Below are 102,731 nucleotides of genomic sequence, written 5' to 3' on the forward strand. Positions count from 1 at the left end.
CCATATTAATAATACAATATAAGAGTACAAGTAATAAGGATTCTTTCCGAGCTTCGGTCTCATTCGATAAAAAAAATCCGGTTTTTTTAAACGTCTGAAAAGACATTAAAACAACTAGTCAAAGCAATCATTATCATTCACTAATATGGAATTAGGTAAATTATTTGGAGGGAAAGAGGAGATCTAGCGACATTTTTAGACCTAGTTGGAGCATACCTAACATGTAAAAACTAGAATATCGGTTTCATATTCTTCGAGTATGTAGTACTTAATTTGCATTCTTATGCTCTTCCTTACCAAACGATAATGATAAGATATTTTAAATGAGTTATTATATTCTCAAGTTTGTATATAGAGTATATCATTCTCGCCATGTAAGTATTTTATTAGGTGTATTTTATACACTGATTTGATAATATAATTTTTTATTCTAGATATATCAGTGCTTTCATTAGTTATGGTCAAAGTACATGATTAAGGAAAACCATTGAGGCACTTAACAGTAAATAGAGTGGTTGCTAGGTTAAAATCTCGTCAACACACAAATTAAAAGATATGAAAAAAGAAAAAGAAAAAGACAGAAATTAGGTAGTTGGTCTTTATATTACTATATATATATATATATATATATATCGTGTACTGGAGAAAACTAACGTAAATTAAGGTAGGTAATGACGGAAAGTTAAGCCTAAAAGTCTTATGATTCAGCGTCGATCGATCGGCCTACAGCTAGCTAGCTTTTCCCATGCACAGCACTCACTGCGGCCTGCCTTACATTGCATGCATATAATGGCTTGGGTTTGGTCAACCTTTCCCTTTCCCGTTTGGAAAACATCGAATACGGTCTAAATTATAATGGCTTGGGTTAATGCACTAATCTCATGAATCTTTTCTTTAAAAAAAAAAAAAAAAATTCAAACAACGACTGAAGTTAACACATGATCTCATTCGCTTCATCTCATGTTTCTTTTTGACTTCCAAGAATCCAAGCAAAGAGCAGTAGTACTGCCGCTGACCACTTTACCAAACGCGGTTTGCGTTTACCAATTTTATAAAACTTCGAATACTGATTTATTTAAATATTGATTCGATGACGTAGAAAGTAATGAATCAACAGTATCTTCTTACTTATCCTTACTTTTAGGTAGTTTACTTATCATCAGAGCAGATCAAATGAATGAAAACCTGTTTCAATGGGTTACCGACACCGTAAAAATTAAAAAGAAGGCAACACAGGATCGCGATGAATAGGGCATTGCGTTGGCAGTCGACACAACGATCAGCACTTGTTTTTAAATTTAAGCATGTAATTAGTTAATAATTATATATCATTACTAGTCTTATTAATTTCCTGGAAAACAGATATCAATCGCAGGAATTAAAGATCAGTTCATAACTAAAACAAGGCATGCATTTCAAAATAATAATAAATAAATTCATCAAATCTGCCCTGGCTAGCTAACTTTAACAAGTTTATAAATTTTGATGTACTGCAACATATATACAGAGAAGATAATGGTGTGCCAGATGGATTATCTAATCTTGGATTTGTCTTTCTCTTTTATTTTACAATTACCTAGAAATTTGTATGAAATTTTTGTTATTGATAAATTTAGTACTTTACCAATTAAGTTTTAGATGGAAATAGTTGATCATTTGGATGTTTGCTTTATTTTTGTTATAGATATTTTTGTAACAATTAATGTAGGAAGTATTTTTTTTGTCATAAAATGAAAGGTATTTACAAAAGCTTTGTTTTTGAAATTTATGTAATCCTCAGAGTTCTTACACAGATTGTAAAATATATTTCTCTGTCATAAGAGATAACAATTAATAAAATTGAGGGCAAGTCCATCTTCTATATATGTATATATATATATACTTATATACACACGTATATTTATATTTATAAATATATAGATTTCATCTTATATTGAGATGTAATCCATATATGGAAGTTGTCAGTCAACTGAGTCATTGATATTATATTTATTGCTTGTACACGCGATGACGTGGATTCCATGTGGATTATGGTGGAAGTTGTGATCCATCTTGACCACTACTCGATCCGGACCATATATATATATATATATATATATATATATATATATATAAAATTGGGTGCCGATCACATTCAGATCATAATCAAATAGATCGTGCTTTTTGCTCCTTGAAGATTTGCAAATTGGGAGTGAAACTGAGGATACACCTTTTGATCCTAAATACGCCAATATATTAATTATGAATCAAGAAATTAGGCCGGTCTGGCCGATTGCTTTCGATCTGACAATATGCTTACTTTTTTATAATTGTTTATTTGAAAGGTGGTGGATTACATCTCAATATTATATACTGATCACATCACCCATTTGGTATAATTATACTCATAAATAGGGCATGTAGGTTTCTAACATTGGCCGCATGCAGCCAATATGGGCTTAGAAAATGGAGCAAAGCCAAATCTCTATGACTTGCTATATCATCAAAGGTCATGAATGCCGGCCCCAAAGGTCGTGAATTAATTAATGCGTGCTACGCATGGTTTGGTTATTTGCTGCATGTATAGTCAGCTCCAAAAGCTTACCTTGCTTATAACTACAAGGATTTCCAATGAGTCGTAAGAAAATCACTCTCTCTCAAAAAGCTGGGAATAAAAAAGTAACTTATCCCAGCAGCTTGTTTAACTGAAATTATGATAAAACAGACATCACATTTTAGATCTAGCTATTATTTTCACCCCATATATTTGTTTAAACTAATATTGAGGATCGATGGTCTCATTCACCAACATATATATTATATGCACGACAGCATCATGAGCTAGCCGTACTACTTCAACGTGCCCGCGGATTTGGTTGCTTGGTTTGCAGGTCATTTCAGATTCGTAACAGGTACTTTTGAAAAATAAAATAAAATAACTCATGAAGTTTATATACCCACTCATTTATCCTAATATTATAGGCCCAAAATTTGTATATAATATTGCTCATATACATATATATATATATATATATATATATATATATATACGCGCACGTTTATATGTATATGTATATATTAAAAAGAGTAATTTTGTATATAACTGTAAAGTGCATAAACATCGTGTAATTATTTTGAAAAATAATAGGGTCTACTATTAAAAAGTTAATTTTTTTCATTTAAATCTCATGTTTTATTCATTTTTTTTCAAAACGATTACGTAATAATTGTAAAATTCACGATTACAAATATCTTTTATTTATTAAAAAAGGGATCGAGTTAAGGCTAAACCATTGATGCGAACATATTAATTTGAAAATTGATAACCCTAATTTGTTATTTGTCATTGATATTAAATTATAAATATATTTTATTAATTATATGGGCGAAATTCGATACCTAAAGTAACAGTATTAATGCTACAATAAAATAAGAAAAACGACATGCCAAGTATCGGAAAAATGAACACCATATATATATATATGGTCAGTTTTTTTTTTGGTATTTAAAATTCTAATATAATAGAATCATCAAAAATTTAAAATATCTACAAGATTTGATATAGACTTATGATGATTTATAATACTTAGAAATTAGAATGTATTTTTCATTTCACACTATAACTTGAATATTTGATTCCAAATACTCAAAAATAATAAGCAATAGATAATTGAAATAGCCAGTCTGATGTGCTCTTATATTGGGATTATTGAAGAATTAGCTTAAAATTTATTCAGAAATGACTGTGACACTGGCGATATCACAGCCAATTATCGCCATTGGGCACAGGGTTCCCCATCTCCTTCCAGAGTCCGTCCGTTTTAGTAGGAATGGCAGTACTACTTTATCCGCAAAGCGAAGCAGCCAAAATCAGAAACAGCCTCGAAATTACGCTCTCCAAACAAAGCCATTTAACCTCCGGCTCAGCGGACGTCATCTCCCCTTCCTCCAACTGCTCAAAAGAAATCCACCAAAAGACAAAACACATGTTACTATGTGAGTTTATAATTAGAAAACTGTTTTGTTGGATCTGAGACTTTATTATTTATTTTTAAGTTAAAACGTGTGAACAATGATCAGATTTAAGATGAATATTATTGGGAGTGAAATGAGTGCACATGTGATAGGCCCACCAAAAGGCTCATAAAGATTAAAGTCTCGTTTGTTTTCAAGAAATATCTCATCTCATCTCATCTCATTATTACAACTTTTTTAAATTTCCACACAAAATAAAATAAACAATTCAACTTTTTCAAATCTCAAAACAAAAATAATATTAAAAAATATATTCTAACAATTTTTTATTCAATTTTTTAACTTTAATCTCAACTCATCTCACCTCATCTTTGAAAACAAACAAGCCCTAAAACTCACTATAAAATGATGGAAAGAGAGAGAGGATCTACAAAGACAGAGAGTTGTTCGGATATAAAGTTAAGAGGGAAGAGATTGGAACATAACAAATAGAAATAAATTAAAACAAATGGCAACAATAGAGAGAAAATGGGGTTCAGGATAATGTTTTGAATACCGTTCCGGTCAAGACACTGGAATGAAATATTTCGATACCAGTACCATTTCGAAATAACGTTTCGGAATAGTCGATATATAAATAAATTATATATATAAATTATATTCTAAAATTATTATTTATTTTTATATTTATATAAATATATTGTATATAAATATATACAATTTGTTAAAAATTTGAATTCAAGTTAATAAATTGCCTTGGCCTCCTAGGCCAACTTTTATATAGGAGGTCAAAGCAATACATTAGTAATTCTTAAGCAATGTGAGACTTAACAGGAAGTCTCACATTGCTTAAGAATGACTATTGTATTGTCTTGGCCTCCAATATAAAGTTTAAGATAATTCAAAATACAATTCCAATGAATTTATATTTTTTTGAATAAAATTTATAATTATATTATATTATAATTTAGATCTAAAAAAAATTATAGACCCAATGAATCACTAGATTGAGGGAGGGATGAGGCGAGGCGGGGTTGAAAAGCCTCCCCCATATGGTGCGGGATGGGAGGACATCGCACCATGCAGGTAGCACCCCTATCACATACCACAATGTTGATATTCACTCGTGACAAAATAATGCACCAACAAATATAATATTACTTCACATAATTATTTATGATTGGTATTATTCATGGTGACATCTTATTTTTAATTAATCATTTATCATCTTATATAATATTTAAAAATTTATGTATTATTTATTATATATCTCATTTCATATTAAAGTCTCGTTTGAATGTTGAGATGAAATGAGAAATTTATGAATAATAATAAAATAATTTATGAATAATAGTAAAATTATTTGAGTAATGATCTTTTGTGAGGTTTAAGAAAGAGAGCAAAATTTAAATAAAAATATTATAAAATAAAAATATTGTTAAAATATAATTTTTGTTTTAAAATTTGAAAAAATTATATTATTTTCTTATTTTGTTTAGAAATTTTAAAAAATTAGAATGATTAGATGAAAAATTTTAAAATTTTAAAATATTTATATTTATAATATTTAAATATTAAAAGAGATAAGATAAGATGATCAGATCTCAAATCCAAACGCGCCTTAAATGAAACGAGGATTATGTTTTGGGCTCTGAAATCAACCATGTGTCGCGCGCGTATAAATATCCATCGAGTCTGAGCATAACCAACGCTCTGTTTAGTCTGTACAGCTCAGACCCATCACCGACGGTACCAACCGTTGGGGGTGCTAGTGAAATAAAATCCCCGTTCTGTAGGTTAGGCTGGTTTCGAGGTCTTGATCCGGTGCGAATCTAAGGTAAGATTGCACGTAGACTTCGTTGCTAGTGTGAGTCATTGGGAATTCTGTGGGATGCCTGCTTTGATTCATGATCTCAACGGTGCTTGGAGTTCTATACCGCTTCGTTTGTTTAGGTTTTTGAGAGGTTTTGCTTGTGGCTATGAACGTTATCTTAAATGTGTTTCGAATTTGATTTCCTGTTGAGTGGTAAATTATTTGTTTTGATTGGTTTGATTTGATTTCTGATTTTGCTCGTTCTTTTTAATAAATTTTGTGCATACTTCGATTCCATTTCCTTTTAGCATATTAAGTTGCTTGAATGAATTTGGCGTTTTTTGTTCGGATCTGATAATGATAGCGTTTTCAATCGTGCTTGGATTAAGCCACTGTGCCTCTTTTCCCCTTCTCCAGAAAAATTCCAATGGAAATAATAATTTGTCAAATTTCTTGGCTATTTCTCAGAATCTCAATAAGTTCGTTCTCGGCTTTGTCACGTCAGTATATTAAGTTTTGGTTTTCTTCTGGTTATTTGACTCATGACTGAGGTTAGTTCTTCTACGCTTAAGTGATGCTCTGAATAAGGACTTCACGGAGGATTACGATTCTAGTACCCAATCCCAACTAATAAGAGTGGGTTTTTAATGAGTTGATAACCGATCCAAAAAAAAAAGTTTTTAATTAGTTGATCTCTTACAGAAAGGATCCTGCTGAATTGGCATGGATAAACATTTGGAAGTATGATTTTATTTGGCATACACCAATCAGAATTTTCTTCCCCGAATTAAATTGTTTTTTATTTTAAAAGAAAATGTTGGTGATGTTGATGCTGCTGAATTTTTGGCATGGATATACGTATAGGAGACTGGGGATCTATCTACTATCCATACGAGTATTTTCATTTTGTACCATTCTGTATTATATTTTTTCTAAGATTCTGACTATGACCTCAACAGGAAGAGCGAGCGGCATATCACAATGAAGGCACTTATTCTCGTTGGAGGGTTTGGAACAAGGCTGAGGCCATTGACACTAAGTGTCCCCAAGCCACTTGTTGATTTTGCCAACAAACCTATGATCCTTCATCAGGTATTTCTTCAAGAGAGTTCTCTTCTTTTGATTTCATGTTTGAGGTTTACAATCGAGAAGCAACTCATGTTAACATGGAAAATGCGGGAAGCATTAACTTCCAACGGATGACCAAGTACCACAGTGCTCCTTCATCATGTAGTGAGCATCCATGTAGATTTTGTTAGCTAATTTCTTAGGCCCTCTTGTGGTAATATTGCTCGTTTTCTCTCCCCATCTTCCCCCTTCCTCACTCTGTTTGTTTGTGTTAACTGTAGGTTGACATTTATTTTGAATTTTTCCCCAGATAGAGGCTCTTAAGGCTATCGGAGTCAGTGAAGTGGTTTTGGCTATTAATTATCAACCAGAGGTGACGAGATGAAAGCTTCTATATTACTTCAACCGTAAAATGCTTATTTGAGTATAAAGATTGATGCTTCTGAAGTTTGGAGAACTAATAATGGGCTCACTCCTTATTTCTGCAGGTGATGTTGAACTTCTTGAAGGATTTTGAAACAAAGCTTGGGATCAAGATCACTTGCTCGCAAGAGACCGAGCCACTTGGCACTGCTGGTCCTCTGGCTCTTGCTAGGGACAAACTAATAGATGAATCTGGTGAGCCATTTTTTGTCCTCAACAGTGATGTTATAAGTGAATACCCCCTCAAGGAAATGATAGCATTCCACAAATCCCATGGAGGGGAAGCGTCCATAATGGTCACTAAGGTACACTTGTGTACAACATTTAGTTTATTGAAGACATGTTGAAACCCTTAGACAAAGTTGTCTGAAAGTTACTTCTTCTTATCATGTAGGTGGATGAGCCATCAAAATATGGTGTGGTGGTTACGGAAGAATCTACTGGGAAAGTTGAAAAGTTCGTAGAAAAACCAAAACTATTTGTCGGTAACAAAATCAATGCTGGAATTTACCTGTTGAACCCCTCAGTTCTGGATCGAATTGAACTGAGGCCTACCTCAATTGAGAAAGAGGTATTTCCGAAGATTGCAGCAGAGAAAAAGCTCTATGCTATGGTGCTACCAGGATTTTGGATGGACGTTGGACAACCGAGGGATTATATTACTGGCCTGAGACTCTACCTAGACTCATTGAAGAAGAAATATCCGTCAATGTTGGCCACTGGCTCCCACATCGTGGGGAATGTTATAGTAGATGAGACCGCCAAAATTGGTGAGGGGTGTCTGATTGGACCCGATGTTGCAATTGGCCCTGGTTGTGTTGTTGAGTCTGGAGTTAGACTCTCTCGCTGCACAGTGATGCGGGGAGTCCGCATCAAGAAGCATGCTTGCATTTCCGGCAGTATAATTGGATGGCACTCCACTGTTGGGAAATGGGCCCGAGTAGAGAACATGACCATTCTTGGGGAAGATGTACATGTCTGTGATGAAATTTACAGTAATGGTGGTGTGGTTTTGCCCCACAAAGAGATCAAAGCAAGCATTTTGAAGCCAGAGATCGTTATGTGAGGAGGGGATGTTGGTGAAATTAGTTTATTTGTGTTTGGGAAGTAGTAAGTTATTGCCACTGGGTCTGAAATGTGTTTGTTCTTTTCTCATCTCTACAAGGTGTATAAAAGTCGGTTTCTGGAATTCGGAGTGATGTGAGTTAAAAAGCTGAAGGGTCAGTTACTTTTATGGAGGGCATAATCATGCACATCGATGTGATGTTTAATCATTGGTGTATATGTAGGAATAAATTATTTGTTGGTTTGTCCAACCTTGTGGAACTTATCATCAAGATGGATCTTTATTTGTGTAACATTTTTTAATCAGGTATCGGTGCAATGTCCCAGTGTTTGTATTGAATGAATATGGTCGTACACATGTCGGTAGCATTGGCTTGAATATTCTCTCTTTTTTCATATATTATTTAGAGGGACAGCTTTTAAACCTCAAACTACAAACAGCTCAACTCAACAGAAGTTTGTCATGCAATTTCTCTCCCATTATATCATCACAATGGATGGAATGGAGCAGATTTGGCTTGATTTTCACCTTCTTACCAAAATCTTCGTATATTTTTTCGAATTTTAGCCGGGGTAAAATATAATTTTTATTTTTTTATTTTTTAAAAAAAAAAAGCCAAAACTTTTGGACTGTTTATGGCTTTATGCCCCCATCCACTGCTACATAAAGTGGCACCGGCAGTTTAGACAGAAGAAAAGGAGAGGAGAATGCGTGGCCTACCATGTGAAGTTGAACTACCTACTCTGCAACATAAACATGTTGTAATTATAAAATGATATAAAATAGTAATATTAATAATAATAATAATAGAAGCAATTGCAACCGGTGGCTATGCATTAAAAATAAAAATTAAAACACGTGCAATTCCTCACGGACCCCATGCACAACCCTTTTCGCTAGAAATTAAAAATAAAAAGAAAACTCGAAAAATAAATGAAAAAGGAGGGAGAAACGGAGGAGATGATTTGATCCTCAACACAGAGCAACTTCCGTTTGACTAGTTGCAGAGCGGCCAGTCTGTTCCAGAGTCACATGCCCCCCCCCCCCCCCCCCCCTGCACGCCAGACATTTTACGGAAGGGTCGTGACGTGCCCCTCTGGCCACGGCTTTACATATGGATAAAGTAAGAACATGCAGCACACCAGCAATAATTATTTTGGGTCACCCCACCACCACACATAGGTACCTATGTGTCGTATGATGTATCTGTCGACCCACCACCGTTGGAATATAGAATATTTTAATATTGTACAACAATTTAATTAAATATGTACAATATTTAATTAGATGAAGATGAAATATAAGGTCGAAGTTAGCTTTATTATAACACCTCGTTAATCCGTCACTTATTTTAAATAGGTTAAAAAAATGACTTTAATTGTTTAATTTATATTTCAAGAAGAGATTAGTACAATGTTTGATTTACAGCAATGGGAACTAACTTGGTTTCCCCCTCCCCCAAATCCATTTAAGTCTGTAGACGACAATCTACGCTATCCAAAAAACAGTTTGTGTCGACTATTATACTGTTGTATATAAACATCGTGTATTTTCAAACTATTTGAGTTTCTTATTAGGGATATACGAGTTTTCTTTCAAATATGCAAATGCACATATATGATATTTTATGATATGGTGCGCAGATTTAACTCAAGGGTATGTTAAATTCATTTATTTGATCAGTTTTTCTATTTCTAGCTTTAATTCCTGGGAGTACCTAGCTTTCCTGAAAATCATCAAAGTGAAACTACTAAATCCCTATTCGATAGGGTGTGTTCTCACAAGTGCAGAGAAAAAAAAAATATACCGACTTCGATAATAAATAAAAATCTCCAAAGCAAAGAAAACAAAAATAAAAGAGTAAAAATTCGATATTGTCCTAAATCATCATACTTGAAAAGCTTACGGGGAGCATCATATGTGAACCGGGTGACTTTGAAAACCAGGATCAAATGCATTCCGGGGGCATAGGCAACAAAGTGAATGATAGAATGGACTAGTAATTATCAGGCCATGAACTCGGGACTAGTTTGCGAGGTCCTTGTGGGTGTAGACCACCCCTTTATCTCCATCAACCACTTGTCCACTTCCTCTGAGAATCCTGCATGTGCAACAAGACACTAACTTAGCTCGACAAAATATATTTATACCTTATTTTAGACTCCCTGCGAGTGCTAAGACATGTTCCTTGTAAAGCTGCATCGTTTACCTTGCTAAAATCAATTCAAACATGATGTGTGACTATGTGCATGTGATAATACCAAAGGAAAATAAAATAGTTCCATCTAAATTGCGCTAGCATTACAGGGATTGTTACTGATCGGGGGATTCCCGTGTTATTCATTGAAGGGTAAAAATGACAGAACTTTGAATCCATTAAATTTACCAACAAATATCAGTAGTTCATACCATCGTGTTGTTAACAATCCTTCAACTCCTACTGGACCTCGGGCATGAATCCGGCTTGTGCTTATCCCGACCTATTCAGCCATCATTGAAGAGAATCAAATGCAAGAGCAACGACTCAACTAATTTTCTGAATAATTGCTAAATGATGTTATTATACCTCTGCACCTAGTCCAAATCGAGCCCCATCACAAAATCTGGTACTTGCATTGTGAAAAACAGCAGCACTGCCAACAAAGCGCATCAAATGTGTTATTGAAAACATTCAAATGATGAAAAAAAAGGAATCAGGATACAGAAGCAAGAAAGGACTATATCTATTCATAATATACACATATTTCAACCTGTCAACTTGACGCAGAAAAACTTCAGCAACTTCATGGTCCTCTGCAATGATACAATCAGTGTGTGCACTGCCAAAATATGAGAGGCAAGTGAAAAATTGATACATTTCCCAATCTATAGTAACTAAATATGGATGCGTGCATAGACACGGAGAGAGAGTATGTTTTGTACTAAAATGAAAATGCTAACATGCCTTCCATGTTGATGTATATGATCAATGGCTGCATATACATCATCCACAAATTCCACAGTGCAAGCCATTGAATTGTACTCATGATGGAATGATCGTGCCTCTGGAATATTCAGCAAGGAGCTTGCTCTTGGCCCTCCATATAACGTCACACCTGCAGAAGAGGTATGTCAGTTGGCTATACTATAGAATCTTCTAGAGGCATTTTCTGCCTTTTTGTTTGTTTCAAAAGATTTAGAACTTTACTACTTGCATTTAGTAAAAAACCATTGTTTACAACACCAAACTGGAAGACACTGAAATGAAATCTCAACCTTTGAAACTGCCTCCAATTTGATCTGACACTGGAATGGAAAACCCAAGGGATATACTTTTGACACTCCTGTTGTCCCATTTTGATTCTTTTCCCTCCAAAATGGCAAGAATGCTTAATGAAGGAAAACATTTTTACCAAATTGTCCAAAGGTGACACGACTTTTAATGAGTGTCTTCATTGGTAGTTTGAAATCTTGAGGTGTGATATGGGAAGATGAATATCTATATACAGGGACTTCTTGAAAGTGAAGATGCTCAATATGAGAAAGGAGTAAATTAGTTTGAACATCATCCTCAAGTTTCTATTAAATAGAAGGTGAGGAAAGAATACTGATCAAAGTAACTTACTTCCACAAATATGGAAAAGTTAAAAAAAGAAAAAGACAAAAAAAAGACTGGCCACAGTTGATTGTATAGAGGTTCATAATATAAAGAGAAACTTAGGGTGCATACAAACACCCCCAAACTAAGCATGAAAGGAAAGCCTGACCTTCAGTCTGAAGATCAACAATAATCTCATTTAGTCCTTCAGTATGAACCAAATCCTTATGTACAAGGAGTGTTTCCTGAGAATACCAACAGAGCAACAACAGATAAGGTAAATCCAAACTTATGGTTATGATATTCAAGGTCTATAGAACTGAGAGTATCAGAAAAAAAAATATATACAATAGGTAAGTTATACCATTGCATTACAGACTGCTGGATAATCTACTTTTGCATCCAAAACAATTTTCTTTGCCATATCCATGTTAGCAGATTTATCAACGTAAACATGGCAAATTCCGTCTGGGAAGAAAATAACGCAGCTTTAGTCATTGTGTTTTCTACAGAAGGAATTTTACCCAACCTGAGCAAGCACACATTGCAGATTATACATGAACAAGAGAATATATGTAGTTTGCCTCACCAGCATGGCCCAGAACGGGAATTTTAGTCGAATTCTTGATTTGAGATACAAGTTTATTGCTGCCTCTTGGAATCACGAGATCAATTACATCATCAAGCTGACACACAAATATGAATGCTCACTTCCAACTTGGATCTAAACTCAATTAATATTCTGCTAGTGAACATGTTTAAAAGACCATCAGTTGTCATAAACTCTACACACCTTAAGCAGATCAGGAATCTCATCTCTAGAAGTCACAAGACCTATAAGTTTTCCTCCAACATTTTCTGGGATGGCTGTGGTAATGACCTACAAATTTCAAAAAGAAGGGTGACTTAATGAATGATTTAAGCAACAATAAAATAAAACCATCATTTATATGTAAGAACAAAACCTTGTGTAAGATTGCATTTGACCGTTTGGCTTCCTTTCCTCCTTTCAAGAGAAGTCCATTTCCACTTCGAATTGCTAAGGAAGCTATCTATTCAAATGATAAAACGGATGAAATGATGTTATAATCAACGGAAGAAAACACATTTACAATTCAGAAACAATCATGTTAGCTAGTGTCTGAGGCTCAGATTCTAGACAAAAATCAGTTTCGATGACTTATTGAATTAAATTAATACACAGAGTAGATTCATATTAGCCACATGCAATACCCATAATATTTCGTGCTTAGGTGGTAACAAGATTACAAATTTACATGATGATGACAATGCCAGCGTCCAGAATATGAATCACCACAACTTCGAAATATCTGCTGGTTCATTCGAATATAGCGCAAGCCGCTCGTAAAGGATACTATGTTTAAAATCATATTATTATTAGCTTGTGCTTTACTTTACAGTCGATTGAACAAGGCCAACTTAAGATTTTTATAAGTTGAACGAGGAACAACAGCCCCCAAAGGCATAAAAACCAAATAAACTCATTCACAATATCAAGAAAGTATTAAGGGCTGCAAATGGTAATCCAAACGTTAGGTCCTATATACCTGCACCAGTGCATCAGGACGAGACTCAAAAACAATAAGTAGAACGCCCAAGGGACTTGATGTTTTCTCTAGAACAAGTCCATCTGCAAGCTGGATACAAGAGTAATAACAGAATCATAACATGTTAGACTGAAAATATCTTATTTGGAATACAGATTGTAAAGCTGTCTTTCTCCAAGAAATCCTAAAAAATACCAAGCTAGCTAAAAATAGGTTGTTTCATTCATTTGTGTATGAAATAGAAGTTGCAGATTAGACTTCAAATTGATATAGAACTCCTAATATGTCTCTACCTTTGGCATTGGTATGTTAGGCAACCAAAAGCCTGAAAATATAATTACAATCACCTTTGCTCACCTGTGTTCTCTTTAGTACATGGCCAATTGGATCTTCCATGTTTGCAAGCACACGAATCGAGTTTGCAAGGCTTGAAATCTGTTATTTACAATTAATCCATTCAGAGCAAGCACTTAAGCTAGACCTTTTGCACAATAAATAAACACTATTCAACTAGCGCGATCACACCCATATCAGTGCAGGATAAAATTAAGATGGATATAAGCCAGAGAGAAAGAAAGCAGTAACAGGAATGTCAAAAAAGACAATATTTTGAGAGACAATCTTATGTTGTTTTGCGTCTTGCCTTCCCTGGCTTTAAAGCAAGCCGAGCTATCAAGGATTTTTCATATCCTGCTTGCCGTGCAGAAGCGACATCCACTTCATTTTCAGAGATAATTAGTTTTTCATTTGCTTCTAGGGCATCGGCTATGTCCAGAAGAATTTTTCTCCTATCATGCGAAGACAACGCCTGCAGAATGAGATATCATGGCATACCTTAAGTAACTTCATTTTACAAACTTAATACGATCACTCAGATCAATAGTTGATGTTTCTTCTGCAATTTAGGTCATTCATGACAATACCTGCAGCCGTCTGGAGCTTTCCCTAGCTGAAACTGCCATCTCACGTGCGCCAACTTCTTTAATTGGGGCCCATAAATGTGCATTTTGATGAAAAAGGGTTCCAATACACTCTCCTTGAAGGACTTTAATGATGTTTTCAACAGCGAACCCACTAGAAACAGCCAAGAAATCATCACACAATGAGGAAAAGCAGGCCAGCTTAAACCAAAATCAATCCCCTAACTCATACTAGTTATTTAAGTTGTTGGAAAAAGAGAGCAGCTTTTGAGATGAAGCAGCAGGAGGTGGGGGTAGGGAGGGATAGGGGATGGTGGGGAGGGCGGCATAATTTATTTAACCTAAATTGAGAGAGGAAACTTGAAAAAATTTGGAAACAGAAGTGAATGAAATGTAAATATAATATCCTGTATAGATATGTAAGATTCCCTTTCCTAGTTTAATTTACAGAAAGTACAAATGGTTTATTAAATAAGCTTATTTCTTTCTTTTTTTAAGAAAATGTTTCTGACTCAGGCTACACAGCCAAAAAAATGTTCTGAGACATTTTACAATTGAAATTATCTGAATACAAGATATTCCAGGACATATTGTCAGTCACTGCACTATGATTAACCAAGTATTGAAATACAAGCTTATAGGACAATAGTATACCTGGTGATAACAACTGGGATGCCAGCACTAGCGGCACTGACAGCAGCCTTTACTTTGGCAGTCATACCTCCTCTTCCCACCCTAGACTTGTCTCCAAAAGTAATTTCACCCAGATGTTTTTCCTTAATGTACGTATGGATTAGCTTTGAGTTTGGATCACTTGGAGGGCCGCTGTAGAGACCCTCTACATCGCTCAATAACACAAGAAGATCAGCTTTTAGCTCCAAAGCTAGTAGAGCAGCCAAACTATCGTTATCCCAAAATATACCAGAAGAATCCTGGACAAGTGGTCATGATCAGAATTATATGAATAAATGGCACAATGAGTACCACAATTTGGAATGGATGTAATTTAAGAGGCAGTCTAGGAAACATATCTTTGAAACTTGGCTATGTGCCAAAAATAGTCAAAAGATACTAATTTAAATTATATCAATGGTAAATGCCTGAATCTGCCATCTTGTCTCCCCGTTATCCCAACCCAAAAGTATTCTTTGAAATGTGGGTTCAGTGAGTGCATGTGCACATGCTTGGTTCACTTTGCAAACGACGAACAGTTTCTCCATAAAGAATAAGAAATGGATACATCCTTATCCACTGTATCCAAGTATTAATTGTCAATCCAAGTTCATCAGTATTATGTAGCAGCCTACTTTCAACTCAACAAAGACCTGATAATAAATTTTTAGTAGCCAATGAAAAGTAAATACCGTAAGGCAAAAAAGCCCAACAAGATTAATTTTGAACAAAATGTGAGAGAATTGACAGAAAAGAAGCAGCTGTAGCCCAGAGACGAAAGAAGATGTATCTCCAGAATTTTTTAAGTATTCACAGAGTCTCGTAAACAGTTTGATCGTGTTACAGCCTTACTAAGTTAGGTTGGATGGCTTCTTACACATACTACTACTTGTCGATAATAATAATAATAATAATAATAATAATAATAATAATAACGAACAGTGTGTTAAAAAAAAATTACTTTCAGCACAAACAAAGAAGCCAAAGAATGGCAGCATACCTCATATGGAGCTTCCCTGGTACTGACTGCATCATTTTCATTGAATATAGGAATAACCTTCAGAGCTAATAGTGACTTTACAGTTTCACTCAGTTGGTTTCTAAAATCTCTATCCCTAAAATCATTATCTGTCACAAGAAGCTGAGCTGATGTGATATCCAGCTGCAGGAGGGGAAAAAGTCAAAAGAGACTTTAGACATTTGATCCTAAGCATACACAAAAAAGGATGAAAACTGAAAAGCCATCGTACAGCACCCAACAAGTCTACCTAGAAAGATCAGATCAGAATCCAATACAAGAGAACAGATATAGCTCACCCATCATATTACCTGAGTAAATAAAGTGTCGTAGAGAGCCATGAGACTGTTTTGTCCAACAGCGGCACATGCCTTCCCATCAAGTTCAACTTGTGGTTTTTGAAGATCAGCAAAGCTGCAAGCCAAAAATTGCCAAGTTCTTAAAACATTCAAACTAGCACAAAACAAACACCCCCAACCCCTGGGTTCTAAGATAAGATCTGATTAACTTTTTAGAATTTGTTGTCCTAAGATGGAAGCAGTGTCCAACCTACTGTTGACTAATCTCCTGAATCGAAGCCGTTGGCGGCCAAGACCAACAGCACCAGAGGACACTACAATGACCTCGTAACCTTGGGAGTTCAATGTTTTAATCTGCATCACAGTCAAAATCTAATATTATAAAACCACCGAGCACGTTCCCAATTTAAGAACAATATAAGCTGACGTGATACAGTATACCTGCTCACACAGAGCTCCTAATCTTCCCAACGCTAATCTTCCATCAGCTCGAGTGACAACAGCAGTCCCAACCTTCAATAGTTAAAACAAAATATCAACAAACGTGCAAACGCATCAGTTTTTCAAATTTTTTGGACAAATCAAGGTGACATTACTGACGCTTCCTTAAGGTGAAAATGCGCAATAGGATTTGATAGTGAAAACCTCACAAGAAATAGAAATTATATGATTTTTGAAAAACTCGCGCTTTCTTTAATTGAGAATCAAATACAGGAAACGCTAATAAAGTTTGCATAAGAAAGAGAATAAAATAGAAGCACAGAAAAAAGGACGTCCGTTGAGGTCGTACAATAAGGAGTTTGACCAATATGTTATAACAATTGGACATCAATATTCCCTTCCATTTGTCACTAAATCCGAAATTTCTATAATCTCTCGTCGGCTTCTTTCCTCATCAAGTAACAAAAACCAATTAAAATTCTTATCCACTTCATTTCTTTCCTCATTCGATATACAAACAATGAACACGTTTTCTGAGCAATTTCAGCTGCTAACAAATACAGGAGTAAGCGTATATAGAATTGAGCAGATTGAATACATAAGCAAAGGATCAGCGAAAAGAATAGCAACTTCGAATACTGTCATTATCAGATTGAAAACGAGAGAATGTCATGTTAAATTTTCCAAAAAATCCCGGTTAAAAGGGAAGTGGCACAAACTTCATTCTTGTTTTGGTTAAACGACAGAACAGGAAGGATAATTTGAAGCGGAGAAAGATGTGAGAGAGACCTTGACAACAAGGCGCTTGACATCCTTGACGAAAGCTCGGGAACGATCCATGTCTTAGTGGTTTCGGTGGACGATTCCAACTCCGTCCGCAAAATGAGGCGACTCGGAGTCGGAGGGCGCAGCTTCTTGACAGGAGTTATAGTTTAGGTTTTTTGAGACGTCGGATATAAGCTGATGTCTGAATCCGTGGGCTCAGCTGCCTTAGCTTATTGTAGTAATTATTTAACAAAATATATTAAAATTTAATTTAATGACAGGATGCGAGGATTTTGTGGAAGCAGAAAATCAAAAATATTTTTGTACGGTCGGTCTGTGACTGAGGGCTCGGTATTGTGATGTGGCGTTTGGTAATTGGGAAGGGCAAGGGCATGAAATAGGTTAGTTTGTTTTCGAACATGACCACAGCCGGCGTATACCTTTGTCGGCCTTTCGGCTAAGATCAAATGAATACAGGCGGCGCAGGCGCTTTGGGGTTGGTAAGGATGCAACAACGTTTGTATGTCAGTTTATATATCGTGTCATGTGGCTCAGAAAACACAGGCAAAAAAAAATCCCCCTTCGCCTCTAACAAAAAATTTCACCTACATTTGGAACTACCAACGTTCAATCTGTCATGCGCTCACGTCTTGCATTTTGCTAGCAACAGTCAATCCTTGGAAGGTCGGTTCTGTGTACGTTCCTCCAAGCAACCCTCTGCAGAAAGGAAATGCTATCCAAAACAAGAGACAGAACCATTGGGCACGGGCACTCCGTTGGCTTAAACTAGAGGGGCTTGTCCCCGTAGTTTAGCCCTTACAGGGGCATGAGCAGGATTCGTCCCTACCCAAAAAGCCTTCATTGTCTTCATCGCCCAAACACTTGTTCCTTCTTTGTAGTATCGGATCAATGGCATCCAATAATACTGCACAACTCACATCATCTGCTTCCCTGTTAACAGCACAGTTCCAAAGCCATAGACATCGCTTGGAAGCGAGCTTGCCGGTGCCAAAAGAAACCATGACTTTTGTAACTCCTCGCTTGTTCAAGACCCGGTTGGAGGGCTCGGTGTCGAAAGGAAAGGTTGCGTGCGTTTACTTCGACCTCAAAAGCTAGAGAAGATGAAGAACTGCTTTTGGATCGGACTTGCTTTAACGCTTTACAACTTCATCATCCCTTTTATTCGCATTGAGAATGTAATTGGATCGTAATCTGTATATAAAAATTACTATTGGAGATTGTACTGTAACTGTTTGCTCGACTTGCCAAATTTGGCTTCATTTTAGCAGCGATCAATTCGTGCTTATTTATAGAGGACAAGCTAAGGCTTCACGTAAGCGTAGCTGATGATATCATAACTATACAACTTGTCAAAATAATTAACTATGACTTAGAAAGCGTGTCACGCATGTGTTGAAAAAGGGTAATTTCATTGTCAGCTGGTCGGGGCAGTCACTATGATAAAAATTAGCGTAGTACTAAAGATGGAGTATATTTACACAAGGTTAAAGCATAGAAAACTCAACGATTGCGTTCTCTACTCTGTTAGTATTGGTGTTGCTAAAACTGACACAGAAACACGATCACTCACATCAAAGGCACCAACCTCTCCTCATAATTCTTTCTGGTCCCGCTTCGTGACTCAGATACTTCACTATATTACAAATGCAACCAAGCGAGTAGAAGCAATCCCAACACACGGCAAACTCATCTTCCAGACAAATTCCCATCCAGCTATTGCCTTAACAAAAAATGTTTCATAAAGAAAGGAAACACACTAGTTTTAGATGTGGACACTGCACACGGCCAGCTGCATGAGCTCATGGAAAGAACCAGACCTTGATGAAGATTGCCAAAGCCATTTGCAAGAAAAATGCAGCAACCACCATCAATGAAAGATCGCTCCCCTCTATATAAGACCTGAGGTTCAAGGCAACAAAGCATGCTGAGGAAGAACCAGCAAGGATTATAATGATCCACCGAAGAAGCTCAACTGGGATGAGCAACAGAAACTGAAAAGTATTCCAATGCATATGTATTAGATTCTTCATGGTGCTCATCAATCTTTTCAAGGTGACTTCTTGGTGTCCAATCACAATGAAGAAGGCAGTTCACAATTAGGTAGAAGATAAGTTATGCAGGTTCAATGCAGAGAGTATTTCAGAGTGCACATATGCAAATCAAAGACAGTAGCCCTCTAATCTATCCAGATATAGGAGAAGAAGGGGAGGGGGGGAGGAGGGAACCAACAGCAAAGCAGAGAAGATAGCAACTTACCGAAGCCACAACAAAAACAAAGAGGGAATATCCCCACAAGCACCAAAATCGAACGAGGCTAGGTTTTGAGCCCAGATACTGGAGCAAGAAGTAAAATGCCAAGGGCACCACAATCACATAACCATAGACTGAACCTGCTGCCACATTCATGTAGCTGACATCAAAGCTCCAAGAAGTAGAGCTGTCGCTGTGTTTCTGCATTAGGTAGGTGGCACAGTTTCCAAAAGCAGCAAGCACAAAAACCAATGTAGTGGATATCCAGATAAGTCCGTATCTAAGACAAGGGAAAAAGAAAGGTCAAATATTAGATGCTCATGTAAAATCACCCTTGTGTTTGTCATCTAACCATGAGATCCCGAGCCCAGAAAGAACACCAAAAGGAAATGAATTTATCACATTATCAAAAAGCTCAGATTTAACTCCTTGAAGGATAAATATATTACTCATTTACAGAAACAATAAGCATAGTTCTGTGATTTTGTGTGAATCAGGAGGCAGAGTTAAAATGTTCAAAACGCATAAATCTTATTGTATAAAACATCTTTAACATACTTTTCTTATAATAACATAAATATTTGTAGAAAACCCACTGTCAGAATTTAGATTTATGCATAGATTAAAAAGGAAAAGAAAGAAGAGGCATTGCACATGTAATTAAATTTGCACAGAACAGTACGAGACAGGGTCATGAAACTGTGAGCATATTGAAAGCCTAAAAGTGCAGCAACTTTCAACCAACAAAATGAGGGGTGGGGAAGGAAAAGAAAGATGAAAAGGCAGAGCACCTTCCCGGATTTCTGGTTTTTATCTTAGTCCTTAGCAACAACTTCTACCGGCCCCAAATCTTTTCAAAACAAAGAAACAATCTCATTGGTGCAGTAACTCTGTTAACATGAGAGTTTTGTCTGCTTTACTATAATTGTGTTATTTGTAAGTCTAATTTCTTAGTCCTCTAAATCTTTAATCCAACTACTTACCCTGACTATATTTAGTTCTAGTTTATCATTTCATGATGCCCAAACAAGTCTTCCGTATGTGTTTTTATGAAACTGAGTTTCTAAATTAATTTTTATCATAATAGTTTACAACTCTGCATCGAATGTTAAAATATCAAAGGGATTTCCATTCAAACAGTTTTGATGCAGATACTGCCTACTACTTCCACATTCCTTTTTTCTGAAAAGTTAAAGGAGTACAAACGAGAGGAAAAAAAATGCAGAACTCACAAGTCAGGGTTAGCATCAATCTTGAGAGAAAAATCTCCGCCAATGGGATAAAAAGAACTCATCAGTCTGTTTAAGACAATGTCTGTATCGACATCGAAAAATTGTATATATGAAGAGATATTAAACACTCCCTTCCAGCCATTTGCTGGCTGTTGCTCAAACCCTTCTGCAAGGATAGAAAGACAGAGAGATCATTAAACATGATGCAAATGTTGTAGCAGTCAATGGAAATGTCTCCAGTGCCACAAAAAAGGACAGCTACAATTATTGTACTGCCTATAAATATGTATTACAAAATGACTCAGGATTTAAAATTGGGTATCAACTATCAACTCAGTGCTATAACTACCACACATTCCTTACGTAGAGAAGATGCAAGACAGTTCCAATATGTCCAAAGAATCTCCCAATCACATATATGCAGCTGCCAGATAAGTTACCGAAAATGAACTCCTGTCTGAACTCTCATTCAGCAGCTTTACCCAGTAAGGTTTTAGTCTTATGCCCAGCCAACATCTTCTGTTGCATCCAAATTAATTCATACCTTTTCCTATGATTCAATTTTATGTGAAATTGTTTCCAATGATTCAATTTGATGTGCAATTCTTTCCAATGACTCAAATTTACAAAGGAGCACAAGCGGGAATTGCTGAGTAAGAAGTTACATCAAGAAGCAAAAACTAGAAGGAAAAGAATATCCTAGTACACAAAAACTCTCTTTTCTCCATTTTTTTTCACTAACTTTTTCCTGAAATTTTTTTTTTTTTTTATAAGTAATAAGTTCATTCATTGATAAGAAGGTAGGCATAGCCCAGGTACACTAGAAGTATACATGTGATTACACCTATTTAAGAACTAAGAATAATTACAAGGAAATCATGGAAGCTGCGACCATTCCAATCAAGAGCAATGGCCCACAAAAACAAAGTCTTCCAAAAGAAACTCTTAAACTCTTCCAAGGAGCGTTCATGATCCTCAAAGAGTCTTTCGTTTCTTTCATTCCAAATACACCAGAAAATACAAATAGGAACCATCTTCCACACGGTTGCAATCTGTGGTGTCCCTGTGATCCCTCTCCAGCTTGCTAACAAATCAAACACCCTACCCGGCATCACCCATGCTATACCCATTTTACTGAGAAAATAAGTCCAAATATCTCCGGCAAACTCACAGTGTAAAAGTAGATGGTCCACCGTTTCACCACTCTTTCTGCACAAACAACACCAGTCCATAATAATAAGGCCGCGTCTTCTAAGATTCTCAATGGTCGTAATCTTCCCTAGAGCTGCCGTCCATACAAAAAATGCGGCCTTTGTAGGTGCTTTAGTCCTCCATATATTCTTCCAAGGGAAATTGTGCCTTTGATGCATAGTAATAGAGTTACAAAAGAGCATACCGAAAATTTCCCTTTTCTAGAATGTCGCCATACCATCATGTCTTCCATTGTGGCAGCAGCAGAAATATTGTACCGCATGTTCAGAAATTCCACCAATGCAGTTACTTCCCAATCTTGTGCATCTCGAGTAAGGCTGATGTTCCACTCCTGTAAACCTTGATTAATTACCCGCAAATCAGCCACCATGGCTTCTTTCTCCCGTGCAATTCTGAAAATCATAGGATAAGCATCCTTCAAGGCCGTGTCTCCCACCCACACATCTTGCCAGAAGCTAATCCTACTACCATCCCCCAAACGCAGCTGAGTATTACTAGCAAAAGAGTACCAACCTTTTCGTATATACTTCCATAGCCCCACTCCATACGTCCCCCTACCCTCTTTAGAACACCAACCCCCCCATTTCACTTCCATACTTCATGTCAACCACCCCTTTCCATAAAGCTCCCCTCTCATGGTTGTAACGCCACAACCATTTACCTAACAATGCCTTATTGAACGCCCTCACATTCCGAACCCCCAACCCACCGTCTCTCAGAGGAGAGCATACCTTATCCCACCCTACTAAGTGAAACTTGAACTCCTCTCCTATCCCACTCCACAGAAAATCACGTTGGAGCTTCTCTATTCTAGAAGCAATACTAGCAGGTAGGGAAAATAAAGATAAATAATATGTAGGGAGATTGGATAAGGTACTCTTAATGAGTGTGATTTTCCCCCCTTTAGAAAGATACAACCTTTTCCACCCGGCCAACCTACGCTCAAGTTTTTCCAGCACCACCTCCCAAATTTTCTTAGCCTTGAACGAAGCCCCCAACGGGAGTCCAAGGTACTTCAATGGCAATAAAGAAACCCCACATCCCAAAATATTCGCCAACCCTCTTATATTGCTAACATCACCAACCGCAACCATCTCTGTCTTAGCAAGATTAATCTTTAAACCAGATACTGCTTCAAAACTTTATCTCTATTTTACTTATTTTCATTGATATACTTCGATAAGTTACAAAATCTAAACAAATTGCTGCTTAGACATCTCCTCTCCACTACCAAAAACAACCTCCCATCAGAATTCTCACTTCAAGAATATTAGCAGATGATAAACCCATATTTATCCAATTGTATCGTGATCAGATCTTCTGTCTCACGTTACCATTGTGTGTGATTCCTTCTAGTTGCAATAGTTAAAAATAAACAACAGGCATCGGAGGCAAGAAAAAAACAAGCAATATGATGATATTTTCATGGAACCGCAAATCCACTATAAAACCAGATGTAATCGGCTAGATCTTTGTGATTGAATCCACACTTCTGCTATCTTTAAGTTCAAAAGACCTTAATGGAGTACAGAGAAGCTTGACCAAAATATTATCACCACCACCCAGATGGATAGGGGAAGATAAAAGGTTTTTTGATATGTTGATACACGTTAAGAAAACAGTCATGACACTAAATTCTTATGAACATGTCTTTTTTCTGTTCACTGGGAATTCTAAAGAGAATCTCGCATTGAAACTAGATGAGTCTCGTGACCAAAGAAAGGAAAAGAAAGCCATCCTATGACATGAAATGAAAGTTAAACTGCACTCTCTAAAGATATTAAACAAATAAATGAAGGTCATTACAAGGGGTGAGCAGGAGAAGAGATATTCATTTGAAGTTCTCAATTAACTTATTCAAAATTGCTCATGCTCCTCGAAAGCCTTGGCAATCATCAGGATCGCACTTGTCTAAATGGAAGATATACCAATTAAAATTTATATTTCCAATAACCCCCAGAAAGAAAATTAAGAACTATACCAGTTGGACTTCCAAGAGTTTGATAACCCCGCCCTCTTTCTCCTCTACTATTTGGAGGGAATATTTGCAAATTTGCTTCAGGGACTGCATATGAGACTTATAAGTTCAGAAGAAAGTTTTTAGGGGTACAAACAGAGAATGATTCACATATAACGGTATCTGATGACAAGAAAACACTTGAATGCATTGGAAATAAATATCTTGGAAGTATAACCCCATACCCTCATAGTTTGAAGCATTCTTTTCTTCACTGATGACAGCCTACGCAACAGAAAACAGAAATATAACAATAATAACAGTAACAATAACAATTTCGGTGGGATGTGGTTGGGTCGGGGCAGAGAAGAAATAGAAGCTTAGGCCCCGTTTGGATAGTGAAAGTGTTTCATCTCATCTCATCTCACCTTATCATTACAACTTTCCTAGATTCCCTCACAAAATATAATAAACAATTCAAAAATTTCAAATCCCAAAACAATAAAAATATTAAAAAATAATATTCTCACAATATTTTATTCAACTTTCATCTGAAACCATCTCATCTCATCTCATCTCATCTCACTATTCAACCCGCACCTAAGACTAAACATGATTTCGAACGTATATATGTGCTTTGTGCACATCATAATTATAACTAATGGGCAAAGCTCGATATAAATGATCCGGACCCAGATTTCAACCCCAAAGAAAGTAAACCTAATTTACCGCAAAACTACATATTTGGTAACTTTGGCGAAGAAGCTGCTTTGACATCATGGAACGAATCGAATACTCATAGTCACGGAATTGAGTTAAATGTTACCTATTCTAAAGTTTACAGAGTTAGGCAAGAAGTGAATACATAAATTGCGGCAAGTCCATTAGCGCCTTCCAAAAAAGGGAATATTATTTTTGAAATGTCTATAAAACATTATTCATCCACATGATCAGGCTCCTTGCTCAGCAGGAGAAAGAAAGAAATAAACTAAATGCTTCATTTTCCTAGTAGAACCATTTCGCTGAGTTGATAAATTTGCCTCAAAATTGAATACAGAAAGGAAGAAATATCAGAGTACCATGAGCAACTCACATAGAGGTCAGTTTGTGACGTAAATATTACTATTAGAAGGAAACAAAAAAAGTAAACGGAAATGGATCGAAACTTACAGGCACCGAGCCAAGCAAATGGCTAGTGGGGAGGCTTTTGGAGGACTCGTCCATGATAAAGAGAGCGATGGTAAGGTTTGGTGCCTACGAAGTCAATACGTCCCGAAGAATTTGAGTCAGAATCTGAGATTTATAAGAGCAGAAACGGGGCCACGAAATTGGCCCTAGAAATTGCTTTTCGTAGCTTGGAAGGAACGCGGAGGATCAGACCAGAGGCCGAGCGGTACTTGCTTAATGGGCGGGAGATCTTGACACGCGTGTACAAGGAATCTGAGGCACACGCAGAGTCCAGGAGTTCGCTTTATACGGTGAAGCGTGGGATGGTTACGAACTTACATAGTTACATTGGTGTATCTTGGGCTCCTCGTGGCCATAATAATTATTAAAATAAAAATTATTTTCATCATCTCTGCATCATATATTAAACATAAAAATTAGAGGTGATACCCGCCCCCTACGGGCAGGGCCACCCCTCCCCCGCCCCCCACTCCCGCATATGCGGGGGTGGGGAATGACCCCGCCCCCGATTGCCCACCCCTAATAAAAATGATGTTATTATATCTCTTCAATTTATCTTTTCTTTTTTATCACTTGTGTATTTCATTTTTTAAAAAATTTTTTCTTAATAATTAAGAACTGACTATTAATGTATTTGTATTTTTTTATTTTTAAAAAATATTTGAAATAAAAAACGAAAAAAAAGTACAATTTACATTAGGTGGCACAAAGAGTGGGCACCTATAGGTAGCAAAGTAGCACCACTCTATACATATGTTTTTATTTTTTATTTTTAGTTTTTTTTACCAATAAAAAAAATTTAGTTTTTTTCCTTGGTAAATATATAATGTAGAGATAATAAGTAGAACAACTCAATTAACTTAATAGGAATAAAATAAAAGATAAATAAATAAAAATAAATGTGATTTGTGATGTGTGAAATGATAGTAACAAAACTCTTTTTAAACTACTGTAAGTATAGATATTTTAAATTAAAGTAAAAAATATTACTATTACTATTTTAATATATAGTAATAATTGAGTTGTAATATAGTTAGAGGTGTATCGATGTAATAATGGAAAATATTCAATTATTTTACAACTTTATAAAAAAAGGAAGGTAATTTTGTAATATCGAAATTTATTTTTAGGAAAATGATAGACATATAACCATTTTTACAAATTATATACAACTATATTTTAAATGAAATGTATCTTTATAAAGTAATTATAAAAGTAATATCATTTTAGTATTTTTATTTTAGTAATATCAGAGCCATTGGTGATAGTATTGTTATTACTATTTATTGCTTATTTTATTGCTATTGATATTTCTATCTTATTTTCCTGATATTTACGATGGATTTTTATTATGCTCATAGTACTGGATTTCGTGATTTGTATGAGTTAAAATGTACAGAATATAATTTAAGAATGGATCTACAAATCTTGATGGATAATATAAAAGATCTTAAAAGACAACAACAATTAATGAGGCAAAATTATACATTAATGATGACTAAATACCATGTATATCAAGTAGGCAGTCTGCAATAGAATACTATGAAGCTGACTGCACTTTCCTTATAAAAGAAATTAATGCCATAAGAAACCATCTAAAAATACTTGCTTTAAAAAAAAAAAAAAAAAAAAAAAAAAAAAAAAAAAAAAGAGTAAAGGAATCATTGATACAAATTTTACAAAGATAACCCATAACTAGAGAGAAAAATGTATATTGGGAAGCTTGTGTTGGTAAGCCAAGAAAAACCGATGGTCAGCCCATTTAAGCCAGAGGGCTCTCAGGGTGGTCCCGGTGGTGTTCCCTCAAATTCTTAATCTACTTATTTCTCTTTGGAAATAGGAAATTTTTGTTGAAAATCTGAATCAATGAATTCTTTATTCAAACCTAATGAATCTACCACTAGCATCCCGATAGAATCTGATAATATTAATCAAGAAAACTATAGTATATTAGATATAGAAAGAAATCTACAAGATTGGACAATTCCCGATGTTCCAAACAATCAAATATATAAAATCTCAACTTTTTCTTCTAAATTTTCATTCCTTACAAATTACACAATTAAAACAGTAGAGAAAACTATTAGTTTAAATAATGACTATGAATCATTACATCTCTTAACAAAAAAGGCTATTGATCAACACAAAAAGAATTATTCTTTCATCCATATTGGATTAGTACAAGTAGCTATAAAGCCACTCACTCGAAACAGCTTAAATACCTCAGTATTGCTTTGATTAAGAGACGGAAGACATTATAACTTTCATGATTCATTACTTGGAATGGTAGAATCCAGCCTGTTCCAAGGACCGGTCTATTTTAACTGTTATCCCAATTACTCTTTATCATTATTTGATGGTAACATTTTACACGCCTTAATACTAAATATTAAAACAAATGGCTATCAAATGATGAAAGGGTCACATGCTTTAACAGTAGTTTACAGGATTCATTATAAATTAATGAAAACAACATTAGAACCACAAGCTTTAATTACTAGCCCTAAAGGATATACATTATTATTACAATATAGCACACAAAATTCTAGTATACAAATTCCTAAACAAATCAATTGGAATCAAGTCACACTTCCTAATGAATGGCAATTAGAAAATATCACTCCAACACCCAAGATAGAAAATAATTCTAAAGATAATCTCGAATATATAGATCAAAAAACGGATGGGACGGTTCAAATAGCTTTTCAGCCTTTCAGAAGATCTTTCTCACATTATTCCTCTCCAGCACCTTCCAGTTATCATACACCCAGATCTATTCTTACATCAATTTCTAGAAATAGATCTCAAAATTTTGATACCAGATCCCAAAATCTTGACACCCAGATTCGAGGGATCATTCCCGGAAACATTATTGATACACCAGTTTATGCTATTAGTCATCCAGATAGAGCATCTACCTCCCATAATCCTGAAAAAGAACCCTCTTCTCCAACGTACTCTCAAGTAGTTGGAGATGATGCTCAAATATATACCCTGAATAAAGAAGAATTTAAAATTAATAAAGAATATCTCAAACAAGATTATATGAAAAAAGAAAATGGTCACAAAAGAATAACATTTTTCTCAACCTTTACAAAAATAGAAAGAGATTATATTCAAGAAAAATATTACGAAGATTTAGAGAAAATACAGATCAATATTCCTTTCTTTACATGGTTTGAGATATATAAATCAAACCAATTATCTACCATAAACAGGACTACTAATCAATGGATTAAAGGAAAAAATAACCAAATTATTTATCAAGAATATCCCCTTTTGAAGCCATCAAGTACAATCAAAGGAATACTCAAATTCTGGCTACACTAATAAAAAAACATAATATTACAAATACTGAAAAAAATCTTGATAATATAATACAACAAAACAATTATACTAATTTATATTTAAAAATCATGGGTAAGCAATTAGAAAGGATTGAAACTCAAATATCTCCTATAAAACTCACTATTAAAGAAATAGAAGAAACTCCCTTATTTGTTCCCCACGAAGTTCCATCCCATTTAAAATCAATATTTTCCAAAAACAAAAATGATTTATTGGAACAGATATCTAGTAAATTAGAAAAATTAACTATTAGCAACACTGCCACCACCTCAAAACAACCACATATTAATGTATTAAGCAAAATAAACTCACCCGTAATATCTGACTCTGAAATTAGTAATATTGAAAACCAATTTAAAAATCTAAATTTACAGATAAACAAGATTAGAGGAGATCATGTTAATAACTTTTCGGCTAGAGATTCAAAACATCATGTCTCTATTACTCGTAATTGGTATCCCAGACCTACTCCACCGGATATGCAATTCGAGGAAAGAAAACATATAGTAAGATCAGCTTTCGCACCAGATGTATTATACGAATGGAATATAGACGGATTATCTGAATACGAAATACTAAATCATTTTCAAGAAATGATTATGGTAGCCAACGTCTATAAAAGTAACAGAAAAACTGATCATCAGGTAGCACACATTATTGTTACAGGATTTACTGGCCAACTAAAGGGTTGGTGGGATCATTATCTTTCATATGATGAAAGGTCACGTATATTAACAGCCTATAAATATGATGAAAATATGCAAATAATTAAAACGGAAAATGATTTACCCCTAGAAGATGCTGTCAATACATTAATATATGCATTAACCAAACACTTTGTAGGTGATCCCGTTCAATTTAAAGAAAGAACTAGTGATTTATTGATTAATCTTAAATGCCCTCAATTATCTGATTTCTGTTGGTATAAAGATGTATTTCTAACTAAAGTTATGATCAGAAATGATTGTCAACAGCCATACTGGAAGGAAAAGTTCATAGCCGGACTTCCATATTACTTCGCCCAAAAGGTACGAGAATCATTATTAAGATCAGACGGTACTATTGATTTTCATAATCTTACATATGGTGATATAATAAGTAAGATTAATAGAACTGGATTAACTATGTGCAATGATTTAAGATTAAAAAAGCAAATGGAAAAAGAAAAGAAGTTTGCTAGAAAAGAATTAGGCACTTTTTGTGAACAATTTAGTTACACTCCTTTATTAGCCCCCTCAAGAAGACATAAAAAGGGAAAAAGAGTTTATAACAATTATTCTAATAAAAAACGAAAATACAGAAAACCTTATAAAAAGACAAAAGATAAACAAATATATAATAAGCCACTAAAAAATCCTAAAAAGACTAATAAAAAGAAAAAGCAGATTGTTTGTTATAAATGCGGAAAAATAGGACATTACAAATCAAACTGTAAAGTCAAACAATAAATTAATGAATTAGATATACCCGAAACACTAAAAGATAAATTAATGGACATTTTTATAATAAATTCAAGTGAAGATGAGGATAGTTCTTCAGAAGAAGAAGAAATTTATCAATTAAAAGAATCAAGCTTTTCAGAACAATCTTCTGATAGTGAATTAGAAGAAGATGAAGTACATATCTGTAATTGTCTAAGTAAGGATAATTGTATTTGTAACAAAATCATTAATGTACTTTCAAAACAAGAAGACATTATATTAGAATTAATAGACAAAATCAACAACCCTCAAGAAAGAAAAGATTATTTAGAAAAATTAAAAGATACATTTAATAATCAAAATACTACAATAACTTCATCCTCAACACCTTACAATTTTTCAGAAATAATAAGTAGATTTAAAACTGATAAACAGAAAATTACGATTCAAGATATACAACAAGAAATCAATGAGATAAAACAGGAAATTAGAAATTTAAAAACATCCAATCTTAAATTAGAAGTTTCAAACGAACAATTATTACAAGAAATTATATTATTAAAAATAGAGAAAAATGGGAAAAACTTCCATGAAGAAAAACATAATATTGAACAGGGAGAATGTTCAACATTAGATGAAACAGACAATTTCATTAATATTCTTAATAAGATAAATTTTCAAAAATGGTATGTTGAAGTAACAGTTTCAATTAATCAAGAATTCTCTTTTACTACAATTGCCCTATTAGATACAGGAGCAGACTTAAATTGTATACAAGAGGGATTAATACCTTCTAAATATTTTGAAAAAACAAGAGAAACATTATCCCAAGCCAATGGAACAAAATTAAATATAAATTATAAATTATCCAATGCACATATATGTAATAATGGACTTTGCTTTAAAACAACGTTCATTTTAGTAAAAAATATTAATACCAAAGTAATCTTAGGAAATCCCTTTCTTGCACTACTTTACCCTTTCTCTGTAACAGAAGAAGGAATCTCTACTAAAATACTTGGACAAGAGATACACTTTAAGTTCATATTTCCCCCAGTACCAAAAGAAATTAATTCTTTAAAGAAAATTTCATTAACCAGAGAAATTAATTTCTTAACAAAAAATAAAATTAGAAGAAAGGAAAACCAAATAAACTTCTTAAAACAAGAATTAAAATATAAAAGAATTCGAGAACAGTTAAAAGACCCATTATTAACCCAAAAAATTGATAATTTTAAAATTACAATTGAAAACGAAATATGTGCTAACCTACCCAATGCCTTCTGGAATAGAAAACAACACATAGTAGAATTACCCTATGAAAAAGAATTTTCTGAGAAAAACATTCCAACTAAGGCTAGACCTATCCAAATGAATAACGAATTACTAGAATATTGTAAAAAAGAAATTAATGATTTAAAAACAAAAAGATTAATAAGAAAAAGTAAATCACCATGGAGTTGTGCTGCCTTTTACGTCCAAAAACAGGCAGAATTAGAAAGAGGAGTTCCTCGTTTAGTAATAAATTATAAACCTTTAAATAAGGTATTACAATGGATTAGATACCCAATTCCTAATAAAAAAGATTTATTATCCCGACTATATAATGCTACAATATTTTCAAAATTCGACATGAAAAGTGGGTTTTGGCAAATCCAAATCGCTGAAAAAGATCGATATAAAACAGCTTTCACAGTCCCCTTTGGACATTTTGAATGGAATGTTATGCCCTTTTGGATTAAAAAATGCCCCTAGTGAATTTCAAAATATTATGAATGAAATCTTTACTCCATTCACTTATTTTTCAATAGTGTATATAGATGATGTATTAATATTCTCTTCATCTATTGAACAACATTGGAAACATTTAAATATTTTTGTTCAAGTTATCAAACAAAATGGATTAGTTGTCTCCTCATCAAAAATAAAACTATTCCAAGAGAAAATTAGATTCCTTGGACATGAAATTTACCAAGGAACTATTACACCAATTAGTAGAGCAATAGAATTTGTTGATAAATTTTCGGATGAAATAAAAGATAAAAATCAATTACAAAGATTTCTAGGAAGTCTCAACTATGTTGCAGATTTTTACCAATCTCTCAGACCATTATGTAAACCATTATTTAAAAGATTAAAAAAGAATCCACCTCCTTGGACAGAAAAACATACTAGTATTATAAAACAGATTAAAGCTCATATTAAGAAATTACCATGCTTAGGGCTTCCATCCCCTCACACTTTTAAAATTGTTGAAACAGATGCCTCTGATATAGGATACGGAGGAATTATGAAACAAAAATTATCATCCAACTTGGAACAAATAGTTCGATTCCATTCAGGATGTTGGAATCCTACTCAAAAGAATTATAGTACTATTAAAAAAGAAATTTTAGCTATTGTACTATGTATTTCTAAATTTCAAGATGATTTGTTGAATCAAAAGTTTTTGCTTAGAATAGATTGCAAATCAGCCAAGGAAGTTTTAATTAAAGATGTGAAAAACCTGGCTGCTAAACAAATATTTGCCAGATGGCAAGCTATATTAAATATTTTTGATTTTGATATTGAGCATATTAAAGGAGAATCTAATTCTCTTCCTGATTTTCTATCCCGAAAATTCTTACAGGGAAAATCATGTCATCTTCAAAGTCCAAAATAAAGTCCAAATCTTCATACGCACGGCCGCCATCTCCTCCCTATCCTTCACCTTGTCCTTCTGCAACTCCAAGACCTTATACGGTATTGGGATCATTACCACAAAATATTAGACCCTCTTACAATCCATTTTCACCATTAGTCTCTCCAAAATTACCAACCTACTCCAAAGCTGTTTCTCCTCCTTCTCATTCCCAAATTATTAATCCTCCATTATTATCTCAACCTTCTTCATCTCCTATTATTATCAAATCTCATTGGCATCCGGTCTTTCCTATTGAATCTGAAATACAACATCTGTCTGACCCTCAGAAATTACTTGATGCCTTTCTCCTACCGGACTGGCATTATGTTCCACAAAACATTAAGAAAACCCAGCATTTTTATGAATTTATATTAGTAGATACTGACTCAATTATTCTCTCAGAAATTCCTTGTTCCCTTCAAACTCAACCTTCTCCACCAGCATTTCCAATCATTGCTTTTCATAAAGTCACTATTAAGCAAGTTCTCACACTGGAACAATGGGGAAAAAATCCCTACTTGACAAGAAAATTTTCTCATCCCTATGATCCTCCTTATTATGATTATTACGATTACCAGCAAGCATGGACAAAAATGTTTTTAAAACAAAACAAAAATTTGCGTCATTCATGGTTCCTTCATTTTGATAAACTACAGGAAATTAAAACACTCCTGAAATGGTTCTCACTATGGTGGGAATATTATGGACCTGAACCTCTTCTCCTTCCTCTTCCCCTTCAGGAAAGTCTCCAAAATTTCATCTCACAGAATGACAGCCCACCAGCATTAAACCATTGCTCACCCCTCTTGCTCTTCTTTCTCAAAACAAAATTAAATTGGATTATGAAATGGGAATACGTTATCAAACCTCATCCCTCTCTCAAAACCATTATGTTCCTAGCCCGCCAAGTTTCCATCAAATGGTGGGAAAAATACAATTATGATCATGTACTGAAGATGTTTTCAAAAGTTACCAAAGCTCCGGAAGTCCTAGTCCAGCGAAGCAGATTTCAAGCACAATTGGCATCCATTACAAACAAAAAAGATTTGAAAAAATTAGCTGAAGTAATGTCACAAATATCAGACAGTGACGATGAAGAAGAAGCACAACCCAGATTAACTCCACCACAGCAACTCGCATTATCACCAGCTCATCAGGCCTCTCCTTCTCAACAGGCCTCTCAATCTCAAGGCAACCAAGCTGCATCTCCTTCTCAAAATTATTCACCTTACCATCCGGTACAACTGATGGATTCTCAAGACCCGTTTGAACTGGAATTAGCAAATTTTGATCCTCAGAATTTGTAACTCCAAAAAATTATTATCTGATTAATCAGCATGACATGCAGATATTATCCCTCTAAAAAGTTATTCGCAACAGATTATTGCCCAGCAAAGCGACAAATAATTCTGTACTAGATTACGTGTTCTGTACTATGTTTGTTTTTAGCGTCGGCTGACACTGTTCTTGTCTTTAATGTCGGCCGGTACTGTGTTTGTCTTTAGCGTCGACTAATACTGTTCTTATAACGGCCGGTACTGTTCATGTATTATTAAAGTTACTGTTTTAGTGTCTATATAAAGGGGTTCACGAGGCAAGAAGGGCATTCAGAGTTCTAATCTGATCCCTTCCTCTCTCGCCCAAACCTCTCCAGTCCAAGTCCTGTCCTCCTCTCTCTGTAAATCTTCAATCGTCCTTCCCTCATGTCTTCAGCTCCCAACTCCTTTGAGAATTAGTCTCCTTGTAAGTATTATATTTTTAATGAAGAAGTTTATTTCATATCTCTTTTCTTTAGTTTCTATTTCCTCATGCATATGGTCGGTTATACCGCCTGTCTACTTGGCCATCATGCATATGGCCGGTCTTTCCGCCTTTAATTTCTATTAATACATTACTGTTCTATTATATTATACCTGGGAGATACGCCTTTTATTGTTATTACTATTTATTGCTTATTTTATTGCTATTGATATTTCTATCTTATTTTCCTGATATTTACGATGGATTTTTATTATGCTCATAGTACTGGATTTCGTGATTTGTATGAGTTAAAATGTACAGAATATAATTTAAGAATGGATCTTATATAAATATTCTTATTTTAAAATATAATTATATAAATGATTGTAAAAAGATTGTACATATATCATTACTTTTATTTTTAATAGAGTGATATTATTTTATTCGTCATTAAAAAATGAAGTGTAAGATAATTATAAAAAAAAAATTGTAGATGCACCATTACTAATATTTCTATTAGGGAAAATGCTAGGGTACCGATACTTTCACCCCCAGTGTACCGATCAGTTCAAAATGCATTGTTTTATTTTTTAAAATATTTTTTTAACGTATTTAAATATTTTTAAAAATATATATATAAATTTATTAATAATCACTTCTTAAACCATTAAATATAAATAAATAAATAAAGTGTTTGACCATCGGTAGAAGTATCTGTTCATGTATTATTTTGAATATTTTCCTTCAATTAGAGGAAAACCATTGGAAGGAGAGCAGTGATAGGTTAATAACGGATTTATAGCTTAACAATTTTAAATATAATAATATTTTTTATTAAATTCAAACATACCAAATCAAAATCAAAATAAAATTTAAAATAGTATTATTTTATTAAAAAATTATACTCACTATTTTCACATATTACATATTATACATAATTTTTTTAATTTTTAATTTTTCTTTCTTATTAAATGTATGGTGTATGGATGATGTGCAGAAAAATTTAATTAATTTAGAAAGAATAAAATCAATAAAGTTTTAATAAAAAATTTAAATTAAAAAATTTAAATAATTATAATATATAATATGTGAAGATAATGAATAGTAAAATCCTATTTTATTTACATAGCTGTGTACACTATGTTATTAAAACAGTAACTTTATCATCTCGGACCACTGTGGCTGAAAAAACTACGTGAGATTCTCCGGCTCAAATCAAAGGTCACCACTTGTTTTTGTTTTTGACATGGATATACTCAGGCATCTCTCTCTCTCTCTCTCGTCGAAAGATAAAGTTAAAAATAAGGTAGGCCGCAAAGAGGCACAATCGCAACGCCAAGAATGATGCGGTTGTTCCTCGTTGATACCATCATCTCAGTCCCTTAGGTCCAACCCTCCAAACCCCTAACTCATCTTCCTCACCTCGCCAACTACTCTGGGCGCCCCCTCCCCCCCCCCCCCCCCCCCCCCCCCCCCCCCCCCCCCCTCTCTCTCTCTCTCTCTCTGTTGAATTCAGGTTCCAGCATAATGCAATGGAGGAAGGTATTGATTGGCCATCGTTTTTATTTCATCGGATATATATACATACATTATATATATATATATACTCAAAATGTGGACTTGAATCCAATGCTCTGTGTGTGGCTGTTGATGTGTGAGCCTCCGTAGGTGGCGATGGCTGTCAGAAACATTCAATTACTCCGTATGAAGAGGCGTTGGATGCCTTGTCGTCTTTGATCACGAAACGCAGTCGTGCCGATAAGAGCAACAAGGGAGATCGCTTCGACATCCTCTTCGATTACATGAAGGTACAAATTTGTGCCGTTTGGCTATGGAATTATTATTTGACTGCAAAATGAAGTGGCTGATGGCTAATACGGCTCTTTCTTATTATTGGTAAAAATTCTTCTGTCTTGTGGTATATGGATTGTATAGATACTGGACTTGGAGGAGCCAATTTCGCAAATGAAGGTTATCCACGTGGCTGGCACCAAAGGGAAGGTACTAACTTTTCGGTTTAATTTGTTCTTTTCATTTCCGTTTAGCAATGTTGCTGTTTCTCAAGAACTTATATTGTTCTAATTGTAATAGAAGGTTTAAATCTTGATTAATTAACTTCATTTTTCTTTCCATAGCGTACGTCCTTCAGTATTTTAAATCTGAGTTCTTAACTTCTTAATTTTCATGTCTTTTGATTTGTACATCACGAATTTGAGATGTGTAAATGAATGGTTTCCTTCACGTTAGAATTGATACATGTTTTATATTGAAGGGCTTGAATTTTACTCTTTTTAGATCTCCAATCACTAAATTGTGAATTATTGACTCTGGCCTTCCAGTCATTGTTCTTTCGAAAGCCTGCTTTATGTAACTCCTTAAAAGCTTCACTTATGTCCCCCCTCCTATATTTTTATCAATTAAAACTTTTTTGATAAATAATAAGAAGAATTTATTGACAACTAAATAGGCATAGCCCAAGTGTACAGGAAGTATACAAGAGAAAACACATAAATACAAGCTAGAAACTAGAATAGGCTACAAGCAATTTGAACTGATTTGCTGCAGAAGTGTATTGCTTTTACTATTAATCCTGTTTTCATATGCTGGTCATCGCTAATTAGTCTTTTCTTTGGGGCTTCATAAGGGATCCACATGCGTCTTTGCGGAATCTATATTGCGTAACTGTGGCTTCCACACAGGACTTTTCACGTCTCCTCACCTCATTGATGTCCGAGAGAGATTTCGTTTGGATGGGTGAGTTTTGGATTTCTATATTTCTTATAACCAGTACTGTTACTGCTCGTAGAATATGTCAATTGAGTGTTCATACTAATAAATTATATGATTTCAAGTTCTTTTGATGAATGGAATCATGTGATCATCTTTATCTTTAATTCAAATTGATGGTTCATTTATGATTTTGATAAATCTTTTGGAATTAGTTAAATTCGTAGTGCCCTTGTGTCTTCTGAAGCCCAAAGCATACTAAATTTTATTTATTTATTTTCCTAATTGCTCTTCTCATTTTTTATTTTCAAAATCATTTGTATTCTAGTTAAAGGCTAATATATACTCTTCTGGTTGACTGCCACAGTGTTGACATATGTGAAGAAAAATTTTTAGCATATTTCTGGTGGTGTTATGATAGACTGAAGGTATGTTTGCACCCATATTAAGTTTTTTTTCCCTTTTATTATTACCTCTTCCCAGATTTTTTGTTTGGTTTTGTTTTGGATAATTGATTCTTCCCTGGCTTGAGCTTTGGACATAGTATACTGTAATATAAATTCAGCAATTATTTTTCCTAAGTAATTCAGAAATTATTTATGTGAGTAAGAGAGTGGATATTTGATAGCGATTAGTGATCGTTTGAGTTATTGGAGCAGACTCCATGCTCCTATAAGTCTCTGTTGAATTAAGTTGAGTAGCGGATATCAGGGGAACATGAGATGAATAGGTGGTTTCATGGGCTGTTGGATTTGGATGGGCTGTCTGACCTGAATAACTTGAAACCAGATAGGATATGAGAATAGTTTTTTAATTATACATATGCAATGTATATGTATATATTTATATACATGTGCAGGAACCCATTTTTAAATATAATGCGTTGGGGCTAGATGGGCTGAACTGCCCATTGCAAGCTTGACCTCACCTGCTATTCCATGGTTGAAGACCATTCTCACGAATATAAGTTCCAAAGGAGAAAATTGACATCTTAAGTTTCTTTTAGTTATTTTAATTGCTTGAATGTTTTTGCATTCGGTAAGTTTGAAATTCTTAATTCTGGTGATTTCTCTATTTGTTGGTGTGTAGGAGAATACTAATGAGGATGTACCAATGCCCACTTACTTCCGCTTCCTTGCCTTACTTGCCTTCAAGATATTTGCAGCAGAGCAGGTTTGATGTGTATCTTCTAACTTCTCTAGACAGGGTTTTTTTCCCATGTGAACAGATGGATAGACTATGTCGCTATTGGAATCAGAAACATCTTCTTTCATGTAGGTCGATGTTGCTATTTTGGAGGTTGGATTAGGTGGAAAGTTTGACGCAACAAATGTGGTACGTGTAATCGTTATCAGTAAGATTTGTATAAATTAAATTCACCTTGAGCAGGGTTTGCCAATGGTATTTTCTTTAAAGCTAACGTTAAGGATAACCTGATATTGATACCTCAACATTTCAGGTTCAAGCCCCCATCGTATGTGGTATATCTTCCCTTGGGTATGACCACATGGAGATTCTTGGTTAGTGTTCTAATCCTGTAAACTAGGTAATTTCTGGTAATTATTTTATGAAGCTGTTGCAATGTAAATACGGTTAGATATATTTTTTGTGCTTTCCTGTGAAAGAGATTAACTTTTTACACCGAGGTGTGATTGCGATATGTGCACCATTAGTTGAAAATTACCAGTGTACTTGGTTGTGGGCGATGTTCATTAGGGGCTCTCTATTATGGGCTAGGTGTTTTCTCTTATATACACCTAGTGTACTTGGTTACGCCTATTGATATTAATACATTTTTACTTATAAACTTATAAAAAAAAAAATACATTTTTACTTATTAAAAAAAAAAAAAAACCATTAGTTGAAAATGCAGAAAAAGTCTGATGTTTTCCTTCACTTGATGTTCTATGTTATGCTCCTCCATTGTTACATCCACTGTTGCCCCAACTAGTCAGGGTTGCTTTGAAGTAGTTTTTGGAGTGAAAACATGACAACGTTCTTTTGATCATGATACATAATTCATTTATACAAGATTTTACCAACCTTTGTTTGCATCCATGAGCTACCACGTTTTGTGGGGATAAGATACTGGTAAGCTTGTATATCTGTAAGCCCTTGTTGGCTGTTGAACTGAACAATGGCATAGTAAATGAAGAAACTCTTTGCACCTGAATGTTATTACTAAGCCTTCTAGGTGCTTACATCAGAATTTGACTAACAATATGCTTTTGATAGGCTTTGAGATTATACAAAGCATACACTCAAAAAGTGGTGCTTAAGCCTTATTTTCTGTAACAAGTCTAAAGTGCTTCATTTTCTTTGTTGGACACTTTAAACAGGAAATACTCTTGGAGAAATTGCTGGGGAAAAGGCTGGCATCTTTAAGGTGTCCTTTTGATTTTGAAGTCCTTGAATAATAGCCTATAGGAGTTGTTTCTTGTGTCCATTCCAATTTCACCCATAAAAAAAATGTCTATTGCACTTTCAGTCATTCCTGCCAATCTCCTTAATACTTGATAAAAGTTCTTTCTTCTTTTGCAGCATGGGGTTCCAGCCTTTACTGTGCCTCAACCTGATGAAGCAATGCATGTACTTGAAGAGAAAGCTTCTCAGTTGGGTGTAAGTTCATTAGTTATTTCTGTTTCCTGTACAATTGGAATGTACATTTACCTATAAAAAAAAAACAATTGGAATGTGCATGGCATGAACTAGGCTTCCAGCCTGCTGCAGTGAATGACATTCTTGTAAAGTTGGTCACCTATTAATGCTTACCTGGATTATGTTACGATTCGTCTAACAATCAGGTTTGAAGTGTTGAAAGTTGAAACAAATTTTCTGAAGTTTTTTGTTATCTTTTTTGAACTTCCTAAACATAATAAAGTAATAACACTTTTATTGCATTATGTCAAAGTCCTTTTATTCTAATGGTAGATTTTTTTTGGATTGTCAAAAATTGACTGACAAACGGTACATTAGGCCTTGAGGCTGGTCTTTATCGAGAGAAATCCTTCCATCTGTCCTAATTTTCAGTTGTCTGACCTTTATTCAAGATCACATTCAATGTGTGGATTCTTAACAAGACAAGTGCATTATACCAATTTAAATTTAGCTGTCTTGGGTGCCCTTACAAAACAGGATAGCCTGTGTTATGCCAAATGGGAAAATATAAAAGGTCCTTCCATGGGCTGAGAAAAACATACTGTTTACAGGCAAATCTTCGAGTGGCACCACCGTTAGTTGCTGACTTACTAAATGGTGTAAAACTTGGGCTTGAAGGTGAGCATCAATATCTAAATGCTGGTCTTGCTGTTGCACTATGCTCCACTTGGCTTCAGAGAACTGGCCATCTTGAAGCCACCTACCTGGAACAAACTGTGAGTTCTATACATGAGATCTCTTGTATTCATACCATGATTTCTTATATCAGTTTATTTATTTTTAAATCTTCATGGAGCAGAGCTCTTTGCCGGCGCAGTTCATTAAAGGTTTAACAGCAGCCAGTTTGCAAGGGCGGGCTCAGATTGTCCCTGATACACATATTGACACTGAGAACCCAGGAGATCTGGTGTTCTACTTGGATGGAGCCCATAGTCCCGAAAGCATGGAAGTATGTTCAGGATGGTTTTCTCTTGCCATTAAAGAAAACAGCCAGCAGCCCTTGAACTATCAGCCACAGGATAATTCTATATCCTCACATGAATTGATACAGAGGCATCCTGGTAAGAGATCCAGAAAGAACTCCGCACAGGTACATCACTTTTCAACCCGGTGAAGTATATACTCTTTAGGTGTTTACTGGAAAAGAAAACAGAAGTTGACAACTAAAATTAGGTTGATTGTATGGCCATCCATGTAGGCAGTTCAGGTTTTGCACAAAACATATGTTTGACAGATTTGGTGCAAACTGTGAAGTGGGAAATAATGCCCAAATCTGCAAAGTGTGAAGTTATGCTATGGTGTTGGCCATTATATTGTTATCTGATATGAAAAGAATCTTGGTTTCAAAATGCAATGTTTGCGTAATAAATAGTTAAATTACTACAAGCGTAGGAAAGACTAGTGTGACTGATTGGCTCCTAGTTACATGCCTCATTGGCAAACAATGATCCACTTGGATGCTGGTCTGGAAAATATGATGGATGGTAGTATACTTTCACTGGACTCCATATATTTGATGTTTTGGTCATTGTGTGACACGAGAATTAGAAATTTGATGTTATAGAGTATCTGATAACCCAATCTGCTACAATGAGGCACATCAACTATAACTTGTCCTATCAGCAGTAGCAGAAATTGTTAAAGGATGCATGCCCCCAGACTAAAATCTCATTGTTGTGTCTCTTGTTATGGTGGACTTGGACGTTCAATTTATGCAAATTTATTTTTCTTATTTTTGTCTGTTTTGCTGTAAACATACCCAAAAAAAAGGAAGACCAATTTTTTGACCTTTTATACTTAGATTGTCTGGTGTGTCATTTCATTTTGGGCGGTATTGAGCTAAAGTTGTTGAGAAATGCGTGCAGATACTCCTGTTTAATTGTATGTCTGTGCGAGATCCTCAATTGCTTCTTCCACTCCTGATGAAAACCTGTGCCAGTCATGGTGAGTACTAAAACCTTACGCAGAACATGACCTATTACTGGAATAGCGTGATTTGGATAGAGTGACTGGGATTCAAAATATGCAAAGATTCCCAGGTGATCTTAAGTAAATAGATAAGAAGCTGAACTACCTAGTTTCTGCAGAATATTGTATTCTCAAAAACCAAAAGTAAGTATGAATCTGACGAAAAGATTTTGTCCTTCGATATTGATGGGATTTATCTGGGAAGTTTTCAATATAAAGATACATGTCTTGATATTCTTTTGATTAATCAATATTTGGTTGAAATTAGGTGTTCACTTCAAGAAGGCACTCTTTGTACCCAATACGTCGTTGTATTATAGAGTTGGCTCCCATGCTTCACCACCTACTGATTCTCAAGTTGACTTATCGTGGCAGTTCAATCTTCAAGGAGTATGGGAAAACCTGATGCAGGGTATTAAAGGTATTGAGTTAATACATCACTGATCGCCGGGTGCATTTGATTGGAGGAAATGACTTGTATCTTTTCTTTTCCTTTTTTTTGTATTTACTATACATGGTATAGACCAGAGTGCATTTGAGACAGCTTGATTTCCTCAGTTTGGTTTGAATTTGACTTTTAGGTGATGCGAAGAGCACAGATGCTGATTGGGAAGAAGTAAAAGATGATACAGCACTGCCTACTAAAATTTGTGAGAACAGTGCAGTATTTTCTTCTCTCCCATTAGCTATTAAATGGCTCAGAGATACGGTCCAACGGAACCAATCTATTCGCTTTCAGGTAATCCTTTTCTTGCTGGGAAACAGAATTTCCTGCTCTCTGTTTGCCGAATTCCATAAAAATATGTGATATTAGTGGGAGTGCTTGTGAAATTTAAGGGGTCATGTATACAGTGCCCCAGTGGAAAACCATCTTTATACGATCTTAAATAAATCCTTGACCTACAGCCTGATTAATTTTTTCACGAGACTGGCTTACACCAATTTGGTACCCAAGCAATGAATAGTTGCTTTATCTCGCAAGAGCACCTTTCAATAAATAAAACCACAAGTGTGTTCTGTTTCAGCTATAGCAACTTAACCTGTGTATTATGAATAATCCACAGCTTTGCTGTTTGTCCGTGTGTTCCTCATCCATCAAACATATTCGTAGACTGGAATTATCTTACTCCATTTATTCTACTGCCATTTAATTAAGTCATATAATTGACTCATTCAGGTCCTTGTGACTGGTTCTTTACATCTTGTGGGTGACGTGTTGAAGTTGGTGAAGAAGTGAGTATTCAAGATGCGAGGGCAGAAGAGTTTGGTCGTAACAGTGTAGTGGGTGAGTCCTCTCTGGTAAAAAGTGCCTGTTAATGTGCTGCTGTATGCTGTTGACACCGTCAGCCATTCACGTCGGCATTCTTGGGCATGAGAGAGAAACCCCTTCTCTTCGACTGAATTAGTTTCACAAAGAAAGTAATTTGTAGTGGCAGCTCACGTGCTATGGTATCATCTTTTCCCTCATGACCTTACTGAAAACAATGGCATTCCAGAAATATTACTTGCAAATAGGGGGTATGGTGATGATTATGGATGGTGTTATTCTTGGCACCATTTGACAAATATTAGTTTTATGGGTGATAACGTCTTCCATTAATTTGCGAATCATATAAATAAGGGTTCAAATCATCGTGGCATATTTCACTTTCGTCTATAAATTAATCATTATTGTAAAGCTCCAATATTTCAAGTGTAAGGGTATATCCACATTTGTAAAACTATGGTGTGACCTAAAATGTAACGCTATCATTAAGAATATGGAAACGCGTATCTAAATAACAGAAAGGGATAAAGATAGATAGCCCTCTACACACCGTACGAAGTTCACATCTCCCCTGCATAAAGCTAGAAGATTGGATAAACTACCAACGGGCAGGAAAATATCAAAATGTGGTACTTTCCCAGCTAAATTTATGTTATGAATTCAACTGCTGGGTTTAAGAACATGTTTTGTCCGAATTAATTTGAAGAGACAGACAATATTTGAACGAACTCTTAAAGGTATTTAATGTTGCCTGAAGACAGTGTAGAGCAAATGTGAAACAGTCATGCTGCATCTCTACAAATTACACCATTAAATTAGGATAAACAATTGATTAGGATCTTTATCTCTCATCGTTCTAAAATCGAATGCTAAGTAGCAGTGATTAAAAAAAACAATTACCCAAACTGTCTAGATTTTTTAACAAGACACATCCAGCAACTTCTTTACAGGATATAGGCTCGCTTGAATGGTCAAAACCTCCTTCCGCAGCTACCAGCCATTATCACTTCAACAAATTATGAAAAACAATAATAAAAAGTGCCACCACTTACCAGCTCTTAGAATCAAAAGCAGCCAAACTCAATGACAAACAGCTCACGAACATTTCAATCAATTAAAGTTATAGCCACTGTTACGGAAGATTTGAGGTCTCAATTGGGGCCATTCTGTTGCCCACAATGGAAAGCACGACTATAATCATCAATCACCCAACGAAATATATTTACAGTGTGTCACAGATGAAGTGCTACACAGAAAGTTACATCAGCAAATAATAATTTTTGCGCTGTGCCCTCCACACTACTTGTCCTAATACCCGAGTTTCCTACTCCCCACTCAAGATTCATTATGGCATAAAGCATAGTACTTGCATCTTCAAGAGTAGAGAGGGAAGTTATGAAACTTGCAATCTTTGTTTCACCAACTCCCAATGTGGAGCGAAACACATCTGCCAGTAATTGAGATATATGAAGTTCTGTGATGATGTAATGCTGGATCTCTACTCAGTAAAGGTAAAGAGAAGCAAAGGAATGGGAAACAAGCCATGTATTTTGAATAAAATCACAGACTACAATACATAAACTAAACTTATAAGAAATCCTTAGACTGTTGCAACGATAAGATTATTAATGTCACAATAGTACACACGTTTAACCATCAACATTATGCTTCAAGAGAATGTCAGCTTTTGAAAGGTATTCATTCAAGTAAGCTTAGGTTTAAAAGTTCAACAATGTTATGTCATACACGCTAATATTGTATCATGGGCAAAAAAAAAAGTCACCCAACTCATCTTGTCCAGCCAAGAAATTTCACTTTCTAACAAAGAAATAAATTTGAGCACCCTGGATAGTTTAGACTTAAATTGAGATTAGGAAAACTTTGAAATTGAACAGAAACAAGCAATACACTTTTGATGACAAAAAAGTTCGCTAATTTTTTTTTTTCAAAATCAAACTTTAAAAAGTTATCCTACCGTAGTATCTCAATGAGGTCCCAACTCAAATGCATGTTCAATGTTTGTGTCAAGGCTTTCGAACAAGGTGAAAACAATATGTAAGACAATAAATTTAAACTAAGCACTTCATCTAAAGGAAAAGTTACAAAGTTCTTGAACAACAGCCCCCTTCCTAATGTCCCCAACCCAGCAAGGGAAAGAACAAAAAATGATAGAAAAATTTTGACAGATACACCCACACACCACGTACTTGTATGCCTGTGGGCGTGCACAGAACCACCACCAAGACACAATATTAGTAGCAAGACAAGTAAAGGGAGCACAAAATCAGCTGACCTTGGTTCAGACGAGAGAGCAGTTATACAGCTACCATCACATTTTGTTTGACATCATGAACTTGGCCTTTTCTCTGCTGGCTTAAGAATCTGGAAAGAGCACAGCAAGTCTTCATCTACACTCATCATTGCGCCAGCATTATCAAATTCACCACAGTAATTTGGGGCTGAAAATATCGTAACAAGCTGCCTGTTGGCAAAGAATTCATATCCATCCTCCACCACCTATACAAATATTTATTCCAGTGTCCAGAATGAATAGAACCGGAGAGTAACAATAGAGTGAAGTTAAAAGAAAAAATTAAAAGCGAAGACAGAGACCTGATGGGCACGACAGATGAGGTCCAAATCATGCTTCTCTAAGAATTCCGCCACCTTATCAGGGCCAAAGGTGTGTGACACTCCTCTGTCATTCACTCCCCATCCTTTAACATCTCTACCAGGATCTGACCAAAGCAAATCGCAAAGCAATCCAGACTCCGGTATAGCAGTAGGACGAGTTAAATTTCTAATTTGATCCAAGTTTATCAGATCAGGGAAAGACCACCATGCATGCACAATATTTTGTCATCTATAAGAGCTGCCACCGGAAGGCAGTTAAAAGAGTCTGTAAAGGCCTTCCATAGTCTAACGTTGAATCGCCGCTTACATTCGTCATAAAATCCATATATCCGGTTAATAGAAGCACATTCATGATTTCCTCTTAGAAGAAAGAAGTTCTCTGGATATTTAATCTTATAGGCAAGCAAAAGGCATATTGTTTCTAAGCTCTGCTTTCCACGATCCACATAGTCCCCCAAAAATAAATAATTGGCAAGAGGAGGAAATCCTCCATATTCAAAAAGCCTTAATAAATCACTGTATTGTCCATGGATATCACCTGAAATTAGAAAGGAAAAATGTCAAGGTCAGAAAATTCAAATCCAAGAATGCTAAATGTGTAATTGCCCTGAGCATGAGTTGGACAGCGCAAATTAGCCCTTGGTACACCAGGAAATTGTTTGTTAGTAACGTAAATCATAGCTTGAAACCTGCTCAACTCATTCAAAACTAAAATGAGTTGAATTCTGATAAAGGAATCACAGATTAAAAAAAAAAAAACTGATAAAGGAATCATCTTGCCCTAAGCCTCACCAAGACATAAAGAGATTATTCTCACATATCATCACTCCATAAACACCTAGGTCACTGTTTACCATGGTTCCATCAGAATCACGTTTATCCATTGGCTAACAAGTTGATAGAACATATTATTTTCACATTTACTTCAAGCCCACATTTATTGGCCATGAAAAAGTGCAGAGAGTAGGATGTCAATTCATGTTGCAAGGAATAACAGCAGTACTGCCTTTGATGGCACTTTTATTATTATTCCATCTCAACTCAGCACTGTTCGTCGCTGCCTTTGATGTATCTTGGTCTCCCCCCGGGTGCCTCTCATAAAGCTGTCTCCATTTGGGAAGGAGTGATTGAGAAGATTGAGAGGAGATTAGTGTAACAACCCGATCCTAAGATTAGGTTATGGGATAAGTTTTATGTATTTTTCTTATAATTATAAATATTCTATTATTGTTATTATTATTATTATTATTTTTTTTTTAGCAAGCTCACGAGTCCAAACACTATTACCATTATTATTTTCTTTTAATGATAAAACTCCTACCTATCGGTTTTCTTAGTAAAACTCCAATGCACGTACGTCTCTTCCTCTTATTCACTAGGGTTTCTCTTGGTCTATTTATAGAACTCATATGATAGACGTAAATGTCTTGAACCTAAGTTAGAGTGCCGTCAACCTCGTTAGGCCAAGGTGAAAGCCACCATCGCATGGAGCCGTCCAGACCATGCACAACCAAACCGTAGCTCAACCATGAGGACACCGCACAACACACACACGGCAGTGCACCAAGAGCCCCGATCCTTCCTTCATGCAGCAACCAGCACACGGAAACACTACCTGCAGCCCACGTAAACAGCACCAACCGCCTCTGTTTTTCACTTCCAAAACAGAGCACCCAATATAGGTGCTGCCGCAACGTTGCACCGAAAACCAAATAGGGTAGCCCAGCTTCGAACCCACACGGCACCACCACCACCACCTTCAGATCACGTCGACGCCACTACCGGCCACCTTAGAAGATATCGGACCACCCTCAGCCGCCAAAGCATGCCGCAGCAGCGACGGACGTGAAGGCCGAAGCCTCTGTTTTTCGCTTCCACTGTAGCCACCTAGACGGACGTCGAACCACCTCCTGGCCACCACAGAAAGAGCCGACCAGCCAAACCCCGTCGGTACCCACTCCCTTCCGGTAAGCCCACGACCGCCGCCAGCCTCCTCTCCCTCTCGGTAGTTTTCGGTTGATTTCGGTCTAGCAGTTCTCTTTTTCTCTCTCACGCTCTCTCTCTCTCTCGGTGTCGCAACACCACAGAGAAGCCGCTGGTTGCGCTGCCGTGACCACCGCTTGTCGCCAGAACCGCCGCGCAGCCCATCTCCGTCGCGTACCTCCTCTCGGTGAGTCCTCTGCTTCGCACGTCTCTCCCGTGGCTCTGTTCTCTCTTATAATGATACATGTTGTGTTTTAAGTGTTCAGGTGTTAATTGAGAATATTACATATATGCCCTTTTATTTCTATTTTATCTAGTATCTTGGAGGATTGTTTTAAATTACATTTATAAACTTACAATTAAGTATATGTTAACTATGGAGACTATTACGTCATTTTTATTTGAGTTTAATATTTCAAATTGAGTTTAATTTTATTAAATAAAGATATTAGTCATAAACTCATTTTTATTACAAAATGCTTAAAGAATTTGAAATGTATTTTAAAGTATACTATTGAGTTTATTATTTTAGTTAATATTCTCCTTTGTCTATTTAGCTAGATTTTAATAAAATTATTAAGTTGTATTTTAAATAGAAATTAAGAAGTATGTTAAGAATATTTAAATGATATTATTATTTATTTGATTTCTTATAAGATTTAATAATTATGTTAAGAAAGGAAACTTATTTTAAGAGTTGAAGTTTTATGATTTATTTTAAAATAGCTCAAGTATTCTACTAAATTATAATATGTAATTAGTATTTTTAGTAATTTAAATACTATGATTTATTGATTATGGTGTTAAACAAAATATTTATTTGACTATCTTTTAGATTGTGAATTTAATTAAGAAGGATATTAGTACATATTGTTCCTAGACGGATTTAGTAATAGTTATTATTGCGTATAGGTGTCGAGTTACGAAGTGATATTCAAGAAGACACGCAGCGAGGTAAGTAATTTGATCACAAGTTTAGGATCATCACAGTTCAGTTTATAGATAATTAGTATTCAAGCCAGTTCATTTCTAGCCATTATTTATGAACCACTCATGTCATATGCAAACATGTCATCCAGCATAGCATACGATCATGTCATTCCGCATCATGTTCAGATTCATAAATTATAATTATGTATGTATTATGTCATGCATCTCATGTGTATAAGACACGTAAGCCATCTTAAATTCAAGTGAAAGATAAGATCAGATCAGTTAATAAGATGGCCATTCAGATGCATGGTACCAATGCAGTTCAGTTTCAGGGTGGATGTGCAAGCCACGAACTCAGTCGTGGTCCACCATAGTATGCTAGAATACTATCAGCGGCTCCCTTGCGGCCACGAGATGTGGGGCCGGTGCACAACCTCGCACACAGGGTTAAGTGTGTTGGCCAGTCAGATAAATCAGATCAGTCAGATTAATCAGTCAGATCAGTCAATTAATTCAGTTAAACAGTCATGCATAGCACAAGCATCAGCATGAATATTCAGGATTTTTAAACTCTCAGCATGAAAGTTTTTATAAAAACCTTATATTTAGTATGTTTACGTTGTGATAAATTTCTTGCTGAATCTTCGACTCATTTTTGTTTATTTTCATGTTTTAAACCACCCAGGTGATGATGATGAATACGAGCAGGCAGGCTAGGAGTAGAAAGAGCATTAAATTTTGTTCAGACTTTCTAAAATAAAACATGTTTTTATGACATGAGTTTCGTTCAGTTTATTTCATTTAATATTTTTGGAAGACTTTTATTAGACCTTTTCTACAAAATAAATTGCTGATTTTTATTTATGAAATTTGAGATCTCTTGCCGGATTTTATTTTTATGAAAAGTACATGACACTCCTAGCCTACGGAAAGGGGTGTTACAATTAGCCAGCTGCAAAAAATTATATTTGTCTAAAGGGGGCAGAATCACTTTAATCAAGAGGATGCTGAGCAATCTTCCAACATATTTCCTTTCTCTCTTCCCTTTATCGGCTGGGGTTTCTTTGAATTTTTTTTTTTTTTTTGATAAGTTATCGATAATATTATTAATGGAGATAGGGAAAACCCGAGTACACAAGATGATATACAAGAGATCAGACCTGTCTAGGTCGAAATAATAGAAGCAATTAATCTATAGGAATTTCTTGTGGGGAGGTAAAGGGGAGGAAAAGAAATTTCATTTGATGAGTTAGGATAAGGTTTGACAACCAATTTCAAAGGGGGGGTTGGTTTGCGTAACTTGAGGCTTTTTAATAAAGCTCTTTGTGGGAAATGATTATGGAGATACCATTTTGAAAGAGATGCTTTATGGCAACATGTGATAGAAACCAAATACGGGCATATGTTAGTTGGTGTTCAAATGAAGTAAAAGGAGCTTCTGGGATGGGATTATGGAAGTCTGTCCGTATGGGCTAGGGGGAGTTTGTTAAACATGTCAAATACAAGGTGGGGGATGGTTCAAGAATTCTTTTTTGGCATGATTATTGGTGTGGAGAGTTAACACTCAAGAATGATTTTCCTTCCCTATTTCAGATTGCAAGGCTTCAAGATGCATCTGTGGCTGATTCCCTCTCTTTTCTGAGTAATAGCATACACTGGTCTGTTGACTTTATGAGAAATGTAAATGATTGGGAAGTCACTGTAATTTCAGATTTTCTCAGCAGACTATACGAGCCGAAGATTGTACAAGGAAGTGTAGACAGTTTGTTGTGGATTCATGAACGAAATTCCAGATTCTCAGTCCATTCCTACTACCATGTATTAACCTGCCAAGGTGTATGCGATTTCCCCTGGAAAAGTATTTGGAAAGTTAAAGTGCCAAATAAGGTAGCTTTCTTCTGCTGGCTTGTGTCTCATGGTAAAATTCTGACTATAGAAAATCTAAGGAAGCGTGGCATTTGTATTGTTGATTGGTGTTATATGTGCAAGAAAGATGGTGAATCGGTTATTCATTTGTTTCTCCATTGTGAGGTGGCTAAAAGTTTGTGGAATGTCATTTTTGGAAGGCTGAGTATTTCTTGGGTGATGCCAAAGCAGGTTGTTAATTTAATTGCTGGCTGGAAGTATGCTGGGCGGAGTCTATCCATTACAGCAATTTGGAAAATGATCCCTTCGTGTTTGAAGTGGTGTCTTTGGCTAGAAAGGAATGGGAGATGTTTTGAAGACAAAGAACGATCAATGGAAGAATTTAGGGAATTTTTCTTTAAAACTCTACGTCTATGGGTTAAGGCCATTGTAATGAACGGTGACGAATTGTTGGAGTTTTTCTAGTTTTTTCTTTCCTTTATTCGCTGTATGTAGGTATTTTCTCTTTTATATTCCCTGTGTACTTGGGCTATGCCTATTTATGGTAATAAATATCTTATTAATTATAAAAAACAAAAACAAACCAATCATTGATGAGACTCACTACTTTTTTAACTTTCTATAAAAAAGTTGAGCAAATCTCAACCTACTTCATACATCCAAACACATTTCAATGGGACCCACAAACCCACTCAAATATCTTAACTCATTACTATTTACAGATAAACTCAAATCATCTGAGATACTCTTAGCATCCAAAAGGAGCTGCAGTACCGACAACACAAAGGATAAAATCATGACAATTCCGAACATATAGGCAGCAGCAACAGGTCAAAATCCATTCAAAGCCTAGAAACGCGTTTTTCTTTCTCTAAAATGTAGCAGGCCACAGGTACTACTCTGCCATAGTTTGCGCTCAATTTTATTTACTCCTAAAATTGAATAACTAGTCTAAAAGACTGCATCATATATACCTCCAAACGCTCTCAATATCCAATGTTCAAACAATCTTCCCCAATAGCAACTATCTTCCAACCATGTGAAGAAAGCACACCAGCGGTAAATAAAAAAGAAAAATAAAAGAATAACCACCTTAAAACCATCAAATCTAGAAGCTTCCACGGATTTCTGCCGGATAAAAAAGAAACTGAATAAATTTTAAAAAAATACAAACAAAATACAGGCAATGCGCACCGCAAATCTTGATGGGGGCTTGGAGTTCTAGAAGATTGGGCTGTCGAATAAAGATATCTTTGGAAGCAACACAGAGTTGCTTGATCTCCGTCTCTGAGAGCTGGACCTGCTTGCCGGGCTTTGCCGAACGAACCTCTGTCAGCCGTCTGATTATGTCGTCCAGGACGGCAGGGTCAATTAATACAGGACCTTGTGACGCCATTGAGTACAGATCGTCTCCCCTGTGATCGGCTTCCACTTAAAACCTAGAGATGAGGGAAAGGGAAGCTTATGGCGTGTGTATTATTGGTCTATGTCCTCGTTCTTTTTTTTTTTTTCCTTACTTCTATGTTAAAATTTAGTTAGAATTTTAACTTTTAATAGTATTAATTTTTGATTAAATGAGTATATATTAGACTAGTTATCTTAAAGTTAAAATAATAATATAATATTTTTTTTTTGCAAATACAATTCATATATTTCTTAAATTTTCATACTTTGTAGAAATAATGTGTTTACTCTATCAATATTCACAATTAGTAAAATAAATAATGTGCATATCATGCATATTTTACCATTCAAAAAAAGAGGGAAGTGATTAAATAATAAAATATTACTTTCTATTGTAAATAGTAGCTAGTCATATTTGGAGACGACTTAAGATTTGCTATAGCTCAAGTCTTAAGTTTTGGATCATTGGCTAGTCTAATGTAGAGGCTTTTTCTCAAATCTAGCTAAAGTTTAGACTTGTATTAACATTTGACTAATCCATTACTAATACTCTAAGCTGGACTACTTTCTGACTACGTATAAAAAATTAAAAAATGAAGAGTGTTATTGCAATTAGTCATGACATATCAAACAAGTGTATGAACAACGTATTTTGTTAATAAAATAACAAGATTGGGACGAAATGATCATTTTGATGTATGGGTATTACCTCTATGAGACATCTTCGAAACTTTTTAAACTTCAAAAACCAACTCAAAAAAGTTCAAATTCTAAGAACTTATACCATAATCTTTCTTCTCTCTTTTGTGAGGAGGTAGAAAAAAAAAAGACAAAAAAAGAAAGGTCAAAATATTGAAGATGGAGGATTTAGATTAGGGTAGTGATAGGCTTACAATTTATTTACTACCTATTTATTATATATAATGTATTTATTTTTGTATCATTTTCTTTTAAGTATTTTTTTTAACATCTTTAATTATTAAAACAATATATAATTTTGCTAATAGTCACTTCCTTAACTATTAAGTAAAAAAAAAAATTTAGAAAAATTTAAATATAAAAAAAGTAGTAAATTATTGTAAGAGAGTTGTAACCCCATTATTTTCCTTTAGATTAACCAAAGTCCAAGTGGGACAAAAATATATACATAATATGGGCCTATAACATGTATACAGTATAACTACTGAGTTAATTTTTTTGACTTTATATATTTATCTATTTTGACTTTGATTTTTAAAATTTGATTAAAAATATAATCCAAACTAAAATTTTAAATCAAAAGATAGAGACGGTTGCAATTCAACGGAGGTATCTGTAGTCTGTACCTTATTATTAGTAGTAGTATATAGAACTAACAGAGTTATTAAATGGCGCCATGTTTTATCAACTACAAAAAAAAAATAATAATAAATAATAATAATAAAGCTACTCCTATCCAATTTTTTCATTTACCTTTCGTTGTTGAGGCCGACAGTATATGAAAAAACAGTATTTTAATGTTAAGTTGTGATAGAGTTATGGAATAGTAGATCATCATTGTTCAAAAAAAAAAAAAAAAAAAAGGTTCGTATGACATTGACGCCGTCCTATCAAATCTGGGTTTCGGAAATTGTGGTGATAGGCTGCCTCTGATCCAGTTTAAAAAAAAAAAGCCCAGGCCCAAAATGTTATTACAGGTTTTTGGATTTGAAAAGGAATAGGCTTCGTGGGTTGATAGGTAAATAAATAGAATTTGCATTGCACACCACCTTCTTGATCCTCTGCATATCAACAGAATTTTTGAGAAATTAAATAAATAAAAAAATTGTCAAAACCTCATGCGAAGCAATCAGCCCATTAATTTATGATCACTTGAACCAATTTTGAAACACAATAATAATAATAATAAGCTGCCACCGATTGATAAAATATACCAACTCTTAAAATCAAAATCAGCCTAAATTCATGGAGACAAACTGTCAAACAGCTCACGTACAAGCATTTCAATCAATAAAAGTTATATCCATAGTTACGGAAGATTTCAGGTCTGCCCGCAATGGAAAGCACAACTATGAATCACCCAACCAACCAAATATATGTACACATGCAGTGTGTCACAGATGAAGTGGTACAGAGAAAGTTATATGAGCAAATAATAATTTTCTGCGTTGTGCCCTCCACTCTACTTGTCCTATAAGACCTGATTTCCTCCTCCCACTCAAAATATTCATTATCGCAGAAAGCATAGCACTTAAATCTCCTAGAGTTGTGAGGGAAGTTATGAAACTTTCAATCTTCGTTTCACCAACTCCCCAAGTCATCAAGAGGGAAAAGACATCTGCATGATAAAATAAACACATAAACAAAGGAGAAGGGTCATGCCAGTAATTGAGATACATGAGGTTCTGTGATGATTGAATGCTGAACCTTTATTCAGTAAAGGTAAAGATAAGGGTAAATGAACGAGTAACAAACCATGTATTTGGAATAGGCATCAACAAATCAGACTATAATAAGTAAACATATAAGAAATCCTTACGACTGTTTGCAATGTCGAATGGTTGATGTCATGATAGCACACATGTTGAATATCAACATTATACTTCATGGGACTTCAACTTTTGAAGTGTATTCAATCAAGTAAGACTAAGTTTACAAGTTTAAGAACAGTATTCGTCATACACACTAACATTGTGTTTAGATGAGTGGCTGTGAATTGACATTTATTCAAACTTGTAACTTTGTGGTTTTTGACAATCATTTCTTTATCTGGATTAACAAGAGTTTTTACTACGAGAAATCAAACAAAATAAAATTCTTTAAAATGTTAAAGCTAGAATTTTCAGGCATTTAAATTTCATGGGGAGATTATCATATACAAAATAAGACAAACGTTGAACTCCCGTACAACATGCCATTAACCTTAACAAAGCTTAAGCCATCACTATTTTTGCCACAGCCACCGTAACCAGTACCAACATCATGGAAATATGCCACTGCTGTTGTTTTTACTATTATAATATTCTTTGTATTTTTAAATTACTCGTCCATGGAAATTTTCATCAATTCGAATCCTGGCATCTTGAAAATTCTAGAACTCTTTAAGAACTTCATCTAAAGATTTTAAACACAACCTGTCATTTCTTTTGTTTGTGTGTGTGTGTGTGTTGGGGGGGGGGAGAGAGAGAGAGAGAGAGAGAGCCCAGCATAAACAAAGTACATTATATGGTATTCTGAGCAAAAATGTCACCCCAATTCATCTTGTCCAGACTATTCATTTTCCAACAAAAAACTAAATTTGAGTATCCATGATTAATCTAGACTTAAATTAAGATGAGGAAAAACTTTGAAAGTGAACAGAAACAAGGAATAAACATTTGGTGATAATGATGTTCTCTCAAAAATATCTTCAGATAGAATCAAACTTGGAAAAGAACTCCAACCATAGAATCTCAATGAGGTCCCAACTCAAATGGATCTTCAATGTTTGTTTCAAGGCTTTGTATAATGTGAAAATAATATGTAAGACAACTAAGTTAAACAAAGCACTCTTATCTAAGATGAATAATTACATAAATCTTGAACAATAGCCCCATTCCCAATTTCCCCAACCCTGCAAGGGAAAGAATAAAAAAATGACAGAGAAACAGTCACACATACTTTCATACACTGATTTACTCAGAGAGTTATGCCTGTGGGTGCGCACACAACAACCACTAAGACACATATTATTACCAAAACAACTGAAGGGAGCACAAAATCAGCTGACCTTGGGTGAGACGGGAGAGAAATTATACAGCTACCATCACATTTTGTTTGACATCAAGAACTTGGCTTTTTTCTCTGCTGGCTTAAGAATCTGGAAGGAGCACAGCAAGTCTTCATCTACACTCATCATTGCGCCAGCATTATCAAATTCACCACAGTAATTAGGGGCTGAAAATATCGTAACAAGCTGCCTGTTGGCAAAGAATTCATATCCATCCTCCACCACCTATACAACAGTATTGATTCAAGCATACAGAAATAATAGAATTGGAGAGTAACAACAGAGTGAAGTTATAAGCAAAAATTAAAAGAAAAGATAAAAGACCTGATGGGCACGACAGATAAGGTCCAAATCCTGCTTCTCTAAGAATTCCGCCACCTTATCAGGGCCAAAGGTGTGTGATACTCCTCTATCATTCATTCCCCATCCTTTAACATCTCTACCAGGATCTGACCAAAGCAAATCGCAAAGCAAGCCAGACTCCGGTATGGCAGTAGGACGAGTTAAATTTCTAATTTGATCCAAGTTTATCAGATCAGGGGAAAGACCACCGTGCATGCACAATATTTTGTCATCTATAAGAGCTGCCACGGGAAGGCAGTTAAAAGAGTCTGTAAAGGCCTTCCATAGTCTAACATTGAATCGCCGCTTACATTCATCATAAAATCCATATATCCGGTTAATAGAAGCACATTCATGATTTCCTCTTAGAAGAAAGAAGTTCTCTGGATATTTAATCTTATAGGCAAGCAAAAGGCATATTGTTTCTAAGCTCTGCTTTCCACGATCCACATAGTCCCCAAAAATAGGTAATTGGCATGAGGAGGAAATCCCCCATATTCGAATAGCCTTAATAAATCACTGTATTGTCCATGAATATCACCTGAAAATAGAAAGGAAAAACTATCGAGGTCAGACAAGTCAAATTAAAGAATGCTAAATGAATAATAGTGATTGCCCTGAGCATGGGCTGGACTGGAAATTGTAAATTGTTTGTTTGTTTGTAACGTAAATCATAGTTCAAAACCTGCTCAACTCGCTCAAAACTAAAATGAGTTATATTCTGATAAAGGAATCTTCTTGCCCTGAGCCTCCTAATGTTGTAAACCAAGAAATACAAGGATAATCCTCACTAATTGCTACTCCATAAGCACCTAAGTCACTGCTTACCATGGCTCCATCAGAAACCCGTTAATCCACTGGCTAAGGTGTTCATAGAACATGGGCTCGAACAGGATATTGGGTATTTCCTCTTTATTTTCTCACATTTACATCTAGCCCATATTTATCAGGCATCAAAAAGTGCATAGAAAGATGTCCACTCATGTTGCAACGAATAACAGCAGTACCAACAATAGCGGTACTGCTGTTTATTTTCTCTGAATTTCGAAAATAAACAGCAGTACCGACAATACAAAGGGTAAATTCATGACAATTCAGAACATATTGGCAGCACCAACAGGTCAAAATCCATTCAAAGCCTAGAAACACATATTTCTTTCTCTAAAATGTAGCAGGCCACAGCTCACTCTGCCATATCTTGCGCTCAATTTTCTTCACTCCTAAAATTGAATAACTAGTCTCAATCACAGCATCGTATATACGTTCAAATGCTCTCAATGTCCTATGTTCAAACAATCTTCCCCACAAGCAACTATCTTCCAACCGTGTGAAGAAAGCACACCAGGGTTAAAAAGAATAGCCGCATGAAAACCATATCACTTGATTCCTAGCGAGGAAAAGGAAACTGGGAAAATTCCTAAAAGGCAAACAAAATACAAACAATGCGCACCGCAAATCTTGATGGGGGCTTGGAGTTCGAGAAGATTGGGCTGTCGCATAAAGATGTCTTTGGAAGCAACACATAGTTGCTTGATCTCCGTCTCTGAGAGCTGGACCTGCTTGCCGGGCCTCGCCAATCGGACCTCCGTCAGCCGTCTGATTATGTCGTCCAGTAAGGCCGGGTCGATTAATCCCTGCCCTTGCGAAGCCATTGAATATAGATCCTCGACCCTTTGAACGGCTTCCACTTAATACCTAGGGATGAGGGAAACGGTGAATTATAGCCTGTGTATTATTGGCCTATGGGTTCATTTATTTTTCCATGGTTCTGGTCTATTCGGCGAGGTGGTCAACTTTCTCACTACATATAAAAAAAGGGCAAACAGTTTTCTCTCGGGAAAGAAGAATGGGAAAAGGAGAGAAAATAATACTAACTAGATTTACTTTTCTCTTTTGAGTGGGATAGAGAGAAGAAAGCGTCAAAACAGTGTCGGTGGAGACGGCTGGAACTCCTATGGCTATGTGGCGGAGGCGTCTATACTTTATTATTATTTGCTTTTATAATATCAAATGCTTTATTCACAATGAAAATGTATGCATAGAGACACAGATAACACATTACATCTCAGCATCTAATAAGACTCAAGCCAGGAGAAAATCTTGGCATTGTATAGTATCATCAATAAGTCGTGCATGTCGAGCCAACAAATGAACTGCATCATTTTTTTGCCCAACATGAGTCACTTCATAAACCACTAACTTACGAAGGAGAAGCTGAATCCCCCGTCAAAAAATTCTAACTTGATAAAGTAGCACCACTTGCTAAAATCAGATCAATAACAACCAAGGAATCTCCTTCTAGTATCAAATAAAAAAACCCATATGCAAACCTCGAAATGCAGCCATAGCTTATAGGGGTGTACAAAAATCTATAAAATCAGTTGGGACCGACGAGGAATTGCTGTCGAAGTACGGAACTAGTAGAAACTGGCAGAGAACCGATCGACCGACTATAGAAATAAGTTCCAACTGACGTCAACTGATTCGATTCTAGTTTGAACCTGGTTCAAACCGTCAAACCTGCTGATTATATATATATTTATTTATTTATTTATATTATACGTATATAAAACAACCCATAGTTTTGAAAAAAAATATATATGAAATTACGAAGTTTGGTTTAATATATCAAACGACGCCATTTTGGGTTAAGGCTTCAACCCTAACCCCTGACCCTCCCCCTTCCCTTCTATCATTTTCACTCTGCATCATTTCCCTTTCATCTCTCTCTCTCTCTCTCTTCAATGGTGCCATCTCCCTCTCTCTCTCTCTCTCTCTCTCTGATGCAATCTCCCTCTCATCTTTGTCTCTCATCTCCCTTTCGACTCTCTTTCTCTCTCTCAAAGATTCTCTCATCTTCGATTCTCATCTTCGATTAATTTTTCAAGTTTTTGTTGTGATATTTGATTATTTGTTGTGAGATTTGCACACTGATATTTGTTGTGAGATTTATGAAATTTTTTTGATGGGATTATGAAGTGAAACCGACGAGGACATCGATGAATTGACAATGACTAGCTAAAACTACGCCGGCCAATTTTGGTTGGTATCACCCCCTGAAAAACATGTCAATACAGATATAGCCGATTTTCACCCATAATAGCTTATATTTCATCAACATCAAACACATCAGTTTCCTTACGACACATAGCAAATAAATCTCTCATTCATCATTATGGACAATCACCCCAAGTCCACCATGGCCAGAAGATTGAAACAATGCACCGTCAAAGTTAAGTTTAACCTTACCTTGTAGTGGTGGAATCCATGGAAGTACATAGTCCTTACTTGGAAGCAATTGATGAGAATTTACAGTTATATAGCTCTCAACATAGGTAATAAAATTATCTACTGTGACACCCCCTTCTCGTAGGTTAGGAGTGTCACGTGTTTCTTATAAAATATAGTTTGACAAGAGATTTCATAATTAATAAATCAACTAAATAATAAAATAAATAAGCCTGGAACTAAATCAAACTGTTCCATCTAAACCTGGTCCACCTGCTTGAATTGATCATCAATAAATACCTGGGTGGTTTAAAAAAAATGAAATAAATTAAAATGAGTCGAAGACTCAATAAGTAATCTATCACAACTTAAACATAATAAACGTTAAGTTTTCATAAAAGTTTTCATGTTGAGAGCTTAAGGCATGATTGTTCATGTTGATGCTTATACCATGCATGACTGATTTATCTGAATTAACTGACTGGTCTGACTGGCCAACACACTTAACTCTGTATGTAAGGTTGTGCACCGGCCCCACATTCCTTTGTAATAAGGGGAGCCGTTGAAGTATTTTGACATATTATAGTGGACCACGCTGAGTCCGTGACTTGCATCCACCTTGAAATTGCATTGGTACCATGCATTTGAATGATCATCTGATTAAACTGATTTGATCTTATCTTGCACTTGAACTTAATATAGCTTAAATGTTTTATGCGACGTGAAATACATGATATACATACTGATATAAGTAACTGTAAATTTTTGAATCTGAACATGATGATGAATGACATGATCATGTGCTCATGTGCTTGGTGACATGCTTGCATATGACATGAATTGTACATAAAAAAAAAAATGGCTATCAAAGAACTGGCTCTAATAATAATTTACATAAGTTGAACTGTGATGATCCTAACTTGTGATTAAATTACTTACCTTGTTGTGTTGCTTTCTAAACTCATTTCACAACTCGTCACCTATACAAAGTATTAATCGTCACTAAATTTGTCTAGAAAAATGTGTCATAATATCTCACTTAATTAAATTCACACCGTGGGAAACAATCAAATAAATATTTTGTTTAATATAAAATCAATGAATACTTATATCTTAAATTATTTAATACATATTTTCACTTTCAAATTATAATTTAGTAGAATACTTGGATTATATTTAATTATATTAAAATAACTCGTAAAAATCTCAATCCTTAAAAGAAGTCTCTGTTCTTATAATTAACATAATTATTCAATATTACAAGAAATCTAATGAATACTAATATCAATTAAATATTCTTAACATATTTTTTTATTTTCTAGTTATAACTGTAATATAATAATTTTATCAAATCTGACAAAATAACAATAAAATTTATTTTAATTAAACTTAATCATATTTAAAATTCAAATCCTGGTTAAAGTTTTATTATAATCTAACAATAATTTAAAACTAATAACATATTACAATTTAGTAGGATAAATATTTTTATTTAAATCTTTTAAATAACATTGGAAACTCGTTTAATAAAATATATTTAACCAAACTTAAAGTACTAAAAATAAAATTAGACACTTATTATTTACTACTAAATTCAGTTGTAAAAGTTAATATTTAATAATATAATTAAAATCCTTAAATATTTTATGTAAAAATAAAGCTTTTGGGCTAACATATTCATCCAATTAAAACTAAGCTCGATTTAAAATATTAAGCCCAACCAAGTTAAAATAGTATAAAGGTTTATGTAATAAAATAAATCAAGCCTAAGGTATAATTATAAACAAAGCCCAACGTAAAATATCACTAAGTACAAAATAATTTGCCATGTCTTATATAACTTAGGGGCATAAACATAATGTAATCTACAGGAAATTTGCTACACGTAAGTTTAACCATTGAAGAGGAGAAGAGTAGTCTTACGTGGGGCAACAGGTGACGTGGTACGGTTGCGATTTCTAGCGACGAGTGATGCTGACGATGCTGTGTGAGGTTGATGGGAGGTAACGACCAGCGGTTTCTATGGCAACTCGAGAACTCCAACATCTTGTGGTGGTTTCCGATGATGTCAAGGCAACTGATTGCTCTTGGTTTGAGCAAGTTCTGGTGTATTACAGACAGGTAGGGATGGAAAGGCCTACGGAGGAGATGGGCAGCACCTTCTAACGATTCTTGGTTGTGGGGTCTCACGCTCTGGCGTCTGTTGCAGCTTTTCGTGGCATGGAGATGCTTTGTTTTTGTTGTATAAAAACAGAGGCTACATCGATATCACGTGGGCTGGTTTTCAAAGCTGCTAGCGGCGGAGATTTACGTGCATGGCTGGGTGGCAAAAGAGGTTGTGGTGTGTGCTTGCTTCATGGAGGTTTTGTGGTAGTGCATACGAGTGAAGAGACACGCAGTGGTGGTTGCTGCCATGGGTTGATGGTGGCTCAAGGAGCAACGCAAATGAGCGTGGGTGGTGTTCCAACGCTATTTGGAGTGACGCAAGGCCATGGGCACGTATGAGTATAGGGCAGCGTACGTGACATGGAGTTTCTGTCGTCAGTCAGTGTAAGTGCTGGCTGGGTTGAGATGCTATCTTGGTTTTTCACTGGGTTACTGCAGCAGTGGCTCACAGTTGGAGGAATCGCGAGGAGAGGTCAGAGGTTGATGATGTGTGTGAGAAGGTAGTGCGGCAACCCTCTATTACGGGGAACGTGACGACAGTGGGCATAGAAGTCGTGTAGGATTTTCATTCGTGTGTCCGTCGGTTACCAAAAATAAATGTTTCTACTTAATTAAAAATCAAGAGATACGACACAAGTCAGTTATAATATACGAAATCTTCTGAACTAAGAAATTACTCAAGAGAAAATAGTGGCGTGTCGACGCTTGCATTTCGTTGACAACGTAGTGTTCAAATTAATGTTGAACATTTGAGAGCGTGAAGATGTGAAGGATGACGGAAGATTCCAAAATATTTAAGAGTAATTAGGAAAGATTCTTATTAATAAAAAATTAAAATTTTAACAATTATACTTAAAACAATAGTTATAATAAATATCCGTATTTAAAATATAAACAACTTGTCAATACTATAGAATCCGACAAAATTGATAATACTAATAATAACAATAAGAGAATTGTATAATAATATGAAAAAATCGAGAGATAATTTTTTTTTTCGTGTTCAATTCCTAATAATATTTGGATCGGGTTGTTATAACTACCTTGTCCATAACCCAACTCCACAGTCTTGTTGTTGAAATAAATAATGGTTTCTATATTTCTACAGATCCCAAGCAATAGTAAGTAAAAGTGGAATGCTATTCAAATCAGCCAATATCAATTCATATACCAAATGTTGGAAATCATAAACAACATTCAACATATCCACAACCTTAGGAAATGGGGCAAGCCAAACTACATAAGTAAATGAACATTGAAAAAGAGCATGACTATAAGTTTACGCATCCAACTTACGATAGGCACATAAATCAGAAGTAATAATACCTAGTTTCAATAAATTCACCTTTGTAGGCAAGTTATCTTGACAAGCTCACCATACAAAATTCTTCACTTTATTAAACAACACCATGTCTTATGAACCATAAAAACAAACTATCCATCGAATTAGACTCTGGTATCGTATTAGGCTTGGGTTAATATAATAAGAAAACTTATACTCATCATCCACACAGCACACATAATTTTTTAATTTTTAATTTTTTTCTCTTATTAAATATGTGGTAAATGGATGATGAGTAGATAAGTGTGGTATGTAGTGTGTGGGGATGATGAGTAACAAAACTTATATAATAATATAGTTTCACTTTGGAGTGGCAAGGCTGTTTTCAACCTTATAACAACACCCAATCAAAAATTGACATCTTGACATTATACAAAGTAAAACCATGAGGATGACCACATGAGATTTGTACCTAAAGTTAAAAACCCTAAAAAGTGTTTTCCCTTTCCTCTGCTTAGTGCTACTCGACGTTGTGCCTCTTTGTTGCTTCGACCACCATTTGCCGCCGCCACCCAGTCCGACGCCACTCATTTTGACGCAGCCACCATTGTCCTACCTACTGTCGTCCTCCATGGTTTGTGTGGCATTGCTCACTGAAGATGCATTTTTAGCAATGTATGAAGTCTTTGAATCTGTAAGAAAATTTTCATTGCCTTTCATAGAAAGACCTTGTGACTCAATTGGAAAAATACCATCTAGATTTTGAATTTCATTTAATGTTAAATTTGTGTTTGCTTTAGGGTAATACTTCTCAAGATTGTTTGGAAGTGTGGCATTTCTCAAGATTGTTTGGAAGTGTGGCATTGCGAGGCACCATAGCTGTTGAACCCTTACTAGGAGGAGATAAATGAGTTGTTTTCCAATAGGGTAGTTCAAAAGCTTGAGAAACAATTAAAACAACAACTACCATGCCAATGATCACTAGCAATCTCTAGACAGCAACTACATTGAGTCTGTGATTTTTTTTCAACCCAATCATGCCTTTTTTTTTATAAGAAACAACATGAAAGCCTATAGAAATCTCTCTACAAAGATTTGATAAAGACATTAGACTACATTAGATTTGATGAAGACATTAGACTACATTCCAAAAAGTATCAAAAGCATTTCCTATGAAGTGTTGTGAACTAATTTTTAGGTATATTGTTAGAATGAGAAAAAGTATTAAACTGGCTTTTGTATTCCAAAAGCAGATTAATACTGGAACCTAGATAATCAAGAATGCGATGTCGATGAGCATAGAATGCGGCATCAATGGGAAGGGTTCCTAGCAAATATTTCCTTTCATAATCTGGGCGAGGAGAGTGAGACTAGAGGGGCTTTCATATGGGAGAGAAGAGATGGGCGATAAGAGCTCTGGTGAGTAGATAGGAGATCTGGGTGATGAGAGCTCTGTTTTAAGATGGGAGAGAAGAGATGGGTGAGGAGAGTTCATTATATTGTGTGCTGCGCATCCACTGTTAACCTATGGGTGGGCTACGCGGTAAATTATTATCGAGGGTTCTTTTGAGCCTTTTATTAGCATGACCGGTGAGAAGATATTCTCATAATAATATTATCGGTATCAAAAATACTTGTTGCAACCACCTGATACAACCGGCGCGCAACCGACTCCCCATTTAATAAAATTTTTCATTTCTTTCTCCCTCTTTCTCCCTCCATTTCGCTTCTTCCTCCCTCCCACTTTTTCATTTCGTTCATTCTTTCTATTAATTTTTTCCCACTTCTGCTAGAGGGTCTAGTGCAAAGCTAAAATTTAAGACTTCCAAAGACCACGAATACGAGAGATACGAGACCTACGAAGGCGAGAGACCCAACAACGATCTTGAAGACACAGATGATGAATATTTTCGCTTTGAAGACGTGCCAAAATGGTTGAACTCGTCTCCCTCCATTCGTCTTCAACACCTCCAACTGAAAGTGACAAACAACTGAAAATCAGAACTTCAAATGCACAGCAGCTGAATCTCATACCAGAAATGAATCTATAACGATCTAATTTATATGCAATTCTGTTCAAACTTACATTGAAACCAACTGAGGAACTCTTTTCCTCATCCAGACCCAAGAATTGCAAGGCTCTCCTTCTGCTATCCACAGTCGTCACTGCAAAATTTGATTGTTTTCCTATTCAGAATTTAACGAAGAAATGAACATTAAAAAAAATTGGAATTTTGGATCAACGGGCCAACCTTTGAAAGAAGAAACCTTGAGCAACTGCTTGATGACCTTCCTGTTGACGAGGTTATCATCGATAACCAGAACTTGAGCTTCTTCGGAATCAGACGGCGAAATATCAAAGTCGTCTATCCTCTGCCTTGAAACGAAAACGAAAACTTATGCTTCTTAGCATATTCAATAGCATCTTTTCTCCCTGTAATATCTCATTCCCTCTAGGGATCCACAACATTTAGCTTGGGATTCAAAGCAAAGAATGTGAGCTCAAAGCGCACCTGATCATTTCCTTTTCCTGCACATCCATGAGAAACAGCATCAGCTCCAACTTCATTGCAACATCTACCATGGCCTTTGCAATAACAAGGTGAGCCATCGAGGTTCCTAGCAAATATTTCCTTTCATAAACTGCACCAGCTCTCAAACAAGGATATATGAAGTCTCATACAAATTCCTCCCTTAAGTCCTTCACCACTAACTGACAAGCCCTGCTGGCTTTAGCCTTCTTTTCCAAGACTTCCAATTCCTTTATACCCTGACCAACATCAACAGTGAAGCAAACAACATCACAGCCATAGTTCTCCCTCAGCCATAGAACAATGACTGATGTGTCTAAGCCACCACTATTGGCCAAAATAGCATTATTGAATTTACCATGGAACCCTCCATTGAGTATAGATCCAGAAACTTCCACCTCTCTTTCACTTTGTAACACCGCTTGAATAACTTGATTGTTACAAGACTTGGTAAAATTGCTTGGGTTACCAGTGGCTGCAACAACATGGCCATGAAGCTCACTCGTTCTAGCCGCCAACTCTGGGAAAGAAGACAATATTCTCGGACAATATACTCTTTCGTTGTACATGAATGATTCTCTCCTGGGTGGTAGAAAAGCGAGACTGCTCGCCGAGATTGCCTTGTACAGAGCCATAATCACAAAGCCTAAAATATAACTCTGGGAGTCTCTCAAATCTCTTTGCGTCCTCTGTTTTGCCTCTTTGAGTCCATTTCTTAAATCAAATAATTTCTTTCTCTAAAGACGCCTTCCAGTTTCTACGAAATTTTCCTCTGTTTTTTTTTAAGTTTTAGTCGGTTTTTTTTTTCTTTTTTGACATGGCATTACGTGACAGCTGATTTCCCAAGGATTTCCCACCCCCGGTTGCCTGTAGCAAAACTTTATCGGTATATGCACCCATTTATGAAGTTGTGCTGATAGGTGGCCGATCTAGTCCAAAAACAGACCCATTTGGTAGTCAACATAATTTTTTTTTTAATTATGTTTCTTCTTATAAATAAAGCTCATTGTTAGAATTATTAATAAATCCTAAAGTCACATTTGAAATACATTTCAAAGTATGTGTCCGTCAACGCGTGGTGATCTTGATTAATCTTGGGTGTGCTCTATTCCTTCTTGAGTTGGTCTACTTACAGTCCCTAAATAGAGATTGTTAATGCAAACCCATATAGTTAAGTTTAAAAAAAAATTAAAATTAAAATAATATTCTTTTAAAAATGATGTTTTTTTCCTTTTACCTTAATTCATCAATGAGATTATATACATAGTCCCTCACTCAAGATTACAAATATAATTTCTCTTCCTTCTTATACGTGGTTAATGAATTTTTCTTTCGACAACCAACAAAAAAAAAAGTTTCAAAAAGCTCTTTTCATTCTCAAGTGCTTTTTCAAACTAAAACTTATGAAAATTCACCCATTAAAAAGAAGAGAAATGCTTTGGGTCCCGAATTCGGGACCCAATAAATATCCTGAATGATATTTTTTTATTTTTTTTTACCGAATGATTAAAAAAATATTTTTTAATGATGTTGTGAATTTTTTATTTTTTTTAAAAATGTTTATGATGATTAAAAAAATACATGAAAGAAAAAAAGAAGAAAAAAAAATACACTATTCGGGACACTTTTTGGGTCCCGAATTCGAGACCGTAGCAGTATTCTAAAAAGAGGAAGTTAAATTTGATGGTAAAATGACTATTGAGAAATGCTTTAATTACGAATAAATTTCATAAAAGTAAACTCACAAATTAAAATAATTTTATGTGATATGTTAGATTGTAAAATTATTTTTATTATAAAATATATCAAATATATTATATGAAACCATGTCAGTTTATAAATTTATTTTTATGAAATATCTTAATAGCTATGACTTGTCATGACTATAAGAACGGTGATAGGTCACCATTTTTTTCAATCTTTTTATTTATTTAATTGAATGGAAGCTACTTATTGATAACCCGTAACAGAAACTTAGAAAGGATGTTTGGAGAGTAAGTTATCACAAATAATAAGGTACCGAATGGAATAATTTTTCCTATCTGCAATTTTTATGAAGAAACTCCTACCCACTTGTTTCTAAAATGCCCTTTCACTATAATTCTTTGGAGACAATCTTCTTAGCCCCTTAACAGCTCCTATTTTGCAGTCTCAGGGATCAACAACGGGATAAAGTGCATAATATCCCCTTCAAAATCCCTTAATATCCCTTCACTTGAAAAGCACCAATTCTAATTGTTTGCCATCATCGCCATGGATGGTATATGGTTTATGAAAATTTTGTAGATGAAGTCCTTAAGAATTTCAAAGAATATTGCAATGCTTGGGATAATAAACAGCTGACTAACCCTTTGAATTGGAAGGTTATACTATAAGATAATTTCTTACTAACTTTTAATGTAGCTGTGAGAAGCCCAGACAACACAATTACAGCAGTATATAGGTCAGATGATGGATCTCTAATTTTTGTTATGATGAGCATCTTTAAAAGTCTAAACTCAAATCAAGGTGAGACCACAGGTACACAGGTATTAAAGAAGCAAAGGATCGGCATATTAGAAAAATCACAATTCGAAGAGACTCTCAAGTGGCAATTCAAGCGTTTGAGGCACTAGGAAAAATCTCAGATTGGATCGTAGAACCAATTGACAAATACAAGAATCCTATTGCAATGTTTTGAGAGTTGGAATACTAGAAAAATACATCGAGATCATAATCGATACGTGCATTCTATTGATCATTGAGCAGCTTCCAATTATCTATATGGAAGCATTTCCTTTATTTCTATTCATCTTTACCTTTTAGACGTTCATAGTGGGAAAGACCCATTTATTGTCTATAATAATTTAACTATTTCACTAGATGCTGTAATTTGCTTCTGTTTTATGAAAAAAAGAAGATCCACCATAGTATGAATTAGGGGTGTATAGAATTTGGTCCAGACTGGAAAAATTGACCGAACTTGACGGAATACTGTACCAGTCAGTCTTGGTCCAAAAATTGTGGACCGAGGAAATTCGATCCAATCTCAGGGTCTATAAATTTTGGATAAGATCGGATCAAACCCCTATATATATATTTTAAATAATTTAATATATTATTTTTATATATAAATGATATAAGTTAATGATGTAATTTTTATCTAATTTATTATTACTGACCATATAAAATATAAAATAATATATATTATCAATTAATAATAAATCACGTGATAATTTATGTCATTATATGTAAATAGTTAATACATCATGTATTCATACATATCTTACTATTTACACTGAATTAAAGTAATTAGGTAAAAAAAATTAATTACCCAAATTACAAGCAAGTATGAATAATCTATGTATAATAAAATTATTTGATATTTATTAACAATATATAAAATATATGGTATTATTAATAATTATGTATACTAAATAATAAAGTCTAAGTTTGTAAGTAGTAACTATCAATATCATAAATATAATTATAGTTAAATATATTTTTTTAATGAGTTAGTTATATAATACACATTAATAATTCATTTAATTTTAATTTTAATAATTTAAATACTTTTTTATGAATTTATTTGTAAAAAAAAAAAATAATAATTAAATAATTAAATCGGACTGAACGACCGACCGACCGACCGGACATGACCTATAGTTACTGACTCGGAAAATAATGGACCAAAAATTTAAATCAATCACTCCCCCATAGTACCGATTTACACTCTAGATGAATAGCTCAGGTACATAAGTCCAACCACTTTCTCCCCCGTCTACCACTCGTAAAAGATGATAATAAAAAGGAAAAAACGAATTGGAAACCTATAGCCGAGAATATCGAGTTGTCGCTGACACTTTCTTTGCCAGCAGAGAGTTGCAACTTACAAGGTCGTTAGCTGTCAATAGGTATGGTTTACATGACCCATATCATTATGATGGAAACAAAAACATCCATATCTTTCTCCATACATATGTAAGATAGATTCTCATTTAATTTTTTGTTTTGTTTTTTTTTTTTATTTTTCTTTGGGGTGCATGATTATCCAAATGACAACCTAAATTAAATAGGAGATATAGATCTCGTTTGTATTTATAATACTTTTGAATTTATCTCATTTAATTATTATAATTTTTTTAAATTTTTATATAAAATAAAAAAAATAATTTAATTTTTTTAAATTTTAAAATAAAAATAATTTTAAAAAATATATTTTAATAATATTTTATTTAATTTTAATCTCAACTCATTTATTTTCAAAGAGTTCGTAGTCATAAAAAGGGTACTGTGTGCACCCACATCATATGACTCGTATGGATTTGCCCAAGAATGATCTGATCACCATCTGGCCGAGTGCTCTAGTTTCTTTTTCTTGTTTTAGAGCATTGGAGCACTAGTAGTTAACTAGACATAGCCAAAATTTGGCTAAATTTTAGCTAGTTTACTTTAAAAAAAAAAAATTTTTTTATTTATAAACGTCATACACCATACATTATTATTTTTGTTATTTTTTTAAATTTTTTTTCTCACCAAATGTGTCGTATGTATATGAATGATAAATAGAAAAATTCAATTATTTTAAGAAGAATAAAACCAAAAAAAATAAAAAATAAATAAAAAAAATTGTGGTGTGTGGGACTTATGAATAACAAAGCTCTAGTAGAATAATAATAAATTTAGAGAATTTGTTACTTGGTGTTATTGGAAAGTAGCTAGTTAAATTTATAAAAGTGAATTTTCTAATCAAAATTTAGCCAAATTTTAGCTAGCTAGGCCACTACTAGTACTCTTAGTAGTGAGTTAGGCTTAGTCAAAATTTAACCAAGATTTAGCTAGGTTGCTTAAAAAACATCAGCATCAAACTCAACATATCTACTGTAATTTTAACTTTAATGTTTTGACTCAACAAATCTAGCCAGTCCAAATTGCTAGTCAAATAATTTTTTATTTATAAAATATTCTTTCCATAAGATTATTACTTCAAATTTAGTATATTAAAGATTCCATAAGAATTATTCTAAGATCTGACAGTTTTGGAGAAACATGAATTGGGCACAAGAATCTCTAGAAGGCCAAAAAAAAAAAAAAAAAAAAACGCCGTTGAAACATGAATTTGGCACAACAATTCCTGGTTTCGGCCAGGTCTTCTCACATTATATTATCTGTTCAAGTACTACTAATGAGCAAAAGAAGATGATGTGGTTTTGACTTCCAGCGATGGTAATGATAATTATTCGAAGTAGCTGTTGTGCTTAATCTAAAGTCAAGAAAAAATGCTGGTGTGCTTGATGTTTGCGTGACTTCCAGTGATCATGTTTGCTTGATGTTTACACATAATCTATTGACTTTTTTTCAGCTAATCTTTTGGCGGGTAGCTTTCACAAATAATATTAAAATTAGAAAATTAATATATATATTTTTTGAATAACGAATAAATATTTCAATTATTATTAGACTTAAAATAAATAAAAAGGTTAAAATTAATATTTTATTAGAATAATATTAGATTTAAAGAGTTTATTATTTGATGTTGGTGAAAAGTAGGTAACTAAATTTGAAAAAAATAAATTTTTTAGTCAAATTATTTTGAACTTTTTATTTATTTTAATTCTAATGATTTTGACTAAAAAATAGCTAAACCACTACTAATGCTCATAGCATTTCTATTCGTTTGCCTAAAACATCATTTTTCCTAAATTATAAGTTTTATATTTGGAGTTTTTTCCAAATACATGCTCCATTCGGTTTCCCATTTTAAGGAAAAGGTTTAGGATGTGAACAGTAATTTCATATATTTGAAGAATTACTATTCATCTCTTGAATCACTTTTTATATTTTATAGAGAGTAGTTAGAGATGTAGAAATAACATAGTAAAAATAATAATAAAGAAATAATAAAAAATATTATTTTAATAAAATAGATAAATGATAAGGAACGAGATGTATTAGATTTTTTAAAAATAAATAAAATTTAGAAGAAAATTATAAAAATTGTGATTTTTAACTAAAATTTAAAAAAAATTACAGGAAATCCGATGGAAATGCTTTTATGCAGTCACCGAAAAGAATACGATTCTTTTACCAAAAAAACCCAAACAGTCACTTTCCTTTCAGCATTCATACCAGTATTCTCCATCGTATTCGAATCAAAACTCAAACGCTTGGCTGTACTTCGATATCTTAACCTTGTGGCGAGGCACTTTCAAAACAAAGGCTGATGCATTAAAATATTCAGGCTGCTTTAAAGCTGTAATATTGTTGTACCAGATCAGTTGGGCGTAATTTTTCACATTTAAGAATTGCCTATTGCATTCTTTTGCAGACGAATTTATTATGTAAGAACCTTTTTTGAGTATCATAAGCCAAGAAAAAATGGTATAATTTACATACTTTTGCAGATGAATATTGTCACAAAACATGACAATCAAAACGCGCGGCAGAGGCAGGTTTACGTGATTAAAGATGGAACAGCCTAAAAAGGTGGTCGTAACATTGTTGCAAAGCCCTTTATTGTTTTTTTTTTTTTTTGATTATTACATGATAATAATCAGCATCTCTGTTTTGTTTTCTATCAATTGCTAGACTCCACCTCAAAACTGCAAGTTTTCATGGCCGGCAAATTCACTTATATTTTGTATAAAGTTGAGCAGGCTAGCACAAACAGTGGCATGACAATCTTGTAGGTGGAGTTGGAGTTTCAGACATACGCAAGGAAGAATCTAAGTTAGAAACTTTGAAAGTACTAAAAGTCTGAACAAATATGCTAGCAAGAACAATGTTACGAAACAGCTTATGGCTATACACCATGCAGGCGGACTTCCTGTGAACCTCAAAAAGTAGACAACGTTATTTTTTCCCCCCCTCATTTATTTTCTTTTTGCAATTTTAGGAGTTTTCTGTTTGCTTTGTTGTTTGATGATGAAAAAAACATGGCATTTGGCGGGTGGTGGGCAGAAGGAAAATTTCTCCAAAGTACAGTGATGGAGTTCTAAAAGTGGATTCCTGTCTGTGAACTGTGCATGAAGGTGGGATTTTTTTTTTCCAAAGAATGTCATTGGGAAGTGGAAATCTAGAAAAGAAGATATCGACAGTGTTATTTTATTTCAATCAGCAACTGCAAGTGAAGAGGATGAAAAGCATCATTATTTTATCGTCCTTAAAGGTAAAAAGGAATCGTAGAAAACAAAATAAAAGAGAACAGAAGGCATTATTTGAAACAAGGGGGAGCAGGTGGAATGCTTTACGCCTTATGGACCACGACTAATCGCAATTTATAGTCTGCCTACCATTTTTGGTCTATTTATATTTTCCTCCTCCTCTATTCTCTATAAGACATGCCCTGTCTAATCCATAACTTTTTAGATTATGTTTAGATGTTAAATTGAGTTGAGTTAAATTGAGTTGAGTTGATAAAATATTATTAGAATATTATTTTTTAATATTATTATTATTTTAGAATTTGAAAAAATTAAATTATTTATTATATTTTATGTTAAAATTTGAAAAAATTATAATGATGAGTTAATATGAGTTAAAATGATTTTAGTTACCAAACGAAGCTTTATCCTAACCTATAATTGGAACTTGCGAGAATATCAAATAATTATTCATTTTCTCTTAAATAATGATATTTCTATAACTATTTTATGATAAATTAATATGATAGTATTATTTCATTAAAATAATCAGAATTGTTATTTACTTTCATGTTTTATATAATTAACTTATATACAAATTAAAATTATAAAAAGAGTTCTAGAAATAATTATAGAGTAATTTTACAAATCAATCACTGTAGATACCATATATTTTTTTTATAGAGTGTGAAGATTTGTTTTATAAAATATAAAAATGTTTTTCATAAAATGTGAGGTGTGAGATGGTGAATAATGATTGATAAGAAAAACTTTTATAATTATAATTGTATCAATTTTTTTCCTAAATAAATTGAAAACTGATGGCAAATGTGTAATTAGAGCTTAACATCTAGGGCACTTGTTTGAAACTCTTTTTATTCCCGGCAACATTCCAAAATTCAAATCGCAGCGAAAGGAAATTCCAGATTCTAATGCTTGCACTGTTCTATTCCATACCGCATCGATCCCTCTTTCTTGCCGGTCTGTCTCTGAAAGTGAAAGCCCTGTAAGCTGGATTCTCACGAGCCCTCCACCGTTACTTTTTGGTTCTCCGCCTCAGCAGATTCCTTACCGAATTCAACTTTCAGCGATCTCTCTTCACTTTCTCCTTCACTGTTTTCCAAGCCAGGCATCTTTCCCTCTCAGAGATTCTCTAAGCTTCGACCCCCCTCTCTTTTTCAACTGGCAACACCCATTATTAACGCACAATGTCTATTGCCTTGTCCCTCCCTCCTTCCTCTCCAAGCCGTCACTTCCTCCCCCGCCCGTCTCTTTTTCTATTTGTCCTTTTCATATATTTATTTTTACGGTTCCTTTTGGCCTCGTCGATCTTCCGGCGAAATCTATACATAGCTCTCGATCCTCATGGCTCCCTCTACCGTCAACCAACTATCTCAGCCTTGTATTTACGGTACTTGGCACTACCCAATTATATATATAGCTTCTCGCACTTGCTAGTTGCTACCAATACCGGCAACGGATCATTTCGAACGCGTTCTATTATATGTATATCTGTCTGCTCGTATGTCTCGATATGGAATATACTAGTTGAATTCCTTAATTGGACTACAATCACTTCCATTATTTTTTGTTTAGTAGGCAGTAACTGGCTTTTTGGTTCTTTATATTACTGGACATTTGCTTTTGGTTGGATGTCGGGGGATGGTTTGAAATAATTTGTGCAAAACGGGGGAGTTTGCTTCTTCGAACGGGGAGAGAAAGCCTCGCTTTATGAATTGGCTGAGTAAGCTTTTCAAGAGTGGGTCCAGTCGGGGAGATGCTGGAGGTAGTACCCATCATCCCCAGCTCCTTGGTGAGGAAAACATGATTTGGCCTGCACCCGCTACATCATTGGTAAACACTTCTCTACCCCGCCGATAATGGTTATTAGTTACGATTGCAGCAAAAGTTTGTAAAGTTACTTCTCAATTGTTATTAGTACGATTGCATTATTTGTATGTCTTCTTAATACACCCCTCGGTTGTAGGTAGACTTCCCCTCGATGTAGTAGATACAATACATGGAATATATAATTGAATTGGGTAAAATATAGAACCAGAATCTGATACTATATAAATCACCAATTGTCCAAAAAACTTAATGTGATAAAAGAAATAAATTTAATTATTTATATTACATTCTTGCAGCATTATCTAGCTCAACGCGCAGAATTTTCTTTTTTGGGATTCTAGATTTGATCTAGTCCACACGGAGAAATTATAGAAATTGTGCTTGATGCTCAATTAATCTATAACAGGAACTCGATTTCATTCACATTACATGATGGTGTTGAAATGTTTACATGTTCACTGCTTGGTTAATATAAGAAAGACTTTACTAATTTATTAGTATACTCAGGATGATCGCTATAGGGCTCAGAAAGAAAAAGAAGAACTAGACCGTGCAATTGAACTTTCCCGGGCTGAAGAATTTAGGAGACCCAATGGTAGGTTCTGGTTAACATTGTTTAAGACCTAAAATAAATAAATGTTGCGCCTCTGCTACACCCACGCGCATACATAAAAAAGGTCACGGCCTAACTTGTACTTTTTTTTTCATTTTTCCCCAGGATATAGACGACGGGCAGACAATGACGAACAGCTTGCAAGGGCACTTCAGGATGGCTTGCATTCACCTCCATATCCTGCTCATCCCCCTGTCCCATATTATGCGAGTGAATCTAGGTAAGATTTCTTAGTCATAGTTGTAATTATTTGCGCCATCACTCATCAGCATGTCAAATGCCAGATTTTTCTGGTAAGATCAAGTTGGTAACCGGTGGCTGTTTCCAAAGATGAGAGATGAGACACTTTTTATACCACCTGATTTTAGAAATCAACAGTCTTCTCGCATGAAAAGTCCTCTGATTCTTCCCAGTCTATAAAAAAAAATATATATATATCGTAACTGCTTGGTCGGTCCGAGTCACTAATAACTTGGCAGTGCCCAACCAATTGATCCTGATAAAGACCTTTTCATTTACATGGTAGCGTTAGCTTCAAAAGAGTGAAATATGATAAACATATACTTCAGTTTGGAATTGAATAAATTCTTTCTTTTTACGAACATAAGTTATGAGAATTAGCACACACAAACATAATCTGTACGGCCAAACCGCACTGCTTGCAGTTTGACACACATTCTGGCACATATCTGAATTTCATTGGGTTGTTCTTTTTATTGTTTTCCACGGATTCTCCTAGAAGATAACTTACTTTTGTTGCTTGGGTGATGAAGTCATTACAGTTTGCCAAAAGTTTTGCTTTGTCTTTTCTTTCTTCTTCTTTTTTTTTTTAATTTTTTTTTTCTAATTGAGGATTTTCTAGGCATACGGGTTGTGGTCGAATTCGTATTGATTTTTGTAGTTTCTACAGGGCTGTCAAAGATCAGCATAACCACTTTAATAATGATAAAAAAAAAAAGTTGATTGCTTGTCTGAGAGTCATGACCTTTTCAATCTTGAATTTGATAGATCACGTTCCTTTTTATGTATAACTTGCAGGATATGCGGTGGATGCAAACGTAACATAGGCTATGGCGTTTATTTGGGTTGCATGGGAACATTTTTCCATCCGGAGTGCTTCTGCTGTCATGCCTGTGGTTACCCAATTACTGAGTATGAGGTAATCAGTTCTTGGCTTGTCAGGGTATTACAACGCTCTTTTTCCTATGATTTGCTCCCCCCTCTACGAGTCAATTTCTGAGATTTTTCGAAGTAATAGGTGGAATAACCATTCAAGTAATGATGATGAAACTTCTCCTTCACCTGCTCTTACGATTTTTCTGTCGATCCAAGTTTTCTTTGTCAGGGAGGAACCCTCATCACAAATCTTGTTATAAAGAGCTGAAGCATCCGAAATGTGAAGTTTGCCACCAATTTGTAAGAGAAGTACCTCATTTGATCTATACTGCTTGTTGATTTTTCCGAGGCCATACTGCTGGTTTTCAATTAATAAAAAATACGTGTCCTACTAGTATGCTTATTCAATTAAAGTATATTTTCAGGCCTATCCTCTAAGCCTGGGTTACTACATAAAAAAGTTTTTATAATCTTAAAGGATCAAGAGTGCTAGTTAATCTCTTTTATAGCTGAGATTATTTACATTTGAGGGCAGGTTTGGGAGGTGAGATGAGAATTTTGTGTTTTGTTTGAGAGTTTAAAATATTATGTTTTAATATTATTATTGTATTAGAATTTGAAAAAGGTGAATTGAGATTTGAAAAAGTTGAATTGTTTATTATATTTTATATGGAGATTTGAAAAAGGTATAATGATGAGATGAGATGAGAATTTTGTGTCTCATCTCATCCCCCAAACCTGTCACTTTGATTGCTTTGATTGCCATCACGAGTGTTATCTACATTCTTACTTTTAATATACAAAAAAATCCAGATCCCAACAAATGCTGCCGGTTTGATCGAGTATATGTGCCATCCATTTTGGTCTCAAAAATATTGTCCATCGCATGACTATGATAACACAGCTCGTTGCTGTAGTTGTGAACGTCTAGAGGTAATCATTCGATCGAGACAGTGAATATATTTTCTTCTCTCAATTCAAATTGACCTGCTTATCTTTTTACGCTCTCTTTTCCTCCCTCTTGAAGTCTTGGAACGCGAGGTACTATTCTCTAGGAGATGGTAGGCGATTATGCTTAGAGTGCATGGAATCTGCTGTCATGGATACCGGTGATTGTCAACCCCTTTACCACGCCATACGAGATTATTATGAAGGAATAAACATGAAACTAGATCAGCAAATCCCAATGCTTCTGGTTGAAAGACAAGCACTTAATGAAGCCATTGTGGGGGAGAAGAATGTAATAAGTGTTGCCATTTGCATTTTATTTACCATTTCGTAGAATTTTTCTGATTCTGAAGTGGTTCCATCCAGGGCGTTCATCACATGCCAGAGACGAGGGGTTTATGTCTTTCTGAAGAGCAGACAGTCACCAGTGTATGTAATCAGAAATTAGTAGAATTTGGTTTTGCTTTTTGATTTTGAAAGAATTTAACGATTAATGATATTTATTGCCTCTTGGGTGCTTTCCCTGTGATTTTTTATTAATGTTACTCAGATATATAGAAGGCCGAGAATTGGTGGCTATCGACTGGTAGGAATGAGAACCCTACCCCAAAAGCTGACTCGAAAATGTGAAGTTACGGCGATTCTTGTTCTCTATGGTCTTCCAAGGTGAGACCCATTTTTTACCCGGTGAAATGGGTTTGTGAATTTTCCAAACACTCCAAACAGTGTGCTTTTAATTTTCTTTCAGTATCCATAGGATGATAAATCTTTGTTAGAAAAATAAGAAAACAACGAAGTTCCTTTAGGCATTTGGAACATCAACTCATCTCAACTCATCTCAACTAATTATTACAATTTTTTCAAATTTCAACATAAAAATATAATAAACAATTCAACTTTTTCAAATTTTAAAATAATAATAATATTAAAAAATAATATTCTAATAATATTTTATCGTCTCAATTCAACTCAACTCAACTCACTTCAACATCCAAACGCAACCGCCTTGTTTAGAGATTTCGTAGTTCACCCCCTTCCATACAGGTTGCTTTTAGTGATACTCTCCCTATTCTAGCCATTCATTGTATTGCTATTCTCGTAGTGCAGGCACCGGAGTGTAATTAGAATCTTTTCTTTGTTGATATGGACATGTATCTTTTGAATTAATGACTGTCCAAATAGCCTAAACACCAATAATCCCTTTCACATGTAAAGGGTCTAAACAGTATCGAAACAACCACAACTGTTCGATTGCACAACACAAGGGCCTCGGACAACTCTGATATGTTAGGAACCGTCTATGCTAGAACCGTGAGAAATTGGACAAATTATGTATATCAAGATAAATGTTTACAATAACTAGTCTAGATCCACTTCTGGAATATAAGATATTTTCATATCTTAATGTGTGATATCTTTGCCGGATACAGATTACTCACAGGTGCTATTCTTGCCCATGAGTTGATGCATGGCTGGTTGCGCCTTAAAGGTAGATGCCCTTCTGAATCTCTTTTGATCATTTTCTGGATACACATCATGTCATCTTCATTAACTTTGAATTATGCAGGCTTCCGGAATCTTAACCCAGTGGTAGAGGAAGGTATCTGTCAGGTGCTTTCATACATGTGGCTCGAGTCAGAAGTGACGACAAGATTCGGAAGCATGCCATCTACATCAGCAGCTTCGTCCTCATCATCATCCTCAAAAAAAGGTGGAAAGTCTGATGTCGAAAATAAACTGGGTGAGTTTTTCATGCACCAAATCGCAAATGACGCTTCCCCAGCATATGGAGGAGGATTTAGGGCTGCCAATGCAGCTGTCAATAAATATGGTTTACGCTCCACCCTGGACCACATTCATTACACTGGGAACTTCCCATTTTAATCGGAAGAGATGTTTTTAGTGGCTTTATCTTAAAGATACCAATATGCTCCTTGAAAGAATTCAGCTCATAATAGAAGCTTGGACGACATGCCCCTTCAATTTTCATTGGGAGGACGTATGTCGAAAATGCCTCTTACAGTCTAATAATATGAACTTTTTACTAAAGGTGCAAAAGTAAATCAGTCAGTGTTTTATTGCTTAGCTACCATCTGCATCATTCATGCCTTCGAAGTTAAGCTACATTGCTCTAGAAACTTTCTGGAATATTTACTGGTATATATGGCTAGCAGGGTAATTCCCACCAAGTAATTATAGTTCTTATCGCTTACATTTCCCAGTAAATGACGCCAACTTTTTGGGTATCCGTACAAATAAGTGTCAAATCAAACAACAAAAATGGTGACAATCATTTTCACTCTCAACGTCCATGGTTCTTATAAACGAGAAACCTGGTTCTCAAATGACCTATTAGAGAAAATGTACACGACAGAAGGTAGAAATTAAGTATCCCCCATGTCAGTCACGAAAGAAAGAACAAAATTGTCAATTAATGCATGCATACCTGCTTCTCATCCTTCCCCTATCTATGGAGAAATACCAAGTTAATTACTAGTGCAACAAACTCCTTTGATTCTATGACCGGACGGATTCGAGACATTAATGGTAGTGCCATGAGGAATTCCAGAGGAGGAAGCTGCCTCCTGCGCTGCCAGAGCTTTCTTGCTTATTATATGGTAAATATCCAACAAAATGGTCTGGAATGCCTTCTCGACATTGAAGGCCTCCAAAGCTGAAGTCTCAAGGAAAGAGAGGCCTTCCTTCTCAGCCAAGAATTGAGCATCTTCTGCTGAGACAGCTCTGAGATGATTGAGATCAGCCTTGTTCCCGGTCATCACGATGACAATGTTGGAGTCAGCATGGTCCCTGAGCTCACGAAGCCACCGATGGACATTGTCGAAGGTTTGCCTCTTGGTAATGTCGTAGACCAAAAGCGCACCTACAGCACCTCTGTAGTAAGCACTGGTGATGGCTCGGTACCTCTCTTGACCAGCCGTGTCCCATATTTGTGCCTTAACTGTTTTCCCCTCTACCTGCAACAACATGATCATCATTATCAATTGGAAGTGCTGCTAATGCATGACACATACATCTATGCAGCAAAAGTATAATGAATTGTATAAGCTCCGGGCTTGCACGCACAGGACTTGTACGTAGCATTAATATTTGCAGCAAAAAGATGGATTGAAAACTTCAAGTAGTACAAAGCAGATTACTCTATTTCCTTGTAGTCTAAGCTCCATTATTCCATAGGACTCCTGTAAAGGGAGAAGGATGCAGCTAGGCATAGTTCAATGGTAAGAAATAAATAGAATTCTTTTAGTCTACCAGAAATCTAAATGACCCCTTTACCTCTCTTAAAACAACTATTAACTATATTTTTTAAACTTCTTTTTTAAATCTATATATTAAATTTCTGTCAAAATTCATTTTGTAGCCCCAAATCTTCTAAAATAATTAAATTCTTATTTAAAACATAAAATTTTGACCCTACAAGTTTTTTAGAAGCCAAAAATATTATTTTCTTCCAAACAAAACTCACAAATTATATCACTTTTCTACATTCTCACTTCAATCCCTTTAAACTCTCTTTTCTTTGAATTCTCATTTACTTTGTGTTTCCTAAAAGTGGCTTTTATCCTTGACTTTCCTTCAATATTTTTCCTTAATTTCATTTTCTTTTCTCCTTTCTCTACCTCCACACTCTGTCATCTGTAATCTGTGGTCTTCCACTGCCATATACATGCGTCATATATCCCCAAATTTGAGAATGTTTTTATACCTTGAAATATTCGTAATACATTTTTAGTTTTACGAATCAAAATATATAATATTCAAAAAATATATGAATATTATAATATAAATCCATCCCCCAAAAGGTAAGATTTTCTGAATCCACAACAGGGGGAACTGATCAAATCAACAAGAATACAGTAATATACGTAGCATGATCAGAGCCCACCCCAAGGAATGGTAAATAATAAGCAAATAAATTAAAAATTACATCCTTTGAAGGTATGAAATTAAAAGCGACCTGTAATGTCCTGGTCGCAAATTCAACACCAATGGTGGACTTGGACTCAAGGCAGAACTCGTTCCGCGTAAACCTGGATAGAATGTTCGATTTCCCAACGCCAGAGTCCCCGATCAATACGATCTTGAAGAGATAATCATATTCATGGTCCACCTTGTACGCCATTTGTTCTACTCCTTACAGCTCCCCAAAACCTGCCAACCAGACAGACAATAACACGATTAGTTCCAAAACCACGCATGCATTAACATCAAATGCCAAAATCGATAATCAAAATCGATCCGCTTGTGTCTCTAAACGAAATGGCTGGAATTATGGAAATGAAAATTGCAAATGTGGCTTCTTTTCAGCCTGTGTTTTACTCGAGAAGCAAACGTGTTCCAAGAAAATACAATGAGAGTAAAAAACTAACCCCAAAAAAATTAAGATGGTGAACTGCTTTGTTATCACAATGATTTTGCTTTGGAAAAGTTCAGGGAGAAGGAAAATTAGGAGGGAGTCGGGAGGTAAGAATTTTCCAAAGCCAAATGAGAAGAAACAGAATAACGGAAGCAGAGGCACCTAAACCGGCCTTCCATGTGGGAAAGAACGAGCGAAAATTGGAAAGTTATTTACCAAATAAAGAAGATGGGAAAAAAAGAAAAAAAGAAACAAAAGGTTGTAATATATATTTTTTTCAATTGTGAGGCATCGTATCTTTGTTTCATTTTTTGTTTTATTTGGTTATTAATAGAAATGTCTATAAAACAAGTCCATCAACTATAGGCTGTAATATTTCTTTGTACATATAAATGAAATTATAATTAGAAATAATTGAGATTGAAACTTGTGCCAAACGAGGCCTTAACGTTTCTCTTAAGAGAAATGATTTGTACAAGTTTCAAATAGACAAACTCCATACAAGCCTTTGTAAAAAAGTGAACCCTACTTTAAAAAAGTGTAAAAAAAATTATTATTTATTAGTGGGATCTATTGTTTTATAAAAAACTTGTATGAACCTTGTCTATTTGAGGTTTGTATCTAACATTATTCTTCTCTTAATAGATGTGGCCTTTTTTTTTTTATCAAAAAATAATTAAAAAATGCAGGAACCCAGTTATAAATTCGAGTTTTGTATATAGAAATCGTTCAATTGAAAGATGGCCCATTGTGTTGTCTTATTGGGCTGGGCGGCCCATTACGTTGGCTTATTTGGACTGATGATAAAGCTAATGCCTCCTGATTTGGACATTGATAGACTCCGACGTGTCGCACGAAAATCCGAATTTATGAATCTAATGGATCTATTATAATCTCTCTCCATTTTTTAATCACTTATAGCATTGGTATTGGATTAGATAAATATTATTTCATCTTCAAATTTAATAAATATTATCTGTACCACATTGAATTAACTAAATTGTTTTAATCCAAAATATAAGTTACAGTAAATTTATTTTTCTTTTTAAATATAAAAATAATTATAGCAAGTCTAAAAATATTTTTTGAGATTATTATATTATAGATATGAAATTTTACTATCTATATATATATATATATAATATTATTATATTATAGATTGTTGGATTGAGAAAATAAAAATGAATATGATTGTTGAAGGATATTGAAAATTATGAAAATAAAATAAAAATTAATTAAAAAAATATAAATAATAAAAAATAATAATAATTTATTAATATAGAGACTGTGATGACTAATTTAATGTAGACTTTAAGTTTTGAATGATTATCTTAAAGTAAAAAAGTTACATATTAATTAAAATTTAAGAAATAAGATGGTCAATCCAATGCTAATGCTCATCAGGTAAAATTCTTTTTTTTTTTAATGGTTTTGTAATTTTACAAACGAGAACTATCAAGACGTGGTTCCCACACCGGCCCCCAACCACCTTAAAAATTAAAAGTTTTTAAAATACTATTTACATTAGTGTTTTGAAATCTATTTCGTACCTATCGGTACGGTCGAAATATGTTGTACTGGCTGGGTAGCTAGTATAGACAGGTATATTATTTCGTATCGGTCAAAATTTCAGCCATATCGACTTGTACCGACCGATATACATATTTCGGCCTTTACATATTTTTTTTGCCAAATTGCAGGCTTATTTTTAGACCCCTTCAATTCAGACCAGACTATTTATGATTTTTATACATATATATATTTATATATAATTTATTCATTTATAAACTATTATTTTAGAATATAATTTATATATATATATATTTATATATATAATTTATTCATATATAGAATATTTTGAAATGATATCCCAAACGATACTGGTATCGAAATATTTCGTTTCAATGTCTCGACCGAAAGGTCTTTAAAATTCTTGACTATTTGACGTGTAATTCTATTGTAGAATTTAATGAATGATCATGTTTTACCAAAAGGTCTTTAAGACCCTTGATCATTTGACTTATAGCTCCCTTGTATAATTTAATAAAGGATCATATTTTTTTAAAAGACCCTTAATAGCTCCGCGGTGCACATGAATTGACGTCTTTTTTTCATGTCCTTTTTGTTCTAACAGTGTACTATTTTCCTTTCTTTTTGTTTCAATATTTTTAAATAAAAAATTAATAATATTTTATTATTATATAGAGTAAATAAATAATCTAATATAGATGCAGACCAATACTCATACTTTACTGAAGTTTAGATTTTTGTTAGTTTTTATTTTTTATCTTTTTTTAACTTTGTATTTTCTTTTTCCAGATAAATAAGCTACTGACTTTTTCATTTTTTTTTATTTAAATCATTATATCAGGTGCACCTTAAGACTAACACACCCGAGACCGTTTCCTAGTATATATGTGTGTGTATATATATAAAAAAGAATCAACCAAATCTATGAACTCTTAAATTAGATCTAATTTTCGGAAGGTAAGGAATGCTAATTTCTTTTTCTTTCAATATTTTCTCAAATTTCAACAATTAGAGAAATGCTACTTTTTATCTTAAATTTTAGGATTATGCTACAGCCCCCGTTGGGCTCCCACTAGGAGCTTCCGCTGCGGGTGTAGTATTATTTTATATGTGTTTTTTTAAAATAATTTTTTATATAAATTTTTTAAAATTTTTAAATATTTTTAAAAAATAAAATAAATTTAAAACATCATTAAAAAAACACTTTCTTAATCAGAAAGTAAGAAAAAAAAGTCATTAAAAAATACTTCTTTAATCATAAAATAAAATAAAAAATATTTAAAATTATGAAAAAAAATTATATAAAAAAATAACTTAAAAAACACATTAAAATATATTGCTAGACCCCAGCGGGAGAACCCAGCGAGAGGTCTAGCATTTTCCTAAATTTTAAGGATAACATTAATCTTTCAACAGTAGATAAATAGATATCACTCCTTATAGGTTCACAACCACACACGTTGCATATTGTTTTAACAATTAATTAAAATAATGAGAGGGACATAAATATATAGAATAATGCTAGAGCTGCTGCTAGGGCCTACCGGAGCTTAGCACGTATTTTTATGTATTTTTTTTTTAGTTTTTTTTTTATATAGATTTTTTTAATAATTTTAAATATTTTGAAAAAATAAAAAAAATCACAATATTATTAAAAAATATTTTCTTAATCACGAAATAAAATAAAAAAAAAATTTAATGATTTTTTTTTTTACTTTCTAATTAAAGAAGTGTTTTTAATGATGTTTTTAATTTATTTTATTTTTTAAAATATTTAAAAGTATTAAAAAAATTTATATAAAAAATAACTTAAAAAACACATAAAAATACATACCAGAGCTCCAACGGCAGCTGTAGCACTGTCCAAATATATAAGTGGGTCGTACAATTATTTGTATGAGAAAGATTATTCCTCCTAATCCCACCACCTTCACTTCAAGACGTTTTCAAGAAAAAGATCATTCCTCTCCTCGTTGTCGCACACCCACTCATCTCTTGTAACCGACAATATATATATTAATAAGATAAAACGATTTTCCGAAAAATGAGTTTCTTTCCTGCATGAAACACAAAAATAAATGATTAAAAAGGTTTGGTAATTTGATATAATTTTGTGAACATTAATTCGAGATAATCCATAATTTAAATACGGTGCTAATTTTACATAATAGCCATATATTTTTTTTTTTTTAAAAAAAAGTAAGGATTGGTGCTCCGATAATTTGTCGCTTTTGTTGTTATAGCCCCCAGTTAATGTCACTTTGATAAATTTGTGATCATCAATGGATGTTGATAGCCGTGGCATTATCCAAACGGCCCTGTGATTGAAGGCCATTTAACAACCACTGGTTTGTATAATGCCAGGATAAAGAAATATCCTGCTAACGTCGATCGCTAGCAAGGTAATTACTTTTTCGATTAATCTTGTTTTTTCTAAAAAAGCAACAAAAAATTCATGATTAAAAAAAAAAAAAAAAACAATAGAAGCTACAAAAGATTGATTACAAGATCGAATCATGTGCAATAGCCACAAAAGAGTACTGTTTGTAACGTTGCAAACGTACACATCATGTGCAATACATACAAATTAAGGACTGTTTGTAACTTAGCAAACACATCATGTGCAATAGTGGAAAGCCTTTCACGCATGTAAATTGTTTGTAACTTTGCAGCAAACACATCGTGCGCAATAGAAGCCATAATCTGATTCGACATGACCTTTCTAATTTTTAATGTATTTATCTTCGCACACTAATGTCTTTCTTTAATCTAAAAATTTTATGAATTCTATGTAGATGGTATGTACGTAGTAAAAAAGTCTTTAAATTAATCTTATGGTATGACATACATTATTCTAAATGAGAAATGTTAGGTACAAGTATTAAATAAACAAGTCTCATACAAGCTCTTTATAAAAAAAAGGCTGGAACTTATTAATAAAGAATAAAATTTTCTTTATATTTTTATAAAGGTTTACACTAGACTTATCTATTTGATGCTTGTATAAACCATTTCTCTTATTTTTCTAATTTAGTTGGCACTTTGAGAGGGATGAGTATATAACATAATTTTCGGACGAAAATTGAACGTCACACACGATGCGGTCCACTCATCAGAGATTCAGAAGGGAAGGGAAAGGACAAGATGGGGAATATTATTAGAGAATTATCGTGGAATAACTTTAGTTTAATTTCGTTTGAACTTATTCAATATATATTTTGATACAAAAAACAAACTTTTTCTTAAAAGAACAGAAAAAAATATATATTTATATATATATCAGAAACTTTTTTCTACTAATAAGTGAAGATATGATCTATCATGTGTATATATACACAAGAAGGGCGACGCCAAGTTAATTCAAAGCAAATCCCCCTCGATGGCTTGTAAAACTACTAGTAGTAGTACTCTTTCTTGGCTTCTCCTCTTCAGCCTCGCTTTCACACTGCATGTTCGTCACTCAGCTTCTAAGAATGACAGAAAGGTACTAGATCATATATATATATATATATAAACTGCCTTTTTTTTTATCATTTTCGTGGGGGAAAATTTAAGAGAGTTCATTTTCTTCCTGTGAAATTGTGCATTAAGGTATATATTGTGTATATGGGCGAGAGGCAGGGGGACGAGGACACCACCTCATCTCTTCACACAAGCATGCTCCAAGAAGTCATTGGCAGGTTTTAAATTAAAGCGACATGAAATACATATAGATTGTCATTGAAATGCGCCCAGACCACCTGGTTTTGAACTTAATTTATAATGCATGGCCTGGCAGTACTGCTGGACCGGAATCTCTGCTCTACAGCTAAAGAGGAGTTTCAGTGGATTTGCAGCGAAGCTAACCGAGCAAGAAGCTCAACAAGTGGCTGGTCGGTGTACCATTAATATATTATTAATCTTTCCTCTCCCCATCCCCCAAAATAAATAAATAAATAAAATCGATCCATGTAATCCATCTTCTATATCTGTAACAAAAATATCACGATCGATGTTCTACGTACGTACAATATTGAATATATATGCAGGAATGGATGGTGTTGTGTCCGTGTTTCCCAGCGAAAATAAAAAGCTGCAAACGACGAGGTCGTGGGACTTCCTTGGCTTTCCGCAGCAAGTTAAAAGAAGAAGAACTATTGAAAGCGACATCATTGTAGGGGTGATGGACTCTGGAATTTGGCCCGAGTCTGATAGCTTTGATGACAAAGGATTTGGTCCACCACCTAGCAAATGGAAGGGGGCCTGTCAAACCTCAGCCAACTTCACTTGCAACAAGTACTACCATATCATCTGGCTTTACAATCACATTTTTTTGCTTGTCTGTGCTTGGGATTAAGATTAACATGATCTAGATCTCTTATCTAAACTCGCCAAGAAAAGGTTATAATTAAGCGTCAATAACACATTAATGCTGTCGTGACTTGTCACACTACTTGTATACGCAGTAAAATCATTGGAGCACAATACTACAGGCTCGAACGATTATTTGGGAAAGAAGATATTAGATCCCCGAGAGATGTAGCAGGGCATGGGACACATACAGCATCAACAGCTGCTGGAAACTTAGTTAGTGAGGCAAGCCTGCTGGGGTATGGGTTGGGAACAGCACGAGGAGGGGTTCCATCGGCACGCATTGCTGTGTACAAAGTATGTTGGGGTATGGAAGTGTCGTGTTCTTTTCATGACATACTTGCAGCATTCGATGATGCCATCGCTGATGGCGTCGACATTATCTCCGTTTCTCTCGGTGGAACCACTGCTAAGATCTATTTTGACGACCCAATTGCCATCGGTTCCTTTCATGCTATGAGAAATGGAATATTGACATCAACTGCTGCTGGTAACGAGGGTCCAGATCCAGCAACGGTAACCAACTTTTCCCCCTGGTCTCTCTCTGTGGCTTCAAGCACTATAGATCGAATGTTCCTCACTGAGGTCATATTGGGTAACAAGAAGATCTATCAGGTAATTTAATTATTAACCAATTCCAACCCCAAGAATATTGTATCGTACGTTGGATGTGCCCTTAGTGCATTTCTAATTTTTTTTTCAAATATTTTTTTAAATATATTTAAACATTTTAAAAAAATAACAGTACACATTGATTACTAATAATCATTTTCTTTAACTATTAGGAAAAAAAAAATTAAAATACACGAGCCGTTAAATTAAGGAGGCTACTTAACATTTTCCTCAATATAAATGCAAGAAATTACAACTACAAACTAAGTTTGAGAATTTTCTCTTCTTTATATGTAGGGATTCTCAATTAATATATTTGACCTAAAGAATGAAATGTATCCAATAATTTATGGTGGAGATGCACCAAACACCGCAGCAGGCTTCAACGGGTCCTTCTCCGGGTATCTATAATTATCATTTTTTTATCGAGGAATTATATACGCACAATATATTATACAATATATTATACAATAATATTATAAAATAGGATATTTTTATAAAATAATATTAATTTTATAAGATGTTTTGCAAAATTACTCCTCATTTAAAACATAATTGTGTAAAGTGTAATAAAAAGTATTATGTGTAAATCATTTTTCTTATTTATTTATTTATCAGTTTGTTTTCAGAAAACATCTCATCTCATCCCATCTCATCTCACTTTATTATTACAATTTTTTTAAATCCCTACACAAAATAAAATAAATAATTCAACTTTTTCAAATTTCAAAATAAAAATAATATTAAAAAATATATTCTAATAATATTTTATTCAACTTTTTAACTTTAATCTCATCTCATCTCTAAAAACAAATGAGCCCTAAATTACTAATGGCTAAAAGGACGCGCTGCCCGTCCAATATTGTTTACCAACAAGCGTCTTCGAGTGTAAATTGTATTTTTTTTAAAAATATTTCTAAATATCTTTAGATATTTTTAAAAAATATTTCAATATATTAATAGTCAATTTTTTAGTTATTAAATAAAAACAAAAAACAAAAAATATATGCGGTCAAAATGTGAGAACAAAATCATCGACATACTGTCCTACTTTTCCTTGCAAAAATGCAGGAATTACACGCCAAATTCGCTTGCTCGTAACTTGGTGAAGGGTAAAATTGTACTGTGTGATGTCCCAAGTAAAGGGTCATTTGTAGCTGGTGCAGTTGGTAGCGTGATGGGAGGCCGACGCCGACATGATTCTGCTATCAATTTTCCCTTGCCTGCATCTGTGCTTGACTCCAAGGATGCTAAAAACATTCGCGCATACGTAAGATCCACAAGGTATATCTGCTTACAAAATTATGAACAAGTTTCTTACGTATAGCATTATCAATTGATCCAAGCTTTGATCGAACATATAATATATATACACAATTTACAGGAACCCAACTGCCACGATCCTCCAGAGTAATGAGCGTAAAGATACATCGTCCCCATACATATCCATCACCTCGTCAAGGGGTCCAAACCTACTTTCACCCACCATTCTCAAGGTAATTTAAAGTAATAATCACGTAAGAAAAATAACTTGCATAGTTTTACAGTGCATAAATCTTGTACAATCTTTTCCGAAAAATTAGAACATACCTGAGATCCACGAGAGAAAGTTCACATTTTCATGGTGATCCTATTTTTTCTCAAATAGACTATGTGGAACTTACGCAACTGATAATGTTTGACATTGGTCCTTATTTATTAGTTACTCATCAAATGATTTGATCAAACCTTTTTTTAAAGAGAAAAAAATTTGTTGTAGCCGGATTTGGCTGCTCCTGGAGTCCACATTCTAGCAGCATGGCCTCCAATCGCCCGAATTTCTGACTTTGAAGGTGATAAAAGAGTACAGTACTCATACAACATGCAAACGGGGACATCAATGGCTTGCCCACATGCAACAGGGGCGGCTGCCTACGTCAAATCCTTCCACCCTACTTGGTCACCTGCAGCTATCATGTCTGCACTTATCACTACTGGTAATATCGATATCAATCATGTTCTAATTAATAATGTTGTTCCCAAAATCTCGATGATGATTCAATGCGCATTACATAAGTACATTACCATGCATGACAAACTCGCTCCCCATTTTGTGTATTGCTTGTCGCATGCAGCTGCCCCCATGAGCACTGAGAAGAACCCCGATGCTGAATTTGCATATGGTGCAGGCAATATAAATCCTATCAAGGCTCCATATCCTGGTTTGATATATGATATTAATCCACTTGACTATATCAAATTTTTATGTCGGGAAGGATATGCCACCGAGTTATTACAGAGAATTACTGGGGACATTAACGATCGCTGTTCTGAAGAATCTAATGGAACAGTTTTCGACTTAAACTATCCTACTTTTGCTCTGCCCACGTCCTCCTCCAAATTTATCCGTCATGTTTTCTATCGGACTGTCACCAATGTTGGATCGCCAATGTCATCGTATAAAGCTGTTGTGACCTCTCGGCCACATGATGGACTTCAAATCAAAGTCAAGCCAAGCGTGTTGACGTTCAAAAAGCTTGGACAAGAGCTATCTTTTGAGCTCACGATCAAAGGAAGAATATTAAAGAAACGCATAGCCTCAGCTTCTGTAATATGGTCTGATGGTAAGTTCCAAGTGAGGAGCCCCATTGATGTGTTTGTTCCATGATGATATTAGTCCATATATGATACATTAATATCATCATGTATTACATATTAAGTTTAAGAGATATCTGCAGCTGCATGGACGAAAGAATGTGATGAAGGCAGTACTGATGTAGTACGGTAAAATATAGTTGGCAAATACCTTTCTACGTAGTGTGGCAGATATCTTTAATTTCTTCGTGACTGCGCATTGTACGTAGTGTGGCAAATAAATCTCCAATCTTCCTAATATAATCCAATGCTCGCTAGCTCTATCCTACTTTATTTTTAGTTAATTAATCGCCAGCGGTACTGGAACCAGCGACGTCCTTGACCAGCTTACTATTATAATTTATAATCTTATTTGCCCGCCACTACATGTTCCAATTAATTATATGATTCTGATCATGAATATATATGACAAAAAAAATAATGATAGGATTACTACTCTATTATTATCTATTTACTACTTTTTTATATTTGATTTTTTTAATTTTTAATTTTAATTAATGATTAAGGAAGTGAGCATTAGTAAAATTATATATATTTTTTAATTTTTTCTTAATGGTTAAGGAGGTTAAAAAAAAAAAAAAACTTGAAATGCTCTTGGGTAGTAGATGGGATATGCTACCCTATCACTACCCATGACAAAATAGAGGTTTGTTAGAGACACAAAAGAATCTCATAAATGGATTCCACATATTGATGTGACAGACTGTCAGTGTACCATAGATCTCCCTTCTCTCTCTCTCTCTCTCTCTCTCTCCTCTCACTCTTTTCCTTCTCTCTTTCTCCCCCCTTTCCCTCTTCGTTGCCATTGTCTCCCCCCTCCTAAGGGTGGTTCTCGACCACCATAGCCAACGGACAGTGGCCTTCGACCAAGCCACCAACGTGCATGGCAAACTCATGGCACTGCTGTGAGCTCCGTGTCTCCTCTAGTGGTCACTACTTGGACCGCTAGAAATTTTTGTCAGCTTAGGGGTGGTTCTCGACCACCTCGGCCAACTGACACACGATCGTCGACCACGCACACAGTGCACGCAACGTGCACGTCAAGCAAATAACACTGTCGTGAGCTCCATGTCCCCGCCGGCGGTGCCGCTTGGATCCTCGACGTCTTCTGCCCACTCTGAGGTGGTCCCTGACCACCATGGTAGGCACAGGGAGAGGAGGGAGAAAGAGAGAAAAAAAAAAGTGAGACGTAGCATACTCGCAGTGTGCCATATCAATGTGTGAGATTATTTGGTGAGATTCTTTTGTGTCTAGGAAAACTCTTCTTGTAGGCATTTTTGTGCACCGAAGTGCACCAACAGAAGCTGACATGGAGTTTTCCTTTAATGAAACAGTTCGTTTTCATTTCACTTTCAGTGAATGAGTTTTGGGCGAGATGGAAATTTAAATGAAAGTTTCAGCTGGTCACCGTTTCATTTGACATCAACTCTTCTCTTCGTTTTCAAACCGAACCATGGTCTGTAAAAAATGACAAAAACAAAAAATGTCAGCAGATGAGAAGTTATTTATGGTCGCTCATGTTCATCAACTTCATCAACAATAAAACTTTTGACACCAATCATGTTTTCTTTCTAAAAAAATCTTTAGGCAATGCCAAAGCTATATCGGAGTGTGATTGCTTAGAGAGAGAGAGAGAGAGAGAGGACCGCCTCCTAGACAGCCAAAAGAAAAACCAATTTCTTAAGGCACTTTCTTTCATAGTTCTTGGAAAGAGTTTTTTGAAGGAAAATTTCGTAGTAAACCATGAAGAAGAAAAGAGGGAGGGAATGAAAATGATGAAATTGAAATTCTTGGAAAAGATTGTTGGAGCTGCTTTAAGGATATCAAGGACCTCTAGCTTCTAGTTTGGCATGGCAAGATTTGTAGAATAATTAACAATAAATGGAATTGAAATTTTGACAATATGGTGACACTCCCGTGATGGTATTTGTCCCACAAGTTAATGATGAACAAAAGGATTTGAGTGCATTCATTTGTGCATCAATGACCCCTATTTATAGGACATTATGCACCAGTTGACAAATGGCACATCCATTGGTTAGCCAATGGTAACCCAAATGTCACAACCTTAAGAAGTGACACAATCTATTGGCAAATGACACAACCATTGGTAAACCAATGGTAACCCGAATGTCACAACTTTAAGAAATGACACAACCTTTTGACTAATCAAAAGGTTGTGTCAATTGACACTTCCTTAAACATCACCCCTCATGGGAACCATCACCATGTTAGAGGGTGTCATTCTAAGGGGTACATCATTTGGTGATCACACATCTTAGAATAATATCTCCCACTTGATCACACAAAACGGTGATGATCCAATTGAGTATTTTACCTTGGTATCAATATAAGCTTTTCACTACTCAACTCTCATCTACTACTCTTGCAGATCGGCATTAAAGCATGACAAGCCTCTACGTGCACACGTTTTTTGTCATTACCTTATATGACAGCACCTTTTACCATATGTGCTCTCACTGATCACATATTAGGAGTGACTTTATTTCACTAAAAAGAAAAATTTAGTGAACGACATCAATTCTCCGTGACTGGATCAATAGTCCATATCCCGTGATTGAATCAATTATTTATTCCCCTGTTACAATTGACGACTTCGGCCAAATACATAACACATGTATCGACCTGTTCTGAATTTTCGTTAAGCACTTCTTCTAGAAGCTATTCTTGAGATTTTCCCTAATCATCTTATCAACGACGTTGCAAATGATTAACCGTTTACTTGGGTAATCAAATCACATTTTACTAATACTTTAGTGAATGACACTGAAATTTTGTTAAGTACTTACTCACTTGAGTCTTTCCTTAATCACCTTATCAGCGACTTTACCATGATCAACATTTTACTTGGTTAATCAATATGCACTGAAATTTCGTTAAGTACTCACCCTAAGGTCATTCCTGAGGTTTTTCTTGATCACCTTATCAGTAACTTTACAAATGACCGAAATTTTCATTTGGGTATCACTATAACTCCAATTTTCTAGGCGTCCCCAGAATTTGCTGAGTTATGCACGTCAACCATGAGATTGTTTCACCTAGGTTTCTCTCAATCCCATTCTAGTCACATGTTTTCTGAATTTCTCTAGAGATAAACCTTTGGTCATCGGATCTACTACCATTTCAATCGAGAAAATAAAATTAACCTTGACCTCACATCTTTCCACTATATCTAAAATATACTGATAATGCACATCAATGTGTTTTTCCTTGAAACTTTATGTTCCATTTTTTATCAATGAAATGACAGACTGATTATCACAAAACACATTAATTGGTTCTATGGATGTATCCAAATTTAAGCTTTCAACAAAGCGTTTTATCCACACCGCATTACTCACTGTAGTACAACAAGCAATATACTCTGCTCCATAGTAGACTTAGTAACACAACCTTGTTTCTTACTTAACCAAGAAACTGTTGTTCCACCAAATAGAAATATATATCCAGTTATAGATTTTCTATCATCTACATCACTTCCAAAATCAGCCTCACTATAGCCAATTAATTCTAGATCACTATTCCCAAAGTACAATTTTAAATTTTTAATACCTTGTAAATATCTTAATATATGCTTCACTGCTTGCCAATGTTCTTTACCTGGATTGGATTGAAATCTGCTTACCAAACCTACTGCATGACAAATATCTGATATGGTATTTGTCATTGCATACATGAGGCTTCCCATAGATTGAGCATAGAAAACTTTAAGCATTTCACTTATTTCCTCCTCATCTTTTGGGTACATACTTTTTATTTAAAGTATGAGTTTTACAAACAGGCGTACTTAAAGATTTACAATTTTTCATACCAAATCTTTTAAGCACTTTTTCTAGATATTTTTCTTGATCTAAATACAATAGATTTGAATTTCTATCTCTATAAATTCTTATACCGAGAACATAGGCGGCTTCGCCTATGTCTTTCATTTCAAATTTAGGTTTCAATAATTTTTTTGTTTCATGCATCATATCTAGACAATTACCTGACAGTAATATATCATCAACATACAATGATAATAATATTAATTTATTATCATTTTTCCATATGTATACACAATGATCTAGTGGACTCATTTCATATCCCATTTCCAAAATGGCTTGGTGAAATTTCAAGTACCACTGTCTTGAAGATTGCTTAAGTCCATACAGTGACTTTATCAACCTATAGACTTTCTCTTCATGTTCTCTAATTTGGAATCATTCTGGTTGAATCATAAAAATATCTTCTTTTAATTCACCATTGAGAAAAGTTGTTTTTACATCTAACTGATGTAATTTCAAATTCATCCTGGTAACAATGGACATGATGATACTTACGGATGTGAACTTCGCCACAGGCTAATATGTATCCACAAAGTCTACACCTGGTTGTTGAGTATATCCCTTGGCTACTAACATTGCTTTGTACCTTTCCAAACTACCATCAATTTTAAATTTTATTCTGAGAACTCATTTACAACTAATAACTTTTCTATCTTTTGAAAGATCTGTTAACTCCCAAACATTGTTTTTGTTTATTGATTCTATTTCATCTTTCATGGCCTCAAGCCATTTATCTGAATCAATACTATCGACTGCCTTAGAAAAATAATATTGACGGTCTTCTGGATCTTTTACACCCACTGTCTCCAACATCAATATCTGAAAATTGATTTTTATCTGACTTTCTTTTATTTTTATTATTCTAGATTTGAATAATATCAGAATTTTCATTGTCAGACTCTGTGGAGATCTGTTGATTCTCTAAATCATTTAATAAATCTATCTGATCAACAGGAGTAATAAGGTTCGTATTTTCCAAGAAAACGACATCCCTACTTTCTATCAATCATCTTTCATAATGATAAAATCTGTTACCACTTTCGTTTTCTACATTTCCATAAACCTGCATTTTCAGGTTTTACTTTTTAATTTATCCCTTAGTGGCCTTGGGATAAGCACTTGTGCCTTACAACCCACACTTTGAGCTTACTTAAATCTGGTTTATGTCATGTCCATAACTCGTAAGGTTTAAGAGGTTTTGCTTTAGTTTCAACTCTATTCAATATATATATAGCAGTCGATAATGCTTCATACAAAAAATATATTGGTAGATCAGCATATGCCATCATCGATCGCACCATATCCAATAGAGTTCTATTTCTCCTTTCTACAATGCCATTCTATTAAGGTTTATATGGCATAGTATAAATGTGTCTTATACCATTCAATTTACTTAAATTATCTAAAGTTTCAAATTCTCATCCTCTATCACTATTCAAACTTTTAATGGGCCTACCCAATTGAGTTTTTACTTCTAATTTAAATTCTTTAAATTTCTCAATTATTTCATATTTATGCTTGAGTAAGTAGATATACATATATCTTGAATAATCATCAATGAAAGTAATAAAGTATTCCATTCCTCTATGGGTTTTTGTTTTAAAAGGACCACAAACATCAGAATGTATAATTTCTAGTAAATCCGTAGATTTCTAACTTTTTGAAAAGATTTATTACTCATTTTTCCTTTGATACATAGTTCACATATATCAAAATTATCTGAGTTTATTTGTGGTATTAATCCACTTTTACACATTTTGATAATCTTATTTTTATTTATATAGCCTAATCTTAAATGCCATAAATATGCACAATCTGTAGACACATTCAAATATTCAGAAATAGGTACTTTATTAATATCAATATTCAGTACATATATATTGTGATCTTTCATACCTTTCACTGATAAATTGCCCTTATTTATTACAACGGTTCCAGACTTAAACTCAATTGTGTAGCGTTTCTGATTTAGTACAGGCACTGATACTAAATTCCTACGAATACTAAGTACATATAAAACATCACTAAATAAAATAACGGAACCATTCACTTTGAATTTACATGTATCTTGCCCCAAGACATTACAGTATGTATTGTTGCCCATATGCACTCTGTGCTCTCCTGTTTGTTTATCTTCAAGTTTGACAAACATATCTCTGTTCCTGCATATATGTCTTGTTGCTGCAGAGTCAACCAATGTTTTGAATACCGTATCGGACACCGTACCGGTCAAGGCTCTAGAACGAAATATTTCGGTACCGGTACCGTTTCAGGATAGCGTTTCGGGATAATATTTCGGGATAGTCGATATATGAATAAATTATATATATAAATATATATAAAAATTATATTCCAAAATAATAGTCTATATATAAATAAATTATATATAAATACATATATATAAATTATAAATAGTCTAGTCTGAATTGAAGGTTAAAAAATAAGCTTGTAGTTTGAAAAAATGAAAAAAAGAAAAAAAACATAAGCCGAAAAATCGGCCGGTACCGGCCGAAATATAGGCCGGTACAAGCTGAAATTCAGGCCGGTACGACTGGTATTTTGGCCGGTACGGAACATGTATAGTACCTATACCGGCCGGACGGCCGAAACGAAAAATTTCGGCCGTACCGGCCGATACGGTACGAAATTTAAAACACTGGAGTCAACTCACTATGAATCTGACGCTGGTTCCACTAGCATTACTTCTGAAACTGTCATCCCAATTTCCTTACTTTCTTGTACTTTTTCTTTATTAGGACATTGTGATTTGTAATGCTCATTCTTTCCACACTTAAAATAGTTTCCAAAAAATGGTTTATTCTATTTCATTTGTAACTATTTTTTTTTTTCTTAAATTGTTTTGGTTTCATCTTGTTCTGTGTAGAACGTTTGTCCTGAGCCATCAATAAATTGGATGACACACAATCTTTATTCCTTCTCTTCATCATTTCTCCTTTAAGTACTAAAAGTACTGAAAACGATATCATTGTTACTTCATTTTCACTGTGTGTTAAATGAATAACTATATGATCCCAAGATGAAGGAAGACTATTTAGTATAGTTGTAACTTGCATTTTATCAGTGAGAGGATGACCAACATCATGTAATTTTTTTGAAAGTAACTCTATTTGAAGTACACGATCGCCAATATCATCACTCTCTTTCATACAAGTCCAGTTATACTTATCCAATAATAACTATATATAAGTATCCGACTTTAAACCATACTTTGCTTCAATTGCATCTATAATTTCTTTAGCAGTTTCATAGTTTTCAAATAGAGGAATAATGTGATTACTCATGCAATGCAAAATTAAAGCTTTTGCCCATGCATTATGTTCTATCAATTTATCTTTATTTAAAACGCTGCTCCCACTTTCACTTTCATCATTTTTTATAATTTCTTCCTATGACTTTGGTGTTGTTAATGTATATAAGGTTTTTTCATGGGTTAGACGAAAAGTTATATGCCTTTTCCAGGCCCCAAAATTCATTCCATTCAGTTTTTCTATCCCTTAGGGATCAATATTTTTTCTTCTGTGCCATAAATAATAAACCTTAAAAAGTAATAAAAAAGAAGAATGTAGAAATAATAAATATGTACTATTTAAATATAATAGTTCAACTGTGCAAAAATTTAAGCTATTACAAATTTAATAGTAATAATAATCCTTGGATTTAATCCAAGGTGGAAGCTTAGAAATTCTCCTATTATATTTTAAATAATGAAAATAATGAAAGTGACACCCCGATCGAGGATATCCACGACCTTTCCTTGATGTTTTATCTTTTTCAAATAATTTCAGGCGATAATTTTGACCAACAGGTGCTTTGTAATGTTTTGGCTTGCAATTTGGAGCACAACGGCTTTTGAATGGACCAAATCGGGCTTGAAATGATCTCGAACGGTCCGATTGAGCAAATCTATCACGAATCAGTTCGGGAAACTGAGTAAACCGGTTCAGCTGGTTCAAACCGGGTTCTGGAGAAAATCGGAAGTCGGCGGCTCGGTCAAAGACTCGGTCAACGGTTCCGTTCGTGGCTCGACTCAGAGAACAGCTTGAATCTCGGCTCAGAGAACGGCTTGGCGGCTCCGCTCGGCTTGATGGCTTGACTCCAGAATTCCTTCTTCAGAATTGGGCAAAACGACAATGTCGTTTTTGCCATTTTTGTCCTCCTTTGGCTAAACGAGAATGTCGTTTAGCCAAGATAAGTTTGAAATTATGTTATCATTGGTACCGTTTCGTCCACCTTCTTCTTTCTCGCACTGGAATTCTTCCGAAACAGAAAACAGGGATCCTCACTTCCGTTCAACGAAATGGTCATTGGCTTTGAAGATTCTGACGTGCTCTTGAGGTCCACAAAGTCCAGCAACGGTGATGAACTCCGACGACCCCTGGGAACAATAACAGTGGGTGATGAAAAATTAGAAAATGCACTATTTCTTTGTGTAAAAATATTCCAATAATTTTCTTCAAAATAATAACAACTTACAAGATTTTGAAGATTCCTAGTGTACTTCAATCCTCCCACCGTGAATTGAAAAAGTTTCTCTTTCAGATTTTCAAGTAAACGAAGATTATTATAATATGCAAGTGTGGTTGCCAGACCAGGCACTTGCCTATTTATCGTCTTCACAATGCGCGAAAAAATTTCCTCTAACATGACCTGTGCTCTTAACATCACTGTAGAATAATTAAGAACAAATGGAAGCGGAATTTTGACAATATTGTGACACTCCCGTTGAGGTATTTGTCCCACAATATAGTGATGAACAAAGGGAATTGAGTGCATTCATTTGTGCACCAATGACCCTTATTTGTAAGCCATTATGCACCGGTTGGCAAATGGCACATCCATTGGTTAACTAATGGTAACCCAAATGTCACAACCTTAAGAAGTGACACAATCTATTGGCAAATGACACAACCATTGGTAAATCAATAGTAACCCAAAGGTCACAACTTTAAGAAGTGACAACTTTTTGACTAAATCAAAAAGTTGTGTCTAATGACACTTCCTTAAACGTCACCCCTCATGGAAACCATCACCATGTTAGAGGGTGTCTTTTTAAGGGATACACCGTTTGGTAATCACACCCCTTAGAATAACAAGATCGTCCTCTGGCAGTTTTTGCTCCAGCATCAGATGCGTGTTCTCCATCTCCGAACCTTTCATTTCCAAGCCCAAGTTTGACCACAGTGGAAAGATGAACATCTGTAATATTAGTCCCATTTAAGTAAAAATAAAAAAAAAATAATAATTAAAATGTATGAGCGGTAAGTTTGAGAGGCTCCCGTAACATTTTCCAATTGTTATATACATGCATGGTTTGTTTGCATCTCATTTAGGCAATTTCTCATGCATGGCCAAGAATTCCACTCTTTGGACTTAAAAAGTTAATCGAATAAGAATAACTTTTTTAGATTTAAAGAGCAACATTTAGTTGTAATTCCTGACTTTAGTTTATGAATCCTTCATCTGGAATTCCATTCACTAGTGATGGTGATGAAAAGTAAAGAACTGGAATAAAAAGGACAAACAAAGGACCAATTTTCCATTAATGTAGTGTTAGGTAAGAATGATCTAAAAGATCAATAGGGTAGGAAGGTAAAATAATAATGGAAACTTTGATTGTATGATCACAATAATTTGTATCATCCATCGTATCTATCGCGATGGATGATAAGAGTACGGAATGCGTACGTCCGAATAAGTATTTCTTCGTCCTTACCTTACTTCGACCAAAAAAATCAATCCACTCTTCATTTCTAATTTTCCAAACTTATTAATTACCTCTGAATATATATGATCACTTTCTCTATTTTCCCAATCAGTCGTAGAGATTAGGGGTGATACCCGCCCCCTACGGGGCGGGGCCACCCCTCCCCCGCCCCCCGCCCCCGCATATGCGGGGGTGGAGAATTTCTCCCCGGACCCCACCCCCGCATGGCGGGGGCGGGGTCCCCCGTCCGTTGGGCCGGGGTGCGGGGGTGGACCCCCACCCGTCCGCACCCCCAGCCCCCATACTGGGCCTTTGGCCCAGTACATTTTTCTGGGCCCTAATTGGCCCAGAATCGGTTTTTGGGCCACTTTGGGCTCATAATTCGTTTTTGGGCCATTTGAGCCCATTATTTAGATTAAAAAGTATATAGATTTAAAAACAGGAAAAAAAACATATATATAAGGGATATATAGAATCATACATTGAACTATTACGTTATTAACTAATTAAGTAGTAATCATCACTAAGGCAGTAAGGCACTATGCTAAAATATTTTGTTCACAATTATACAAATTAAGAGAACTAATAAACTATTGCACTATTACAAACTCCTCTAAAAGAAATAAATATTACAAATTATACAATTAACTATTGTAGCAACATTACAATTAATTATAAATTAATAAAATCATAATTTTTCAATTTGATCAATTTGATTTTGGGGTGGAGCCGTAGCGGTGAGTTCACTGAGTGGTGAGTTATGTCGATTGCTGTGAGACTGAAAATCAAGATCATAAAAGTCAATAAGTTATAAAACCTGAAATATTAATAAGTTAAAAATAAAACAAATTAGAATTAAAAAGTTATAAAGATGAAACAAAATTTTAAATGCAAAAAACAATTATGGAAGAAATTGTGCAAACCATGACAATGGTGGGTCCAATACAAAGTCATACTGCATCGGAGGTAGCCGTAGACGTCGTCTCATGTATCACTATAAGTATTAAATTTGAAATCAAATTAATGAACACCAATTAAATGAAAATAAATAAATTAAAATAAGAAATTATAAAATGAAATTAAAATAAATACCAGATCCAAACTGATCATCACTATCCTCCTCGACGTCGGCCTTCTCATACTCAAGAACATCCGGAACATGAATTGGAGTTCCCTTGATCCAATTTTGCGTGCAAATCAAAGCCTCCACAGTGGCAGGAGCTAATGAACTCCGAAATGAATCTAATACACATCCTCCCGTGCTAAAGGCCGACTTTGAGGCTACTGTGCTAACAGGGATGGCCAAAAGTGTGCGGGCTATCTCTCCAAGGATGGGATACTTCACGGCATTCACCTTCCACCAACTTAATATATCAAAATCTCGTGAAAATGGTAGAATCTCTGCTGCTAAGTATCTGTCTATCTCTGGCTGAGCCTCTATAGAACTCCGAAGGAAGGGGGTCTGCTCATACCTCTCACCCCATTCCAATCTACGTCTTTTCCCAACCTCGATGTAGATAGATGGATCGGGCGGCGGCTCACGGCTGCGAGAAGTAACTCAGAGAGAGAGAGAGGCGAGAGCGAGGCTGCGAGAGTGAGAACTGAGAAGAACATAAATGAGAAATCGGGGCTCGGCAGAGGCAAGAAGGGGGGGCTGGGTAAGGGTTTCAGTTTTAATTTTAAACCCAGGCATGAAACGACGTCGTTTCATGCCTGGGTTTTTTTTTTTTTTTAATATATATGTAAATAACGTATAATATATAATATAATTATATATAATTATAATTATATATATATAATAATATCCGGGCGGGGCGGGGCAGGGTATATCCGGGGCGGGGGTCACCCCAGCCCGCCCCCGCCCCCGGATGTTGCCCCAAATGCGGGCGGGTGGCCCCGCCGCCCGCATCTGACGGGCGGGGTGATCCGCCCCGCTTCCGTTAGGCGGGGCGGAAGTGGGTCGGGGCAGCGGGGGCAAGGCCCCGCTGCCCACCCCTAGTAGAGATCAGGATTCTATTCTCTATTAATTTATTTTGGTCATTATTTCTTTTCACTTTGTACGTGATCAGATAAATCAAATTAATATGAAACATTTGCATGTTCAAAGAGTTTGGTCTGTCAATTAATTAAGCAGGATTGGGTTCTCGATCATGTCAGCTTTGTCCCCGCTATAGCCACTAGAAATGCATACGTCTTCTGGAAACATGAGAAGCCACTTTAATTAAAAATGAATAGATCTAGAAAATGCGTACGTCTTTTGATTATGCATCAGAGTAGACGAAGCCCGCCCGCCTTCTGGAAATGTTTACACTACTTCTTAAAGAAACATCCCGAAAATTCAAGTTATTCGCACTTGGGATATTGACAGGCCGAAACACTAATATATATATTATAATATATATACGTATGAATAATTCTACATATAATTATAAATTGTATAAACGCCACTTAATCGTTTTAAAAAAAAAATAGAGTCTATTATTAAAAAATTAATTATTTTTATATGAATCTCATATTTTATTTATTTTTTTACTCGATGATCAAGAGTTTTAATTTATTTTTTTTTAAATCAAACATAAATTAATGGTGTCATTGTCAGGAACCCATTAAATATAATATGATATAAATAAAAAATTAA

At 34.8% G+C, this 102,731-nt stretch overlaps 8 protein-coding genes and 2 pseudogenes across 13 annotated transcripts; 4 read left to right on the forward strand and 6 right to left on the reverse strand.

Annotated features, from left to right (window-relative positions):
* The first annotated feature begins 5,559 nt into the window (after positions 1–5,559).
* Positions 5,560–8,629, forward strand: LOC121246421 (mannose-1-phosphate guanylyltransferase 1). Its single transcript, XM_041144577.1, has 5 exons — positions 5,560–5,791; positions 6,727–6,859; positions 7,146–7,208; positions 7,324–7,563; positions 7,653–8,629. Exons 2-5 carry the CDS (start codon positions 6,749–6,751, stop codon positions 8,322–8,324), a joined length of 1,086 nt encoding a protein of 361 aa, XP_041000511.1. The 5' UTR covers positions 5,560–5,791; positions 6,727–6,748; the 3' UTR covers positions 8,325–8,629.
* A 1,421-nt stretch (positions 8,630–10,050) lies between these two features.
* LOC121246375 (delta-1-pyrroline-5-carboxylate synthase) lies at positions 10,051–18,051 on the reverse strand. Its single transcript, XM_041144511.1, has 20 exons — positions 17,609–18,051; positions 16,820–16,891; positions 16,629–16,732; positions 16,391–16,493; positions 16,062–16,223; positions 15,044–15,321; positions 14,393–14,543; positions 14,113–14,277; positions 13,827–13,904; positions 13,470–13,559; positions 12,867–12,953; positions 12,695–12,781; positions 12,491–12,587; positions 12,266–12,369; positions 12,071–12,146; positions 11,269–11,419; positions 11,075–11,143; positions 10,891–10,957; positions 10,734–10,804; positions 10,051–10,425 (listed from the first exon to the last, which is right to left on the reverse strand). The coding sequence occupies exons 1-20, from the start codon at positions 17,657–17,659 to the stop codon at positions 10,350–10,352; spliced, it is 2,139 nt and encodes a 712-aa protein (XP_041000445.1). The 5' UTR covers positions 17,660–18,051; the 3' UTR covers positions 10,051–10,349.
* Positions 18,052–18,996: 945 nt separating this feature from the next.
* Positions 18,997–25,709, reverse strand: LOC121246445 (protein YIPF1 homolog). Of its 4 annotated transcripts, none has more exons than XM_041144608.1 (6): positions 25,427–25,708; positions 24,502–24,541; positions 24,281–24,364; positions 21,088–21,253; positions 19,862–20,135; positions 18,997–19,504 (listed from the first exon to the last, which is right to left on the reverse strand). In XM_041144608.1, exons 1-6 carry the CDS (start codon positions 25,478–25,480, stop codon positions 19,319–19,321), a joined length of 804 nt encoding a protein of 267 aa, XP_041000542.1. In that variant the 5' UTR covers positions 25,481–25,708; the 3' UTR covers positions 18,997–19,318. The 4 variants fall into 4 exon arrangements, with proteins under 4 accessions (XP_041000542.1, XP_041000541.1, XP_041000544.1 ...); XM_041144607.1 differs by having other exon boundaries at positions 18,997–19,596; positions 25,427–25,706; XM_041144610.1 differs by lacking the exon at positions 24,281–24,364 and having other exon boundaries at positions 25,427–25,709.
* Positions 25,710–35,899: 10,190 nt separating this feature from the next.
* On the forward strand, positions 35,900–43,522 carry LOC121246396 (folylpolyglutamate synthase). Its single transcript, XM_041144538.1, has 16 exons — positions 35,900–36,178; positions 36,305–36,444; positions 36,572–36,637; positions 37,281–37,390; positions 37,731–37,791; positions 38,453–38,536; positions 38,642–38,698; positions 38,823–38,883; positions 39,703–39,749; positions 39,905–39,982; positions 40,573–40,737; positions 40,821–41,111; positions 41,887–41,965; positions 42,258–42,410; positions 42,571–42,728; positions 43,167–43,522. Exons 1-16 carry the CDS (start codon positions 36,169–36,171, stop codon positions 43,224–43,226), a joined length of 1,620 nt encoding a protein of 539 aa, XP_041000472.1. The 5' UTR covers positions 35,900–36,168; the 3' UTR covers positions 43,227–43,522.
* Positions 43,523–45,312: 1,790 nt separating this feature from the next.
* LOC121246436 lies at positions 45,313–52,134 on the reverse strand (annotated as a pseudogene).
* A 1,861-nt stretch (positions 52,135–53,995) lies between these two features.
* Positions 53,996–58,113, reverse strand: LOC121246434 (annotated as a pseudogene).
* Positions 58,114–65,248: 7,135 nt separating this feature from the next.
* On the reverse strand, positions 65,249–66,008 carry LOC121247485 (argininosuccinate synthase, chloroplastic-like). Its single transcript, XM_041145822.1, has one exon. The coding sequence runs from the start codon at positions 66,006–66,008 to the stop codon at positions 65,520–65,522; it is 489 nt and encodes a 162-aa protein (XP_041001756.1). The 3' UTR covers positions 65,249–65,519.
* A 7,458-nt stretch (positions 66,009–73,466) lies between these two features.
* On the forward strand, positions 73,467–79,234 carry LOC121246400 (protein DA1-related 2-like). Of its 3 annotated transcripts, none has more exons than XM_041144543.1 (12): positions 73,467–73,905; positions 74,185–74,348; positions 74,853–74,940; positions 75,064–75,178; positions 75,997–76,117; positions 76,291–76,374; positions 76,888–77,007; positions 77,102–77,314; positions 77,389–77,451; positions 77,573–77,688; positions 78,453–78,511; positions 78,590–79,234. In XM_041144543.1, exons 1-12 carry the CDS (start codon positions 73,860–73,862, stop codon positions 78,904–78,906), a joined length of 1,506 nt encoding a protein of 501 aa, XP_041000477.1. In that variant the 5' UTR covers positions 73,467–73,859; the 3' UTR covers positions 78,907–79,234. The 3 variants fall into 3 exon arrangements, with proteins under 3 accessions (XP_041000477.1, XP_041000478.1, XP_041000479.1); XM_041144544.1 differs by having other exon boundaries at positions 73,468–73,905; positions 74,094–74,348; XM_041144545.1 differs by having other exon boundaries at positions 73,888–74,016.
* A 188-nt stretch (positions 79,235–79,422) lies between these two features.
* Positions 79,423–81,594, reverse strand: LOC121246456 (ras-related protein Rab2BV-like). The gene is made up of 3 exons (XM_041144630.1): positions 81,411–81,594; positions 80,999–81,192; positions 79,423–79,997 (listed from the first exon to the last, which is right to left on the reverse strand). Exons 2-3 carry the CDS (start codon positions 81,161–81,163, stop codon positions 79,509–79,511), a joined length of 654 nt encoding a protein of 217 aa, XP_041000564.1. The 5' UTR covers positions 81,164–81,192; positions 81,411–81,594; the 3' UTR covers positions 79,423–79,508.
* A 4,657-nt stretch (positions 81,595–86,251) lies between these two features.
* LOC121246373 (cucumisin-like) lies at positions 86,252–90,576 on the forward strand. Its single transcript, XM_041144505.1, is given in 11 exon segments — positions 86,252–86,411; positions 86,519–86,607; positions 86,706–86,731; positions 86,734–86,799; positions 86,956–87,202; positions 87,373–87,892; positions 88,187–88,290; positions 88,961–89,173; positions 89,274–89,385; positions 89,649–89,865; positions 90,004–90,576. Coding segments are annotated over 11 exon segments (2,232 nt in total). The 5' UTR covers positions 86,252–86,306; the 3' UTR covers positions 90,537–90,576.
* Positions 90,577–102,731: the final 12,155 nt, after the last annotated feature.

This window comes from Juglans microcarpa x Juglans regia, chromosome 1S (genome assembly GCF_004785595.1).
Source record: "Juglans microcarpa x Juglans regia isolate MS1-56 chromosome 1S, Jm3101_v1.0, whole genome shotgun sequence".
NCBI classification, from domain to species: Eukaryota; Viridiplantae; Streptophyta; class Magnoliopsida; order Fagales; family Juglandaceae; genus Juglans; species Juglans microcarpa x Juglans regia.

Bases quoted from the DNA above. Each gene is read 5' to 3' on its own strand.
- LOC121246421 (XM_041144577.1), top strand. From the start codon at position 6,749: ATGAAGGCACTTATTCTCGTTGGAGGGTTTGGAACAAGGCTGAGGCCA. The intron at 6,860-7,145 runs GTATTTCTTCAA...ATTTTTCCCCAG, and splicing joins AACCTATGATCCTTCATCAG to ATAGAGGCTCTTAAGGCTAT. The intron at 7,564-7,652 runs GTACACTTGTGT...CTTATCATGTAG, and splicing joins CGTCCATAATGGTCACTAAG to GTGGATGAGCCATCAAAATA.
- LOC121246375 (XM_041144511.1), bottom strand. From the start codon at position 17,659: ATGGATCGTTCCCGAGCTTTCGTCAAGGATGTCAAGCGCCTTGTTGTC. The intron at 12,954-13,469 runs GTATATAGGACC...TCATTTGAATAG, and splicing joins GTCCTGATGCACTGGTGCAG to ATAGCTTCCTTAGCAATTCG. The intron at 11,420-12,070 runs GTCAGGCTTTCC...CCTCTTCTGCAG, and splicing joins TGTTGATCTTCAGACTGAAG to GTGTGACGTTATATGGAGGG.
- LOC121246445 (XM_041144607.1), bottom strand. From the start codon at position 25,480: ATGGACGAGTCCTCCAAAAGCCTCCCCACTAGCCATTTGCTTGGCTCG. The intron at 24,542-25,426 runs GTAAGTTTCGAT...TCTGTTGCGTAG, and splicing joins ATTTGCTTGGCTCGGTGCCT to GCTGTCATCAGTGAAGAAAA. The intron at 21,254-24,280 runs GTATAGTTCTTA...CTATCCTTGCAG, and splicing joins AACTCTTGGAAGTCCAACTG to AAGGGTTTGAGCAACAGCCA.
- LOC121246396 (XM_041144538.1), top strand. The intron at 38,699-38,822 runs GTACGTGTAATC...TCAACATTTCAG, and splicing joins AGTTTGACGCAACAAATGTG to GTTCAAGCCCCCATCGTATG. The intron at 42,411-42,570 runs GTATTGAGTTAA...TTTGACTTTTAG, and splicing joins CCTGATGCAGGGTATTAAAG to GTGATGCGAAGAGCACAGAT.
- LOC121247485 (XM_041145822.1), bottom strand. From the start codon at position 66,008: ATGGCTCTGTACAAGGCAATCTCGGCGAGCAGTCTCGCTTTTCTACCA.
- LOC121246400 (XM_041144543.1), top strand. From the start codon at position 73,860: ATGGCTCCCTCTACCGTCAACCAACTATCTCAGCCTTGTATTTACG. The intron at 74,941-75,063 runs GTAGGTTCTGGT...ATTTTTCCCCAG, and splicing joins AGAATTTAGGAGACCCAATG to GATATAGACGACGGGCAGAC. The intron at 76,375-76,887 runs GTAAGAGAAGTA...AAAAAAATCCAG, and splicing joins GTGAAGTTTGCCACCAATTT to ATCCCAACAAATGCTGCCGG.
- LOC121246456 (XM_041144630.1), bottom strand. From the start codon at position 81,163: ATGGCGTACAAGGTGGACCATGAATATGATTATCTCTTCAAGATCGTA. The intron at 79,998-80,998 runs GTCGCTTTTAAT...ATGTTGTTGCAG, and splicing joins TTGCGACCAGGACATTACAG to GTAGAGGGGAAAACAGTTAA.